Source organism: Hemicordylus capensis, chromosome 2 (assembly GCF_027244095.1).
Source record: "Hemicordylus capensis ecotype Gifberg chromosome 2, rHemCap1.1.pri, whole genome shotgun sequence".
In the NCBI taxonomy this organism is placed as follows: Eukaryota; Metazoa; Chordata; class Lepidosauria; order Squamata; family Cordylidae; genus Hemicordylus; species Hemicordylus capensis.
The window spans coordinates 227938969-228062500 of NC_069658.1; the positions used below are offsets into that span (position 1 = coordinate 227938969).

Genomic DNA, 123532 nt, shown 5'->3' on the forward strand with positions numbered 1-123532 from the left:
AAGCAGCTTTACTGGGAACAGCCTATATTCTGCGACGATATCTATAACAACAGCAACAACATTGACAATAAAATTCAGCCATCCCAGGTTCTTGGGAAGGACTCGATGTCTGGATAAAACAAACCAGTCAATAACACTTGTCTGATTGTGTAAATAAATCAATAAATCAATAAATAAAATGATATGTGCATGAATTACACTTGCATACCATTGGGCAGTTTTGAATTTGCCTTTTTAAAAAGGTCCTGCAAAGGAAGGGAAAAGTAGGGCTGGGGATTTACCAGAGATAAACACTATAACTTGGGGCTGAGCTGGTGGCAGCAAGCATGAAGAGTCCCCTTTGCTAAGCAGGGTTTGCCCTGGTTTGCATTTGGATGGGCGACTACATGTAAGTACTGTCTGCTGTAAGCTATTCCCCTTCGGGGATGGTGCCATAGGCATAGCGCAGTAGTAGCATCTGCTTTCTATGCAAACTGTCCCTTGGTCAATCTCTGGCAGCATCTGTAGGTAGGGCAGGGAGAGGCTCCTGCTTGAAATCTTTGAGAGCTGCTGCCAGTCATTGTAGACAATAAGGGATGGACCGGCTGAACTGACTTAGTAGAAAGCAACTCCCTATGTAAATTATAGGCATGTGCACAGAACTAGAAGTTGATCTTAACCAACCTTGATCTTAACCGACTTGATCTTAACCAACTCTGCAAATGTTGCTTTGGGGTTCTTTGGACCCCTCCAAAAGGGTCGGATACGGGATTGAAATCAGGGTTGGGGTTGGGACAAGTGGGGGGTGGGATTAAATAACAATGGATACTCACTATTTTAATCCAGAATGAATCAGGGTTGGGGTAGCGATCAGAAACAGGTCGGAGTTGGAACTACCAGCAGAATACTCACTATTTTACCCCAGAAGGAAAGTAACACAACACCCATGACTCACAAAGGAACTGATGTAACAACAGAGAATCCAAGGGGAAGTGATGCAACATCAGAGAATCACGTGAAAAACCCAGAAACTGGCTGGCAGCTGCTGATCATGAGCTTAAAACGGACTAAAAAACCTTTTTTTAAAAAACCCATTTAACCGCTAAATAAGAGCAAGCAGGCGTGTGGGCAGATAGGGCAGAAGGTTTTCCCTGCAGCCATCTCACTGCCATTAGGAGATCGGGAGAGCTCCAATTTTTTTCCGGAAGGGGTTGGAAAAGTCCAACATGAACTGGGTATTTAAGTTCAGGTTCGGACTCTTTCCAAACCCCTCCGATTCCAGTTAAATCACATCATGTCCGATTTTACTAATTCAACTTTACACGGGCCTAGTAAATTATATTGGATGGTATGATGGTGCCTAAGTTGTCCTTTTAATCTCAATGGGACTACCTTGAGGAATTTTCCTCATAATTGCCAACCATTAATTTGACTAATGGACCAATGGTTTGATTCAGCAGCTTCCTATATAAGGGGACAAATAGTGGGCAAGGAATCAGAGTCAAATGGATAAGCATTCAGTCTATCGACACAGAGTTACATACTCACGAGTCCCCGAAAAGGGAGGCTTGTCGAATACATAGGGGTCAAACCGAGCCTTTTTGGGAGAGATGGCTCCACTAATGAGGTGGTCTCCTGGCCTGTAATAATTCAGAGCTTCATTTCTATCCCTTGTGAGTGTCAGCGGGCATTTGCCCTTCAGCACCCCACAGGCTGTGCTGGGCAGCAGCAGCAGCAGCAGCAAGAGCAGGAGTTTCATTCTGAGGCTTCCCTCCGGGCTGCCCTCCACTCCAGCCACCTACAGTTGCCTCCAGCAGAGTCCCTGCCTGCCCAGAATCCCGGCCCAGGTGACTCTCCGTGGCACACAAGCTATTTATGCACCAGTCCTTCCAGCCACTGTTGCAAGAAGTTGCCTGGCTTGCTCTCCATTCTGAGGTTTATGTTACTGGTCTGGAAAAAAACTTGCGGGGAAATATCTGGCACTTGGGCAAGAAGAAGAAATCACTGTAATTTCTGATAATTGAAAGGGGATGCATCCCTCTGCGCCATCCTGGTCTCTGTGAGGCTCCGGCACAGGTGCAGAGATGGAGAAAACATGTTTGTGGAAACTCATCAATACTTCATCCTCTGGCGTGGGTCAGTGAGGGGGCAGCTAAAGTTTGCCTTTCCTTTCACACAAGGAAGTGGCTGACACACCGGGCAAAGTTTGGTGCACTTTTAAACAGAAAGCTGCGTAAGAGTGCTCTTGTGCAAATGCATGGAGCTGTGCCATGGATGGCCAGTGGAAATAAAGTCCGTGCATTGTGCAACTGCATTTGCACAAGAGCGCTCTTGTGCAACTGCATACACGTTCCATTCAAGTGCACACTGAAATTTGCACAGTATGTCAGCCAGTAACCTTTGTAACAGCCAGAAGCAAGGTGGTCTTTTGGGATGTGTATGAACATACACACAGCACAGGTTTGTTACCATGGCATGTCATGAACCTATGAAGTGCACGGATTGCACAATGTTATCAGGTTTGCTTTGAAGTATGGTTGAAATCACCCTTAGAGTCTATGCTTTGCTGAAAGGAGGGGAAATTAGCTTCAAATGGGTGCAAAACAGTTAATGGAAATGTTATCCTTAAAATCGCTGGGAAAGTTGATCGTGATGTGGATGTGATGGAAGGAGGCAAAGAATGCAGAGGCACATGTCTTAAAACCAATAGAATTGCTTTATTGAGGGGTAATGGGCACAGAATGAGAAAAGAGGGTAGTTAAGGCAAAGAATAGCACCCAGCACGCATGCTGAAAACCGTCTTCCCATAGGGGCATTGCAGACTGTGGAAATGGTGTAGGTTGCCCCTAAAAATACACTGTCACGTCATAGCCTTAAGAAGGTTATGGGGTGAAAGGTTTAGGGGTGAAAGCTTTTAGAGAGTGAGTGAAGCAAAGGCATTTTCCAGACATGCGTATAGCCACCATTGTGTGAACGGGTTCAAAGAACCCAGGCCGCCAATGGTAGAGGTCGCTGAAGCCCCCAGGGTGGCGTGGCTCAGGCTGCGGAAGAGCCCTGAATGACCCCACCACCACCACCACCCATGCCCAAGCTAGTAAGAGCCCCAAGCGAGTGCTTGCCCATCCTTTTCAGGAAGCGTCACATGCAAAGGGTGTGTGGCCTCGAGCTCCGAAAAGCCCGAGCGAGCCATTCCCTGTCATTTCAGGCAGCGCTTGCTGTCTGAAAGCATCTATTCTCCCTTTCTCTCCCTCTCTGGAGGGAGAGAAAGTGGGATAGATGCTTTCAGGCAGCAAACGCTGCCTGAAAAGGATGGGCAAGTGCTCGCTCCTGGGCGGGGAGGGGATTTCTCTCGGGGCTGCGGCATGCCCTGTGTGCTTGACGTCACATGCATGGGGCGTTATCAGGGGGCCGCCAGGTGGGCTGGCTCTGCACCCATTTCCAGAGCCCCTATTTCTCTGTACGCATGTGCACAGAGAAGCCAGAACTGGGCCAAAAACAGCCCAACCAATCATTTGGGTGGCAGGAGGGCCCACAGAAGGAGCTTTCACCACCTCCGCCACCATCCCCACCTTGGTCTCCTCTCTCTGCTGCCAACGACTTGCCCTGCCAACCGCATCTCTGCCACTGGCTCCATCACCATGCCCACCTCGGTCTCCCCTCTCTGCTGCCCACACTGCTCGAACGCCACGCTCCGCTGGCTGCATCCCCGCCGCTGCCATCCCACCCACCATGGCCACTTCCTATCTGTGTCTCCTCCTCCTCCGCCAGGCACAGGCCCGCATTTTCATTGGTCGTAGCTGCAGTGGGGGCGGGGTGTGCCACGTACTACCTCAGTGTTTTATAGATATAGATAGTGTGCAAAACAGAAACATGAGGGAACAGTTAGAACCAGTGGGAAACTGTTCTACCTGGATATAAACTTTACAGAAAGGACAGGGAGAGGCAAATAGGAGGTGGAGTAGCACTGGATGTTAAAGACGGGATAGAATCTAACAAGCTAGAAAACCTAGGAAGACCAAAGTCCTCCACAAACGCTATTATTCTTATGGCCATTTGATCTCTTTGACCGGCTAGCAACTCTGTCCCCTTCTGGTTTAGCGGAAGCATTTTCACCCTTGCACCATAAGGGATGGCATTTGCTGAACTGGATACTGCCCAGCTCCTGTCGGCGATCCTCCAGGCATCATTTTAAGAGGTGCTCTGTTGCAGGGGAGTAACAGCAGGAGAGAGGGCATGCCCTCAGGTCTTGCCTGTGGGCTTCCTAGGGGCATCTGGTGGGCCACTGTGTGAAACAGGATGCTGGACGAGAGGCTACAAGCCTGATCCAACAGGGTTGTTCTTATGTTCTTATATAAACTCTGTTTGATGCACCAACCGCAGCCAGGATGGGGTGGACCTGGCTTCACTGATTCATGCTCTGTTTACACCCAGGTTAGACTATTGCAGTGATTTCTACATGGGGCTGCCCTTGAAGACTGTCCAGAAGCTTCAGCTGGTGTAGGGCATGGAGGAGGATGAGGTCCTACACAAAACAGCATCATGATACATTCATGACTAGATTCATTTATATGTGGAGGGAAGAAAACTTTGTTATAACAGCAGCTCTGGTCATTCCATCCCAACAAAAGATTGGTCATTTCATTACTGCAAAGCTGTAATAGCATTGCAAAAACTGAAAGGGTCTACAAAGGATCAGATACCACCTTCAGTTTTCACCATCAGGTGCTCCTTTGTATTCAGATCAGGTCTCAGGATGATAATGTAGCACTTGGGAATGAAGATGCAGCCCAGTAAGCCAGCACTGGAGGCCAAGATGGAGAAGACCTGCACAGCCACCATGGATTTCCCCTTGGTGCTCAGGTAGCTGGGCACAAAGGAGACCCAGACGCTGCAAAAGATCAGCATGCTGAAGGTGATCAACTTGGCTTCACTGAATGCCCCAGGCAGCTTCCTAGCTAGGAAAGCCACCGTGAAACAGACAGTGGTTAGGAAGCCCATGTAGCCAAGGGCGCTATAAAACATGGCGAAAGACCCTTCGTTACACTGCATGGTGATCTGCCCAGGCTGAGAGTGCATGTCAGACTCTGGGAAGGGTGGAGAGATCCCCAGCCAGATGGTGCAGATCCCAAGCTGAACACTGGAACAGAAAAATACAATGAAGTTGGCCAAACGCTTCCCCAGCCACCTCCTCATCCTGTTCCCTGGTTTGGTGGCCATGAATGCAACCACTACTGTGACGGTTTTGGCCAACACGGAAGAGACGGCAACCGAGAAAATGATGCTGAAGGTGACTTGTCGAAGAAGGCAGGTCACCTTCCTTGGCTGGCCAATAAACAGGAAGGAGGACAGAAAGGAAAGCAGGAGGGAGACAAGGAGGATGTAGGAGAGGTCCCGGTTGTTGGCTTTGACCATTGGAGTGTGCTGATGTTTAATGAAGATTCCCAACACAAAAGCTGTGGTGAGGGACAAGTGTAAGGCCAATGAAAGCAGGATGATCCCCAAAGGTTCTTCATAAGAGAGGAAAGTTATATTCTTGGGGACACATTGATTGTGATCCTTGTTCGGATGCTGATCGTCTGGACATTTGTTGCAATGGTCTGCATCTGAAAAGAACAAAAGTGACCTCAGTATCACTGTCATCTCTCTTGCAGCCCAAGGGTGTTTCCAAGTGGAGAAATACTTCATTTAAAATGGAAGTTCTTACTGGTTTTAGCACAGAATATTCAGATATTTTTGGCCATTGCACAATTTTGTATCATCATCTGCTGGCCAGTCGCTGCCACTGGGGTAGCCTCCAAAGACCCATCACGGACTGGCAGCAAATAGCCAGCAGATGGCACTGCAAAATTGGACGATGGACAGTGATATCATCTGAATGCCCTGGGGAGAAACAGTAAAAACGTTCATTTTCAAATGGGGCATTTCTCTGCCTCTAAACACCCCTAGCAGGTTATTACACTATTTCAGATAATTACATAAAACATGACATCCCTGAGCCTCGAGAGTGGGTGCTCACTCGCCCATCTCCACTTGAGTGGAGATTTCACATTTCACATTTAGGTTAAGATAAGTTGTGATTGGTCATGTCATCCGAAACCACCATCTCAGCTAGCTCGGATCTACTTTCTACTGTCTTCAAATAACCCAAGGTGTGAATCTGAGATCTGGAGTGAATTACAGATCTCAGGTATTCATATGGACATAGGGAGCCATATACTGTAAACTGAACCCAAGATTCTGTAACATCTTCTCTTAGGTATGTAACAGGATAGAAACATTGATTCCTTTTGAATATAAGCATCTACTTCGAGGATGCTTGGGGTGAGGGGCATAAATGGATTTATCCCAGGGTTTTTCTCCCTCACAACAACCCTGTGGTATAGGTTAGGTTGAGCAGGGGAGTAACAGCAGGAGAGAGGGCATGCTCTCAACTCCTGCCTGTGGCTTCCAGTGGCATCTGGTGGGCCACTGTGTGAAACAGGGTGCTGGACAAGATGGGCCTTGCGCCTGATCCAGCAGGGCTGTTCTTAAGTTGTTACGTTGAGGAATATATTCTAATTAGTAAGTAGACCAGGGAGCTTTTCAAATAAGCAGTAGAGTGTGTGGGTGGGGGAGGTCTAGAGCAGTGATTTTTCAAAATTTGTATCTTGAATGTTTCCCATTACTTAATCTTCCAGTGCCCAACGTGCTGCAGAGGATTCTGGGACACCTTCTCAGGTACATATGCCAAGTCATTGGCTAGGCCTCTTGGGCTTCGCCATTGCTGCTGTTGACCAGGGAGGAGACGATTTTCTCCTTTGCCTTGCAGGCAAGCATAGAATCAATGATTTGAAATTACAAGGCAGCAGGTCAAAGCTAGACATGAGCAAGAAAGTCCTACCTCAGGCCTGTCCAACTTTGGCCTCTCAGCTGTTTTTGGACTACAACTCCCATAATCCCCAGCCACAGTGGCCAATAAAGTAAAGTAAAGTTGTACCGTCGGGTCGGTGTCGACTCCTGGCGACCATAGAGCCCTGTGGTTTTCTTTGGTAGAATACAAGAGGAGTTTACCATTCCCTCCTCCCATGCAGTATGAGATGATGCCTTTCAGCATCTTCCTATATCGCTACTGCCCGATAGAGGTGTTTCCCATACCAGCGGGGATTCAAACCAGCAACTCTTGCTCCCTAGGCAAGTTACTGCCCTTCTGTGCCTGTAGGTGGCTACAGTGGCCAATAGCCAGGGTTTATGGGAGTTGTAGGCCAACATCAGCTAGAGCCTATAGAGCAGTATATATGTTAAATAAAGTCTACCTAGAGCAGTTTATAGATTAAATAAATAATATAAATAAGCATCTGCAGGAGGGTCGAACTTGAGCAGCCCTGACCTACCCAGGGCTGGAGCCACCATTGGGCAAACGGATTCAAAGAACCCGGTCTGCCACCCCTCAGAGGCGGCTGCCCCTACGGCCCCTCACTGATCTGACGTCAGATGCAGGGCCTGGCTAAACGCTCCCTGAGCCAGCCATCTGACGCCTGGTGTGGGGCTCGGCAGCGGCAGCAGAACCCTGTCTGCCGCTGGCCTCCGTCCTCTCCTGGTCCTACCTCTAAGAGCTGTTCGACAGTGGAATGCTCTGCCTCGTGCCGTGGTGGGCTGGGCTCTCCTCCACGGATGGTCTTCAAAGAGAATCTGAACAGCCCTCCATCAGAGATGCTGTAGCGGTTTCCTGCACTGAGCAGGGGGTTGGATCAGGAGACCTCCAAGGTCCCAACTCTAACATTCTATGATTCTATGAAGGTGAGCGACTTGGGTGTTCATATATGGGCCTTAGTGATGTGTAAATTGGAGGGTTCAGATGCAATGGTTTGTTTCCAGGGTGCTTAAGAGAGCACCTTCTTTGTCATCAACCCTGTCACCAATTAGAATCATCTGGAGAGATCCAGATATGGCTGCCGCCAGCTCATTTGGTGGCAGTTCAGGACCGGGCCTTCTCTGTGGCTGCCCCTGGAATATGCTCCCTGCTGAAATAAGAGCATCTCCTTCTCTCTTCTCTCTTTTGCAGACCCTAAAGACACACCCGTTTTCTCAGGCTTTCGACTGTATTAATTTAAACTATTTGATTTGTTTTTATTCTATGACATTGTTTTTATTCATCTTGTGAAATTTTAACTGTTTTTATTCTGGTTTATGTTTTGATTCAGTATGCCACTGAGCGATGCACATATCAGGCGGTATAAACATATGATAAATAAATAAATAAAGTGAAAACACAAAAGGTGCTTGCATGTAGGGTTGCTGAACCTTCCTCTGCCATACTATTTCCCCCCTGAACAGTCCCAATCTGTTCCCATGTCATTCCTCCTCCCACTTCAAACGATGCAAACCAATAACGGGGTCAAGTTCAAAAACATCTTCCAAAAGTTGATGTGCCCCCAAACGCTCTCTTTTCTTTTAAGATCACCTGCCTTCCTGGGTGGAGATGGTCCCTTCCGTGCATGGAACACAACTATAGCAGCAAACTGGCTTTCCTTCCTGAATGACCTTGACATATCCAGGGTGGCAGTGTTCTGTGCACCTGGAACGAGGCAGGGTCTAAGAATAACAAGAAAGAACAACAAGCAATGGGGCATGTTTTATAGTTATAGGCTATGGAAACCGCTACAGGCTATGGAAAAGAATAAAAAAGATTCTCTCATCCTAGGTCTGGTTTTACCTGGGGAGAAGAGCTAGTCTTGTACTAGCGGACGAACATGAATTGCCTTCTTTGCTAAGCAGGGTCTACCCTGGTTTGTATTTGGATAAGTGACTAAATATGCAGGTTGTAAGATACTCCCCTTAGGGGGTGGGGCTATAGCTCAGTGCTAGAGCATCTGCCTTGAATGCAGAAGGTCCCAGGTTCACCGTCTGGCAACATCTTCCATTAGGGCTGTGTTGCCAAGACTGCTTTATTTTTGGGTAGCCACAACACCCCCACTATGTGTTTAGAACTGTGGGCTCACAGTTTCCATTTTGGATACCTGAGTTTGTGGGATCACAAACTCTGCAGATGTCCAAATTTGGCAAACTTTGCTGCTGATCACTTAGCAGAAGCAAAAGCATGGGGCAATGCTGCCCAAGGGCAGAAGGGAAGCCATATTCAGAAGCCTCTCTCTATGGATAAAGAGGAGCAAACCAGCCAAAGCAGACCCAGGTCAAAGGCACTTTCAAAAGGAAGTAACAGACTCCCCTTTGCAAACTTTACTCATTCTTCTCACAGTACTTCAAGATAAGCTGGCAACTCCCCACCCTGCCATTAATACTTTAATTAGCTAGCAACAGATGGAAGAAGTTAACTTATTAAAACTCAGGTTAGTATATCTCTCCACCAATAGCTTTTGCTGCAGCAGGCTTTACTGTGGGTTTTCTGCGAACCTTTATTGCGACTTTGAAGTTGCCCAAAAAAACACAATGCAAAAAACGTTTTTTTGGTTTTTACCCTGATATCAATTGGGCTATACTCTAATGCACAATGAAAAACCTGAATTGTGTGTGAAGTGCTCCCTGATAGCTTGCAGGGACTTTGGTGCAAATCTGGCCAATATGTGAACACACACCCGTCATTCCAGAGGAGATGCGAGCTAAAAGCCAGGTGTGGAAAACTTCGTGGAGACATTCTGCTTTCCAGATAAGCTTTAAGGTCAGCCAATTCAGAAGTACTTGCAAACCTTCCCAAGCCATTCCAGTCTTTTGTCCCTTCAGATCACACCCACAGTTGACCAATTCATTTAAGCATGAATTTCATTGTCTTCACTGAGTTTCACTGCCTCCAGGGATTAAGCATGGCTTATGCATGTCCTCTGGACATATTTACCTATTGATTGATTGATTGATTGATTGATTAAGTGCCTTCAAGTCGGTGTTGACTCTTAGAGACCAGATAGATAGGTACTCTCCAGAATGATCTGTCTTCAACTTGGCCTTTAAGGTCTCTCAGTGGTGAATTCATTGCTGTCATAATCGAGTCCATCCACCTTGCTGCTGGTCGTCCTCTTCTTCTCTTTTCTTCAACTTTCCCAGCATTATAGACTTCTCAAGGGAGCTGGGTCTTTGCATAATGTGTCCGAAGTATACCCCAGGTCTAATGATATGGCTGTGGGATCTGCATGGGAGTCTACCTGAGACCTTGCCATACTGGTTCTCAAACCTGTGAGTGGTGACTCTGCGCCATTTGCCCTTTCTTCTTTCTGCTGCTCTATCCTTTTTATGCAAGGAGACTTGCCCGTGTGCCTTTTATAACAAGTGTACCTGACGTGCCAACGGACTGGATTAAGTAATACTAACTTCCTGTCCCACTAAGACCGCCTCACCTCCTTCTCTTCCTCTCCATCTCTGCATTTTAAGCCCTTTCTACGGCAAGCTGATTTATTGACAATTTGGAACTTAAGCTAAAGTTCCTTTTAGTGAGATTCTTGTCAAATATATTAGTTAACATTTTGCTGCGTGCCTTGTCTAAACAATTTAAAAATAAACTCTGTACCCCAAGTTTATCCTTAAGTAACCCATTAAGTTTATCCTTAAGTAACCAATTGCATTTCTGCCACATCATCATTTGCAGACCAGAGCTTTGTTTAAATTAATTTGCCCTTCAAGCCAAACTAATTACCCTCATTAAACCAAAAGCATAGTCAGAATGTTTAGCCAATCACTCTGGGCAGATCTATCAACAGCTTGGAGAGACCCCAGGCTGAAACCTTGGAGTGCTGCTATCAGTCGGTGTGGACAATACTGAGTTCAATGGACCAATGATCTGACTCAGTATGAGGGAGTTCCCCAAGTATCACCTCACAGCTAGTTAAGAAATCAGATTGTGAGGAGAAACATAGAAAGATGCCAGGATTCCCAGAGCAGAGTGTAGTATACATTACTGCACTGCACAGGTTTCAAAATAAAACCCCACTGTGATGCCAACTGTGCATTACAAATGGGGTGGGGGGGGTGGGGGAAGAACTCATGAATGGATGATGCAGGCATGGTAGTGCCTGTATAGTTCAGGTGAGTGGACTTTCCGACTGTTCCTTATAATAATGCCTGCACAATCTATTCAACATAAAATCAAGACAACTTGCCCTATCTAAGGAAATTTGGCTTAAGGGTATTCTTGACTTGGTGAGGGGCATCACTGACCAAAATCTGGAAACTTCTGAAGAAGTATAGCAGAGCTATAGCAGTCTTAAAAGGCTTGCTTTGAAGTAAAGCTCTCACGCTCAGCATCATAGGGACGCTGCCTTATACTGAGTCAGACCATTGGTCGATCTAGATCAGTACTGTCTGCACTGCCTGGCAACGGCTCACCAAGGTTTCAGGCAGGTGTCTCTTGGCTCTACCAGGAGATGCTGCCAGGGATTGAACCTGGGACCTTCTGCATGCCAGGCAGATGCTCTACCACTGAGCTATGGCCCCATGCCCAAAGGTGGTATAATACATGGGTCTCTCATCCAGGTACTGACCACACCAAGACCTGCTTAGCTTCACAAAGAGGACACATTGTGTGCCCTTAGACCATGCTCCGGCAGTGCCTGTGGTTGGAACCATATTCTATCCACCCAAAACACATCTTAAGATTCAATTATCAGTTTAGATTATGACATGAGTCCAAAGATCTTGCAAGGGTGTGCTCTTAACTGGGCAAAATTCCCTTGGTATTCCTAAAATTATTTTAATTTATTTATTAAACATATTTATACACCACATTTCAACCAAAAAAGTTTGCAAAGCAGTTTACATGACATGAAGATTTAGAAGGGGCTCATGGGCTAAAAAGACACCAGCGTCAGCGGCTGGAGATAAGTTGGTCTGAGTTGAATAGGGATGGTAGCTCTCCCCCTGCTTAATATAATGGGCACTATAAAAGGTGCCACCTTGCCCTGTTAGCAGGGGGTTAAGAGATTTTAAAGGTCCCCTGTTAAACCAGTCATTTAGCGAAGGACATTTTAGTGCCATTCATATTTCTTGGATGGATTGAAGCTAACCTGGCGGAACCTGCATCTCAAAAGAAAACAGGGCACTTGAGGAATGAGAAGGATGTACTAAGACAGCAATGTGTATTAGTAGATGGGGGAGGGGAGCTGCTGTATCAGTCTGTAATGAGGTCCCACCCATTTTCCAAGGGTGGGGTGCTGTAGTGTGCATGGGGGATAAGATGAGCCGGTGAGCTGAAGGCTATTGTGGCTAGGAAAGATGGGGACTATAACCCAACATCTAGGGTATGTTTGCTTATTATCTATCTATCTATCTATCTATCTATCTATCTATCTATCTATCTATCTATCTATCTAACTAGGTAGGTAGGTAGGTAGGTAGGTAGGTAGCTTACTAGCTAGCTTGTACTTACTAGCTAGCTTTTGAACTTTGATGGTAGAGAAGACCTTTGAGGATACTATGGACAGCCAGGAAAACAAACCAATGGACCATAGAACAAATCAATCCAGAATTTTCACTCAAGGCACAATTAACCAGGCTCAAACTATCATACTTTGGACACATTATGAGAAAACCTAGCTCCCTTGAGAGGTCTATAATGCTGGGGAAAGTGGAAGGAAAGAGAAGAAGAGGACAACCAGCAGCAAGGTGGATGAACTCGATTATGACAGCAATGAATGCACCACTGAGAGACCTTAAAGGCCAAGTTGAAGACAGATCATCCTGGAGAGAATCTATCTATGTAGCCGCTAAGAGTCGACTCCGACTTGATGGCACTTAATCTAATCTATCTATCTATCTATCTATTCATTAAATTTATATACTGCCCTTCCTAATGTGGCTCAGGGTGGTTTACATTCAAATCCAAAACATATAATAAAACAATTTAGATAAAATAAACACATTTAAACTAATTTAAAACTTATTAAAGTTAACCCCTGCTAACCTGGCAAAGAGGCACCTTTTTAACATGGTGATTCACTTTATTTAGCAGGGGGAGAGTACCCCCAACACAGTGCCTCCAATGACTATTGCTGGTGTCTATCTTATGTTTCTTTTTAGACTGTGAGCCCTTTGGGGACAGGGATCCATCTTATTTATTTATTATTTCTCTGTGTAAACTTCCCTGAGCCATTTTTGGAAGGGAGGTATAGAAATTGAATAAATAAATAAATAATAGATAAACTAAAACTAAAACTAAAACTAGATATCATTAAAAGCTAGGCTAAAAAGATGGGTCCTGAAGGATCTCCTGAAGGCCTCAGAGGAAGATAATCCTCTTATATCCGTGGGGAGCATGTTCCACAATCTAGAGGCGACAGCTGAGAAGGCCTGATCCCAGGTCACCACCAGATGTATCGGTGGCACCCAAGGACAGACCCTTCCTGATAATCTTACTGAGCAGTTGGGATCTTGTGGAGAAAGGCGCTCTCTTAGGTAACCTGTACCTAAGCCATTCAGGACTTTAAAGGTAATAACCAGCACTTTGCACATTGCCCGGAAACATATTGGGAGCCAGTGCAACTGTTTAAGGGTACTCTAGAGACCAATTTGGCTGCCACAGTTTGGACTTACTGAAGTTTCCGAACCACTTACAAAGGCAGCCCTACACAGAGTGCATTGCAGGTGCACTACTGTTTTCAGATCATTATCCTCAAGGAATGGGTAGAGTTTTCTAATCAGTCACAGCTGGTAAAAAGCACTCCTGTCCACAGCCACCACCTAAGGTACCAGGATAATAATAATAATAATAATAATAATAATAATAATAATAATAATAATAATAATTCAATTTCTATACCGCCCTTCCAAAAATGGCTCAGGGCGGTTTACAAAGAGAAATAAACAAATAAGATGACTCCCTGTCCCCAAAGGGCTCACATTCTAAAATGAAACATAAGACACACACCAGCAACAGTCACTGGAAGTACTGTGATGGGGCCGGGTGGATAGGGCCAGTTACTCTCCCCCTGCTAAATAAAGAGAATCACCATGGTAAAAGGTACCTCTTTGCCCAGTTAGCAAGGGTATCTAAGAGCACCCCCAAGCTATGAGCCTTTTCTTTCTGAAAGAGTGTAACCTCATCCACAACAGGACATTCTTCCTTTCTTGCAGACTATGACGCCCTACAATGAGCACCTCTGTCAATTTCAGTTTATTATCCCTCAGCTTCAGTTTATCCCTCAATTTATTATCTCAGCTTCATTTTACCCCTCAGTTTATTATCCCACAGTTTATTATCCTTCAGCTTCAGTTTATTATCCCTCATCCAGCCCATTACTGCCTGTAGGCAGACATTTAAGGGGCTAATGCCATTTCCTGATATTGATGACAAGGAGAAATGCATTTGGGTGTCATCATAAGCATATTGATAGCATCAAATTCCCTGATGACCTCACCCTGCAGTTTCATGTAGATGTTAAAAAAAAATTGATGGGAGAATGGAGCCCTGAGGGACTCCATATAACAGGAGCTCCTGTATGAAAAGCTACTGTCACCAAGTGCCACCATCTGAAATCTACCTGAGACATAGGAGTGGAACCACTGTAGAACAGTGCCCCCTAACCTCAACTCCCTCAGGCGATCCAGAAGGAAACTGTGTTTGATGGTACTGAAAGCCACTGAGAGATCCAAAAGAACCAGCAGAGTCACACCCTCTGTCAATTCCCAGGTGAAGGTCAAAAGCCGACCAAGGCCATCCCAGCCCCATAGCCTGCCCTAAAGCCAGTTTGAAATGGGTCTAGATAATCAGTTTCCTCCAGGACTGCTTGGAGTTGGTCAGCCACCACCCTCTCAATAATCTTAACCAAACATGGGAAGTTGGAGATTGGCCTATAATTATCCATCACCAGGAGATTCAGAATGGGCTTCTTAAAGGGCAAAGTTAGAAACAACTGGTCTTGAGCCCCTGGTGGCGCAGTGGTAAAACTGCCGCCCTGTAACCTGAAAGTTACAAGTTTGATCCTGACCAGGGGCTCAAGGTTGACTCAGCCTTCCATCCTTCCGAGGTCGGTAAAATGAGTACCCAGAATGTTGGGGGCAATATGCTAAATCATTGTAAACCGCTTAGAGAGCTTCGGCTATAGAGCGGTATATAAATGTAAGTGCTATTGCTATTGCTATTGCTATTGCTATTGTATGACTGCCATGCCTTGTGTGCGTGATGCAAGAAGCTGGGGGGATGGAGTGGGGGAAACCCTGGTGGAAATGAACCAAATATTACAAAGACACTGTTAGTCTGGAGGGACTCTCCTTCCAAAGGATATCTTAACCCAGGGAATGCTGCAAACCTCTGGAACTTCTTGCCACTTAAGGACATGGGACATCAGGATGCAACAGAACAAGGAGTCATACTTAACAAATCATTGGAGCTTAAGAGATGTCAAAGGCAACAACAGCAAGAGCATGTTTGTGCCTACCTTGTCATAGGGCCTGGGCCACACAATGCTGTCCTGATTAATAGTCAGCTTGATGTCCATGGAAGCCTGTCTCTCTATGCTCCCAACTTTTACTCTGTCATGAGAGTTATTGGAAAACACCACCCAGTTCACAATATCAAAGCCTGCTGCCAGCTCCCCATTCTCTCCCAAATATAATTCATCCGTGGATGTATTGTAAAACTGTATGTTTTTCAGGAATGTGTGGATCTTAAATGACAGACAAAGCATCCAGTTCAGGGCTATAGTTTTCAAATTTGCAGTGAAACCAATGTACATATCTGATTCTCCTCCTTCCTGCTCCAGCATTTTGAGAATGTCTAGAGACATTACACATCATATCAATGGTATTATGATGATGTTGGTGGAGGCCTATGTTCAAATTTGGAACACCTTCACCACCGCCAAGTCCTTGGTCTCCTGCCTTCCTCTCCCCACCCAACCCCACCTAAGCTGCTGCCTCTCAACCCTGGACGATCCCCCTCCTAACCTGTTGGCAACCTCTGTAGACGTTCCTCTGTGCCCACTCTCTCAGTCTCAGTAGCCCTCTACATTCAGCAGGCCTCAGTCTCAGTAGCCACCACAGTGTAGCTGTTTGCCGGCAGAGGAGTGGTATAATGACTGAATCCAGGGGGGAGCAGGTGAGGGGCCCTCAGTGGCCCCTATTCTCAGGCGGCCCAGGATGGATTGTGTTCTTTGAACACATCTGCCCCATTACAGAAATGCCTCTGCATTTTACACTTGGCTTTGTACTATGAGGCCAAGGTTCTCAAACGTGGGTCCCCAGATGTTGCAGGAGGCCATTTGGTCTGCGGATGATGGGAGTTGTAATCCAGCAACATCTGGGGACCCAAATTTGAGAACCCCTGCTGAGATGCCCCACTTGATTTATTTAATTGCTGTAGGGGTGCCATTTGGACTTGTTTCCTCAGGCATCATCAAATGGCATTAACCTTGCCTCCTCCGCCAACACGTAAAGCAAGACCGTTGCCGAGATCAAAAACCTGTGGCACAACAGTTCAGCCTGCATTTTGGGTCAGAAATGGGAGTTATGCAGCTTGACCCTGGGGCAGAGACCCTATCCCAGGCCTCTGGCATTCACAATGGGCCTAACATATCCATTGGGAGCAAACAGGTCAGAGGACCCGCCATTAACAGCTGCCAGACTCTAGCCCACAGGAACCCCAAGACAAAACCGTATAAATTGGTGCAGCTCTTAACCTCACTTGTGTGACCCCAGACCTGGGTCTGTGGTGAGCCTCCTGTCCTAGACCCCTTCCTGACCAAGTATTGTAACCTGATGAATTGTAACCTTTCTTCACAGGCAATGAGATCCCACTGAGGATCTCTTGATCTGAAACCGTAATTTTCAGTGCGTGTTTTCAGGAGGGGAAAAGCATACCTGCCATGGCTGCATCCTTTGATGTTCCATCTTCAGCATCCTCCTGGATCTACATGAATATGCAGCATTGAGGGCATGTGCCACAGCCTGGACAGCTGTGAAAATAATGTAGCTGTCTTGAGGGAGGGTCCTTTCATACACTTCCTGAGGCAGGGTCTCCAGGCTCTCACTCTCTCTGCATCTCATCCAACCTTGCTTTGTATATGAACAGTGAAATGCTGCCTTCCAAAACTGATCAAGAGTTGAGGAATGTGGTTCGTGGTACTCATATGTTGTCCTTTTGTTTGTCTTCATCACAAAGGAGAAAGAACCATGGAGGGGCAGGGTGAACTGAAGATCATAAGTAAAGATCAAACTCATATCCCACCAAGATGTTGTGATCCACACTTTCCCTGCAATTGGTTCTCGGTTCTTTTTAAATATCATTTCCATTTTGATAACTGGATAAAATTCTAAGGTATAATCCCCATAATAAACCAATACATTGACTTGTCTCCACACAACAGATGGTTCACTCTGGAACAACTCGTCATATATAATGTGTGGATATCTTAATCTTTTTGAGAAAGCAACACAAATTTTGCCCCTGGTCAGCAGAGGTGTCAAGGTCCTGAGGAATCTTTCCCCACTGTCAGTGTCTGGAGCAAAGAGACCAATCCACGTCCATCCGAAATGTAAAAGAAATTTGACAATCCCCAGATATTGGGTATCTTCCTTTGGGACCATCCGGTAGACAAAAGGAAATTGAGTTTTATCATTCAGAACATGAGCAAGAAGGCCATAACTAACCTTGTGAGGAAAGGAAGACACAGGTGTTTGCTTTATTTTCAGAATAACAGATATTTCTCAACCAAACATTATTAAATGAGTGGGGTATGTGTGGGCAGAGGGGTCAATAGATGGCAAGTATCTTCAGTTGGTTGAAAGGGGTACAATCTGGGGCATCTTTGGCGAGTAGGGATCAAAGGAACATGGGAAGCTGGGTGTTTTGTAAACCACCCAGAGCTGTTGGATGGGGTGGTATAGAAATGTAAGAAACAAAGAAACAAAGAATAAAATATTAAGTCAGATCATTGGTCCATCTCACTCAGTATTGTCCACACAGACTGCCAACGGCTTCTTCAAGGCTACAGGCAGGAGTTTCTCTCAGTCCTATATTGGAGATGCCAGGGAGGGAACATGGAACCTTCTGCATGCAAGCATGGAGATGCTCTTCCCAAAGCAGCCCCATCCCCTGTGGGGAATATCTTACAGTGATCACACATGTCTCCCATTCAAATGCAAACCAGGGATCAATTCATGCCTGCTACCACAAAACCATTAGTGCATGTGTGGTAAAGGAATGTGCCAGCTTGAGGGGCTGGGCTTGCTGACATGCTCCCATTGGCACTGTCTCTGAGTCAAATGTCCATGGATGGAGAAGGCTTGAACAGGGCATAGGCTGTGGGGAAATCTCAGTTTGGGTCTGCAGACCCACCAAAAAGATGATCACGGCAGTCTCTGGGTCCATTGCTGAAATCTATGGTGCAGCCACGTTTGGAATACTGAGTACAGTTTTGGTCACTGTATCTTAAGAAGGAGATTGTAGAAGTGGAAAAGGTGCAAGAGAGGAGGACAACCAAGGTGATCAAGGGCCTGGAGCACCTTCCTCACGAGACAAGGCTACAGCATCTGTGGCTTTTTAGTTTGGAAAAGAAGCGACTATGTGGAGACATGATTGAGGGGTATAAAATTATGCATTGAATAAAGAGAGTGGATAGAGAGAATTTTTTCTCCCTCTCTCGCAACTCTAGAATCAGGGGTCATCCCATGAAACTGAAGGCCAGGAAATGAAGGGCCAATAAAAGGAAGTATCTTTTATATAGTGTACAATTAATCTATGGAACTCTCTGCCACAGCTTAGATGGCTTTAAAAGGGGCTTAGATGAATTCATGGAGGACCAGGTATCAAAGGCTACTATAGTCTACCTCCAGCTTCAGAGGCAAGATGCCTCCAAATACCAGTTGCAAATACTCTGCCACAGCTTATATGGCTTTAAAAGGGGCTTAGATGAATTCATGGAGGACCAGGTATCAAAGGCTACTATAGTCCACCTCCAGCTTCAGAGGCAAGATGCCTCCAAATACCAGTTGCAGAGGAGCAACAGCAGGAGAGAGGACATGTCCTCACCTCTTGCCTGTGGGCTACTCAGAAGCATCTGGGGGGCTACTGTGTGAAACAGGATGTTGGACTAGATAGGCCTTTGGCTTGATCCTGCCAAGCTGTTCTTATGTTCTTTACTCAGCAGGGGCAAGCCCTGCTCCTCTATGGAAGGTCTTGCAAGGGTGGGTATGGCCTCCCAGCATGCTTTGCACTCAGAGGTGCACCTCAGTAATTTTGGAACCTGGGCCTAAAGGCCTTTGGAGGCCCCCGCCAATACCACTGCTGCAAGTTAAGCAGCATTTTTCAACATGTAGGTTCTTGAGGGCACAAACTCCACTACCCAGGACAGCCTAAAGAGGATTGGGGGGGGGATGGTCCCAGGGGGTGTGGAGGCCCTGGACATTGGCCCTGAAGTCCAGGGATAAGAGCGTCTCTGTTTGCACTGCCAGCAGACTGAAAAAACTTCATGACATCAATGGCTGCCCTCCCATTGGCCACAATTTAGCTGGAGGTGGGCACAGCCGTGCCAAAGCTCCTCCAACCTCCGGAATGTCGAATGTGTTTTGCAGGCTAGTCTGTCTGTTGGTAGAGGCTATTGTGTGCACAACTCTCTATGGTTACTTGTCGGCTAGGGCATGATTGGTGCCGGTGGCTGGAAGAATAGGCACAAGAAATTATCATGTCTAGGGAATAAAGGTAAGAGGATTCTGCTCTCCTCCACCCTTGGTAAAGAGCTGGGTACAAAAACAGAGTAGCCCTGCTGGACTGAAGGGGAATGGATCTGACAATCATGCAAACCAGGGTAGCCCAACTCCTACCTGTAAGGGAGAATTTGAGCCAACCCCTATTTATCCTGTCCCTATCTTTTTTTTAAAGGGGAGGAAGGATGACCCGGGAAACTATAGACCTATAAGTCTATTGAGTATTATCAGCAAACATTATCATATTTCTATACCGCCTGATATGTACATCTCTAGGCAGTGTACAAAATTTAAAATATTTAAAAGTTACCAATTAAAATACACAACAATAAAAACAATAGAATAAAATAGATATTAAAACAAGTTTTAAAATTATTAAAATTAATTCTAATTAAAAGCCTGCAAAATCAGGAGAGTCTTGAGGTTCTTCCTGAAAACAAATGGAGAAGAGGATGCCCTTATTTCAGTAGGGGAGTATATTCTAAATCCCTGGGGCAGCCACAGAGAAAGCCTGGTCATGGGTCACCACCAAACAAGCCAGTGGCATCCAGAACCGGACCTCCCCAGAAGATCGTAACAGGCAGCAGCGTTCATGACAGAGGAGGTGCTTAGGAGAGCACTAAAGGCACTTTCCCAGTTCTGTTTAGAAGACCGTTTGATAATTAATTATGAAAAAACTAAAGTAATGGTCTTTGCCAAGAGACACAAATCTCATAGATGGAGAATTAACAGTAACATGATCAAACAGGTTAAGTGTTTCAAGTACTTAGGGGTGGTGTTTCATGCTTCTGAGGGGAGGAAATCACACTTAGAATATATATAACACAAACAGCACAGCAAAGTGCTCCTGCGATTTCAAGGTTCTATCACTCCAAAGGGGGACAAGCCAAGTCAATGGCCCAGCTGCTCTTTGGAGCCCCACTGGGCCCATATTTGAACTTTACCTCCATGGAGGTTTTCCTAACTAAATTTCTAAGATCGGCTCTTCAAATGCCAAAAGGCATCTCCAAAGCAGCCTTAAGGGTGGAGGCAGGGATGAATAAGGTAGAGATCAGAGTGTGGTTGGGAGTCCTTAAGTACTGGCTAAAGCTAAAATTTCATCCAAGTGGATTGGTTCTGCAGGATCAGACCCACTTTAAGTAGGGATGTGCAAACCTGCTCCACGTCAAGCCAGTTTGATGGTTTAGGGTAGAACCGAACCACCCCCTGTTCAGTCCGACCCTGGATCGAACAACCCCTGAATGTTTGGGGAGCTCACGAACATTTTTCTTTAAAAAATAAATAAATTACCTCACTCCCTTCCGGGGAGTTGCTGGAGGTGGCGGGGGGGGGGTCCACGGAGGTTCCCCCTCGTCCACTAGCTATTTATATGCCCCCTCCGGTCTGTTCAGCCGGCTCTTCAGCCGGTTTCCGGCCTTCTCCTCTTGGCCAGGTTTTCATTTTTCGGCCTTCTCCCCTCAGCCAGGTTTTCAGCCTGGGCCATGCAGAGGCCAATCGTGCAGGCACGTAGCCTCTAAAATGGCCGCCGCACTGAGCAGGGAAGGCCAAAGAGCTGGCCGAACTGGCTGGAGGAGGGCATATAGGAATCCAGTAGGGGGAGGGGTAACCCCCGCCAACCACTGCACCCCACCCCGTGCCTTCAGCAACTCCCAGGAAGGGAGTGAGGTTAAAAAAAAATATTTTTTAAAGAAAAATGTTCGTGAACACCCCCCACACACACACACACCAAACTGAACTGGGGGGGGTTGAGGGTGTGCCGGACTGAACTGGCCTGGTTGGGTTCAAGTCCGGACTCGAAATGAACCAGGCCAGCCAGTTCCATTCACATCGCTAACTCTAAGTCATTATCCAAGTTAATGGGGAAACTTCATATGGTCGGACTCGTTTCTGAATCTTTAATTGCTGTGGGGTTTGATCAAGTTAATAAATATTGGAACTACATATTTTAGATATTGAATCACGAGAAGAGAGACGTAAGCTCCCTAACTGTATCAAGAACTGGTGGGACACCTCAATTTTGCCTCCAGCAAGCTATTTTTATCATCAGACATGTCCAACTCATCGGTGAACTTTCACCCTAGCTCGTTATAACGTTTTCCCATCAGCTTGGTTGGAGGGGAAACATACCCTATCACCTGCACAAGTGTTCTTGTAGATCAGATGAAGATGAGAATTTGGGCCCTAATCTATTCCATTATAAATTTTATAGCATTCCATGAGATTTGCAACGGTTAATGCATTGCAAACTGTGGCGGAATAGTGTAACGGTTTCAACATGAGAGTAAAGGGTTGTTTAATGTTTCATTGTAAGCTGGTGGCTATTCATATTTTCCATCCCCTGAAATGTGTTAATCAATCAATCAATCAATCAATCAATTAATTAATTAATACCCCGGCCAAACTTGTGTCTCTGGGCGGCTATTTTCCAGGCAGCACTGTCCATATTCTCCTTGAAACACCTGTATCAGCCCCTCCACCTGCTCCATTTCTGCCAATGGAGTCATGGAGTGTGTGTGAAGTGATTTAAAAAAAAAATTAAATGGGGGGTGGGTTGAAATGAAATCCTGTGGTGAGCCTGGAAGGAGGGGAGAGAGGAACTGGTGCGCCTGGGTGGGCAGGGGCGGATTAAGCTCTTTGCCGCTGGAAGGCAGCCAAAGCTTTGCTGCTCTAGCGGCAAGGGTTCCCCTTCCCTTTGCAAGTAAGGGGGGAGTTTAATTAAATCTTTTTTTCCCCAACCTTTAAAACAGCTGCTGCGAAGCAGTGTGGCAGTGAAAGCTCCTCATGCACCTGCCTGCCTGCCTCCCAAATTATGCGGTGCAGAGGCAGGTGTGTGCGGGGTAGCAATGGGCACATTGGTGGTGGAAAGAGCAGGCAGGCAGCGATACCTCCTAACACAAGCCCGCCTACCTCCCAAATGCCAGCAATCACCTGATTCTGGGCCTTTCTGCGCACGTAGCAAGCATTTGGGAGCTAGGTGGGCTTGTGTTAGGAGGTATCGCTGCCCTCTCTTGCCACTCACTGCTTGCTGCTCCCCCCCCCCCCGAGCCGAGGCAGGTGCATGGGTAGCGTTACCAAGCAGAGCAGGCTGCTCGTCGCTCGCTGGCCACTGCTTCCCCTGAGAGCCGAGGTTTTGTGCGAGGGCAGCCTCTCCAAGCAGAGCAGGCTGCTGGACTCTCTCTGGCCAACGCCATCCCCCCACCCGCACCCACTGAGCCAAAGCAGGCACGCGTGCAACCTTGCCAAGTGGAGCAGGCTGTATGCTGGCTGCCGCTCCCCACCCAGAGCCGCCAAGGCAGGTGCATGGGCAGCCTCACTGAGCAGAGCAGGCTGCTTCCCACTCACTGGCCACCGCCGCCACTCCCCACACACTCACACAAATGCACACGGTGGCGGCCGAACCAGCTGGCTGGCTTCCCGCCACTGACTGGCCGCTGCTCCCCCCTTAAAGCCAAGGTGGCCAGCGAGAAAGAGAAAGTACATTACAAATACTTGGGCATTCTCCAGGCTGGTAACATCGCACACACTGAAGTTAAAAAAAAAAAAGGAAGTGAATACATCAGGAGAGTTAGAAAAATCCTCAAGTCCAGACTCAATGGCGGGAACACCATACAGGCCATAAACACCTGGGATATACCTGTTATCAGATACACTGCAGGAATAATAGACTGGACCCAGGCAGAGCTAGAGACGTTGGATTGTAAGACCAGGAAAATCATGACCATCAACCATGCTCTGCACCCCCGCAGTGATGTAGATAGGCTATACCTCCCTTGCAGCTCAGGTGGAAGAGGAATGCTGCAAGTCCATCAAACAGTAGAGGAGGAGAAAAGAGGCCTTGAAGAATATATCAAGGACAGTGAAGAAGATGCACTTCAAATGGTCAAGAACGCGAAACTATTCAACACCAATGAAACAAAGCAGGCCTACAAGAAAGAACAAGAAAAGAACCGAGCAGAAAAATGGAAAAAGAAGCCACTGCATGGTCAATATTGGCACAATATAAGTGGAAAATCAGACATCACCAAGACCTGGCAATGGCTTAAGAATGGCAACTTGAAGTAAAAAACAGAGGGTTTAATACTGGCTGCACAAGAACAGGCACTAAGAACAAATGCAATCAGAGCAAAAATCGAAAAATCAACAACAAAGAGCAAGTGCCGCCATTGTAAAGAAGCAGATGAAACAGTGGACCACCTAATCAGCTGTAGTAAAAAGATTGCACAGACTGACTACAAACAAAGGCATGACAAGGTAGCAAGGATGATACACTGGAACATCTGCAAAAAATACAAGCTACCTGTAGCCAAACATTGGTGGGACCATAAAATTCAAAAAGTTGTCAAAAATGAAGATGCAAAAATATTATGGGACTTCCGACTACAAACAGACAAACATCTGCCACACAATACACCAGATATAACTGTAGTCGAGAAGAAAGAAAAACAAGTCAAAATAATCGACATAGCAATACCAGGGGATAACAGAATAGAAGAAAAGGAAACAGAGAAAATCATAAAATACAAAGATCTACAAATTGAAATTGAAAGGCTGTGGCAGAAGAAGACCAACATAATCCCAGTGGTAATTGGCGCCCTAGGTGCAATTCCAAAACAACTTGAAGAGCACCTCAACACCACAGGGGCCACAGAAATCACATCAGCCAATTACAAAAAGCAGCTTTACTGGGAACAGCCTATATTCTGCGATGATATCTATTATAATAACAGCAACAACATTGATAATAAAATTCAGCCATCCCAGGTCCTTGGGAAGGACTCGATGTCTGGATAAAACAAACCAGTCAATAACACCTGTCTGTGTAAACAACATAATAATATCGCTCCGATCTCTTCCCTCTCCTTCCACTTCCCTTTCTGTGTTGAGAAGCTCAAGTTATGTTGGAAGCAAGAGGAGGAGGAGGGAGGTGTGTGGTTTGGGATCTGTGGGGAGGAAAAGAGTGGAAAGATTTCTCCCTGCCTGGTGCTCTCCCTGAGGTGAGGGGACAGAGGAAGCAAGCACAGGTGGGTGCATAGAACTGTCCACACTGCAAAATGCCACAACATATAAAATGTGGAGCAAGGCTCCCTACAACAGAAAAATACAGCTACTTTCCTGCAGTGTATTTACAACATTGTAGGGCAAAAATGCATCACTAGAATTCAAATCAAGGCATGGGGAATGGGAATGCACCCTGCTGACAAAACAGCAACATTGATGTGGAAACACAGGCAATATGGAGGGGCACTTCGCAGATACAGTGTGAGTATGTTGCAGCGTGTAATCTGGAAAATGTCTTTGAGAACTTACCAGGAAGACCAATGGATTTTTATGTAAACTATCTTCCTGCATTGAGGCTATTCTCTCAATGGGGATAAACCGGGCTAAGGGAACCCAGCCCAGCTTACCCCCATCGTGAGAACTACCGGGCTCGCAAGCAAGCCTGGTGGTTGCACGGTGGTTGGCCTGCCAAAGTAGCCCTCTCCTTAATCGAGGTTAGCGGAGCGCTCCACTAACCCCGTTTCCCCGGTCGTAAGTCACCGCAGTGCAGCTCCAGATTGTGGCGACTCACAAGGATACCCCCGACTGGGAGGCTCCAACAAGCCTCCTGCCCTCGGGGGCATCCTGGAACTTCCAGGGGCCAGGCGGCCTCCAATTCCATAGCCCAAACTGGCTCTGTGACTGAACCTGTTATCATGTGGGAGGCCAATCTGGCCGCCGAGGACTAAGCACCTGCTTGTCTGCAGGGAGAACTAAATCTCTAGGTTAAATCTTCTAGGTTCAACTAAATCTCTGAAATGGAAGATATAGCTGAACCTAAGCTAATGCCTAGACTACACTCTAGTTTAGGCTTGTGCATTTCAATTTGGGCACACAATCTTTTGTGCCCGAAAATGGCAATTTCAGAGGTTTTGTTTATAAAATAAAATGCAAAATTTAAAAACAAATACTTTTGTCTATGAATCGAAATGCCCCTATTTCGGAACCGAATGTTTTGTTCATCAGAAAAATTTTGGACCTCTGTTTCCCCATTGCATTGTCCTTTTGGTCTCTCCGCTCCAGCCAAGCCCACTCTCCCTGTAAAGCCCAATGAGGCTCTACACACCGATTGTGTGGGACCATAGTGAGACAGGTTAGTTTCACCCAACTGATGATGTGTTGTTGCAATAGTAATCCTGCTCAGTATGAAAGGAACTGCAGGTTCAGACATTTGGTGTATGTGCTTGGCTGAGGAGCCAATGGGGCGAAGCTACCATCTGTGGGATTATGACTGAATGCCTCTAAGTCAGAATCCCCCCTAAACGTAATGATGCCGCAGCGCCGTGGAGCCTCAGTTGGCCTCGGATAGCTAAGTCACCAGACCCGGGGGCCGGGTGTGGAGAGCCATCCGTGGAGCGCAGCTGGAAGGGGGGTGCATCTCACCCGTAGTGCACCACACATTCGTGGGGAACCTGGTGCTAAATCATTAGGAGAGGAGAGCTGGTCTTGTGGCAGCAAGCATGACTTGTCCCCTTAGCTAAGCAGGGTCTGCCCTGGTTGCATATGAAAGGGAGACTAGAAGTTTGAACACTGAAAGATATTCCCCTCAGGGGATGGAGCCGCTCTGGGAAGAGCATCTAGGTTCCAGGTTCCCTCCCTGGCAGCATCTCCAAGATAGGGCTGAGAGAGAGATTCCTGCCTGCAACCTTGGAGAAGCTGCTGCCAGTCTGTGAAAACAATGAGCTAGATAGACCAGTGGTCTGACTCAGTATATGGCAGCTTCCTATGTACCTACTGTATATTCCTATGTGTGTAGAGCCTCTATATATGTTACCTCTTGTGTTTCCAAATTTTGTACCATTGCACACAAGATTCGTTAAGTAATGGTGAAGGCTCTCCCTATCACATCCTTGGTATGGATGTGTTCCTGTGTTGGATAAACCTCTTTTATCTAAATGTAATTATGACAACTGACAGACTGTACTAACTGCATTGAATGTACATTTTGTACTATAATGCTGAACTCTGGTCAAGTACCGCAATAAAGATATTCATTCAACCAGGTTGTGTGAACCAGCCTATAGGTCTCCTCCATAATTCCCTTTTTAAATGGTGCAATGTTACCTCAGCATCTCTGGAAGGCAAGATGCTGAGGCAAACATGGTTCTCCCCCTCCTGATATTATCTTCAAAACAACCCTGTGAGGAAGATCAGCTTGTGACTAGCTCAGTACCATCCAGTGAAAATCCATGGCTGGGGGCAGTTCTGAACCTGTTCTCCCCAGTTGAAATCTAATGTACTCTACCCACTGTACCACGAGGGCTATATAACAGATCAGCCCCTCAACTGTTCTCTAACATGGAAGATTTAGTTGAACCTAGTTTAATGCCTAGACTACACTCTAGTTCCCCACTAAACCCCTAACATTTCCTCCCCACTGTGCTCTCCACTCAGCAGATCACAGATTAGGGGTCCAAAGTGGGTTTCCAGGACCCACAAACCTCTCTTAAAAGCAACACAAAGGACGAAAAAACTCAGCTTTAATAGTAATGGCTGACATGATCTACAAGCCCTGTGTAGAAGTGCAGAGCTGCTGATTCAGAGCCGGAAGCAGCAGCAAAGCCGGAGAGGTGGCGTAGAAATGCTAGAGGTATCACCACACTTCTTCCCATGAGCGCCAATGAAGAAGTGCCACCTTGCTGCAAAAGCACAACCACATTGGCCCGCATGGTTAGCGTATTGGACTAGGTCTGGGGAGACCTGACTTCAAATCCCTGTTTAACCACAAAACGCACTGGTCCAGGCACTTATCTCTCAGCCTAACGTACCTGACAGAGTTGTTGTGAGGATAAACAAAACCACGTGCACCACTCTGGGCTCCTTCAAGGAGGAGCAGGATATAAATATGGTAAATAAATAAAGAGTCTTCAATCCTTAACCCACTGAGACACTGAACTGTGTTTCCAAATTATAACCTTATATATAGATGGAAGCTAGGCAAAGGTCTCAGTCTAGCAACATCTCTGAATCTGTGGTGCCCCTCACAGAATATCAGAATATTGTATGCTATATTCAGAATATATATATATATAAGCTCTCCATTAAAATATTGCAAATTCTCAATTTGATTTTTAATTTTTTTAAAATTAGGGATGTGCAAACAGGTTCAAAACCGAACTGGTTCAAAGTTGAACCAGTTTGATTCAAAGGTTTGGAGTCGAGCTGAACTGCCTTTCAGGTGTCTGCAAATAATTTTTATGTTAAAAGAAAAAAATTTAACGTACCCCCCATGGGGGTTCCCTGAGGCCATGGGGGGTGTCTTTGGAGGTTCCTGCTCTCCCGCCAGCCTCCCTGCCTTCTAAAACCGGCCCATTTGGCCATTTGCTTTGGGCCTTTCCCCCGGCATGGTGGCCATTTTGGAGGCCGCTGTGCCTACACAATGGGCCTCTTTGTGGCCTGGGTCATGCTGAACTGAACTGGGGGCGGGGGTTGAGGGGGTGCCGGACTGAATTGGCCCAGTCTGGTTCAGGTCCAGTTCGGACTTGAACCAGACTGGACCAGCCGGTTCCGTGCACACCCCTATTAGGGATGTGTGATCCTCCTTGACCTCGATTGAGCCAGCTTGGTCTGAGGGCTGGAACGCGGCCAGTTCGACTTGAGATCAAGCCGAACCCTCCAGGCCGGTTCAGGACTGGATAGATGCAGTTGCTCTCCCCCTGATAAATATAAGTGAGCCACCGCATTGAAAGGTGCCTCTTTGCTCAAGTAGCAGGGATTTTCTACCTGTTGCCCCCACATAGGTGTAACACTGCAACCCGCTTGTTTGTTTGTTTGTCACATTTATATACTGCTCTATATAAAATCTCACTGTGATTTACAATCCAAATGAACAACAATCAAAACCTAAAAACAGATTTAAATTGCCGCAAATAAAATTGAAAACTTTAAAAATTTACATCATCATAAACCCAAAGCTTGATAAAACATATGTTTTTTCTAAAGTAGTTTAAAAACAAGCAGAGATGGAGAGAGTCTGATTTTTTCATTTGGGAGTGTGCTCCAGAAACTTGGGGCAACCCTAGAGATGACCTGGTTGTGGGCCAGTTCCGCAACTGGAACTCCCCCAATAATATTAATAGGTGGTGGGGTTCATGAAAAAGAACCTAGTTTTATGTAGAACAGGCCAGTTGGGTCAACAGCTCTCCCCACCTGATAAAGGGACACATCTGTCCACAAGTTGGGATGTCATCACAATGGGCGGGTTCGTATTGCATCCTCTTTTAATTGCATGGGCTGAGGAGGTATAGTCCGAACCGGCCCCTGAAGACTACAAAGTGAATAACAGGCAGATTGCAGCTTCTCTCCCCACACCCAGCTGCCTTGCATACCTGTGGGAGTTTATAGGTGCCTGATATGGATGAAATCTGGACGGAGATGTCAGAGTCAGCCCCTTCAAGCACAGCCAACGCATGATTCCACTTTCCACAGCTGTAGTTTGGAATGTTGTTCCCCCTGCCTCCTAGAAGGTCTATCATGGCATCAGAAGTAATTCTTCCATCAAAATTGGTCTCATAGACATTGTAGCCCAGGGTGAGGTTGGGTAAAAGCCTGGGATTCCCATTGATTTCCCGAATGGCCATCAAGAAAGGCCAGAAGTGCCAATACATTATATTTGACACCGTGGTCCTGCAACAAAATAGCCATGTTGCATTGTCACCCTCTCCGTTTGAAGAAAACAAAATGCCAAATGCTTTCTATGCTACATCTAAGGGGTTTTCCAGAGAATAGAAACTTCTGGATTTCCCGCCTTAAACCTCCATTCATGCTAGCTTGAATGCAGAGCCAGAAGCACAGCAGCCAGTTTGCGTGTGTGTAAGTGGGGGGGCAGAGCAAGGGATAAATATTTTTGCCAAGTGGATCTCTATTTGTATCCTAGTAAAAGCAACAACAAACCAGGGGAAATGTTTGCTTCATTGTTGGGGGAGGTGTATAACTTTCAAAGAGCGAAATCAAATAAATGGCCGACATTGTGAGGAAAAGTGCTTGAAGTGGCCCCATTGAAATTAAAAAAACCAGTTAGACATCATCATGCCAGCCAATATGATTTATGTAGGAAGCTACTGGGAGAGCCAGTGTGGTGTAGTGGTCAGAGTGCTGGACTAGGACCAGGGAGACCCGAGTTCAAATCCCCATTCAGCCATGATACTTGCTGGGTGACTCTGGGCCAGTCACTTCTCTCTCAGCCTAACCTACTTCACAGGGTTGTTGTGAGGAGAAACTTAAGTAATGTAGTACACCGCTCTGGGCTCCTTGGAGGAAGAGCGGGATATAAAATGTAGATGTAGATAATACTTTCTAGTTGGTCCATCCAGCTCAGTATTACCTACACTCATCGGCAATGGCTATCCAAGGTTTCAGGCATGACCCGGCCGCGCAGAGGCCCATTGGGCATGCATGGTGAGCTCCAAAATGGCTGCCACAAGGGAGTCCGGAACAGGCCAAAGACCACCTGAACCAGTGACCTGGGGCTGTAATTGAGGCCGGAGGAGGGAAGGGGAGCCTCTGGAGATGCCCCACAACTGCAGCAGCACCCCCCCCAGAGGGGGTAAGTTAATTTTAAAAAAATTCATGGATCCTGTGAACCAAACCAAACCGAACCATGGGAGGTTCGAGGGGATGCAAAACTGAACTGGCCTGGTCCAGTTCGGGTCTGGTTCGCACTCAGACAGAACTGGACCAAACAGGTTTGTTCACACCCCTAATGTACAGCCCCCCTCAAAGGAAAATAAGTGCCGTTCCAAATGAACATGTGTGTTGTTCAAAAGCTTAAGTTATCTACTTATTATTTTATTTATTTAAAATATTTATATCTTACCCTTCCAGTACAATACTAGTCGGGGTGGCTCACAACAGTAAGACAATAAAAGCAATATAAAATGTAACACAAGAAACCCAATAAAACACAATGTAAAATAAAAAGAATTAAAACAAACCGAATAAAGATTAACAACCTATCATGCATCAGTTGTATTCTGCTAGATGATGTAAAAGTGACTGGTAGCCATAAGAATAGTCAGGTGAATAGTCCAGGCTCTTCTCGAACCCAGATCCTGTTCAAGCATCCCCATTTTTCCTGCCCCGTCAAAGAGGCCTCCTGCAGATTCCACTGCTACTCCCGAAAAAGTCTTAGAACACCCTCCTGCAATTGATTGATTGATTGATGATTGATTAAGTGCTACCAAGTCGGTGTCGACTCTTAGCGAACATATAGATAGATTCTCTCCAGGATGATCTGCCTTCAACTTGGCCTTTAAGGTCTCTCAGCGGTGCATTCATTGCTGTTGTAATCGAGTAATCGCTGTTGTAACCAAACACCCTTCTGCAATGGGGCTGTCAAATTCCCAGTTCTGAAAGTTTTCTCCCACTCTGTGAAGGCTTCTAAATGTCATAGAATGTGACTCTGAGCAGCAAAATGTGCATGAACAGACAGAGAAAAGGCACAGGTGTGTGTAGTAGTGGCATATGCTATGTGCATGAATCACACTCGCATACCATCGGGCAATTCTGAATTTGCCTTTTAAAAAAGGTCCTGCAAAGGAAGGGAAAAGTAGGGCTGGGGATTTACCAGAGATATACACTATAACTTGGGGCTGGGCTGGTGGCAGCAAGCATGAAGAGTCTCCTTTGCTAAGCAGGGCTTGCCCTGGTTTGCATTTGGATGGGTGACTACATGTAAGTACTGTCTTCTGTAAGGTATTCCCCTTAGGGGATGGTATAGCTCAGTGGTAGCATCTGCTTTCTATACAAAATGTCCCTGGGTCAGTCTCTGCTACATCTGTAGGTAGGGCTGGGAGAGACTACTGCTTGAAATCTTTGAGAGCTGCTGCCAGTCAGTGTAGACAATAAGGCGATGCTCATGATCAAGCGAAATCGGGCTAAGGGAACCTAGCCCGATTTCACCCACGCGTGAGAACCACCGGGCTTGCAGCCAAGCCCGGACTCACCAAAGCAGGTCACCCTCTTAGCTTACCCTCCCCTAAGCCCAGGTTAGCGGAACAGGCGCTCCACTCACCCAGGCTTTTGGATTGTGTGTTGCCGCGCTGCAGTTTCGCGCCATGGAAACTCACGATTAGACTCCCAACCAGGAAGCTAAAAAGCAGCCTCCTGGCTCGGGGGTCTCACCAGCATGCTGGAGCTTCCGGGGGCTGCGTGGCCCCCGATCCTCCCAGCCCTCGCCGGCTCCATAACGGAGCCATGTGAGTGGCCGGGTTGGCTAACCCTCCCCAGGCAGCTCCTACTGATCATGGGAACTGCCTCAATAGTGATGGACCAGCTGATCTGGCTTAGTAGAAAGCAACTCCCCTATGTAAATTATAGGCATGTGCACAGACCTAAATGTTGGAAGAGGCTCTGACTTCATCTTAACCAACCCCGCAAATGTTGGTTCGGGGTCCTTTGGACTCCTCCAAAAGGAAGGGTTGGATTCAGGATTGAAATTAGGGTTGGGGTTGGGACAAGCATGGGGGGGGGGATTAAATAACCATGGATACTCACTATTTTAATCCAGAAGGAATCAGGGTTGGACTAGCGATCGGGAACAGGTCGGAGTTGGAACTAGGAGCAAAATACTCACTATTTTACCCCGGAAGGAAAATAACACAACCCCCATGACTCGCAAAGGAACTGATGTCACAACAGAGAATCCAAGGGGAAGTGATGCAACATCAGAGAATCATGTGAAAAACCCAGAAACCGGCTGGCAGCTGCTGATCGTGAGCTTAAAACGGACTAGAAATCTTTTAAAGAACCTTTTTAACTGTAGGTAGGTGGGCAGATAGGGCAGAAAGTTTTCCCTGCAGCCATCTCACTGCCATTAGGAGATTGGGAGAGCTCCGATTATTTTCAGAAGGGGTAGGTTCATACCTACATGAACTGGGTATGTAAGTTGTTGTTGTTGTTGTTGTTACTTATTCGAAGTTCCGGTTCAGACTCTTTCCAAACACCTCCAATTCCAGTAACATCACATCATGTCCGATTTTACTAATCCAACTTTACATGGGCCTAGTAAGTTATATTGGATGGCATGATGATGCCTAAATTGCCTTTTTAATCCCAGTGGGTGTATTTTGAGTAATTTCCCTCATACTTGTAAACCATCAATTTGACCAATGGACCAATGGTTTGATTCAGCAGCTTCCTATGTAAGGGGACAAATACTAGGGATGTGCGAAACGTTTTGGATACAAAACATTTTGTACCCAAAACAGCCTGTTTCGGGTGTTTTGTAGACAAAACAAAACACCCATTTTCCAGATCCAAAAGTTTTGTATACAAAACAAAACGTCCCTGTTTCGGCTACAAAACGTTTTGTTGTTTCGGACCTCCATTTTGTGGTGATCTCTGTCTCCATTTTGTGTTTGACATCTCTTTGAATTTCCCACCCTTCCAGCCTTCTGATCATTGACCTAAATCATGGGCTGACCTGCTGACAATTCCCTCCTTGTTCCCCATTGGCTCTTTTGCTTCTTCCCACTCTTTACTGACCCCACATTGGCCAGGGGAAGGGTTGCTAACCTATGCGGTGCTGGGTTCTGCTGTTTCTGTGGTGTTCTGAGTGTAGATTCTCTGGTAGCATATGAGAGTGGATTCTTGTTTTTCACTGAAAATCTCATATGCTACCAGAGAATCTACAATGAACACTTCAGAAACAACAAAACCCAGTACCCCATAGGCTTGTGAGTGTGGGGGTGGTTGGCACCCTATGTTCACTACACAACCCCTCGCTCTGGGCAACCCCAGTGCCCCCCAAGTGGAATTATGGGGCTGCTGAAATCTCCATTATTCCTCATGGGAGAAATCTTAAAGACACGTAAACTTCAACAAATCACAAAAGATCAGCCCTTTGCCCAATTCCTTTGAAATAATTCTGGAAGTTTCCTTGCCCCCATTGGGCACTACCACCCACCACACTCTGCTCTGGGTCATCCCTTTCCCCTTGATTTGAAGCGATACATTTGCTGGAATCCCCATTATTCCCTATGGGAAAATTCTTAAAGATGTGTAAACTTAAAAAAAATCCACACACACAAAAATCAGCCCTTTGCCTAATTCCTTTGAAATTTGGGTGGTAGCTTCCACCCATTGGACACTACCACCACCACCCACTCTTTTTGCACTGGGACCCTGTTTAAAAATCCAAATCGATTCAGATTCGGATTCAGAAAATTTGGGTACAAAACAAAACAGGGCTGACTCGGATTCAGAAAATTTGGGTACAAAACAAAATGGGGATGTTTCGATTCAGATACAAATCGAAACAAGAAAATTCCAAAATGCACACCCCTAACAAATAGTGGGCAAGGAATCAGAGTCAAATGGAGAAGCATTCAGTCTATCGACACAGAGTTACATACTCACGAGTCCCCGAAAAGGGAGGCTTGTAGAATACATAGGGATTAAACCGAGCCTTTTTGGGAGAGATGGCTCCACTAATGAGGTGGTCTCCTGGCCTGTAATAATTCAGAGCTTCATTTCTATCCCTTGTGAGAGTCAGCGGGCATTTGCCCTTCAGCACCCCACAGGCTGTGCTGGGCAGCAGCAGCAGCAGCAGCAGCAGCAAGAGCAGGAGTTTCATCCCGAGGTTTCCCTCTGGGCTGCCCTCCACTCCAGCCACCTTACTGTTGCCTCCAGCAGAGTCCCTGCCTGCCCAGAATCCCGGCCCAGGTGACTCTCCATGGCACACAAGATATTTATGCACCGGTCCTTCCAGCCACTGTTGCAAGAAGTTGCCTGGCTTGCTCTCCATTCTGAGGTTTATGTTATTGATCTGAAAAGATACTTGGGGGAAAAAATATCTGGCACTTGGGCAAGAAGAAGAAATCACTGTAATTTCCGATAATTGAAAGAGGAAGCATCCCTTTGCGACATCCTGGTCTCTGTGAGGCTCCGGCACAGGTGCAGAGATGGAGAAAACATGTTTGTGGAAACTCATCAATACTTCATCCTCTGGCATGGGTCAGTGAGGGGGGCAGCTAAAGTTTGCCTTTACTTTCACACAAGGAAGTGGCTGACACACCGGGCAAAGTTTGGTGCACTTTTAAACAGAAAGCTGCGTAAGAGTGCTCTTGTGCAAATGCATGGAGCTGTGCCATGGATGGCCAGCGGAAATAAAGTCCGTGCATTGTGCAACTGCATTTGCACAAGAGCGCTCTTGTGCAACTGCATACACGTTCCATTCAAGTGCACACTGAAATTTGCACAGTATGTCAGCCAGTAACCTTTGTAACAGCCAGAAGCAAGGTGGTCTTTTAGAATGTGTATGAACATACACACAGCACAGATTTGTTACCATGGCATGTCATGAACCTATGAAACTCACAGATTGCACAATGTTATCAGGTTTGCTTTGAAGTATGGTTGAAATCACCCTTAGAGACTATGCTTTGCTGAAAGGAGGGGAAATTAGCTTCAAATGGGTGCAAAACAGTTAATGGAAATGTTATCCTTAAAATCGCTGGGAAAGTTGATCGTGATGTGGATGTGATGGAAGGAGGCAAAGAATGCAGAGGCACATGTCTTAAAACCAATAGAATTGCTTTATTGAGGGGTAATGGGAACAGAATGAGAAAAGAGGGTAGTTAAGGCAAAGAATAGCACCCAGCACGCATGCTGAAAACCATCTTCCCATAGGGGCATTGCAGACTGTGGAAATGGTGTAGGTTGCCCCTAAAAATACACATTTGTCATGTCATAACCTTAAGAAGGTTATGGGGTGAAAGGTTTAGGGGTGAAAGTTTTTAGAGAGTGAGTGAAGCAAAGGCATTTTCCAGACATGGGTATAGCCACCATTGTGTGAACGGGTTCAAAGAACCCAGGCCGCCAATGGTAGAGGTCACTGAAGCCCCCAGGGTGGCGTGGCTCAGGCTGCGGAAGAGCCCTGAATGACACCACCACCACCACCCATGCCCAAGCTAGTAAGAGCCCCAAGCGAGTGCTTGCCCATCCTTTTCAGGAAGCGTCACATGCAAAGGGGGTGTGGCCTCGAGCTCCGAAAAGCCCGAGCGAGCCATTCCCTGTCATTTCAGGCAGCGCTTGCTGCCTGAAAGCATCTATTCTCCCTTTCTCTCCCTCTCTGGAGGGAGAGAAAGTGGGATAGATGCTTTCAGGCAGCAAACGCTGCCTGAAAAGGATGGGCAAGTGCTCGCTCCTGGGCGGGGAGGGGATTTCTCTCGGGGCTGCGGCATGCCCTGTGTGCTTGATGTCACATGCATGGGGCGTTATCATGGGGCCGCCAGGTGGGCTGGCTCTGCACCCATTTCCAGAGCCCCTATTTCTCTGTACGCATGCGCACAGAGAAGCCAGAACTGGGCCAAAAACAGCCCAACCAATCATTTGGGTGGCAGGAGGGCCCACAGAAGGAGCTTTCACCACCTCCGCCACCATCCCCACCTTGGTCTCCTCTCTCTGCCGCCAACGACTTGCCCTGCCAACCGCATCCCCGCCACTGTCTCCATCACCATGCCCACCTCGGTCTCCCCTCTCTGCTGCCCGCACCGCTGGAACACCACGCTCCTCTGGCCGCATCCCCGCCACTGCCATCCCACCCACCATGGCCACTTCCTATCTGTGTCTCCTCCTCCTCCGCCAGGCACAGGCCTGCATTTTCATTGGTCGTAGCTGCAGTGGGGGCGGGGTGTGCCACGTACTACCTCAGTGTTTTATAGATATAGATAGTGTGCAAAACAGAAACATGAGGGAACAGTTAGAACCGGTGGGAAACTGTTCTACCTGGATATAAACTTTACAGAAAGGACAGGGAGAGGCAAATAGGAGGTGGAGTAGCACTGGATGTTAAAGATGGGATAGAATCTAACAAGCTAGAAAACCTAGGAAGACCAAAGTCCTCCACAAACGTTATTATTCTTATGGCCATTTGATCTCTTTGACCGGCTAGCAACTCTGTCCCCTTCTGGTTTAACGGAAGCATTTCCACCCTTGCACCTTAAGGGATGGCATTTGCTGAACTGGATACTGCCCAGCTTCTGTCGGCGATCCTCCAGGCATCATTTTAAAAGGTGCTCTGTTGCAGGGGAGTAACAGCAGGAGAGAGGGCATGCCCTCAGGTCTTGCCTGTGGGCTTCCTAGGGGCATCTGGTGGGCCACTGTGCAAAACAGGATGCTGGACTAGAGAGGCTACAAGCCTGATCCAACAGGGTTGTTCTTATGTTCTTATATAAACTCTGTTTGATGCACCAACCGCAGCCAGGATGGGGTGGACCTGGCTTCAGTGATTCATGCTCTATTTACACCCAGGTTAGACTATTGCAGTGATTTCTACATGGGGCTGCCCTTGAAGACTGTCCAGAAGCTTCAGCTGGTGTAGGGCATGGAGGAGGATGAGGTCCTACACAAAACAGCATCATGATACATTCATGACTAGATTCATTTATATGTGGAGGGAAGAAAACTTTGTTATAACAGCAGCTCTGGTCATTCCATCCCAACAAAAGATAGGTCATTTCATTACTGCAAAGCTGTAATAGCATTGCAAAAACTGAAAGGGTCTACAAAGGATCAGATACCACCTTCAGTTTTCACCATCAGGTGTTCCTTTGTATTCAGATCAGGTCTCAGGATGATAATGTAGCACTTGGGAATGAAGATGCAGCCCAGTAAGCCAGCACTGGAGGCCAAGATGGAGAAGACCTGCACAGCCACCATGGATTTCCCCTTGGTGCTCAGGTAGCTGGGCACAAAGGAGACCCAGACGCTGCAAAAGATCAGCATGCTGAAGGTGATCAACTTGGCTTCATTGAATGCCCCAGGCAGCTTCCTGGCTAGGAAAGCCACCGTGAAACAGACAGTGGTTAGGAAGCCCATGTAGCCAAGGGTACTATAAAACATGGCGAAAGACCCTTCGTTACACTGCATGGTGATCTGCCCAGGCTGAGAGTGCATGTTGGACTCTGGGAAGGGTGGAGAGATCCCCAGCCAGATGGTGCAGATCCCAAGCTGAACACTGGAACAGAAAAATACAATGAAGTTGGCCAAACGCTTCCCCAGCCACCTCCTCATCCTGTTCCCTGGTTTGGTGGCCATGAATGCAACCACTACTGTGACGGTTTTGGCCAACACGGAAGAGACGGCAACTGAGAAGATGATGCTGAAGGTGGTTTGTCGGAGAAGGCAGGTCACCTTCCTTGGCTGGCCAATGAACAGGAAGGAGGACAGAAAGGAAAGCAGGAGGGAGACGAGGAGGATGTAGGAGAGGTCCCGGTTGTTGGCTTTGACCATTGGAGTGTGCTGATGTTTAATGAAGATTCCGAACACAAAAGCTGTGGTGAGGGACAAGTGTAAGGCCAATGAAAGTAGGATGATCCCCAAAGGTTCTTCATAAGAGAGGAAAGTTATATTCTTGGGGACACATTGATTGTGATCCTTGTTCGGATGCTGATCGTCTGGACATTTGTTGCAATGGTCTGCATCTGAAAAGAACAAAAGTGACCTCAGTATCACTGTCATCTCTCTTGCAGCCCAAGGGTGTTTCCAAGTGGAGAAATACTTCATTTAAAATGGAAGTTCTTACTGGTTTCAGCACAGAATATTCAGATATTTTTGGCCATTGCACAATTTTGTATCATCATCTGCTGGCCAGTCGCTGCCACTGGGGTAGCCTCCAAAGACCCATCACGGACTGGCAGCAAATAGCCAGCAGATGGCACTGCAAAATTGGACGATGGACAGTGATATCATCTGAATGCCCTGGGGAGAAACAGTAAAAACGTTCATTTTCAAATGGGGCATTTCTCTGCCTCTAAACACCCCTAGCAGGTTATTACACTATTTCAGATAATTACATAAAACATGACATCCCTGAGCCTCGAGAGTGGGTGCTCACTCGCCCATCTCCACTTGAGTGGAGATTTCACATTTCACATTTAGGTTAAGATAAGTTGTGATTGGTCATGTCATCCGAAACCACCATCTCAGCTAGCTCGGATCTACTTTCTACTGTCTTCAAATAACCCAAGGTGTGAATCTGAGATCTGGAGTGAATTACAGATCTCAGGTATTCATATGGACATAGGGAGCCATATACTGTAAACTGAACCCAAGATTCTGTAACATCTTCTCTTAGGTATGTAACAGGATAGAAACATTGATTCCTTTTGAATATAAGCATCTACTTCGAGGATGCTTGGGGTGAGGGGCATAAATGGATTTATCCCAGGGTTTTTCTCCCTCACAACAACCCTGTGGTATAGGTTAGGTTGAGCAGGGAAGTAACAGCAGGAGAGAGGGCATGCTCTCAACTCCTGCCTGTGGCTTCCAGTGGCATCTGGTGGGCCACTGTGTGAAACAGGGTGCTGGACAAGATGGGCCTTGCGCCTGATCCAGCAGGGCTGTTCTTAAGTTGTTACGTTGAGGAATATATTCTAATTAGTAAGTAGACCAGGGAGCTTTTCAAATAAGCAGTAGAGTGTGTGGGTGGGGGAGGTCTAGAGCAGTGATTTTTCAAAATTTGTATCTTGAATGTTTCCCATTACTTAATCTTCCAGTGCCCAACGTGCTGCAGAGGATTCTGGGACACCTTCTCAGGTACATATGCCAAGTCATTGGCTAGGCCTCTTGGGCTTCGCCATTGCTGCTGTTGACCAAGGAGGAGACGATTTTCTCCTTTGCCTTGCAGGCAAGCATAGAATCAATGATTTGAAATTACAAGGCAGCAGGTCAAAGCTAGACATGAGCAAGAAAGTCCTAACTCAAGCCTTTCCAACTTTGGCCTCTCAGCTGTTTTTGGACTACAACTCCCATAATCCCCAGCCACAGTGGCCAATAAAGTAAAGTAAAGTTGTGCTGTCGGGTCGGTGTCAACTCCTGGCGACCATAGAGCCATGTGGTGTTGTTTGGTAGAATACAAGAGGGGTTTACTATTTCCTCCTCCCGCGCAGTATGAGATGATGCCTTTCAGCATCTTCTTATATCGCTGCTGCCAGTAGAGATGTTTCCCATACCAGCGGGGATTCGAACCGGAAACCTCTTGCTCCCTAGGCAAGTTACTTCCCTGCTGCGCCTGTAGGTGGCTACAGTGGCCAATAGCCAGGGTTTATGGGAGTTGTAGGCCAACATCAGCTAGAGCCTATAGAGCAGTATATTAGTTAAATAAATAATATAAATAAGCATCTGTAGGAGGGTCGAACTTGAGCAGCCCTGACCTACCCAGGGCTGGAGCCACCATTGGGCAAAGAACCTGGGCTGCCACCCCTCAGAGGCGGCTGCCCCTTTGGCCCCTCACTGATTTGACGTCAGATGCAGGGCCTGGCTAAACACTCCCGGGGCCTGCCATCTGACACATGGGGTGGGGCTAGGTGGCAGCAGCAGAACCCTGGCTGCCGCTGGCCTCCGTCCTCTCCTGGTCCTACCTCTTAAGAGCTGTTCGACAGTGGAATGCTCTGCCTCATGCCGTGGTGGGCTGGGCTCTCCTTCACGGATGGTCTTCAAAGAGAGACTGAAGAGCCATCCATCAGGGATGCTGTAGCGGTTTCCTGCACTGAGCACGGGGTTGGATCAGGAGACCTCCAAGGTCCCAACTCTAACATTCTATGATTCTATGAAGGTGAGCGACTTGGGTGTTCATATATGGGTCTTAAGGATGTGTAAAGTGGAGGGTTCAGATTCAATGGCTTGTTTCCAGGGTGCTTAAGAGAGCACCTTCTTTGTCATCAACTCTGTCGCCAATTAGAATCATCTGGAGAGATCCAGATATGGCTGCCACCAGCTCATTTGGTGGCAATTCAGGACCAGGCCTTCTCTGTGGCTGCCCCAGGAATATGCTCCCTGCTGAAATAAGAGCATCTCCTTCTCTCTTTGCTTTTAGGAAGACCCTCAAGACACACCCATTTTCTCAGGCTTTCGACTGTATTAATTTTAAACTATTTGATTTGTTTTTATTCTATGACACTGTTTTTATTCATCTTGTGAAATTTTAACTGTTTTTATTCTGGTTTATATTTTGATACTGTATGCTGCCGAGAGATGCACATATCAGGTGGTATAAATATATGATAAATAAATAAATAAAGTGAAAACACCAAAAGGTGCTTGCATGTAGGGTTGCTGAACTTTCCTCTGCCATACTATTTCCCCCCTGAACATTCCCAATCTGTTCCCATGTCAATTCTCCTCCCCCTTCAAACTATGCAAACCAATAAAGGGGTCAAGTTCAAAAACATCTTCCAAAAGTTGACATTCCCCCAAACGCTCTCTTTTCTTTTAAGATCACCTGCCTTCCTGGGTGGAGATTGTCCCTTCCATGCATGGAACACAACTATAGCAGCAAACTGGCTTTCCTTCCTGAATGACCTTGACATATCCAGGGTGGCAGCGTTCTGTGCACCTGGAACGAGGCAGGGTCTAAGAATAACAAGAAAGAACAACAAGCAATGGGGCATGTTTTATAGTTATAGGCTATGGAAACGGCTACAGGCTATGGAAAAGAATAAAAAAGATTCTCTCATCCTAGGTCTGGTTTTACCTGGGAAGAAGAGCTAGTCTTGTACTAGCGGACGAACATGAATTGCCTTCTTTGCTAAGCAGGGTCTACCCTGGTTTGTATTTGGATGAGTGACTACATATGCAGGTTGTAAGATACTCCCCTTAGGGGGTGGGGCTATAGCTCAGTGCTAGAGCATCTGCCTTGAATGCAGAAGGTCCCAGGTTCACCGTCTGGCAACATCTTCCATTAGGGCTGTGTTGCCAAGACTGCTTTATTTTTGGGTAGCCACAACACGCCCACTATGTGTTTGGAACTGTGGGCTCACAGTTTCCATATTGGATACCCGAGTTTGTGGGATCACAAACTCTGCAGATGTCCAAATTTGGCAATCTTTGCTGCTGATCACTTAACAGAAGCAAAAGCATGGGGCAATGCTGCCCAAGGGCAGAAGGGAAGCCATATTCAGAAGCCTCTCTCTATGGATAAAGAGGAGCAAACCAGCCAAAGCAGACCCAGGTCAAAGACACTTTCAAAAGGAAGTAACAAACTCCCCTTTGCAAACTTCACTCATACTCCTCATAGTACTTCAAGATAAGCTGGCAACTCCCCACCCTGCCATTAACACTTTAATTAGCTAGCAACAGATGGAAGAAGTTAACTTATTAAAACTCAGGTTAGTATATTTCTCCACCAATAGCTTTCGCTGCAGCAGGCTTTACTGTGGGTTTTCTGCGAACCTTTACTGCGAGTTTGAAGTTGCCCCAAAAAACACAATGCAAAAAATGTTTGTTTGGTTTTTACCCTGATATCAATTGGGCTATACTCTAATGCACAATTAGAGTGCATTAGAGTGCAAGTAAATCATCTTGGGGTCACTGAGTTAAATATTTATATCCTGCCTTTCAGTCCTGCCATGTTCCTTTCAAGAGATGCAGGCTATGGATAACCTTTCCAACTTCACAACATCCCACCCAGGCCTTTTACATTAATCTGGACAGAACTGTTGCAGAGGAATTACTCTCATCCTCTATAAGTACAGCCATCCCTTGCCAACTGCAGATTTATGTTGTATGTATGTGAGTGGATTTTTGTGGGTAGGCTTGTCTGTCATGACCCAAGCATATTGGGTCAGGCATACACACACCTGAATTGTGTGTGAAGTGCTCCCTGATAGCTTGCAGGGACTTTGGTGCAAATCTGGCCAATATGTGAACACACACCCGTCATTCCAGAGGAGATGTGAGCTAAAAGCCGGGTGTGGAAAACTTCCTGGAGACATTCTGCTTTCCAGATAAGCTTTAAGGTCAGCCAATTCAGAAGTACTTGCAAACCTTCCCAAGCCATTCCAGTCTTTTGTCCCTTCAGATCACACCCACAGTTGACCAATTCATGTAAGCATGAATTTCATTGTCTTCACTGAGTTTCACTGCCTCCAGGGATTACGCATGGCTTATGCATGTCCTCTGGACATATTTACTTATTGATTGATTGATTGATTGATTAAGTGCCTTCAAGTCGGTGTTGACTCTTAGAGACCAGATAGATAGGTACTCTCCAGAATGATCTGTCTTCAGCTTGGCCTTTTAGTTCTCTCAGTGGTGCATTCATTGCTGTCGTAATCGAGTCCATCCACCTTGTTGCTGGTCGTCCTCTTCTTCTCCTTCCTTCAACTTTCCCAGCATTATAGACTTCTCAAGGGAGCTGGGTCTTTGCATAATGTGTCCGAAGTATACCCCAGGTCTAATGATATGGCTGTGGGATCTGCATGGGAGTCTACCTGAGACCTTGCCATACTGGTTCTCAAACCTGTGAGTGGTGACTCTGCGCCATTTGCCCTTTTTTCTTTCTGCTGCTCTATCCTTTTTCTGCAAGGAGACTTGCCCGTGTGCCTTTTATAACAAGTGTACCTGACATGCCAACGGACTGGATTAAGTAATACTAACTTCCTGTCCCACTAAGACCGCATTGCCTCCTTCTCTTCCTCTCCATCTCTGCATTTTAAGCCCTTTCTACGGCAAGCTGATTTATTGACAATTTGGAACTTAAGCTAAAGTTCCTTTTAGTGAGATTCTTGTCAAATATATTAGTTAACATTTTGCTGCGTGCCTTGTCTAACCAATTTAAAAATAAACTCTGTACCCCAAGTTTATCCTTGTAACCCTGTTGTATTGCATTTCTGCCACATCATCATTTGCAGACCAGAGCTTTGTTTAAATTAATTTGCCCTTCAAGCCAAACTAATTACCCTCATTAAACCAAAAGCATAGTCAGAATGTTTAGCCAATCACTATGGGCAGATCTATCAACAGCTTGGAGAGACCCCAGGCTGAAACCTTGGAGTGCTGCTATCAGTCGGTGTGGACAATACTGAGTTCAATGGACCAGTGATCTGACTCAGTATGAAGGAGTTCCCCAAGTATCACCTCGCAGCTAGTTAAGAAATCAGATTGTGAGGAGAAACATAGAAAGATGCCAGGATTCCCAGAGCAGAGTGTAATATACATTACTGCACTGCACAGGTTTCAAAATAAGACCCCAATGTGATGCCAACTGTGCATTACAAATGGGGTGGGGGGTGGGGAAGAACTCATGAATGGATGATGCAGGCTTGGTAGTGTCTGTATAGTTCAGGTGAGTGGACTTTCCGACTGTTCCTTATAATAATGCCTGCACAATCTATTCAACATAAAATCAAGACAACTTGCCCTATCTAAGGAAATTTGGCTTAAGGGTATTCTTGACTTGGTGAGGGGCATCACTGACCAAAATCTGGAAACTCCTGAAGAAGTATAGCAGAGCTATAGCAGTCTTAAAAGGCTTGCTTTGAAGTAAAGCTCTCACGCTCAGCATCATAGGGACGCTGCCTTATACTGAGTCAGACCATTCGTCGATCTAGATCAGTACTGTCTGCACTGCCTGGCAACGGCTCACCAAGGTTTCAGGCAGGTGTCTCTTGGCTCTACCAGGAGATGCTGCCAGGGATTGAACCTGGGACCTTCTGCATGCCAGGCAGATGCTCTATCACTGAGCTATGGCCCCATGCCCAAAGGTGGTATAATACATGGGTCTCTCATCCAGGTACTGACCACACCAAGACCTGCTTAGCTTCACAAAGAGGCTGTATTGTGTGCCCTTGGACCATGCTCCGGCGGTGCCTGTGGTTGGAACCATATTCTCTCCACCCAAAACACATCTTAAGATTCAATTGTCAGCTTAGATTATGCCAAGAGTCCAAAGATCTTGCAAGGGTGTGCTCTTAGCTGGACAAAATTCCCTTGGTATTCCTAAAATTATTTTAATTTAGTTATTAAACATATTTATACACCACATTTCAACCAAAAAAGTTTGCAAAGCAGTTTACATGACATGAAGATTTAGAAGGGGCTCATGGGCTAAAAAGACACCAGTGTCAGCGGCTGGAGATAAGTTGGTCTGAGTTGAATAGGGATGGTAGCTCTCCCCCTGCTTAATATAACGGGCACTATAAAAGGTGCCACCTTGTCCTGTTAGCAGGGGGTTAAGAGATTTTAAAGGTCCCCTGTTAAACCAGTCAGTTAGCGAAGGACATTTTAGTGCCATTCATATTTCTTGGATGGATTGAAGCTAACCTGGCGGAACCTGCATCTCAAAACAAAACAGGGCACTCGAGGAATGAGAAGGATGTACTAAGACAGCAATGTGTATTAGTAGATGGGGGGTGGGAGTTGCTGTAACAGTGTGTAATGAGGCCCCACCTATTTTTCAAGGGTGGGGTGCTGTAGTATGCATGGGGCACAAGATGAGCCAGTGAGCTGAAGGCTATTGTGGCTAGGAATGATGGGGACTATAACCCAACATCTAGGTTATGTTTGCTTATTATCTGTCTATCTATCTATCTATCTATCTATCTATCTATCTATCTAGATAGATAGATAGATAGATAGCTTACTAGCTAGCTTACACTTACTAGCTAGCTTTTGAACTTTGATGGTAGAGAAGACTTTTGAGGATACCATGGACAGCCAGTAAAACAAACAAATGGATCATAAGAGGGTTGTGCATTCTGTATTTTTTCTGTTTTGATTTGTACCAAATCTGAATCAACCCCATTTTGTATTTTGTCCGAAATTAAGCCTTCCGAATCACCCCAGTTTTGTTTAGTATCCAAATTAATCTGAAGCCAAATCCGAATTAATTGGGATTTAAAAAATGGGTCACATGGTCAAAAGAGTGGGTGGGGGTTATAGTGCCCAATAGGTGGAAGCTACCACAAACATTTCCAAGGAATTAGGCAAATGGCTGATTTTTGGTGAATTTTTGAAGTTTGCACAACTTTCAGATTTTCCACATAGGGTATGATGGATTTCCCCCATAGGGTATGATAATATCATTTCGATTTGTCAACCAAACATCTGAAAATGCCATTTTCGGACACAAAACGTTTTGTTGTCGTATCGAAATGCACAAGCCTACCATAGAACAAATCAATGCAGAATTTTCACTCAAGGCACAAATGACCAGGCTCAAATTATCTTAGTACAGACACATTATGCGAAGACCCAGCAACCTTGAGAGGTCTATAATGCTGGGGAAAGTTGAAGGAAGGAGAAAAAGAGAACGACCAGCAGCAAGGTGGATGGACTTGATTACGACAGCAATGAATTCACCACTGAGAGACCTTAAAGGCCAAGTTGAAGACAGATCATCCTGAAGAGAACCAGGATGGTGTTGGGAAAAAACCAACATTGGTGGCAGAATGGAACACTGAGGGACTCCATGTAACAGGAGCGCCTGTTTGAAAAGCTACTGTCATCAAGTGCCACCATCTGAAATCTACCCGAGACATAGGAGCGGGACCACTGTAGAACAGTGCCCCCTAACCTCAACTCCCTCAGGCGATCCAGAAGGAAACTGTGTTTGATGGTACTGAAAGCCACTGAGAGATCCAAAAGAACCAGCAGAGTCACACCCTCTGTCAATTCCCAGGTGAAGGTCAAAAGCCGACCAAGGCCATCCCAGCCCCATAGCCTGCCCTAAAGCCAGTTTGAAATGGGTCTAGATAATCAGTTTCCTCCAGGACTGCTTGGAGTTGGTCAGCCACCACCCTCTCAATAATCTTAACCAAACATGGGAAGTTGGAGATTGGCCTATAATTATCCATCACCAGGAGATTCAGAATGGGCTTCTTAAAGGGCAAAGTTAGAAACAACTGGTCTTGAGCCCCTGGTGGCGCAGTGGTAAAACTGCCGCCCTGTAACCTGAAAGTTACAAGTTCGATCCTGACCAGGGGCTCAAGGTTGACTCAGCCTTCCATCCTTCCAAGGTCGGTAAAATGAGTACCCAGAATGTTGGGGGCAATATGCTAAATCATTGTAAACCGCTTAGAGAGCTTCGGCAAATAGAGCGGTATATAAATGTAAGTGCTATTGCTATTGCTATTGCTATTGCTATTGCTATTGCTATTGCTATTGCTATTGCTATTGCTATTGTATGACTGCCATGCCTTGTGTGCGTGATGCAAGAAGCTGGGGGGATGGAGTGGGGGAAACCCTGGTGGAAATGAACCAAATATTACAAAGACACTGTTAGTCTGGAGGGAATCTCCTTCCAAAGGATATCTTAACCCAGGGAATGCTGCAAACCTCTGGAACTTCTTGCCACTTAAGGACATGGGACATCAGGATGCAACAGAACAAGGAGTCATACTTAACAAATCATTGGCGCTTAAGAGATGTCAAAGGCAACAACAGCAAGAGCATGTTTGTGCCTACCTTGTCATAGGGCCTGGGCCACACAATGCTGTCCTGATTAATAGTCAGCTTGATGTCCATGGAAGCCTGTCTCTCTATGCTCCCAACTTTTACTCTGTCATGAGAGTTATTGGAAAACACCACCCAGTTCACAATATCAAAGCCTGCTGCCAGCTCCCCATTCTCTCCCAAATATAGTTCATCCGTGGATGTATTGTAAAACTGTAAGTTTTTCAGGAATGTGTGGATCTTAAATGACAGACAAAGCATCCAGTTCAGGGCTATAGTTTTCAAATTTGCAGTGAAACCAATGTACATATCTGATTCTCCTCCTTCCTGTTCCAGCATTTTGAGAATGTCTAGAGACATTACACATCATATCAATGGTATTATGATGATGTTGGTGGAGGCCTATGTTCAAATTTGGCACACCTTCACCACCACCAAGTCCTTGCTCTCATGCCTTCTTCTCCCCACCCAACCCCACCTAAGCTGCTGCCTCTCAACCCTGGACGATCCCCCTCCTAACCTGTTGGCAACCTCTGTAGACGTTCCTCTGTGCCCACTCTCTCAGTCTCAGTAGCCCTCTACATTCAGCAGGCCTCAGTCTCAGTAGCCACCACAGTGTAGCTGTTTGCCGGCAGAGGAGTGGTATAATGACTGAACCCAGGGGGGAGCAGGTGAGGGGCCCTCAGTGGCCCCTATTCTCAGGCGGCCCAGGATAGATTGTGTTCTTTGAACACATCTGCCCCAATACAGAAATGCCTCTGCATTTTACACTTGGCTTTGTACTATGAGGCCAGGGTTCTCAAACGTGGGTCCCCAGATGTTCCAGGAGGCCATTGGGTCTGTGGATGATGGGAGTTGTAACCCAGCAACATTTGGGGACCCAGATTTGAGAACCCCTGCTGAGATGCCCCACTTGATTTATTTAATTGCTGTAGGGGTGCCATTTGGACTTGTTTCCTCAGGCATGATCAAAAGGCATTAACCTTGCCTCCTTCACCAACACGTAAAGCAAGACCATGGCTGAGATCAAAAATCTGTGGCTCGATGGTTCAGCCTGCATTTTAGGTCAGAAATGTGACTTATGCAGCTTGACCCTGGGGCAGAGACCCTATCCCATGCCTCTGGCATTCACAGTGGGCCTAACATATCCATTGGGAGCAAACAGGTCCGAGGACCCACCATTAACAGCTGCCAGACTCTAGCCCACAGGAACCCCAAGACAAAACCGTATAAATTGGTGCAGCTCTTAACCTCACTTGTGTGACTCCAGATCTGGGTCTGTGGTGGGCCTCCTGTCCTAGACCCCTTCCTGACCAAATATTGTAACCTGATGAATACAGATCTTTCCTCACAGACAATGAGATCCCACTGAGGATCTCTTGATCTGAAACTGTAATTTTCAGTGGGGTTTTTCAGGAGGGAAAAAGCATACCTGCCATGGCTGCATCCTTTGATGTTCCATCTTCAGCATCCTCCTGGATCTACATGAATATGCAGCATTGAGGGCATGTGCCACAGCCTGGACAGCTGTGAAAATAATGTAGCTGTCTTGAGGGAGGGTCCTTTCATACACCTCCTTAGGCAGGGTCTCCAGGCTCTCACTCTCTCTGCATCTCGTCCAGCCTTGCTTTGAATATGAACAGTGAAATGCTGCCTTCCAAAACTGGTCAAGAGTGGAGGAATATGGTTCGTAATACTCAGACGTTATCCTTTTGTTTGTCTTCATCAGGAAGGAGAGTGAACCATGGAGGGGCAGGATATACTGAAGATCATAAGTACGGAGCAAACTCATATCCCACCAAGTTGTTGTGATCCACACTTTCCCTGCAATTGGTTTTAGGTTATTTTTAACTATGTCTACCATTAGGTAAACTGGATAAAATTCTAAGTGTGGAGTCCCAAAATAAACAAATACGTTGACTTGTCTCCATATTGCAGATGGTACACTGTGGAACAATTCTTCATATTCAGAGGGTGAAAATCTTAATCTTTTTGAGAAGGCAACACAAATTTCACTCCTGATCAGCAGAGGTGTCAGGGTCCTGATGAATCTTTCCCCACTGTCAGTGTCTGGAGCAAAGAGACCAACCCACATCCATCCAAAATGTAAAAGAAATTTGACAATCCCCAAATACTGGGTGTTTTCCTTTGGGACCATCCGGTAGACAAAAGGAAATTGAGTTTTATCATTCAGAACATGAGCAAGAAGGCCATAACTAACCTTGTGAGGAAAGGAAGACACAGGTGTTTGCTTTATTTTCAGAATAACAGATATTTCTCAACCGAACATTATTAAATGAGTGAGGTATGTGTGGGAAGAGGTGTCAATAGATGGAATCAACCTTCAATTGGTTGAAAGGGGTACAATTTGGGGAATATTTGGAGAGTAGGGATGTACAGCTAAACAGGGCTGCTCAACGTTGGCCTTCCTGCAGATATTGACCTACAACTCCCATAATCCCTGGCTATTGGCCACTGTGGCTGGGGATTGTGGAAGTCCCAAAACAGCTGGAGGGCCGAAGTTGAGCAGACCTGAGTTAGGGAATGTGTCAGCATGAGGCTTGCTGACATGTTCCCATTGGCACTGTCCCTGAGTCCATGGATGGCAAAGGCTTTAACAGGCTGTGGTGAAATCTTGGATAATAGGCTTGTTCACAAGACCATTTAAGGGTAGGTGCAGTTCAGGCAAACTCCTACTCTGTAGGGAGCACACTGAGCAGCACCTCAGTTTGTGTCTGCAAACCCACCAAACAGATGATCGTGGCAGTCGCTGGCTCCATTACTGAAATCTATGTTGTGGCCATATTTGGAGTACTGTGTACAGTTCTGGTCTCCATATCTTAAGAAGAAGCTTGTAGAACTGGAAAAGGTGCAAGAGAGGACAACCAAGAAGATCAGGGACCTGGAGCACCTTCTTCATGAGGCAAGGTTACAGCATCTGGGAATTTTTAGTTTGGAAAAGAGGCAACTAAGGGAAGACATGATAGAGGTGTGAAATTATGCATCACATAGAGGGAATGGACAGAGAGAAATTATTCTCCTTCTCTCCCAACAATAGAACCAGGGGTCATCCCATGAAACTGAAGGCCAGGAAATTTAGAGCCAACAAAAGGAAGCACTTTTTAATACAGTGTACAATTAATCTATGGAATTCTCTATGGAATTAATCTATGGTATTTGGCCTCAGAGGCGAAATGCCTCTCAATCCCAGTTGCAGGCGAGCAACAGCGGGAGAGAGGGCATGTTCTTACCTCTTGCCTGCAGGCTTCTCAGAGGCATCAGGTGGGCCATTGTGTGAAACAGGATGCTGGACTAGATAGGCCTTTGGCTTGATCCTGCAGGCCTATTCTTATGTGCTTAACTCAGCAGGGGCAAGCCCCGCTCCTCCATGGAAGTTCTTCCAAGGGTTGGTATGGCCTCCTGACATGCTTTGCACTGCCAGCAGACTGGAAAAGCATCATTACATCAGTGGCTGCCCTTCCCATGGCCACAAAGGAGCAGGAGGTGGACACAGCCCTGCCAAAGCTGCTCCAGCCTCCAGATTGTAAAATGTGTTTTGCAGGCTAGTGTGTCCATGACAGTAGCTATTGTACGCACAACACTCTATGCTTACTTGTCGAGGAGGGCATGCCTGGTGCCGGTGGCTGGGTAGAAATGGCACAAGTGCTCTCGTGACTAGCTCGATTGTGCAGACAGAGATACAAAAACAAGGAGCAAAGCTTAGAGATTTAACAGAATTTAAAACATTGATAACCAAACGTGCTGACCACTTACTGGGGTTAATCTACAAGTTGCTACTGAAATATGACGTGGAAACAGAAAAGGTTAAAGACTGCATGATCAAATGGATGCGAAATCTAAATAAAACAAATGACATGCAAAATTGGGAATACCAGTGGAAAGTGAATATTAAATTTACAGCATAGTCTTTTAAGAGAAAACGGGTACAAGATGAATTTTCATTGGTACATAATTCCTATAACTATCAGTAAGATGGATAGTAAATATTCAGGAAATGGTTGGAAATGTAAGCAGCATCTGGGGACATTTTATCACATGTGGTGGACTTGTACAAAGGCACAACAATTCGGGGGGCGGGGGGGCGGGGATCCATTTCAAGATGCAGCAAATATTAAACATAAATTTTCCTTATTGACCTGAACTTTTTTTGTTAAGCATGACTAAACCTAGTATACCTACTAAATATATGAAGCTATCCTTATATATGATTACTGCTGCCAGGATTCTTTACACTGCTAATTGGGGATTACAGATAATTCCGACCCTGGATGTTTGACTATTAAAATTATGGGAATATGCTTCAAGGGCTAAGGTTACAGCTTACCTGTGGAACCGATCAGTAGAAACATTTGTACCTGTTTGGGAACCTTTTATAAATTTTAACATAGTACAAGGTTTGCATCCACATCCAAGGTTTGGCTTTTCTTAACATGGAGGGTTGGCTTATGGTTTGTAATTTTGGTTACAGAGAAGGGTTGGAAGAAGGGTTTAGGGGGAATTATGGATGATTATTGCAACAAGATGTATATAACGATTGTACTTGGAAACTCAAGAGTTGATTATGTAATCATTTCTGTCTTTTCTATTTTATGTTTAAATAAAATCAATTAAATTCTAAAAGAAAAAGTGCTCTCATGACTAGAGGATAAAGGTAGGAGGATTCTGCTCTCCTCCACTCTTGGTAAAGAGCTGGGTATGAAAACTGAGTAGGCCTGCTGGCCTGGAGGGGAAAGTGTGGGATTGAACAATCATGCAAACCAAGGTAGCCCAACTCCTACTTATAGGGGAGAATTTGAGTCAACCCCTATTAGCAGCAAAACCCAGTATGATGAGAACAGGTCTCAGGGAGGTCTAAAACAAATAAGGTTTTATTCTAAGTAGCTACAGACTTGAATAGAAGGTACTTGTACTAGCTAGAAGGTAGTTGTAGTTGAATAGAAGGTACTTGTACTAGCTACCTCATGGTCGAAGGAAGAAGAAGAGAACAGAGCTCAGGGAGGAGATCTGGAGCCAATTGCTTAAGGTCTAAAACAAACCAAGATGTAATTAAGAAGTTACAGACTTGAATAGAAAGCCTGTGCCTTGTACTAGCTACCTCATGGTCAAAGGGAGAACAGAGAGAGCGCAGAAGAAGGGAGTGTCCTAAGAGTATCAGTCTACCAATCACAAGAGATTTAGAGCAATTCAAGAAATTTAGAGATTCAAGAAATGAGAGAGAACGAGGGCAATCCAATACTCTCTCTACTCCTAAAGTCCCTAGCAGTCAATAGGAATTATTAGTGCTAAGAGTCACATCTCCAACACTACCCCAATTTTAATGGTTGTGTGAACCCACCTATAGGTCTCCTCCACAATCCCCTTTTAAAATTGTGCAATTTTTCCTCATCATCTCTGGAAGACAAGATGCCGAGGCAAACATGGTTCTCCCCCTCCCCTTATTATCTTCACAATTACCTTGTGAGGAAGATTGACTTGTGTCTAGCTCAAAACCATTGCGTGAAAATCCATGGCTGGGGACAGATTTGAACTTGTGTCTCCCCAGTTGTAGTCTAGTCTAGTCTAGTCTAGTCTAGTCTACTCTACTCTACTCTACTCTACTCACCACTGTACTAGGAGGGTTTCTTAACAGATCAGCCTCTCAACTGTTCTCTAAAATGGAAGATTTTGTTGAACCTAGGTTAATGCCTAGACTACACTCTTGATTGATTGAGTGCCATCAAGTCAGTGTAGACCCTTAGCGACCACATGCATAGATTCTCTCCAGGATGATCTGTCTTCAGCTTGGCCTTTAAGGTCTCTCAGTGGTGCATTCATTGCTGTAATAATCAATTGGTCATCCTCTTCTTCTTTTGCCTTCAACTTTCCCCAGCATTATGGACTTCTCAAGGGAGCTGGCTCTTTGCATAATGTGTCTGAAGTATGATAGCTTGAGCCTGGTCATTTGTGCCTTGAGTGAAAATTCTGGCTAGGGCTCCTGCCCCAGTGACCAGCGGCCATCTGCTAACACTGCTGCTCCAGCTACCTCCTGTGTCTGCTCGCCTCACTCACTGTTGGCACCGAGCAGAGCTCACTCAGATGACTTCATCAAGCAGGCAGCAACCCTTGGGAGCAGGTGGTCCCTTAGGTATTAAAGGCCCAAACTGTTTAAACTGGTTCATGATCCCAGAGAGAGCAAAGATGGCGTTCTGAAGAGAAGCACCTGGCTAATAGTCCAGGGTGTTTCGGCTCCCATTTGGCCAAATTATCTCTCATCAGCGAGATGAAGATCAGATCGGAAGCTTATGAAGGGACGACCTCGCAACTAATCTACTTTTTCTTCCCTAATTAATCTCTGAGATGACTACAGCTGGGAGTATGCAAGATCTCTGGCATTCTTACTCTTTCTCTTCCTCCGTTTACTATTTTTTAACCTCTCACTGACCTTCCTAAAAGTAATTATGGAATGATTTACGGTGTTAAGAAGAGGGCTGGTTGAAGAGGATGTTGACCGACGAGATTTTACTGCTTAGATTTCTTTTTTCTTTGCAGAGCTTGATGCCTTTATTTTTATCAGCTTAGTTTTCATTTAGAAGAAGCTCAGGCTACCCATGGAGGAGGCAATGGTTAGAAGATTGTATCTTTTATTTTGAACTTTGACTGATTCACTGTACTGGAATTTGGGCATTCACAAGATGTTTTATGGCTGGTAACTAAACTTTTGGGTTTTTGTCCTACACTTCTGAGGTTTTCTTATTTTTATTTTATTCTGGAGTTCAAGACGTTTTCTTTTCAATTTATTATGGACTATGGGGATGGAAGAATAAGGGAAAGGAATTAACTTTGAAATTTTTTCTTTTGGACTTTTGGAATCACTATTCAGCATTGCAAGCCTTTGAAATTCAACATTAGAAAGTGGCAAGAATAAACTGGAATGAAATTGGAGACTTAAGCCTTCTCACATTTTCCCATGTGTAAGCTTTTGTATGGAGTTAGTTCCGGCTTATTATGTCTTTGACAGAATGCCTTATCTCTGGGCCAAGAACGTTCTCAAAACTTCTCAAGACTCTTATGTTAACCCTTTAATGGATTTCTTCTGGGTCTCTTTATTGTTTTGTTTTGATGCAGTGTAAGAAATACCTGAGAATCAAATAATATGTTTTTCTTTTCTTTTTCCTTCCCTTTCAAATTTAATGAGATTCTTAATTTCCTTTTATTTGTTCCAAGATTAAAATGTATTAAAATGTATTGAAGTAATTAGGTTGAAACTATATGAATTTCTTTCTTTCTTTCTTCTCATTGTATTCCCTGTGATGGTTATTTCCAAAAATATAATAGAGGTTAGGGAAACTAGTTTAAACATTTTTACATGTAAATATTCATACATATTATAATTGCTGTTGTAGGGAGGAGAGCCAATGCGAAGTGATAATGGAGATATGCTGAAGATTCTGTTGCATGATTTGGCATGGAGCTTTATATTCTGGCTGGTTATTGTTCTGCTTTGAGGGATCCTTCTATGTATTCTGCTGGTGTTATAATAACTATATTTTTATTTTGGAGTTCCTGTCTGGAATTTATGGCATTTTTGTGTCTGTATGAAATTAATAGATTTTATAAATCAGGTAACAACTAATGGAACCTTCATTTCTTGTTTATATAACTTAACATTGAAACCCGGATCTGGAATCTTTTCCATACCTTCTTATTTGTTAAGATAGGTGTATTGCATTTATAGTTCCTTACAGGAGAAGCTTTCTTTTGTTCTCGTATCAGTGGGTAAGCTTGTTAAAAGACATTAAATATGTTTTGTTTTCTTATAGATTATCTTAGATTTTATTCATCTAGCAGCGGAACAAACAGTATTATTCAGTATTCTGCTTGGAATTATTTTATTATTATTTCTGCTTGTTAATCCGAGGAACTGGGATGGAAAAGATCAGAGGAGATTCTAGCTTTTGGGACCTTATGTCGAGAAAGCTTCTGGATAATTTTTATTCAGGTTTTGAATTAAAAGAAGGAGGAAATTTATTTAGGGAAATTATAGTTATTGATTTCAAAGGATTTCAGTGAGCTCATTTATGAAGGCTTTGTTTTTTTGTTGGGTTTGAAGTTTTCTTTGACTAATTACAAATGTTTATTGATATTATATTAATAATAATATGTTTATTAATATTTTCTCTGAGCTTGTGGGTATGGGATGGGACCCTTACTGTGGAATACTGTGGATGTTTTGCTCTGTGCCTGAATCAATTATAATATTCATGTATATGTTTTTTTGTTCATTTTGGCTCTCTCCCCTCTTCATATTGTTTAATTGCTGGATGCTCAATTGGTTTAGAGGCCTGAAATTTTATGATGGTTAGACTGAAGCCCATGTTAACATTTCTTAATCTATAATTACACACACACACACACACACACACACAAAATTACTATTTGTATCTTGCATATAGAGGAAGTTTTAAGATAGATATGTTCTTGTTTGTAATCATGTATGACTCTCAGAGATGTAACCTTTTCTGTTTTTACTTATATTACTAATAAAAGCATCATAAAATCTTAAAAATAAAATAAAATAAACTGGTTCATGAAGAAGAACCCAGTTTTATGTAGAGCCTGCCAGTGGTGTCAACAGCTCTCCCCACATGATAAAGGGACACACCTGGAGGGCTTTGGGATGTCCACAAGTTGGGATGTCATCACAATGAGCAAGTTCGCATTGCATACCCTTTTAATTGCATGGACTGAGGAGGTATAGTCCGAACCATCCCCTGGAGAATACGAAGTGAATAACAGGCAGATTGCAGCTTCTATCCCCACACCCGGCTGCCTTGCATACCTGTGGGAGTTTGTAGGTGCCTGATATGAATGAAATCTGGACGGAGATGTCAGAGTCAGCCCCTTCAAGCACAGCCAACGCATGATTCCGCCTTCCACAGCTGTAGTTTGGAATGTTGTTCTCACCGCCTCCTAGCAGGTCTGTCATGGCATCGGAAGTAATTCTTCCATCAAAATTGGTCGCGTAGACATTGTAGCCCAGAGTGAGGTTGGGTAAGAGCCTGGGATTCCCATTGATCTCCCAAATGGCCATCAAGTAAGGCCAGATGTGCCAGTACCTTGTATTTGACACCGTGGTCCTGCAACAAAATAGCCGTGATGCATTGTCACCCTCTCCATTTGAAGAAAACAAAATGCCAAATGCTTTCTATGCTTCAACTAAGGAATTCCCCCCCCCAGACAATAGAAACCTCTGGATTTTTTCCCTTAAAACACCATTCATTCTAGCTTCAATTCAGAGCCAGAACTATAGCAGCCGGTATATACATGGCCGGTGTGTGTGTGTGCCCAGTGTATTTGTGTGGCCAGTGTGAGTGTGTTTCAGGCAGGAGTCTCTCCCAGCCCCACTTGCTGAGGGAAATTTCCAGTACTGAGCCTGGGCTGAGACCCTTTGCATGCAAAGCAAGTACTATAGCCCGACCCCCTTGAGTATTTAAAATTCATGAAATGTTAAAGAAGAGGCGGAGGTAACAGCAAGGCAACAGGCAAAAGAAAAAACAATTCAGAACTGCACAGTGGTATGTGAGTGTAATTCATGTAGCATGGTACGAGCATGCAGCATGTGCTGCTGCAACACATGCCTGTGCATTTTCCTTGTCTCAGCACACATCTTTTGTTGTTAGGGTTGCCCGAATAAGGGAGACAAATTGGGGGGGGGTCGTGGGGGGGGGATGCAGTAGCAATGTGCACAAACCATGAGTCCTTTTGTTTTTCATAAATCACATATAAGCCCCATGGTTTCACCCAGGTTCTTGAGCACGAGCCAACTGGATAATTAGTGCATTTGGAGAGAGAGGGAGAAAAAGGGAAAGAGAGAGAGAGAGAGAGAGACCACGCAAAGGGTGGTGATACGAAGAAAAGACTATGCTTGAGAAGAGAGAGAAAGGGGATACCAGATGCTTGAAAACAGAGAGAGAAAGCATATCAATCTGTGTCAGATTTCCATGAAAATAGCTTTGGAAATTGAAGAACACAGAAAAGCTTAAGTGCTGTAGATAGAAATACAGTGTTCTACACAAAATTCTCTAGACATCAACCAGCAACAAGTGAAGGGAGAGTGCATGAATGGTCATTTTGTCACACATTTTGTCATTTTTGTCATACAGCTTGCACACTGCAACCGCCTTTTGATACTAAATATTCCAATGTATTGGTGATTAACTAAGCAGAAATGCAATGGGCAAGATATTTCGGCTTCCATCGTCTTCAGTTGCTCAGATGTTACAGGCAAGGTGAAGTAGACATTCCAGTGTTATGGAATGTCTGTGATGTCGTGTTCTCAGCAGCAGCCAATTCTGAGACTGCTGAACGCTCCATCCCAGGCATTCTGTAACTGTTACTGCAGCTACTGTAGCTTCCCTATAGCATCAGAGCAAAGGTGGAAGCCAAAAGATCTTGCCCATTAATTTGAGGCTCTCTAACTGTTTTTGGACTACAACACCCATCATTCCCAGCTGCAATTGTGGCTAGAGGTATGAGAACTGAAATCTGATAGCAACTCAGGTTGGCCACCCTGCTGTAGAAGGCTAGCTGCCACATTGTTTGGGGAGAGTGCCCATAGGCATAGCCCAGTGGTAGCATCTGCATTCTATGCAAAATGTCCCTGGGTCAATCCCTGGCAGCATCTGAGCTGGATGGACCAGTTGTCCTGACTGAAGAGAAAGCAACTTCCAATGTAAATTATAGTCCTGTGCACAGACCTAAAAGCTGGAGTTGGGTCCAACGCGACCTTTACTGACCCTTCAAATGTCAGTTCAGGGTCCTTTGGACCATTCTGAAAGCTGGGGCCGGATTCGAGGTTGGATTCAGGGTTGGGGTCAAGATCGGGATCAGGATGGAATCAGGATGGAATCAGGTGTGTGTGTGGGGGGGGGGGGGGGTAATTAATTGTGGATACTCACTATTTTAACCCAGAAAGAAAGTAACACAACACCAGAGAGTCACAGAGGGACTGATGTACCAACAGAGAATCCAAGGGGAAGTGATGTAACATCAGAGAATCATGTGAAAAACCCAGAAACTGGCTGGTGGCTGCTGATAGTGAGTTTGAAATGGGCTTTAAAAAACACTGTTTGGAAACCTTTTAAAAATTTAAATATGCATGGGGTGGGCAGGCAGGTGGCAGAGAGGACAGAACATGGGGGGTGGGGGCATGTTTCCCCTGCAGCCATGATCACATTTGGAGGTCTGGAGAGCTCCGATTTTTTTTTCAGAAGGGGTCAGAAAAGTCTGACCTAACCTGGGTATTTAAATTTGGGTTTGGAATCCTACTGATTCCAGTAAAATTGGATCATGGCTGATTTTATTAATCCAACTTTGCACAGGCCTAGTAAATCATATTGGCTGGCATGATGATGCCTAAGTTGCCCTGTTAATTAAATGGGTCTACTTTGAGTAAATTTCCTCATAATTGTCAACCATTAATTGGACCAATGTACCAATGGTTTGATTCAGCAGCTTCCTATGTAAGGACAAATGGTGTGCAAGAAATCAGAGTCAAATGGAGAAGCATTCAGTCTATCGACCCAGAGTTACATACTCACGAGTCCCCAAAAAGGGAGGCTTGTCGAATACATAAGGGTCAAACATAGTCCTTTGGGGAGAGATGGCTCCACTAATGAGGTGGTCTCCTGGCCTGTAATAATTCAGAGCTTTATTTGGATCCCTTGTGAGACTCAGCGGGCATTTGCCCTTCGACACCCCACAGGCTGTGCTGGGCAGCAGCAGCAGCAGCAGCAGCAAGAGCAGAAGTTTCATTCCAAGACTTCCCTCGTGGCTGCTCTCCACTACAGTAACCTTACAGCTGCCTCCAGCAGAGACCCTGCCAGCCCAGAATCCTGGCCCAGGTGACTGTCCATGGCACACAAGATATTTATGCACCGGTCCTTCCAGCCTCTGTTGCAAGAAGTTGCCTGGCTTGCTCTCCATTCTGAGGTTTATGTTATTGGTCTGAAAAAATACTTGGGGGAAAAATATCTGGCACTTGGGCAAGAAGAAGAAATCACTGTAATTTCCGATAATTGGAAGAGGAAGCATCCCTCTGCGCCATCCTGGTCTCTGTGAGGCTCCAGCACAGGTGCAGAGATGGAGAAAACATGTTTGTGGAAACTCATCAATACTTCATCCTCTGACGTGGGTCAGTGAGGGGGGCAGCTAAAGTTTGCCTTTCCTTTCACACAAGGAAGTGGCTGACACACCGGGCAAAGTTTGGTGCATTTTCAAAAAGAAAACTGCATAAGATGGCTCTTGTGCAAATGCATGGAGCTGTACCATGGACAGCCACTGAAAATAATGGTTGTACATTGTGCAAATGCATTTGCACAATTATTGCATTTGCACTAGATAGATAGATAGATAGATAGATAGATAGATAGATAGATAGATAGATAGACAGGCAGACACTTTATTAAAGTCTTTGAGCAGTACAGAAACATGAAGGAAAGAACATCATGTCACACCTGTTATAATAGCAACTATATAGTTTTACAGATATTCAATGACATAGTAAATTATCCCACTACATTAGTCGTTAGGTGTTGTATATTCATTGCTATTAAACAAAACATAGCCACATTGTAAGCAACGCTGTCTTGATTATCCACCAAAAGAAATGATATATATACACACTAGAACGCTCTTGTGCAACTGCATACATGTTCCATTAAAGCACACACTGATCTTTGCGCACTGATCTTTGTGCAATATGTCAGCCAGTAACCTTTGCAACAGCCAGGAGCAAGGTAGTCTTTTAGGATGTATATGAACATGCACACAGCACAGATTTGTTACTGTGACACATCATGAACGTATGAAACTGTCATGCGAATATGATGAATAAGACAAATATTTACATATCGCTTTTCAACAAAAGTTCCCAAAGTGGTTTACACAGATATAAATTAGTAAATAAAATGGCTCTGTGTCCCTAAAGGGCTCACAACCTAAAAACAAACATAAGGCAGACACCGGCAATAGCCACTGGATGGCTTTAAGAGGGGTTTGGATAACTTCATGGAGGAGAGGTCTATCATAGGCTACGAGCTGGAGGGCTACAGGCTACCTCCAGCCCCAAAGGCAGAATGCCTCTGAGTACCAGTTGCAGGGGAGTAACAGCAGGAGAGAGGGCACGCCCTCAACTCCTGCCTTTGGCTTCCAGCAGCATCTGGTGGGCCACTGTGTGAAACAGGATGCTGGACTAGATGGGCCTTGGGCCTGATCCAGCAGGGCTGTTCTTATGTTCTTATGACTATTGGCTCATCTACTGAGCCAGAACCTGATGCCACCTAGATCAGGGATTCTCATGCTTGGGTCTCCAGATGTCGAGCCGAGGATTGTGAGAACTGCTTTACCATATCTTTCATAACCATTTTGCTTTTCAGTCCCTTCAGTGAAATCAGTTTGCCTCCTGATCAGTTTTGGACAGGATTCAGGATACAGGTCTGTACTTTAGGTTAGCATCCAGACTAGTCCTGCTCCAGTGTAAAAGCTGTTGCAGTAGCAGAAGGACGTAGTGCACAGAAATTCATTTCTGGTCCTGATTTGCTCTGGTGCTGGTGCACATGGGCATCTGCAGAACCTTTCCCGGGGAGGGGTGAGGGGGGGTCCTGCTGGTGGCCCCCGGGTCCCTTCCCCATGGTTAATGGGTGAACACACTAGCATGTGTGGTGGTGCTGTGCAGTACTGAGTTTTCCTGTTATACTGGGGGTTGGGGACTTGGAGTGGCTGGTGTGAGAGAGTGTGCGATGGGTCTCAAAGAGGGATCTGTTGCTTGCTTCAACTGTTTTCTGGGTGTGTTTGGGGGTGGTGGCAGCAGGCGATGATGGTTAACTTTTAGGAGGGGGCCTCTGGAGGGAGGAGGGCTCCAAAATCACCTAGGTGCGCCCCTAGTCAGATGCAGGGAGGCGTGGTCAGTATCAGGAAGAGGGGCAGCTCTGCCCCTCTCTCCCCATCCTTAGCAGTAGACATTTCATTCAGCACTAACTTGGAGCTTTTTTCTCTGCCTCAGGGAGGCAGAAAAAGTAGCCTCCAGTCATCACTGAATGAAGTGCCAACTGCCAACTGCCAAGGATGGGGAAAGGGGCGGAGCTGTCCCTCTTCCCAATACGGACTGGATCTGGGGTTGGGGACTGCCCCCCTTACCCCCACCCCATAGATGTTGGGGGGCAATATGCTAAATCATTGTAAACCGCTTAGAGAGCTTCCAGCTATAGAGCGGTATATAAATGTAAGTGCTATTGCTATTGCTATTGCTTTGTCCAATGCCAGTGCAACATGTCACAACTGCTGAGCAAGCTCTCATACAGGCTTGTAAACAGCAAATGGGGAACTCTTTGAGCACCATGTTTTCAGGTGGTTCCTCTTCTGCTAGTGATGCTGCAGCTCTGCAGAGCACTGCATCTGTGAAAAGCCCTGTCAACATCACTGTGGATGTGACAAAAACAGAACATATGAGAATGGTTAGAGAGAAGCAACTCCCACATACCGATTCAAAAGTTCTGCAATGTACTCTAATGAGGCGGCTTTCCCAGGCTGCATCCCGGCAACGTCCAAATAGCTTTGGCCTCCAGCTGCCCTGTTTTAAATTCTCTGCTTGGCTCTTGGTTCCAAGTGGTTTTAATTGCTTTTTATAGACATGTTTGGCTGCTGCATCATTTTAATTTGATGCTTGCTCCAACGCTTTTATCTTTTGTGAGCCGCCTTAAAAAAACATTGGACTTGAGAGATGGGGAAAGAAAAGAAATGAAAAGAAACGAAACAAAAAGAAAAGCAAAAGCAAAAGAAAACCAGTCCACATTCATCAGGCATACACGGAAGAAGGAAACCAAATGGAATTATAGCCCATGAATGTTTACCTGGCAAGGAGGCCCCTCTGTCACTCTCCTGCACCACCCACTGGCAAATTCCCTCCCTGGCATCTCCAAGATAGGACAAGATTTTTTTTTATAGGACAAGATTTTTTTATTGAACCAACAAACTACCAAAGCATACAGTACGTTGCCAAAGCACAATTATATACAAAGTGGTTGTTTGTACATCATATATCTACAAAGATTTACACACAAGGATTTGGAAACCCACAAGGTTATGAAGTATATGCAGGTAGTCCTGTAACTCGGGGGTGGGGGATTTCAAGGCACATCAGGTAATCGGGGGGTTTACGTCCAACATCCATTTCCACAATTTGTCCCATTGGGCTGAGAGACACTCTTGCCTGCAACCTTGGAGAAGCTGCTGCCAGTCTGTGTAGACAATACTGAGCTAGATAGACCAAGGGTCTGACTCGATATAAGGCAGCTTCCTATGTTCCGGTCCTGGGAATTATCAGAATGAAACAGACACTCTCACCTGCTCCTCTTCCTGCCTCTTATCCTCTGCCTGGCTCAGGAGGAAATCTTCTGCCGGGGCCACCACCTGGGAACTGGTCTCTGCTCCACATTCTCTCAACCAGCTCTCCATCTCTGGGGGCAGGATGGCCAGGAACTGCTCCAGGATCACCAGGTCCAAGATCTAAGCTTTCGTGTGTCTTTCTGGCTTCAGGCACTGATGGCAAAGACCGTGGAGTCAGCTGCAAACCTCTCGGGGCCCCTCAACCTTCTTGAAGTAGAACTGCCTAAAGCGCTGGACATCTGGGTTGGTGGTGTCATCTAGCATCTTTTGCTTGGTTCTTTCCCAGAATACCTCTATGTATCCATCCTTGTGACTTCTAACCACAACGGGACTACCTGAGTCTTCCTCTGCCATCTTGGCTCTCTTGTCCAAATGTTCTTTCAAGAGGAATGAAGCATCTCCTCCTTCTCCTCTCAGATCCTTTCCAGAGGGACAGGACTGCCTACACTGTACCTGCTCCCAAGTCCTGGAAAGCCAACAGATCTGTCTGTGCAAGGTCTGACACTCTTGAGGCAGGCAGTTACCTTACAAGGAAATTTAGGACTGACAAGAGAAAGTCCTTTTTCACACAGCGCATAATTAATCTATGGAATTCTTTGCCATGGGATGTGGTGATGGTCACCAACTTGGATGGCACCAACTTGGATGGCTTAGAGAGATTCATGGAGGACAAGTCTATCAATGGCTACTAGTCTGGTGGCTGTGGGCCATCTCCAACCTCAGAGGCACAATGCCTCTCAATACCAGTTGCAGGGGAACAACAGCAGGAGAGAGGGCATCCCTTCAGATCTTGCCCATGGGCTTCTCAGAGGCATCTGGTGGGCCACTGTGTGAAACTGGATGCTGGACTAGATGGGTCTTGGGCCTTATCCAGCAGGGCTGTTCTTATGTTCTATGTATGTCCTCTCTGACCCGCTTCAAAACTGGCTCCTTGGTATACAGAAGAACTACGGGGGCTGAAGCGGCGAGGTAGACAACTGGAGCACAAGTGGAGAAAGACTCGACTCAAACCTGACAGATTGCAACATAGAACACATTTGAAGATCTATGCTCAGGCAAAACATGCAGCAAAGAAGCGATTCTTTTCTGCCCGTATAGCATCAGCAAGTTCAGGTACTGCATCCGTGGAGTTGTTCAGGGTTGTGAGAAGGCTAAACAGTGTCCCTCCTCTCTTGAATCAGAACTTGGAACCATCTATTACCTGCTGTGAGGTGTGTAATGAATTCTTTGTGGACAAAATCTCTTGTATTCGGGCTGACTTAGCCTCTGTCTCCACAATTACTTCAGTGTCTGTGAAGGTGTCCAGTGACTCCTCTTATGTGGTTAAGTTGGATCAGTTTCAGTTTGTGACTCCTGAGGATGTGGACAAGCTGACTGGAACGGTGCAACCTACCACCTGTTCTCTTGACCGTTGATCAACATGGCTTATACTATCTGGCAGGGGGGTTGTTGTAGAAAGCCTAGTAGAGATCATTAATGCATCTCTGAGGGAAGGCAGGATGCCTCCTTCTCTTAAGGAGGCAATTATTAGACCACTTCTGAAGAAGCCTACCGTGGATCCCTCAGAGTTGAGCAACTACAGGCCTATTTCCAACCTTCCATGGCTGGGCAAAGTAATTGAGAGGGTGGTGGCCTCCCAGCTCCAGACTTTCTTGGGGGAAACTGATTAGCTAGACACATTTCAAACTGGCTTTCAGGTGGGCTATAGGGTGGAGACTGCCTTGGTTGGCCTGATGGATGATCTCCAATTGGGAAAGGACAGAAGAAGTGTAACTCTATTGGTCCTTTTGGACCTCTCAGCAGCTTTCAATACCATCGACCACAGTATCCTTCTGGAACGTCTGAGGGGGTTGGGAGTGAGAGGCACTGCTTTTGCGGTGGTTCCATTCCTACCACCGAGGCATGTTCCAGATAGTGTCACTTGGAGACTGTTGTTCTTCAAAATCTGAACTTTTGTATGGTGTCCCTCAAGGCAGGGATGTGCACGGAATCAGCTGGTCTTGTTTGGTTCAAATCCGGACAGGACCCAAACTGGACAGGGCCAGTTCGGTCCAGCACCCCTCGAACCCCACCCCCTGGTCCGGTCCGGAGGGGGTTCACAAACATTTTTTTTTAAATTACTTACCCCCTTCGGGGGAGCTGTTGGAGGTGGTGGAGGGAGGGGGTCCATGGAGGTTCCCCCTCCCCCCACTGGCGTCCCTTCATGCCCATACTAGCCATCCGGCCAGCTCTTTGCAGGCCACGCAGAGGCCAATTGCACAGGCGTGGCGGCCTCCAAAATAGCCGCCACACCATTGGGGGGAAGGCCCAAATAGGCTGAAAAGCCAGCCAGCTGGCCGGCCAGAATGGGTATAAAGCGAGACAACAGGGGGAGGGGGAACCTCCATGGACACCCCCCACCACCTCCAACAACTCCACCAAAGTGGGTAAGGAAAAATAAAAATAAAATAAAATAAATGTTCGTGAACCACCCCTAACACTTGGGGTGGTGTTTGGTCCAGAGTTGGACCTGTTTGCACATCCCTACATCAGGGCTCCGTATAGTCTCCGATGTTGTTTAACATCTACATGAAACGTCTGGGAAAGATCATGAGGAGATTTGGTGCAGGGTGCTATCAGTATGCTGATGACACTCAAATCTATTTCTCCATGTCAACCTCATCGGGAGAGGGCATAACCTCCCCAAATGCCTGCCTGGAGGCGGTAATGGGTTGGATGAGGGATAACAAACTGAGACTGAATCCAGATAAGATGGAGGTACTCATTGTGTGGGGTTGAAACTCTGGAGATGAGTTTTATCTGCCTGTTCTGGATGGGGTCACACTTCCCTGGAAGGAACAGGTATGCAGTCTGGGGGGTTCTTCTGGATCTGAGCCTCTCCCTGGTGTCCCAGGTTGAGGCAGTGGCCAGAAGCACCTTCTATCACCTTAGGCTGATATGCCAGCTGCGTCTGTTTCTTGAGATAAATTAACTCAGAACATTGGTACATATGCTGGTAGCCTCCAGACTGGATTACTGCAATCCGTTCTATATGGGGCTGCCCTTGTATATTTATTTATTTATTTATTTATTTTTACATTTATATACCGCCTTTCGTTAAAAGACAACCCCAAGGCGGTTTACAAAAGTTAAAACATACAGTAAAAAGGCAATAAAAACATCAAGCTAAAAATAAAAATAAAAACAGGCATAAAAACAATACAACAGGTATTCATGAATACAACAGGTATTCAACAAAACAACAGGTATGCATAAGTCCATCTATATAGTATATAGTATATAGTCCGGAAACTACAATTGGTACAGAATGCAGCAGCCAGGTTGGTCTATGAGTCATCTAGGAGAGACCATATTACTGCCATTTTGAAAGATCTACACTGGCTGCCAATAAGTTTCTGGGCAAAATACAAGGTGCTGTTTATAACCTATAAAGCCCTAAATGGCTTGGGCCCTGGGTATTTAAGAGTACATCTTCTTCGTTATGAACCCCACTGCCCATTGAGATCATCAGGAGAGGTATGTCTGCAGTTGCCACTTGCTCGTTTGGTGGCTACTTGGGGACGGGCCTTCTCCGCTGCTGTCCCAAAGCCTTGAAACACGATCCCTGCTGAAATAAGAGCCTCTGACAACTTTTAAAAAGTCTTTAAAGACACATCTATTCACCCAGGCTTTTAACTAAATATTGTTTTAATAGTATTAACAATGTATTTAAGGTTTTAAGGTTTGAATTGTTGTAGTGTTTTAACTTTTGCTGTATCATTTATTTTATTTTAACTGGTGTTTTAATTTTTCTTGTCATTTATTTTAACTGGAGTTTTAACTTTTTCTGTTTTGTTTGCTTTGTTGTGAACCGCCTAGAGAGACATGAGTTTTGGGCGGTATAAAAAGCTGTTAAATAAATAAATAAAAATAAATAAATAAATATGCAGATAGGGAGGAGCCTGTGAGAGCAGAAGCACCATGGTGATTGGGCAGTGGGGATTCCATTTGCAGATAGGGGGGAGGAGCCTGTGGCACCATGGTGATTGGGCAGTGGGGATTCCATATGCAGATAGGGGGGAGGAGCCTGTGGCACCGTGGGGACTGGGCAGTGGGGATTCCATATGCAGATGAGGGGAGGAGCCTGTGATGGTTAAGGTCAGTTGGAATGCAACTGTTACTGGTCAGAAGTAAAATATATAAAGGGATAGTGGGCAGGGGTCTGTGAAGCGAGGGGTCGTGAGGGAGGAAAGAGCCCCTTCAGGAGGAGGAGGCTGCCACTGTGTGAATTAGATGAGCAAACAAGATGAACAAGACCTGTTAACTAGGGAAGGGAGTGGGGGGAGAAGGCGGAGGAGGAGGCGAGGAGGGGAAGAAAGACAGAGGGGAAGAGCGAGTGGAGGAGAGAGAAAGATAAAAATAAGGGAGGGGAAGAGAGAAAGAAGGAGGGGCGAGGGACAGGCCCGAGCCTATCAACAGCCTGAGGGGAACAAGCAGCCATGGCAGTGCCTATTGGCAGCAAAGAAGGGCCCAGTCAACCACTGCTCCTGTTCGGGGCTACCGAGGCTATTGGCAGAGGGAGGCAGGCAGGCAAGGGATGGGCCGGGCCTGTCAGCGGCCTAAGGGGAACGAGCGGCCATGGTGGTGGCAGCAGCAAGGAAGGGCCCAGTCAACTGCTGCTGCTCCTGTGGGAAGGAATGGGAGTGGGGCTTGAGTGAGGAGGTCTCTGGGGATAGGGGGCTGCAGCTTGGCCACAGGCGCCAGCAATGCTGCAGCCACGACCAAGAGAGGTGAGGGGAATGGAGTAAAGGGATGGAGGAATGACCAAGAGGGGTGAGGGGGATGGAAGCAACCGGATGGAGGAGAAGGAGCATGAGTGCGGCTCAGGTGAGGGTGGGGAGATCTCTGAGGTGAGGGGGGCTGTGGCAGGGGGCGAGGGGAGCAAACAAGTACTAGCACGCAGATGCACTGTGTGGGTTAAACTAGTAAATCTATAAATAGCTTGATCCTAGAGTACAAAAGAGCACTTTCTTCTACATGAACTCTACTATTTATTAAGGTTAACTGGGGAAGTCTGTTGTTGCCCCTAAGCTTTGGAATGTGTTTCTTACAGAGATGTGGGGCTGGAGTTCTCTGCCACTTTGTAAAAGGGACTTAAGGACACACCTTTTTAATCAGACATTTGGTGCCGGATTGTTTTCATTTTTTCAGCAGTTCTAATTTTATTTTAAAGCTGTTGATTTTAATAATTTTTATAAACCACCTAGAGATATTTTGAGTCGGTGATATCAAACTATAATGAATTTTATTTATTTATTTATTTATTTATTTATTTATTGAATTAAAAATATATATTTTATATTACACAGCTAAGGAGTCTTACTCAAAGACACACATTAACATGAAAGCTTATCTGAGAGGGGGTTTCAGGACGTTTCAGAGCAAAAGAGCCTTCAGCCCCCAGCAGTTTCAAAGAGAAATCCAGAGACATCAGATCATTTGGAGCTTTGGGCTGGGGGTGATGGGGATGGCTCCCCCTTTAACTTAGGCAACAGGCTCAAACATGGTTTTCTCAGAGAGCAATTTGGGTAATGGCTCCTTTCTTACTTTGCTATAACTGTACTGTGGCTTTTATTATCATTATAAGAGGGCCTTACACCTTTTTTTTTTAACATATAGGAGCCAGCCCAAAGCTTTGGGAGCCAGACAGACTCTTGAGAAAATTACTGGACATAGTGATGGATATTGTAAACCCAGAGTGTAAATGAGCTTCTTTTCATCCTCTTTACAAGTAAAACCCTTAGAATTTTACAGGGCTGTTTAGGAGAAATCAGGATCTGTCTATCCTAGTCTAGGCAATTTCTATGTGTCATGGCTTACTGGCAACTGGGATTTGTCAAGCCTTGCTTTATTAGTATTAGTATCCCTACTAATTAGTATCGGGGTTACCTTAAGTGGTGCAGCAGGGAAATGCTTGACCAGGGGTGTATCTAGGGTGGGGCAGGCAGGGCACGTGCCCCAGGCGCCACTTGAAGGGGTGCGCCAGTGCTATGCTCCAAAAAAAGGTTTTTTACCTGTAGCCCCTTCGGGGGGCTTCCTAAAGGCCACATGGTGGTCTGCAAAGTTCCCCCCTCACCCACCGGCCTCTTAATTTACCGCTGCAGCCCATCCCAGGCTGATTTTCTGGCCCGTTCAGGACTGCAAACATTGGCCCAGTGACCATTTTTGAGGCTGCCACGCATGTTCAAATGGCCTCTGTGAGGCCTGGCAAGGCCTAGGGCTTTGCAGGGACCATTTGAGCATGTGTGGCAGCCATTTTTTTTTCACCGGCCATTCTTTTTAAAAAATATATTTTTAAAAATGGCCACCCCACATGCTCAGATGGTCCCTAGGACTTGCCAGACCTTGCAGAGGCCATTTGAGTATGCATGGCTGCCTCCAAAATGGCCACTGCACTGATCTTTGCAGGCCCAAACAGGCCTGAAAATCAGCCCAGGACGGACTGTGGCATTAAATTAAGAGGCCAGCAGGGGTAGGGGGAACCTTTGCAGACCCCCCTGCGGCATTTTGGAAGCCCTATGAAGGGGCTACAGGTAATTTGTGTGTGTGTGTGTGTGTGTGTGTGTGTGTGTGTGTGTGAGTGTGTGTGTGTGTCAGTGAGAGCCGCTGCCCGTCAAAGTAGACAATGCCAAGCTTGATGGAGTGTCTGACTCAGTATAAAGCAGCTTCCCATGTATCTAAGTTGCTTCTGTAAATCTTCAGGATAACCAACATGCATCAAAATTTTATTTTTATTTTTTTTACATTTATATCCCGCTCTTCCTCAGAGGAGCCCAGAGCGGTGTACTACATACTTGAGTTTCTCTTTCACAACAACCCTGTGAAGCAGGTTAGGCTGAGAGAGAAGTGACTGGCCCAGAGTCACCCAGCTAATTTTATGGCTGAATGGGGATTTGAACTCGGGTCTCCCCGGTCCTAGTCCAGCACTCTAACCACTACACCATGCTGGCTCTCAATCCCAGTGTATGAATATCAGAAGTATTACAAATGAATGAATAGCACAATGTGACTAAATGAACTGGAATAGGAATGCTCAAGAAGTCAATCAATCAACCCCAATTTTATACGGTACATATATCTGAGCAAAAATAACACACCAACTTAATGTAACAAAGTACATGCAAATGTTACAAAGAATCTTCCACAACATATATAGTCAATTTTGAAGTTTTATTCAGCACTTTATGGCTTCTGAGTTTTTTGTTTGTTATTTTTTTTTAAAAAAAAAAATCAAATATCTCTCCGGCCAAAAGAAATAGAAAGGCACTTCCAGACCTGTTGTTTAGTCTGGAACTGTGATAATGTGTTTACTGGGTACATGTATGCACTACACAATGTAGTTCTCCATCCTTTGTCAGCCTGTACTGTTGATGGAACTGCCTTGGGGATGATTGGTCAACACCCCCAGTTTGGGTGACTGTGGGGAATTTAGCTTAAAAGGGGAGAGAGTTCCAAGCAGTTTTAACTTGTGCAAGTGTCTGAACTCAAGAAAACTGGCCTGGGAGAGAGGTTTTAATTAAGAAATGGAGTTTATTGTAAGAACAAATACAGTAAAAGTAGTTTTTGCTACAGAAAGAATGCAAACCCTACAAGTATCTTTACTCAAAGAGGCAGGTCTCACGATCAGTGAGACCCGCTTTTGCCGATACTGCGGGGAGAGCGGGCTAAGCCCCCTCCCCCCGCAGACGATCGCTGCTGGGGGGACCGGGGGGGGCGAGCGTGCAGGGCATGCTGGTGAGACCCCTGGAACCGGGAGACGGCTTTTCGCCTCCCCTCTGGGGGTCTCCTCGTGAGTAGCCACGGCACGGAGCCGCACCTACTCACGATCAGATAGCCCGGGTTTGTGGAGCACTCGCTCCGCAAACCGGGGCTATGGGGAGGGCTACAGAAGCGGGTTACCCGCTTGAGAACCACCAGGCTTGCAGCAAGCCCAGTGGTTCTTACAATCTGCAAAAATCGGGCTAGGCTCTCCTAGCCCGATTTTTGCAGATTGTGAGAAAAGCCCCAAAGTCTGAAGAGCTTGTGATAGGTGGATCCACTGCAGGTCTAACCTACATATTCATTAAAATGATGCAGTATAGCCCTGAGGTGAACGATTGGACTGTACCACTTCAGGGTTGGTAAACCCTTCCTGTATTCTACCAAAAAAACACAACAGGGCTCTGTGGGCGGCAGGAGTAGAAATCAACTTAACTGCACACTTTATCTTTACCTTTTACTTCAGGGTACATGTGGGAATCAGGTTTTTGAATGTTTTTGAGCGTCCCCCTTTCAAGTTTGAGACTAAAATGTGGGAGACCATATATGCCACCCGGAGTTCCTTAGAAGAGGAGTGGAATACAAATGTGAAAAATAAATGTCAAAGAAATTATTTCTTTGTTTCTTGGTTGTTGAGTGCAGGGGGTTCTCAGACATGGGTCCTCAGGTGTTGGACTACAACATCCATCACCCACAGAGGTTTTTTTTGGCTGTGGATGATGGGAGCTGTAGTCCAGCAACATCAGAGGGCACACATTTGGAAACCTCTACTGTAATGAATCATGCTCCCTGTAGGGATCAATCATGGATGGCTCAGCCAATAGAGAGGCGACAATTTGGGGGACTGTTGGAAAACCCAGTTTACTGCTGAATTCTTACAGGAACTTTGTGCTGATTTTGTGTGGGAGGTGGGCTTGTTTTTGTATTTCCCTTCTAAGTTACTCTTTCCCACCCTACTGGAACAAAGCAGTTTTTATTCTAAGTTTGCATCAGATGTTTGGACAGGGGCCAATTTCAGTGCTTGCCCTGAGTGCTATTTTCCATAGATATGCCTCTGTGCTTGACTAACAAGCAGAAGGTTGCTGGTTCGAATCCCTGCTGTTACTATATCAGGCAGCAGCAATATAGGAAGGTGCTGAAAGGCATCATCTCATACTGCATGGAGGAGGCAATGGCAAACCCGTCCTGTATTCTACCAAAGAAAACCACAGGCCTCTGTGCGTGCCAGGAGTCGACACCGACTTGACGGCACACTTTACCTTTACTTTACTACTTCTTCTTCTTCTTCTTATTATTATTATTATTATTATTATTATTATTATTATTATTATTATTACATTTATATCCCACCCTTCCTCCAAGGGGTCCAGAGCGGTGTACTACATACTTAAGTTTCTATTTCGCAACAACCCTGTGAAGTAGGCTAGGCTGAGAGAGATGTGACGTGTCTACACCTAAAAAGATTAGAATCATTCAGACATTGGTTTTTCCCGTGATACTCTATGGATGCGAAAGCTGGACCTTGAAGAAACAAGACAGAAAAAGCATTGATGCTTTTGAACTTTGGTGCTGGAGAAGACTTTTGAGGATACCATGGACAGCCAGGAAAATAAACCAATGGATCATAGAACAAATCAATCCAGAATTTTCACTCTAGGTACAAATGACCAGGCGCAAACTATCATACTTCGGACACATTATGCGAAGACCCAGCTCCCTTGAGAAATGCATAATGCTGGGGGAAGTTGAAGGAAAGAGAAGAAGAGGACGACCAGCAGCAAGGTGGATGGACTCGATTACAACAGCAATGAATGCACCACTGAGAGACCTTAAAGGCCAAGTTGAAGACAGATCATCCTGGAGAGTACCTATCTATGTGGTCACTAAGAGTTAACACCAACTTGACAGCATTTAATCAATCAGTCAGTCAATCAATCCCTACTTTATGATGATGATTTTTAAAAAAAATTATTCAGCTTTCATATTTATTTGCAGTTGCCTTGCAGTTCTGGAAGGATGGGGAAATGGAATAGGCATATTTAAAAACAGATTAAATCCATGCTCTAGTTTTTTTTTTAACAAGAACATTTTTCATTTCAGTTAACATATTTGAAGGTCATTGTTGCTGATTGCCAGGAACAGAAGGAGAGGGGTACATGGATAAGATCAGAGATGTCATTTTTATATCTCACAAATTACAATGAATTACAAAAAATTGCCCTATATTGATTCACCCAGGCGTGCAAGTGTGGTTTAAGTCCTGGCTGTTTCTTAATTAAGAAAGGCATTGATTAGGACATTGCTTCTTTAAAGTAAAGAGGTGATTCGGGGGTCCCTCGCTTGCTCTCTCTCCCCGTCGCCCTGCTTCTTCCCATCCGTTCCCCGACCGGTCCTTTCAAGGCCCCCTCCCCACTTCCCTGCATTGCACTTCTCAATGCTGTCCTGGGGGCTCCCCCACTCCAGATGCATTTTGCATTCACCACATCCCTTGGAGGGGAAGATGCTGCAAACGTTACAGGAGTGAGATAAATCCAAGTCTCTGCATTTCTACAGAGGGAGTGGAGGGAAGTGATTCCTCCAATGCACCGTTCTACCCCTCCCCCAATGCTTCTCTAGGAATTGCCAATCGCTCGTCTCAACCCTTCGACTGACTCTGAACCGGAAGCCAAGCCAAGCCAAGCCTCGGGCTCTCCTCTCCTTTTGCTTCCTGGCAACATTCACTGCAAAGGTTGAATCGGATCCGGATTCCTTCCGAAAGAGGCCTTTGGGATGGAGGGAAGGAGGGAGGGAGACTTCCCCAACACCCCTCCCTGCAACATGAGTGGTCTCCCCCAAGATGGTTTGGTGAGTGAGTGCAAAAGGCATTTGGGTGGGGGGGGCACGCATAGTGGAGGACGGACAGGTGGGAGATGCAGAGGCAGCCAGGCAGGTGGGGAGATCTGAAAGGCTCCGGCGGGGGAGAGATGTCCAGCCCCAGGCAGGGAGCGAGGCACCTCTGGACTGGATGGGGAGAGAATGTGAGGGACCCCTAGAGACAGCCCCTGTCAGACTGATCCGTCCATGCAAGGCTCATCTTTCCTCTTCTCTGCTAAGACGGAGCAGTGCTAGAGACGTCATTAGCAAAGGATGGATCTCTTGTCTCTTCGGTAGGAGAACTCCTCCCTCTCTCTCTCTCTCTCTCTCACACACACACGACTCTGCTTCATCTCTAAGTTTTGGCTTTGTTCTGTTTTATAGGAAGAATCGCCCCTCATCACTAGTTGGATATGTAGATAGACTTGGGGATTTTGGACTTCTCTCTTGCTGTGTGTAATGTTTGCACAGACTGTGACATGTTCACTTTTGCAGGATATGGCCCCCACTCCCCCCAATCCAGACATTTCTTGCCTTAAGAAAGAAGAAGAAACGGAAGAAGAGGAAACAGATCATTCGAGTTATGCTGATGTCTGCTCTCCAAAGATGGAAGAGGAAGACTCAGATATCCCTGAAACAGGAAGATACCTTGATCCCCCCCAGACTGAAAGCAGAGAGGGATTCTGGGAAAGAAATGTGCAGAAAATCCTGGGTGAGGACATCACCAACTTAGAAGTACAGCGCCAGCACTTCAGGGAGTTCCGCTACCAGGAAGCCAGAGGTCCCCAAGAGGCTTGCAGCCAAATCCACGACCTTTGCAACAACTGGCTGCAGCCAGAAAGACACACAAAAGCTCAGGTCGTGGACCTGGTAGTCCTGGAACAGTTCCTGAACATCCTGCCCACAGAGATGGCAAGATGGATCATAAAACATGGTGCAGAGACCAGTTCTCAGGCCATGGCCCTAACAGAAGGTTTCCTGAGTCAGGAAGAATGCAAGAAAGAGGAAGAGCAACAGGTGTGAGAATATTTCATCCGGGCAGTCTCATCTAGGGGTAGGGTTGCCTATCAGTTCCCTGATTTTTTCTAGAAATCGCCCAGAGAAGGGATGTTCCAAGCTGCATAGGTCAGGTCTGGATGTGTGGGACAATTTCCAGGGAGCAAGGAGAAGTAGAACTGGAAGCACTTTCCTCTCAGCAGAGAACGGTTTTGTGTTTGCTGCCACTCGAATGGCTGTGGTATCCATAAAACCTACAGAGAGGCCATAAATGTCCAGGAGGAGGAGCTTCTGGCTACCCCAGCTTCTCCCCATTCCTACCTCCTTCCCTGGCTGTTTGGTATCAGGAGGGAGTCTGAGATGCCCTCTTTGAGTCCTCTCCTAATCCGCATGCTGCTCCCAAGCCCAAAATGACTGGAGAGGCAGTGGGGCATAGCATGGAGGTCTCTGTCCCCTGCACATCTCCCTTGTTCTTACAGAGTCTGCCTCTTTCCCTTTGCTTCAATCAGAGTTGCCCACCCAAAAGGTCCAAAATGCCACTGAGGAAGTTTTGGGTTGTGTAAGGGAACCCCCTGGCACCTCCTCTTTATTGCTTCATTCCATCAACTGTGAAGATGAACTGTTTTCCTCTTCTTCTTTCAGGATCTGGTGACATCTGAAGGGATGGCTGCATGTTGCACAGAGCAGGAGGGGACCTTGCTACATCCAGACCAACAGGCCCTGCACAGGAATGCTGGAGAATTGGGGGAATGTGGCCTCCTTGGGTAACAAAATAGTTCACAGAATTAAAAAAAATAATGGGCTGGTCCAGACATTACATCCAGACTGACCCTGCCTGGATGCTGGGTTCGGCTAGGGACAGTTGCTCTCCCTCTGCTTAAAGTAAGGGGGCCACCACTGGGAAGGTGCTTCTCTAACTAGTTAGTAGGGGTTCTTTTCCCAGTTAGTTCACATCCAGGAAAGCAGAGATCTTATACCTCAAAACGTTTGAGAGGAACTTAAGAACATCCACCTGCAAATATTTATATACCACTTTCCAACAGAAGTTCTCAAAGCAGTTTATGTAACTGCCAGGGGATTTATTAATTATATTTATTTATTTGTCATATTTCTGGCATATCTATCATATGTCTATACTGCCTGATATATGCATCTCTAGGTAGTATGCAAAGTTAGAACATAACAAATTTAAAACAGAAAACAGTTAAAATTCAGAAGAAATAAAAACAATCTTAGGAGATAAAAAACACATTAAATAATTTAAAATTAAGTTAAGATAATTTTTCAATTAATTAAGAGAAAACAAGTGCCTTTTGAGGGTCTTCCTAAATGGAAACAGGGCAAGGAGATCCTCTTATTTCAACAGGGAGCATATTCCAAAGCCGCAGGGCAGCCACAGAGAAGGCCCGGTCCCAAGTTGCCACCAGACGAGCCGGCGGCAGCCGTAACTGGACCTCTATGGATTATCTTAATAGGCGACAGGCTTCATGACAAAGTTTAGTGCCTTCTGAATACAAAACAGATGCTCTGCCACTGACCTACATCCCCCATACTCGATGGTGGCATAAATGAGTTAACCATCCACATACTGACTACACCATGACCTGCTTAAGTCCAGCATGGTGGCTGTACCATATGCCCTTAGACCATGCTCTGGGGTTCAGGAACATAAAAACAGCCCTGCTGGATCAGTCCCAAGGCCTATCTAGTCCAGCATCCTATTTTCCACAGTGGCCCAGAAGATGCCTCTGAGAAGTCCACAGGCAAGAGTTGAGGTCATTCCCTCTCTCCTACTGTTGCTCCCCTGCAACTGGTATTTGGGGGCATCTTGCCTCCAAGATTGGATCTTCTTCCCCTTTGAGGCCACCTTGGACAGAGAAGCTGATCTTGCAGCCATTTCCCCTTAGAATAGGCCTGCACAGCACAAGGCACAGGAACATAGGAAGCTGCCATATACTGAGTCAGACCCTTGGTCCATCTAGCTCAGTATTGTCTACACAGACTGGCAGCAGCTTCTCCAAGGTGGCAAGCAGGAGTCTCTCTCAGCCCTATCTGGGAGATGCTGCCAGGGAGAGAACTTAGAACCTTCTGTAGGCAAGAATACAGATGCTCTTCCACTGAGCTAGGTCCCATCTCCTAAGGGGACTATCTTACAGTGCTCACACATTTAGTCTCCTATTCATATGCAACCGGGATGGACCCTGCTTAGCAAAGCTGACTGGTCATGCTTGCTACCAGCTCTCCTCCTGGGGCGCCAGACCCGGCCTACCGGGGCCATTTGTGCTGGCTCCCAGGTGGGACTATCCTGCAGCAACAGTAGGAGCCATGAAGAGCTCTTGTCTTGTCTTGACAGTTGGCTGCTTGAGACCAGGTAAGATGCCTGTAGCAGTGCTGGAGTGACAAGCCGGTTGCTCTGCCAGCCTCAGCAGTAGTGGATGGAGAGGGCAGGAGCAGTAGTGGCAGTAGCCAGAGCAGCATCAGGCAGAGCACAGCCCAGAAAGGCAGAGTATCAGTTCCCTCATCTCTGAGTGAAGGCATCCTCTCTCCTCTCCGGAAACTGCCTTACAGAGCCATTCTACAGAAGCCATTCACACTGAAGGTCGGGAACTTTAGGGCTGACAAAAGGAAGTACTTTTTCACACAGCACATAGTTAATCTGTGGAACTCTCTGCCGTGGGATGTGGTGATGGCTTTAAAAAGGAGCTTAGAAAAATTCACGGAGGACAGGTCTATCAATAGCTACTAGTCTGGTGGCTACTAGTCTGGTAGCTATAGGCCACCTCCAGCCTCATAGGCAAGATGCCTCTAAATACCAGTTGCTGGGGAGTAGCAGTAAGAGCGAGGGCATGCCCTCACCTCTTGCCTGTGGGCTTCTCAGTGGCATCTGGAGTGTCACTGTGTGAAACAGGATGCTGGATTCACCCATGGTGTACCAAGTGAAGTTTACTCGCAAGTAAACATGGCTAGGATTTCAGCCTGAAGGCAACTGCGATTTAGGGACAGAAGGTTTTGAACCTGGGATCTTCTGCCCTTTATTTGCGTTCCAACAAAAATGTCACACACTTCCTGTTCCCTTTCCCAACTGCTCTTTCCTCTGAATCCTGGATATCTCCACATAATAATGTATATTATTTTTATTCATCTATTCAATTTTTCAAATACCGCCCCAAGCTTCTGTCTCTGGGTGGTTACTCATAATTTTGTTACTTGTGAAGTACCTTCCACTCCCAGGCTCCAACTTCCCTCTAAGACTATCCTGTCTAACTGGGAGAAACACCCAGCCCCATCACTACCTGCTTATTTATTTATTTTGCATATTCATAGACTGCCTACCACCAGTGTCTCAGGGTGGTTCACACAAAAATTGAAATACACCCATGAAGATTAAAAACCATGGAAAGATTCAGAATATCTAAAACAACCAACAATTAAAAGCAATTAAAACAGTTAAACAATAACACATTTTTTAAAAAAAAAAAATTAGCCAAAAACCTGGTTGAATAAGTATGTCCTCAGAATTTCTCTAAAAGTCATTTCTCTTAAAAAAAAAAAAAAAGTGACTATAGAGAAGGCCTGACCCAGAACTGCAGCAAAGGTGCCACTGGCAACTGTAGGCAGACCTCCCTAGATGATCTTAATAGGCAGCAGGGTTCGTGACGAAGAAGGCGTTCTCATAAAAATAATGATAATGATTTATTTTTTTATTACTACTACTTTGGTCTGTCTTCTCTTCTGGTGCTCTGTATTATTATTATTACATTTATATCCCACTCTTCCTCCAAGGAGCCCAGAGCGGTGTACTACATACTTACGTTTCTCTTCACAACAACCCTGTGAAGTAGGTTAGGCTGAGAGAGAAGTGACTAACCCAGAGTCACCCAGCTAGTATCATGGCTGAATGGGGATTTGAACTCGGATCTCCCCGGTTCTAGTCCAGCACTCTAACCACTACACCACGCTGGCTCCTATATGGCAGATGTGAGATTGTTAACTTTTTACAGGATGTGTTCCCCACTCCCTCGGATGCAGGCACTTCTTGCCTTGAAGAAGGGGAAAAGGTTGGCAGAAGAGGAAGGACATTCAAGTGGTGTTGGAGGCATCTCTCCAAAGATGGAAGCGGAAGACCCAGCTGACTCTGAAGCAGGAAGGTGCCCTGATGCCATCCACGCTGAGAGCAGTGAGGGATTCTGGGAAAGAACCATGCAGAAGATGCTGGATGAGGACACCAGCAGCTCAGATCGGAAGTTCCAAATACTCAAGCAGTTCTGCTACAGGGAGGCCAAGCGGCCCCAAGAGGTTTTCAGCCGACTCTACAATCTTTGCCTTCAGTGGCTGAAGCCAGAAAGCTGCACAAAAACTCAAATTGTGGACTTGGTAGTACTGGAGCAGTTCCTGACCGTCTTGCCCCCGGAGATGGAGAGCTGGGTCAGAGAACGTCGAGCGGAGTCCAGTTCCCAGGCAGTGGCCCTGGCCGAAGGTTTCCTCCTGAGCCAGGCTGGGGACATAAAGCAGGAAGAGCAGGAGGTGAGAGCATTTCATCCTGGTATTTCTATGGGGCAGGACACGTGTGGAATGGATTTGTAAAAATGCTCCCCAGTGCCTCACCTTTTGGGGGATTGTCACGTTGCCTCTGAAGGTGATAATGTTCTTCTCCTTTCAGACTCCGGTGACCTTGGATGAAGTAGCTGTGCCTTTCCCCAAGGAGAAGCAGGCTGTGCTGGACCCAGCCCCAAGAGATCTGCATGCAGAAGCCTTGCTGGCATACTGGGGGACTGAGGTCTCTTTGGGTAAGAGACCTATCTTTTTTCCATGGCAGACCGTGTGTGTGTGTGTGTGTGTGTGTGTGTGTAAGTAAATAGGCTGGCTTGGACAATACATACAGACGGGGCCAACCCCTATGCAAGGAGGGCCATGAACGTGCACTACCTGCATATGCCCAACACGTCTTAATACAATCCTATTTATGGGGCTGCAGAATGGTGTGACGGGAAGTGGGAACTGGATGTCCAGCTCGTATCCCTTATCACCCGTGGATGGAACTGGTCTGGATTGTGTGTGGGTTCAGATGATATGAATATGATGAATATATACAGGAGAACCTCACAGTTTTGCGTATCTGTGGTCAGGCAATGGGCGCCTGACCTTGGCATACGTGGAAAAAATCAGGCCAAAAAAGTTGTTTATTCTATGTATCTTCAGGTCGGGGGGTGGCAGGAAATGGCCTCAGAGATCATTTCCCGACACCATTTTGAGCTCAGGAGTGCTCAACCACGATTTTAAGCCAAATTTGGGGGACTTTTGCACTTGTGGGGGGCATGGTTGTCTCAACCTGCCCATATAGGCCCCCTATTTAAGAACCCTGCTCTGGAGATCCTGAAGCATCATCTGTGCCCGTTTGGCCTTGAAGCCTCCCTGTTGAGGCCCCGGCCTTATTTGGAGCAGCTTCTGGCTTGGACTTTGCATGCCTGCCTGTCCCCTTGTCGATGCCTTTCACCTGGCAGGCTGTTCCCCTGCTGTATTCATTGGATGCTTTCCCCCTTCTTGTCGTTTATTTATTTGTTAGTGTTTTACTGTGTGAATGTTTTCCAGCTTTAACAGACTAGTATTCTTGTTAATATTGAAATGTAATCTTTGTATTGTTTTAATGGCTTCATATATTTGTAATTGTTTTACATATACTGTAAATCCCCTTTGGATAATTTTAATGAAAGGCGGTCTATAAATCTGACAATCAGTGAATCAGTCACTATTTATCTTTACGTTTATATCCCGCTCTTCCTCCGAGGAGCCCAGAGCAGTGAACATGGTTATGTTTTTCCTCACAATAGCCCTGTGAGGTACGTTAGACCGAGAGCAAAGTGACTGGTCCAGAGTTATCCCGTGATTTTGTTGTTGTTTGGTTTGGTTGTTTATCGTATTTATATACTGCCCCCTATAAAATCTCTGAGTGATTTATGATTAAAACACAACAATTAAAACCTAAAATTGCATACAACTAGTTAAAACAACCAGCAGTGCAACTTTTAAACATTATAAACTAAAAGCTGATACAATAGGTATGTTTCCAAAAGTCATGGCCATGAATGAGTGGAGAGGCTGCAGCAGAAACGTGGACCAAGCCACTGCCATGTCCCCACTCCCCCGTGGGCCACATCCAGTTCGTGGGAGGATTGATGCTGTGTTGCCGCACCTCCCCTCCGAGTCACATGGTCTTCTACCACCAGCCCCTCTGTCTCTCTCTGGATTAGCGTTCAGTTTATTCTCTCATGTTGAATCCAGAAAGAAGCAAAAGGAACTGATTGATGACTACTTCACTCAGGCCTCAAAAACACAACACCGTGCACGTAAGGTAAAAGATGGGGGCTGAGGTTTTCCAGATTTGAATATTTATTTTGATGCATATCGCATTACACAACTTATACATATGCATCGTGATCCCCAGGCAAAGTGGGCGAACTTAGAGATAATGTTACAGGATAATTTACTCAAATTGCCTTTGATAAATAATTTAGGTAAGGAGAAGAAGAAGAAAAGTAACCCTATTATTAATACGATTGAGATGGTGTGGAAAAAATGGCAAAATAAATTGCTTCCCAAGATGTCACCCTTATTAGAAATGAAGACATATATGTCTGGAAATATGTCCTATTCAAAGGAATATGGGCGACATTTAGGAGAAAATTGTTTTATTAAACTTAAGGATTTCTACTCAAGGACCTCAAATTTGCCAAAGATAGATTTGATGAAAAGGATCACTTTGGTGAATGATATATTTTGGTTATTTACAAATGAAATTATGCATATATTATATAATTCTGAGTTTAAAATGGCTGCAACTTGCTCTTTGGTTAAATTTGAGCAGGTGTATGAAGAGTTATTAACCCCTGTGGAGCTACCTCAAAATTATATAATATCTTGTTGAATGTTGGTGCTTTCTCATTTTTAGGAATAAAACTTTCCTGGGAACAGGATATAGGAAATTGTATAGACTCAGTAAATTAGGTTAAGTTAAATAAACCTTTAAAATGGACAAGTAATGTTAGAATATGGGAGAAACAGATAAAAATATTATCTAAATGGCTTTTTTTTAAAAAATCAAATGTGTACACCGCCTCAAACTTTCATCTCTGGGCGGTTAACAATAGCATAAAACCAGTTAAAAACATATACAAAAACTTAAAAACAATTTAACAATTTAAAAATAAACCAGGAATTAAAACCCTTTTTTTTTTAGGAAGCTGAGAAAGCTTGGGCAAAAAGATGGGTTTTCAGGTGTTTTTTGAAAATTGTCAGAGATGGGGAGGATCGTATCTCAGCAGGGAGTGCATTCCATAATCTCGGGGCAGTGACTGAGAAGGCCTGTCTCTGTGTAGCTACCAAACGAGTTGGCAGTAACTGGAGACGAACCTCTTCAGATGACCTCAATGGGTGATGGGGCTTGTAGTGAAGAAGATGCTCTCTTAGATATCCAGGGCCTAAGCCGTTTAGGGCTTTATAAGTTATAACTAGCACTTCATATTTTGTCTGGAAGTCTATTGGCAGCCAGTGTAGCTCCATCAGTAAAGGAGTAACATGGTCTCTCCGAGATGACCCAGAGACCAACCTGGCTGCCATATTCTGAACCAACTGAAGTTTCCGGACTACAAAGTAGTCAAAGTGAGGTACAAAGGCAGCCACACGTAGAGCGCATTACAGGAGTCAAGTCTGGAGGTTACCAACAGATATACCACTGTTTTGAGGTCACTGATCTTGAGAAATGGGTGCAGTTGGCGTATCAGCTGAAGCTGATAGAAAGCACCCCTGGCCACCGCCTCCACTTGAGAAACCAGGGAAAGGTGTGAATCCAGAAGTACTCCCAGACTGCGAACCTGTTCCTTTTGGAGAAGTGTGACCCCATCTAGAACAGGTAGATCAAAATCATCTCTAGAGTTCTGACCCCGCACAATAAGTACCTCCATCTTATCTGGATTCAGCTTCAGTTTATTCTCCCTCATCCAGCCCATTACTGCATCCAGGCAGGCATTTAGGGAGGATATGCCAGCTCCTGAAGAAGTTGACATGGAGAAGTAGAATTGGGTGTCATCAGCGTACTGGTAACATCCAGCTCCAAATCTCCTGATGATCTCTCCCAGCGGTTTCATGTAGATGTTGAAAAGCATTGGAAAAAGAATGGAGCCTTGCGGGACACCATACATACTCGGATTTTGAAGAGCAACAGTCTCCAGTCAACACCATCTGGAATCTATCCTAGAGGTAGGAGCGGAACCACTGTAAAACAGTACCTCCCACCCCAACAACCTCAGACGTTCCTACTATGGTCGACAGTATCGAAAGCCGCCAAGAGATCCAAAAGGACCAACAGAGTCACACTTCCTCTGTCAATTGCCAATTGGACATCATCCATCAGGCCGACCAAGGCAGTCTCCACCCTGTAGCCTGCCCGAAAACCAGTTTGAAATGGGTCTAGATAATCAGTTTCCTCCAAGTCCGCCTGAAGCTGAGAGACCACCACCCTCTCAATTACCTTCCCCAGCCACGGGAGGTTAGAAACAGGCCTATAATTGCTCAGCTCTGAAGGATCTAATGCAGGCTTCTTTAGAAGAGGTCTAATGATTGTCTCCTTAAGACAAGGAGGCATCCTGCCCTCCCTCAGAGAAGCATTTATGATTTCCACCAGGCTGTCTACAGCAGCCTCCCTGCTAAATCGAACAAGCCATGTTGGACAAGGGTCAGGAGAACAAGTGGTAGGCCTCACTGCTCCAAGCAGCTTGTCCACATCCTCAGGAGTCACAAACTGAAACCGATCCTGTCGAATCACATAAGAGGAGTTGTTGGGAACCTCCAGCTCAGACATCAAATTAATTGTGCAGTCTCCATCTAGGTTGGCCCGAGTCTGAGAGATTTTATCTGTGAAAAACTCTTTAAACACATCACAGCGGGTAACTGATGACTCCAAATTCTGGTTCAAGGGAGGGGGAGCAGATACTAGTCCCTTCACAACTCTTCACAACTCCACTGGACGTGAACTGGCAGAGGGAATATGGGCAGAATATAACTGCCTCTCTTCACGTATTACCTGAGCCCAGATCTTTAGATGTGCTCTATGTTGCAATCTGTCAGATTCGAGTCGGGTCTTTCTCCACTTGCGCTCCAGTCACCTACTTGCCACTTCCATATACCAACGCGCCCAATTTGAATCGGGTCGGAGGGGACTCTTGGGAGCAATCGTGTCTACTGCCCTGGTGAGCAAGTTGTTCCAATTCTCAACCAGGGCATCAACAGGATCACCAGCAAAGTCAACACTGAATCTCTCCAAGGATTCTTGGAATCTTAGTGGATCCAATACCATTCTAATGGACCCCTCGCCCCTGTGGAGGTGGGAAGTGGTTGTAAGTCCAACCTTAACCAGATGGTGGTCCGTCCATGACAACGGGAAGATCGTAGGAGTCCCCACCCATGGAACACCACCCTGATAAGAGTAAAAGACCAAATCAAGTGTGTGACCTGCAATATTCGTCGGTCCAGAGACCACTAGGGATAAGTCCATAGTTGTCATGGCTGCTATGAACTCCTGAGCTACCCCGGACAAATTAGTCCTGAAATGGACATTGCAGTCCCCCAGCACCCCAGAGTCTGTGAGACTCCAACGCGAGTTTCGCGACCAAGTCCATGAGCTCAGTAAGGGATTCTGCTGGGCAGCGAGGCGATGGACAGTACACCAGCAGAAGTCCCAATCTATCCCTGTTCCCCAAACTCAAGTACACATATTCAATATGGTCTGATACCCTAACAGGGACCCTGGTATGGAGATGTTATCCTTGTAGACCACAGCCACTCCACCTCCCTGCCCACGTCCCCTCACCTGCTCCTCTACAGAATATCCTGGAGGAAGAAGCTGGGACCAGACTGGACCACTAGCCTCCCCCAACCAAGTCTCAGTAATACATTCCAGGTTGGCCCTTTCATCCATGATCAAATCGTGGATGAGTTCAGATTTATTTTGGAGCGACCTGGCATTACAGAGGAGCAGGGAAAGTCTATGTGGGTTGTTGGCAGTGCTCCCCGAGGTCAAAGAGCTGGCAGGACAGCTGGAAGGGGAGACCGCTATTAAATTTCTGACTACCCTTCTCCTGGAATGGCCTACTGACCTGCCAACGTTACTTCTTATGACCCCAAGGAAGATGGCGAAGATTAAAAAAAAATCTCTAATGCTAACTGTTGGAGAGGGTGTATGGAATTAGGCTCTTATAAACATATGTGGTGGGATTGTTTCAGAGTTAAAAGCTTTTGGTAAGCAGTGGAAAATGAAATAATAACTAAATTTAGAGTGTTGGTAATGCTTAATATAGAATTGAGATTACTGCTTTTGTTTACTGGAAATAATATAAAATTGGATAACAATGTTTTGGTAAGGTTTCTTATATTAGCAGCTCAACCATTAATTGTTCATAATTGGAAAACTGCTGAAAATCTTAATATCAGTAACTGGCATAAAATAATATGGGAATATATGCTTGAAGAACTTTTTTTAGCTTGATGTAATAATATGCAACAAAACCTAAATAGATATGACTTTAAACAGGTATGGATACCAGTTATAGAAACAGTGGAGACAAATAGGGTTTATTATAATCCGAATAAGATCTTGGTTGAAATGGTTAAGAAGCTAATGGATTGAATATATAAGTATGATTTATATACCAGTAGAATAAAACCTATACCAATTGTACATATTTTTTTTTCTTTTTTCTTCTTCCTGGCATATTGCAAATGTTTCTTTATCTTGTTGTACCATCTTGTTGTAACGTTAATGTATATTTCTAATATTTAATGAACTAATTTTTTTAACAAAAAACACCACTGAGATGCGGGGGAGGCATCAGTGTACTGATGATGCTGCAGTCAAAATTGCCAGATGATCTCCCCTGGTAAGGAGACGCTGAGAAGCACTGGAGACAAGATTGGGCAGGCAGATTCCTATAGCGTAGGGCAGACTGCTCCCCACTGAGGACTACCTTCTGTCTTTGGTCTACAGTGCGCAAACATGCTAAGGCACCACGGATCCAGTTAGCCCAACAGGGTCTTCTTTGGGGGGCAGCAGCTGCAGCTCTCCAGGGTCTGGAGGTTGAACCCGGGGCCTTCTGCCTGCAAAGCAGGTGCTTCGCCCGTTGAGAAATGCCCCGCCCCCTGGTTCATCACATTGGTTTCCTGAGCAGCTTCCTAGCAGTTCAGAGCAGCACGCATGCCTTAATTTCATGTAGTCAGACAACAACTAAATGAGCCAGGTAGGTTAGGCTCAGAAATTGCAACAGGTCTGAGGTCTGCCTGAGACCTTGGTAGCCATGCTGAGAGCTGAACCCAGGTCCCGATGGACCAAGTCCAGAACTCGACATTGTCAGCATCTTTCCACAGAAGCTATTTAATATTTATTTAAATTTATTTCATTTCATTCATTCATTCAATTTATATACTGCCCTTCCTAAAGTGGCTCAGGGTAGTTTACATTAAGATCAAAAACACATTATAAAACAATTAAAAAAAACATTGAAACCAGATTAAAATTAAAACTAGATATCATTAAAAGCCAGGCTAAAAAGACTTTAAGGCTCTCCTGAGAGTCTCCAAGGAAGATAATCTTATGTTTATGGGGTGCACATTCCAAAACCTAGGCTCAACAACTGAGAAGGCCCAATTCATCCTATTAATTAACTATTAATTAGCCATTTGTCCCCCAGGGAAGAAGAGCAAGGAAAGGGTGTGTTTTCAGTGACTGGAAGCTCCATGTTCCCCTCATCAGATTTCTCTCTTCATTCTAGTACGTGCTGGAAGGAAGAGCCAGAAAGAAGATGGAAAGTGCATGAAAACGGGAGCAAAGCAGAGGCCAGGGAAGAAACTGGTTCCTTCTGGAGAGGGTGCTATGCACGAAGTCCAACAGGACTCCAAAACATGTGAGACACGGTATATATGCTCAGAATGTGGAAGGAGCTTTAAGGGCAGGAGAGGTCTTGTAATACATTTGAGAATCCATCCACATTCAAAGCCACATATCTGCTCCGAGTGTGGAAAGAGCTTTGATCAGAAGCAAAAGCTGATTTCCCACCAAAAAATCCACACATGGGAAATGCTGTATAACTGCTCAGAGTTCACTAATAATCAGAGAACCTACACAAGGGAGAGAGCATATAAATGTTCAGAATGTGGAAAGGGCTGCACTTCTAAAAAGTTCCTTCTTCTGCATCAAAGAATCCATACAGGGGAGAAACTATTTCATTGTTCGGAGTGTGGAAAGAGCTTCAGTTACAAGATATCCTTGACAAACCATTACCGATACCACAAAGTCAAAAAGCCATATGAATGCTCTGAGTGTGGAATGAGCTTTAGTCAGATGAGCAAACTTAGTACACATCAAAGAATTCACATAATGGAGAATAAATGCTCAGAGTGTGGAAAGGGCTTCTTTTCCCACCGAAGCCTTGCTAGGCATCAGAGAATTCACAAAGGCAAGAAACTATATACATGCTCAGAGTGTGGAAAGAGCTTCTGTTTGGGCCATAGCTTCCGTTTACATCAAAGAATCCACAGCATGGAGAAACCATATACTTGCCTAGAGTGTGGAGAGAGGTTCAGTCGGAACATAGCCTTTGAGAGACATTGCAAAACCCACAAAGGGAAAATGCTCTATGAAAGCTCAGAGTTCACTTCCTGCCATAACATTATTAATAATCCCAGAAACCACACAAAGGAGAAACCATATGAATGCTCAGAATGTGGAAAGGGCTTTAGTTCTAAGGAACACCTTCTTGTACATCAAAAATGCCATACAAAGAAGAAAAAATATAAATGCTCAGAGTGTGGAAAGCGCTTCGGTCTCAGCATATCTTTGAAACAACATTACAGAATCCATAAAAGGAAAATGCCCTATAAATGTTCAGAGTGTGGGATGAGCGTGAAGAACAAGAAAAGGTTTATTAGACATCGAAAAAATCACACAAAAGGTATGCCATACATATGCACAGAGTGTGGAAAGAGTTTCTGTTTTCAGTACCAGTTTACTAATCATCAGATAATCCACACAGGGGAAATGCCATATATATGCCCTGAATGTGGTAAGAGCTTCAGATATAGGAACAATCTTAGTTTTCATCAAAGAATCCACATAGGAAAGAAACCATATGAATGCTTAGAATGTGGAAAGAGCTTCACTCGGAGTACAACTTTCACAAGACATAAGAGAATCCACACAGAGAAATGCTATATAAATGCTCCAAGTGTGGAAAGAACTTCCGTTTCAATGAAAGAACGAGCCTTACTAGACATCAAAGAACCTACACAAGAGAGAAACCATCTAAATGCTTTGAGTATGGAAATAAGTGCAGTTGGAGCCCAGCCCTTAGAAGAGGTTACAGAATACACAAAAGCTAAATGCCATATACAGGGTGAGACTTCAATGATGATAGAAGCCTTACTTGATATCAAAGAGCCCACATGGGAGAGAATCCATAGAAATAGTGAGAATGGGGAAAGAGCTTCAGTAGGCCGCTTAATCTACAGAAACACATTCACACGGAGCCAGTCTTGTGAATTTTAGGAAGGCATGGTGTGTGGAAGAACTTCAGGTGGCGAAGAGACTTCACATGAAAGCATTAGAGTAGGGCTTTTCTGGCCAATTGTCCCCCAATGCTAATGCATGAACTTTTCTTCCATGTGACGATGTGACTCCCCACCTCCATGGGGATAGATCCATGAGGTAGATCTGCCATTCCCAAGCAAGAAGTTTGTAAATGTCTCAACTCATTCATTTCACGTGACATCTTGATGGTATGGTAATATTCCATGCTCCCTGTTTCCCCAAGTGTTGAGAAGCTCAAGGAGCTGCACAAAAGATTTTAGAGTGTGTGTCTTTGTGCAATGCTGGCATATTTGCAAATCTACATAAAGTGCTGGGGAAGAGCAGGCAGGTACCATGACAGACAGGGCGTGTTCTCAAAAAACAACAACAGCACAGCTATCCATGGCCCCAGTAAGGTTCTTCCTTCCAACCATTAGCAGAATGTAGACCTCTTTCCCCAGGCCGGCTCCCTTGCATCTCCCCAAATTGTTCCTCCTCAGTCTTGGCTCATTGAAGAAACATTTTTAGCCATTAAAAAAACCGCTTTAGAAAGAGCAGCTGACTTTCACTGACTCTCCACACATCCTTATATTTTTGTTGCATGTTGAGCTTTTTAGATCGAATGTGCATTAAAGATATGACATTTATTGGTTTGTCAAAGTTCTTACTTTATATATTACCTTACTAATTTCTGTCTATAGTATGTATGTGTGTGTGTGTGTGTGTGTGTGTATATAACACTGTACTAACTACTAACTCTAATAAATGCATATTTACGTTGCTATCAATAAATCTCTCACTGGTGACTGACCCAAACAGATTCTGTTCTCACAAATTGTCAGCGTTGTGAATAGCCTCTGCCGTTAATTGATGTATTTTATTTATTTAAAATATTTATACCCGGCCCCTTCAGTAGACCACTGCTGAGGGTGGCTTACAACATTAATAAAATAGATGCAATATAACATCTGAGCTGCAGGGGAGAATTTGATCTTTTCTGGGCACGCTCTGCTGAGGTCATTTATCTCAAGAAACAGATGCAGCTGGCATATCAGCAAATGCTGATAAAAGGCACCTCTGGCCACTGCCTCAACGTGGGACACCAGTGAGAGGGTTGTGTCCAGAACCATCCCCAGACTGTGTACCTGTTCCTTCTGGGGACATATGACCCTATACAGAACTGGCAGATCAGAATTCAGAGATGTGAGTTCTGGGCGGGATACAAATGTGTTGAATAAATAAATAAAATAAAATAATGTCCTGAGTTATGACCCCGCACAATAAGTACATCTGCCTTATCTGGATACAGCCTCAGTTTGTTATCTTTCATCCAGCCCATCACTGCCTCCAAGAAGACATTTAGGGATTTTATTCCTTCTCCTGATGATGTTGACATGGAGAAAAAGATCTGGGTGTCATCAGCATACTGAAAACACCCTGCACCCAATCTCCTGATGATCTCTCCCAGCGGTTTCATGTAGATGTTAAACAACATTGGAGATAATACGGAGACCTGAGGGACACCATACCAAACTTCAGATTCTGAAGAACAACTGTCCCCAAGGGACACCATCTGGATTCTCCTTGAGAGGCAGGAGTGGAACCACTGCAAAGCGGTGCGTCCAACCCCTATACCCTTAGACGTTCCAGAAGGATACTATGGTCAATCGCATTGAAAGCCTCTGAGAGGTCCAAAACGACCAACAGAGTCACACTTCCTCTGTCATTTCCCAAATGGAGATCATCAGGCTGACTAAGGCAGTCTCCACCCCATAGCCCATCTGAAAGCCGGCCTGAAATGGGTCTAGATGATCAGTTTCATCAAAACTGCCTGGAGTTGGGAGGCCACCACCCTCTCAATTACCTTGCCCAACCACGGAAGGTTGGGTATAGGCCTATAGTTGCTTAACTATGAGGAATCCAATGCAGACTTCTTCAAAAGAGGTCTAATAATTGTCTCCTTAAGGCAAGGAAGCATCCTGCCCTCCCTTAGAGAAACATTTATTATCCCTACTAGGCCATCTACAACAACTTCTCATCCAGATAGTATAAGCCATGTTGGGCAAGGGTCAAGAGAACAGGTGGTAGGCTGTACTGCTCCAAGCACCTTGTCCACATCCTCACGAGTCACAAACTGGAACTGATCCAGCCTGACTACATAAGAGGAGTCGCTGGACACCTCCCATTCAGATAGTTCAGTAATTGTGGGGTCTAAATCCAAGTTGGCCCAAATACGAGAGATTTTATCCACCAAAAACCTCATTAAACACGTCACAGCAGGTAATAGATGGAGGGAGCACTGACTAGCCCTCTCACAACCCTGGACAACTCCGCTGGACGTGAACTTGCGGACGCAATAGAGGCCAAAAAGAATTGCTTCTTTGCTGCGCGCACGTTTTGCCAGAGCATAGATCTTCAAATGTGCTCTATGTTTTAACTTGTCAGATTCGAGTCAAGTCTTTTTCCACTTGCACTCCAGTTGTCTACCTCACCACTTCAGCCCCTGTAGTTCTTCCATATACCAAGGGGCAAATTTTGAAGCGGATCGGAGAGGATGCTAGGGAGCTATCATGTCTACTGCTCTGGTGAGTTTGCTGTTCCAGTTCTTCACCAGGGCATCAACAGGTTTACCTGCAGAGCAACCCTAGAACCCTCCAAGGCCTTTAGGAACCCTGCTGGTTCCAATAACTTTCTCGGGTGGACCATTCTAATGGGCCCCTCGCCCATGCGAAGGTGGGGTGAGTCTGTGAGTCCAGCCTCAACCAGATGGTGGTCCATCCATGATAATGGGGAAATCACAGGAGTCCCCACCCACAGAACACCACCAGAGTGAAAGACCAGATCAAGTGTGTGACCAGAAACATGCGTTGGTACCGAGACCTCTTGTGATAGGCCCATGGTTATCATGGCCACTATGAACTGAGCTGCCCCGGACAAATTGGTCCCAAAGTGGACATTGACGTTCCCCAGTACCTCAAGCCTGCGGGATTCCAATGCCAAACTTGAGATCAAGTCATCAGCTCAGTTAGGGACCAGGGGCAGTGGGGCGATCAGTACACCAACAGAAGTCCCAGTCTATTCCTGGTCCCCAAACCTAGGTACACACATTTGATATAACCGTGAAAGTTGGTTCTTGTCTGGGTGGTGCACGACGCCAAATAATATACACACACAGGGAAAAGCTTATGGGATGTTTACTGCTAGCAAGTAAGGCTTTCGGGGTGCACCCAAATCGAGAGCGAAGACCCCCAGTTACAGGTAAGTATTTATACACAGAGGGTAGCTTAGTCATCTACCATGGTGTAACAAAAGTCTTAGAAGTTTGCAAAGCCTATCATCAGCGCAGATCCACCTTTGTTTACATCAGAACGAACAATTGACCATCCCTTAACTCATATCAGTTTCCCAACATCCGCCGTTCATAGCTTATTCTGTTTCCCCATTCCTTGCCTCTTGTCTAGGTTTCTAGGTAGTAAGATACCAGCAGGTTGTCTAGGTAGTAAGATACCAGCAGCTGCAGCAGATTTACTCCTTAAGAGGCAAAGGTTACTTCCCTATGCAGAAAGGGCTGGGGGAATTAACCCCTTAGTTTCCAGTGTTGGAAGAGAATTATGAGACTTCATATTAAGATGGCTGTGCTGTGGTTCCTTAGTTTTAGGTTAGACTGCCTTCCCAACGTGGATGGTTTGCATGGGTATATCACATTCAATATGGTCAGAGATTTTAACAGGGATTATTGTCAGGGAGAGGTTATTCTTATAGACCACAGCCACTCCACCTCCCCTCCCACGTCTCCGCACTTGCTCTTCAACAGAGTACCCTGGAGAGATAAGCTGTACCAGACTGGGCCACCAGCCTCCCCCCAATCAAGTCTCTGTAATACATACCAGGTCTGCCCCCTTCATCCAGAATCAACCCATGGATGGTTTCCGACTTATTCTGGACCTGGCAGTACAGAGGAGCAAGGTGAGGGTCTTTTGGGGGTTGGCACTGCTCCTCAAGGTCAAAGAGGTGGAAGGTGAACAGCTAACAGATTTCTGACTTATATTCCCCTGTAACGACTCGCTGTAACAACTTCTATTCACTACCAGCACCAGAATAGCCACCGCACAGTCAGTGGGCACACCCCCTGTTTCTCCATTCCCCAACAAACCAAGACACATCTATAACACTCAGGACCTAAACACAACAGAAGCCAAAATACCACCACCTAGCCCTCACCCTCATTGCCCCCCAAAGTGGCTGCACCAAAGGTGCAACCCCCTTTGGTGTCGCCCCTTCCATGGTGGGCCCACCACCACAGGGCAGCAGCCCTTTTATAAGCCTAGAAAAATGGCTAGTCCGGGTAGATGGTCCTCAGGAACTGCTGACTCACTCCCCCTGGCTCCGAGCCCACACATATTCACTCACAGGGCAGCAGCCACAGCCCCACACATTAAGAGGCACACAAGCTGGCAGGCAGATGACAGCTGCACAGGCTCTCTGTGTAGGCAGCTCTGTGATCCGCATCAGCTCTAGGAACCCAGGATATCTATGTTCCACATTTGATGCTGGAACCTCCCTGGATGGACAGTGGTCTCTCGCACAGGGCAGGGAGAGGGGGCATAGATTATAGTAACAGTGTCCAAGGGTATTGCAATGTTGCGGGGAAGCCAGATGGAGTGGCGGTTGAACAGCAGAAGGAGAGGGGCGTGAAGAGGAAGGAACAAACAAGGGGAGTGTATATGGACAGCATCTGAGAGAGGGAGCTTGGAGAGTCAGAAGGCCACCTCAACTGTCTTATTAAGGAAGAGCATCAAGGGGCAGAATGGCTGTGAGGAGCAGGAAGACGGGCCACCTGTAATGCGGAGCCAGTGATGGAGCACCAGAACGCCATCCAGCATCAAACAGGACCTTGCAGAAACAGAAATCACTGTAAGAAACAAGCCCTGTACACTCAATTATTAAGATGTGTTGCAATTGCAGAGCAGTGTTCCCTGTAAAAGGGATTCCCAGATGGTCTTTAATTTTTTAAAATTTTTAATGTGTTTTTAATCTATTTATTTATCTATTTTTAATCTATTTATTCAGCTTTTTATGTATTTTAAATGTTTTATATTTTATATTATGTTTTAATTCTTTAAAATGCCTAGATATATCAATATTAGGCAGTATATCAATTCAATAGATAGATAAATAAATAATAAATGGCAGCTGGGGGTTATGGGAGTTGTAGTCAACAGCATCTGGGAATCCCAGCATCTGGGAAACAAGGGAAGATTGTTGCAGAGTATTGTTAGGATCCCTGTACTGATCAGGGGTTTGTACTAGGGGACTGCCATGGTCCTTTCCATCTCGCACCAATGGCGTAGTTGCAAATCCAGAAGTGCAGGCACTCTCCATGACAGCTCCCACAGCCACAGCCCATAGCCATGCCAGCTCCAGTGGCCAGAGCCTCCACTTAAATAGATGCAATAATTTGAGGGATTCTGTTACAATGACAATTTCCTGAACTGTCTCCTTTGCTGAGTAGGGTCAGTCCTGGTTTACATTTCAATGGGAGACTACATTTGAGCACTGTAAGATAGGGGTGTGCATGGTCCAGTTCGCATTCAGGTCCGGTTCACACGCTGGTTCAGGGGATATACTTGAAAGGGGGAATCCGGTGAGGAGGAGGAGCCCCCACCACCTCAGTTTCTGCTGTTTGCAAAAAGAAGGTAAGAACGCTTCCTCTCAACCCCTGCCTTACTATAGGGAACACCTCTTTACTTGTAAAAGAGAATGCTCTCTAGAATCCCCTTTACACTAATATTCCCCCAAACCAGTTTGGACCAGTCCTTTTAGAACTGGGGCCAGTCCAGTTCGATCTGGGTCTGGCCGAACCAGTCCAGTTCTATTCAAACTGCAGTTTGAATCGAACCGGCTTGCACATCCCTACTGTAAGATATTCCGAGGATGGGGCTGCTCTGGGAAGAAGCACCTGCATACTTGCATGCAGAAGGTTCCAGGTTCCCTCCCTGGCAGCATCTCCAAGATACGGCTGAGAGAGAGTCCTACCTGCAACCTTGGAGAAGCTGCTGCCATGAAGTGTAATAATATAAGTTGTAGTCCGATATTCAATTATGTAACAAACAGTTTGACTAGCAAGAGCAGCATGTTAGTTCCATTTGCTTTGTCCCACTGAGACCGTGGAGGGGAAAAGGTACAGAGACTGCATCCCTGCCCATGCCTGCGGCAACACACCACTATCTTGAACACTCAGGGAGTCCACATTAGAAGCCACAAACCCCACTGCGGATGAATGAATGGACATTAAGGTCCTCGGGAGAGGCCTGTCTCCAGTTGCCAGCTCACCTGACAGCAACTTGGGATCAGGCCTTCTTTGTCCTTGCTCCTGGGCTCTGTTTTGCGCTCCTTATGGATATTAAGAACATAACATAAGAACAGCCCTGCTGGATGAGGCACAAGGCCTGTCTTGTCCAGCATACTGTTTCACACAGTGGGCCACCAGATTTCTCTGGGGACCACACAGGCAAGAGGTATGTGCATGCCTTCTCTCCTGCTGTTGCTCCACCATGACCCCAAGATCTTTCTCCTGGTCAGTCACCGACAGCTCAGATTCCATCAGTGTATATGTGAAGTTGGTGGTTTTTGCCCCAATGTGCTTCACTTTACACTTGCTTACATTGAACCACATTTGCCATTTTGTCACCTAGTCCCCCAATTTGGAGATATCTTTTTGGAGTTCCTCAATCTCTTGTGGATTTCACTACCCTAAATAGCTTAGTGTCCTCTGCAAATTTGGCCACTTCGCTGGTCATCCCAACTTCTAGATTGTTTATGAGCAAGTTAAAGAGCACTGGTCCCAGTACCAATAGCTGGGGGACCCCACTTCCTACCTACATCCATTGTGAAAACATTTATTCCTACTCTTGTCCCCTTATTCCATTTATTCCTACTCTTGTCCCCTACTCCATTTACTCCTACTCTTGTCCCCTTATTCCATATTAAGGTGTAAGAGTTTTAGCAGTGATAATAGAGGCGTAAGAGTTTTAGCAGCCTTTAAAAGGGCCTTAAAAACCTATCCTTTTAGTCTGGCTTTTAGCCTGCCCCCCACAAGTCCTGCTATGCTGCCTCATTGTGGCAGGGGGTGAGTGTTCCTGGGAGGGTTGAGCGAAGTACACCAGGAGGTATACTCCCAGTAGGGTCACCCAAAGCACAGAGGTCATCCCAGCTGCCCAGCTAAAGCAAGCAGGCACCTATATTGGGCAGCAGCGATATAGGTAGGTGCTGGAGGCAGACGATCACTTCAGTGACAAGGACAAAGGCATCATTTCATACTGCATGGGATAAGACAATGGATAAGGCAAAAAAAAACCACTCCTGTATTTTTATGGATAGACAAAATGGAATGATTGTCAACGTAGTGCCAGATTATGGGCCCCTCAGGTGGGATGGTACTCAACATGCTACTAGGGAAGAGCTGAGGATCTCTCAGAGTACTGATGGTGTTTATTTCTTGTTTACACAGTCAGACAGCTGTTATTGACTGGTTTGTTTTATCCAGACATCGAGTCCTTCCCAAGGACCTGGATGGCTGAATTTTATTCTCAATGTTGTTGCTGTTTTTATTATAAATAGAATAAAGGCTGTTCCCAGTAAAGTTGCTTTTTGTAATTGGCTGATGGTGATTTCTGTGGCCCCTATGGTGTTGACACTCTATGGATGAGAAAGCTGGACCTTGAAGAAGCAAGACAGAAAAAGCTTTGATGCTTTTGAACTTTGGTGCTGGAGAAGACTTTTGAGGATACCATGGACAGCCAGGAAAACAAACAAATGGATCATAGAACAAATCAATCCAGAATTTTCACTCAAGGCACAAATGACCAGGCTCAAACTATCATACTTTGGACACATTATGCGAAGACCCAGCTCCTTTGAGAAGTCCATAATGCTGGGGAAAGTTGAAGGAACAAGAAGGAGAGCACAACCAGCAACAAGGTGGATGGACTTGATTACGACAGCAATGAATGCACCACTGAGAGACCTTAAAAGCCAAGGAAGACAGCTCATCCTGGAGAGAATCTATCGATGTGGTCGCCAAGAGTCGACACCGACTTGACAGCACGTAATCAATCAGTCAATCTGTTATTACTGAATTATTTTAAACTAGTTTTAATTTTGTGTGTGTTTATCTGTTTTTTTAATATATTTTTGAATGACCTAGAGCCATCTGGGTGAGGCAATATAAAAATCTGATTGACTGATTGATTGATTGATTAATGCAGCTTTCAAGTGTGGAACTGCTGCACTGCTCCCTGGTTAGCAAAGAGCTCTCCTGATATTGTCCTTGGCTTTAATGAGGTCAACAGAAAATAAATAAATAAATTATTTGCTTGTGCCATTTATATACCACTTTCCAGTAAAATGATCTCAAAGCCGTTTCAAATTAAACACAAATAAACAAATGTTCCCCTCCACCCTGAAGTCGCATAAGATCCAAGAGAAGGAGAGGACAGTCGCAGAGGAGAAGGGAAGGGCGGCTTCCCACTCTGTCGTTCCCTCTTCCTCTGAGCCAGTTTAGCCCACCCCACCTACCTGGGCAAGCATTCCTGGCGTTTACTTCCTCCTAGCAAACCCAGTTCCCCAATGCCAGAGATGTGGGCTTCCTGTGATCATTTCATGATGATAAATAAATTAAAAAAAACAGCTCTGCATACACTCGGGAGCAACAGCACCCTTTGTGCTTTGATCATATTTCTTGCTTGAAAAGGGAGCCTCAGCCTCAGTGCAGATGCTACACAGGTGGAGACTGAACATGCTTATGAGAGAGCGGGGATCCGGCCCGCGCCACCCTCTCCCCACTGCATTCGGCACAACATCTGAAAGAGGCTGCTTGTGTCCAAGGAGTGTGTGTGTACTCACCGTGCTAGTGCAAACCTTGCTGAATGCAGCCCCAACCCCAGACATAACATAGTGTACAGTGAATGTGTACAGTGAATGCACACAATTTGTGAACCAATCAGCACACAAAGAGGTAACATGGAGTGAAATTATGCATGGGGGTTTGCCGGTAGGACCTGGGTGGTATCTGATTTGGCCAGCAAAATGCCCTAAGGTGTGAGGGTGAACATGTTTTGGATAAACCAGAAGGGGACAGAGTAGAGCCAGGAGTTGAGCAGAAGGAAACACATGACAGATTGCCAAACAGGTCAAATGATGGTAAAGGGGATAGCACTAGGGATGTGTGAATCGATTCGAGTACAAAATGATTTGTACCCAAATCTAGCTGATTTGGGTGATTTGTAGACAGAACAAATCACCCCTGTGCTCAATTGCCCAGATTCGGGTACAAAACAAATCACCCCAGATTCGGACCCAAAACTTTCAGAGATTTGGACCTCCATTTTGTGGCCAAAGTGGGTTGGGTCCAATGGGTGGAAGCTACCACCCAAAATTCAAAGAAATTGGGCAAAGGGGTGATTTTAATTTAATTTTATTTTTTGGTAGTTGGTGCATCTTTAAGCTTTTTCATAGGGAATAATGGGGATTTCAGCAGCTTTATAACTCCACATGAGGGGCACCAGGGGGGCCCAGAGCAGGTTTTAGTGGGTGGTAGTGCTCAATGGGTGCAAGGAAGCTACCACCCAGATTTCAAATAAATTGGGCAAAGGGATGGTTTTTTTTTAAAAAAAAAATTGAAGTTGGCATGTCTTTGTGGCAGATGGGTTCCAGGGGCTGAAGAGTGGGTCAGGTGGTAGTTCCCCAATGCGTTTCTGCTACCACCCATATTTCAAAGAAATTGGTGAAAGGGGTGATTGTTTTTAAAAAATTGAAGTTGGCGCATCTTTAAGCTTTCCCCCTATAAGGAATAATGGGAAATTTCAGCAGCCTCATAACTCCATTTGTGGGGCACCAGGGTGGCCCAGAGCAGATTGTGGTGGCACATAGGGTGCCAACCACCCCCAAAATGACAATCCCATGGGGCACTAGGTTTTGTTGTTTTCAATGTCTGAGGTGTTCTGAGAGTAGGTTCTCTGGTAGGAAATGAGAGTGGATTCATCATTTTGCACCAAAGAAGATTATGAATGAACAAAGAAGAGCAGTGATAGTGGATCTATTTGACATCTGAGTGGTAGCTTCCTTGCACCCATTGGGCACTACCACCCACCACAACCTGCTCCGGGCCATCCTGGTGCCCACCTCCCCAGCGAGTTATAACTAAGGTTGATGAAGTCCACATTATTCCCTATGGGGAAAAGCTTAAAGACACATTAACTTCAAAAAGAAATTCAAAAAAACAACCCCTTTACCCAATTCCTTTGAAAATAAAATTTTGCCCCCCTCACCCCACCCCCTATGTCTGACATCAGATGTGGGTGGTTAGCCATGGCCACTGCCTCTGATGTCAGACTCGGGGGGGGTGTCAGGGCTGCGAGGCGCCGGTCACCCAACGGTGGCTACACCCTGGGGTGGTAGCTTCCTTGTACCCATTGGGAACTACCACTCACCACAACCCACTCTGGGCCACCCTAGTGGCCCCCACATGGAGTTATAAGGCTGCTAAAATCCCTGTTATTCCCTATGAGGAAAAGCTTAAAGACGTGCCTATATATATATCCCACATTCTTTGAAATTTGGGTAGCAGCTTCCATCCATTGGGCACTACCACCCATCGCACTCTTGCCCCTGGAACCCATTATTTTGCCCTGAATCGATTCGGATTCAGAAAATTTTGAAACAAATCAAATCTGGTGTGATTCGGGGGGCAGATTCAGACCCAAAACAAATCAGGGGTGATTTAGTTCAGGTACAAATCAAATCAAAAAAATCAATTCGTGCACATCTCTAGATAGCACACACCAACACCAGATGAGGGACTTGGTGTATAGGTGTGGATATACCAATGCCAGAAGCCTCCAAGCCAAGATGGGTGAGCTGGAGTACTTGGTTACTAATGGAAACATAGATATCGTGGGTGTAACACAGGCATCCCCAAACTGCAGCCCTCCAGATGTTGCTGATTTTTTGTGGCTGGGTATGCTGGAAGTTGCAGTTCAGCAACATCTGGAAGGCCGCAGTTTGGGGATGCCTGGTGTAACAGATACCTGGTGGAATGGTGAGAACCAGTAGAACACGATTATTCCTGGATATATGGAGGAGAGGACTGGGGGAGGAGTGGCACTGTTTATTAAAGAAGGGATAGATTCCAATAAGCTAGAAAACCTAGGTGGACCCGAGTCCTCCACAGAATCATTATGGGTAACATTACAAGGACTGAAAATAAATGTGTTACTAGGGACATGCTATCGCCCTCTGGATCAAACCACTGAGAGTGATGAGGAATTGGAGAAACAAATAAGAGGTGTCCAAGTGAGACAGGGCAGTAATAATGGGTAACCTCAACTACCCTCACATAGACTGGGTAAATTCACATTCGGGTAATGACAGAGAGCCCAGATTTCTAGACATGCTAAATGACTGTGCCTTAGAACAGTTGGTCACGGAACTGACCAGAGGGATGGCAACCTTGGACTTAATCCTGTGTGGTGCCCAGGACCTGGTGCGAGATGTCAGAGTTGCAGAACCATTGGGTAGAAGTGACCATAGTGTGATCCAATTTAGCATATATGCAAGTGGAGAATTGTCAAGGAAGTCCAACACAGATCCGTTGGACTTCAGTAGAGGAAATTTCTCAAAAATGAGGGGACTGGTAAGAAGAAAGTTGAAAGGGAAAGTCAGAAGGGTCAAATAATCCCAGAAAGCATGGAACTGGTTTAAAACCACAATACTAGAAGCACAGTTGGAAAGTATACCAAAAAGGAGGAAAGGTACAACCAAATTCAGGAGGACGCCAGTGTGGCTAACTAGCAGAATCAGGAAAACTATAAAAGAGAAGAAGACTTCCTTCAGAAAATGGAAGTCCTGCCCAAATGAAGAGAACAAAAAGGAATATAAACTCTGGCAAAAGAAATTCAAGGAGACAATAAGGGATGCAAAGAGAGAGTTTGAGGAGCATATAGCTAGAAGTGTCAAGGGGAATAACAAAAACTTCTTTAAATATATCAGAAGTAGGAAACCTGCCAGGGAGGTGGTTGGACCCTTAGATGATGAGGGTGTGAAAGGGATTATTAAGGAGGATAAGGAGATTGCAGAGAAGCTGAATGCGTTCTTTGCATCCGTCTTCACGGTGGAGGATACTGACCATATACCCTCTCCAGAATTGAGCTTTTCAGGTTTAGCGGCTGAAGAACTTGGCCAATTTGAGGTAACAAGGGAAGATGTTCTAAATGAACATCTGATCAACTGCCCCACCGCGGTTCCATGCACATCCCTACCTGCCTCGTGCAGGCTAGCCTAAGCCAACCACGTGACACAGCGCTGCTGCTACTACAAGGAAGGACGGGGCAGAGGGAGCAGCAGCAGTGGCGACACCAGTGACTGAGCTAGTCGACTGACGAGTGAGAGAAGAGCCGAGCTGGGGGAAGAAGGGGCCATGAGGGGCACAGGCACTCTCTGCTCTCCAGCACCACAGCAGCGGTTGCCCACCGGACACTGGGCAGCCGGCGCCACCACTCGAATGTGTGTGAGCAACGACTACAGCCCAACCAGAGGAGTCGTCATTAAATCAGTAACTTCCGCTAGTTCTCCTTTCTATTGTGCTGCATGGCTGCCTGTGGGGGTTGGGGTCTTGGGTGGGTGTGGGGGAGAGGGCTGGGGGGTCTTGGGTGGGTGGGAGAGAGAATGCTGGGTTGTCTTGGGTGGGTGGATGGGTGGGTGGGTTGGTCTTCAGTGAGTGGATGGGGAGAGGGCTGGATTAGAGTAGGTTGGGGGTATTGTGGTTGGGTGGGCGGAGGAAGGCCTGTGCTGGTGTCTGGGGTGGAGGGCTGGTTTGGCTGTCTGTGTGCCTGCCTGTCAGGGATGGGGTCTTGGATGGGGGGGCTGGTTTGGAAGGGAGGGAGTGATTTGATTGTGATCCATTTCCCCCATGGTCGCTTGGTCCATGATTCTCTTCCAATGTGATGCTGTATAACTTTTTTATTTTTTATATATTGATATCTTGCATTTCTTCTGGAAAGTCCAAAATACATATTTATTTTTATCCTCACAACAACCCTGTGAGGTAGGTTGGGCTGAGAGATAAGTGATTGGACCAGAGTCACCCATTGAGTTTCATGGCTAAAAGGGATTTGAACTTGGGTCTTCCCTTCCTGATCCCAGTCCAGCACTAGAGAGACACTCTACAGTTGATGAGGTGGTGGTGTTGCAACATGCAGTAGTGAAATACTCAGCCCTCTACACAGCATTTGTGGACATTCGATTCCATTTTGAGGTTTTTTCTGTGGAAAAAACCTGAAGCAACTAACATAGATTGGCGTCTGCTCTTGCTCTTTCAAAAATTGTTTTCTAACACATCGTTAAAAGTAAAGTGCAACTTACTGGGGTTATTATCAAACACAATATCTGTTAAGAAGGGAGTCAGACAGGGTTGCATCCTGGCTCCCTCTTCCCAATTTCTAAATTTCTTCACTGGCAATTAGTCCGGATGATCCAGATTTTCATGCTCCAACATGGGCAGGTATCCAGGTTCCTCTTTTGCTTTACGTGGATGATGCCACAGTAATTTCGCACACACCACTTGGCCTGAGAAGAGCTCTCAGGAGTGTCTCTCAGTACTGGTCCAAAAATCGGTTGGAGATTAATTATCAGAAAAATAAAATTCAGATTTTTACTAAAAGACACAAGACAGTAAACTGGTCAGTTGGGGCAACAGAATTGAACAGGTGCATACATTTAGATATCTGGGGGTGGTTCTTAATGCCACAGGCTCTTGGAAGCTCCACATAACCAGCGGTATGTAGTCAGCTCAGAGACGCGTCACAGCCAGCAGCAGCCGGTGCAGTGCTGCGAGGTGGCAGTGGGGGGGGGAGAGACACCTTTAAGGTGTCTCAACACCTTAAGGTTAACGTGCAACAGCCCCGCCTCGAGGGTCAGGGAGGAGGCGTTGCAGTCATCTATCGAGAGATCCTCCCCGTTTCCAGGTGCCTGGTCAGGAAATCTCAAAATTTCGAGTGTTTGTCCTTGAGGGTGGGCCTCCGAGACAGGCTGGGGATTCTGCTGGTGTACCGAACACCCCGCTGCACTTCAGTCTCCCTACCTGAGCTGGCGGGGGTGGTCTCAGAGGTGGCATTGGGTTCCCCCAAACTTATTGTTCTGGGGGATTTCAATGTCCACGCTGAGGCCCCCTTAGTGGGTGCGGCTCAGGATTTCATGGCCTCTATGGCAACCATGGGCCTGTCTCAATTGGTATCGGGCCCTACCCATGTGGAGGGACGCACTCTGGATCTGGTTTTTGCAGACCAGGAAATAAATGATCTGGAGGTGGGGGAATTTGAGACAACTCCCTCGTCATGGATAGATCATCATCTGGTGGGGTTTAGTTTGACTGCTCCGTCTGCCCTCTGCAGGGGTGGTGGGCCGATTAGGATGGTCCGCCCCTGGAGGCTTATGGATCCACTTGGATTCCAGACAGTCCTCGAGGAATTTCCAGTGTCCAGAGCTGGTGACCCTGTCGAGGCCCTGGTCGATCTCTGGAATGGAGAGACGGCCCGGGCTGTTGACACAGTTGCTCCTAAATGCCCTCTCCGGCTTGGTGGAGCCCGATCTGCTACTTGGTTTTCCTCAGAGCTTAGGGTGATGAAGCAACTCGGGCGACGGCTGGAACAATGCTGGAGGAAGAGTCATGATGAATCTGACCGAACACGGGCTAGAGCCCATTTTAAGGACTACGCTGTGGCGGTGGGGGAGGCGAAGAAATGTTTTTTCTCCGCCTCCATTGCATCTGCTCAGTGCAGACAAACAGAGCTGTTTTGTGTGGTAAAAACATTGCTCCACACATCCCCCCAGGTAATGGGGGAGGAATCATCTACAGCTCACTGTGATCAGTTTGCCTATCACTTTGCAGATAAAGTCGCTCGCATCCATGCTGACCTGGACTCCAGAGTTTTGGCAGTTCCAGCAGATGTGCCTTTGGTACCATCTGGTCCCGTTGTGTTGGATTTGTTTCGATTGGTGCAGCCTGAGGATGTGAACAAGATACTGTGCAGTGTGCGGGCGACATCGTGTGCTCTTGACCCTTGCCCTTCATGGCTAATAAAAGCTGCCAGGGAGGGGACAGGCAGATGGTTGGAAGTGATCATTAATGCTTCATTAAGGGAGGGCAGGATGCCATCGTGCCTCAAGGAGGCGGTGGTAAGACCACTATTTAAAAAGCCCTCTCTTAATCCCTCCAACCTGGACAACTATAGACCTGTGTCTAACCTTTCCTTTTTGGGCAAGGTGATAGAGCATGTGGTGGCGTCCCTGCTGCTGAAGGTCTTAGATGATACGGATTTTCTGGACCCTTTTCAATCTGGCTTCCGCCCCGGGTATGGGATTGAGACTGCCTTGGTCGCTCTAGTGGATGACCTACGCCGGGAACTACAGGGGGAGTGCGCTCCTGTTGGTTCTGCTGGACCTCTCGGCGGCGTTCGATACCATCAACCATTGTATCCTTGTGGGCCGCCTCTCGAGTATGGGAATAGGACATACTGCGTTGCAGTGGTTCCGGTCCTTTCTTGGGGAGAGGGTACAGAAGGTGGTGCTGGGGGACTACTGCTCAGCCCCGTGGCCGTTGGCCTGTGGAGTCCCCCAAGCTGTTTAACATCTACATGAAGCCGCTGGGAGAGGTCATCCGGGGATTTGGACTGAGTTGTCAGCAATATGCGGATGACACTCAGCTCTACCTCTCCTTGTCATCTGATCCTAGGGAGGCGGTGGATGTCCTGAATCGGGGGCTGGAGGCCGTGATGGGTTGGATGTGGGCTAATAAACTGAAATTGAATCCAGACAAGATGGAGGTACTGTTGGTCAGTAGGAGAGCCAATCGGGATGAGGAGATTTTACCAGTTCTGGATGGGGTTGCACTCCCCTTGAAGGAGCAAGTACACAGCTTGGGGGTACTACTGGACCCAGCTCTGCTTTTGGATGCTCAGGTGGAGGCGGTGGCCAGGGGTGCCTTTGCACGGCTTCAGCTAGTACGCCATCTGTGTCCCTTTCTCGAGAAGGCAGATCTGGACACAGTTACCCATGCCTTAGTCACACCGCAGCTTATTATTGAATATGTAACTTTACCTCTGTCTATCCTAGTCTAGGCACCATGGTAAAACTTCGTGGGGTTTGTCAAGTCTTGCTTTATTATTATTATTATTAGTAGTAGTAGTAGTAGTATTTATTCATACATTCATTCATTCATTCAATTTCTATACCACCCTTCCAAAAATGGCTCAGGGCGGTTTACACAGAGAAATAATAAATAAATGAGATGGATCCCTGTCCCCAAAGGGCTCACAATCTAAAAAGAAACATAAGATAGACACCAGCAACAGTCACTGGTGGTACTGTGTTGGTGGTGGATAGGGCCAATTACTCTCCCCCTGCTAAATAAAGAGAATCACCACGTTAAAAGGTGCCTCTTTGCCCAGTTAGCAGGATAGTAGTAGTGATGGTGGTGGTAGTAGTTTCCCAACTTTATGATGATGACTTTAAAAAAATTCTTCAGCTTTCACATTTATGTGCAGTTGCTGTTAACCAACGGGTTATTATCTACTTGGCAGACGACGACCAATTTCCATACCAAGGAGGAGAAACTTCAAAGTTCAAAGAAACTTTATTGGACTCTGCAGAGTAACGAAGTGGCCGTCTTGGGGATAACTCCCAAAGGCAAGACAGACCCTGGGGAGTAGTCCGCCCACAGCTTTTACACATACAAAAAGGGGGGGGGGGACATCAAAGCACACATGACACAGGTGGGCATACAATAGACCACCAATCCAATCACTGAGGGTGGTACATCATCATACAGCATCATTCTAAACCTTGAGCATTGCAGCGTCTTGGGGATAACTCCCAAAGGCAAGACAGACCGGGGGGGGGGTCCGCCCACAGCTTTTACACATACAAAAAGACCACCAATTGGTGGGCATACAGCTTTTACACATACAAAAAGACCACCAATTGGTGGGCATAGAATAGACCACCAATCCATCATACAGAATCATTCTAAACCTTGAGCATTACAGCAGGACCATTGTAAGGGCCCAAAATGTATCAATATCAAATCTACACAGCATATGATAACCAGCACATCACCCCATAGCGGTAACTGCAAAGACAGCAATGGGGAGTGAAAGCAGTAAATAGCTACTATCAGCCAGCCTAGTGGCCTGACAGAACAAAGAACAGAGTATATACTGTTGTTAACACATCAGAGCCAGCTTGCAGAAGGCACTGACCTGATTCCCACAGTACACAGACAGTCAGGCTAACAGAGATCCAAGACAGACTCACTATGGCTCAGGCTTAACCCTGCCATACACACATAGTCCAGACTCATGGGTATTATTGCCTTGCAGTTCTGGAAAGATGGGGAAATGGAATAGGCGGCATATTTAAAACTGATTAAGTAAATGCTCGCCTTTACTTTTAACAAGCATATTTTTCACTCCTGTTAATGTATTGAAAGGTGATTGTTGCCGATTGCTAGAAACACAAGGAGAGGGGAACCTGATGGGTGCCCAATTGTCACCCCCCCCCCATTACAAATTACGATTACAAAAAGAATGGCCATACATTGATTCACCGAGGCGTGCAACTGTGGCTAAAGTTGTCATCTGTTTCTTAATTTAAGAAAGGCACTGATAAGGATGTTGCTTTTTGAAAACAAAGAGTTGGGGTGATTCGGGGGGGGGTCCCTTGCTTGCTCTCTCTCCCCGCCGCCCTGCTTCTTCCCATCCCTTCCCGGACGGGTCCTTTCAAGGCCCCCTCCCCACTTTCCTGCATTGCATTTCTCATTGCTGTCCTGGGAGATCCCCCACTCCAGATGCATTTTGCATTCACCAGATCCCTTGGAGGGGAAGATGCTGCAAACGTTTCAGGCGTGAGAAAATCCAAGGCTGCTTTCCTACGGGAGGAGGGAAGTGAGTCCTCCAATGCACAGTTCTCTGATTGATTGACCCCGCCCCCAATGATTGGCCCGCCCCCAATGCTCCTCTAGGAATTGCCAGTCGCTCGCCTTAACCCTTCGACTGACTCTGACCCGGAAGCCCAAGCCCAGCCAAGCCACGATCCCTTCTCCTTTTGCTTCCTGGCAACATTCACTGCAAGGGTTAAATTGCAATCCGGATTCCGAGAGAGGCTCGTGGGAGGGTGGCGGAGGCGGCTAAATTGGGGCGGCCCCTCCCTGCGCAGCCCCCACACCTCCCTCCAAACCTCCCCAACACCCCTCCCCGCAGCATGAGTGGTCTCCTCCAAGATGGCTTGGTGAGTGCAAAGGCAGGGGGCGGGGGGCGGCACGCATAGCGGAGGACGGGCGGGTGGGAGGCGCAGAGGTGGGGAGGGGGCGCTGAAAGGCTCCGGCGGGGGAGTGATGCCCAGGCAGGCAGGGAGGGAGGGAGCGAGGCATCTCTGGGCTGAAGAGACAGCCCCTGTCAGACAGATCCATCCATGCAAGGCTCACCTTTTCCCTTCTCGGTTAGGACGGAACAGTACTAGAGACGTTATGAGCAAAGGATGGATCCAGAGGCTAGCAAGGCTGGAGTGGGCCCAGAGACAAGATGTTAAAATGCCCTCTCCCCCACATGAAGCTCAGCTCCTGAAGTAAAGAAATCTTAAATGAAGCTGAATAGTGGCAACAAAAAACATAGTAAAATTTATATATATATACCCACACACACATATAACATCATCCTAAATTATTTTTTTAAAGGTTTTGCAAATTGTGGACGATGCAAGTCATTTAATGGTACTAGAGAAAGACATGCTGTTCTGGTAGCTCCAGGTCTTAACACTCACATCTGTATGGCCTACGGCTGTAATAATAATAATAATAATAATAAATCAACACTCACATCAGTTTTGGAGTGTGGTTCGAGTGTTGGACTAGGACTGGGGAGACCCGAGTTCAAATCCCCATTCAGCCATGAAACTAGCTGGGTGACTCTGGGCCAGTCACTTCTCTCTCAGCCCAACCTACTTCACAGGGTTGTTGTGAAAGAGAAACTCAAGTATGTAGTACAGCGCTCTGGGCTCCTTGGAGGAAGAGCAGGATATAAATGTAAATAATAATAATAATAATTAATAATAATACAACTGAAGGAAGCCCAGGCGGGTGTGTGGCTGGGGGAGTCAGTCATGTGACTTGCGTCTAAGCTCCCCCCCAAGGTACTGGGCCCCCAGACAACTGTCTCCCCTTGCCCTATTATAATTACGCCCCTAGATGGATCTCTTTTCTCTTCGGTAGGAGAACTTTCATACACACGACTCTGCTTCATCTCTTAAGTTTTGGCTTTGTTCTGTTTTATATGGAGCACCACCCCTCATCACTAGCTGGATATGTAGATAGATAATTGACTTGGGAATTTTGGTCTCTCTTGCTGTGTGTAATGTTTGCATGGACTATGACATGTTCACTTTTGCAGGGTATGGCCCCCACTCCCCCCAATCCAGACATTTCTTGCCTTAAGAAAGAAGAAGAAACGGAAGAAGAGGAAACAGATCATTCGAGTTATGCTGAGGTCTGCTCTCCAAAGATGGAAGAGGAAGACTCAGATATCCCTGAAACAGGAAGATGCCCTGAAGCCTCCCAAAATGAAAACAGAGAGGGATTCTGCGAAAGAAATGGTCAAAAAATCCTGGGTGTGGACAACACCAACTTAGAAGTATGGCACCAGCACTTCAGGGAGTTCTGCTACCAGGAAGCCAGAGGTCCCCAAGAGGTTTGCAGCCAAATCCACAACCTTTGCAACAGTTGGCTGCAGCCAGAAAGACACACAAAAGCTCAGATCGTGGACCTGGTGGTCCTGGAACAGTTCCTGACTGTCCTGCCCCCAGAGATGGCGAGATGGATCAGAAAACATGGTGCAGAGACCAGTTCTCAGGTCATGGCCCTAGCAGAAGGCTTCTTGAGTCTGGAAGAAGGCAAGAAAGAAGAAGAGCCACAGGTGTGAGAATATTTCATCCAGGGGCAGGGGTGCATATCAGTTCCCTGATTTTTTCTGAAAATCACGCAGAGAAGGGATGTCCCAAGCTCCATAGGCCAGGTCTGGATGTGTGGGACAGGAGAACCCTTAGGAAGAACTTTAAATTTCCAGGGAGCGAGGAGAAGTAGAACTGGAAGCACTTTCCTCTCAGCAGAGAGCGGTTTTGTGTTTGCTGCCACCCGAATGGCTGTGGTATCCATAAAACCTGCAGAGAGGCCAGAAATGTCCAGGAAGAGGAGCTTCTGACTACCCCAGCTTCTCCCCATTCCTACCTCCTTCCCTGGCTGTTTTGGTATCAGGAGGGAGTCTGAGATGCCCTCTTTGAGTCCTCTCCTCATCCCCATGCTGCCCCCAAGCCCGAAATGAGGCATAGCATGGAGGTCTCTGCCCCCTGCACATCTCCCTTGTTCTTACAGAGTCTGCCTCTTTCCCTTGGCTTCAATCAAAGTTGCCCACCCAAAAGGTCCAAAATGCCACTGAGGAAGTTTTGGGTTGTGTAAGGGAACCCCCTGGCACCTCCTCTTTATTGCTTCATTCCATCATCTGTGAAGATGAACTGTTTTCCTCTTCTTCTTTCAGGGTCTGGTGACATCTGAAGGGATGGCTGCATGTTGCACAGAGCAGGAGGGGACCCTGCTGCATCCAGACCAAAGGGCCCTGCACAGGAATGCTGGAGAACTGGGGGAATGTGGCCTCCTTGGGTAACAAAATAGTTCACAGAATTAAAAAAATAATGGGCTGGTCCAGACAGTACATTCAGACTGACCCTGCCTGGATGCTGTGTTGGGTTGGCTAGGGACAGTTGCTCTCCCTCTGCTCAAAGTAAGGGGGCCACCACTGGGAAAGGTGCCTCTGTAACTAGTGAGCAGTGGTTCTCTTCCCAGTTAGTTCACATTCAGGAGAGCAGAGATCTTGGGAAAGGGCTTATCCCACAAGACGTTTGAAAGGAACATAGGAACAACCAACCACAAATATTTATATTCCCCTTTCGAATAAAAGTTCTCAAAGCAGTTTATATATCTTCTAGGGAATTGAACTTGGGGCCTTCTTAATGCAAAGCAGATGCTCTATCACTGACCTACATCCCCCATACTTGAAGGTGGCATGCTTGGGTTTCCCATCCAGGTACTGACCACACCAAGACCAGCATGGTGGCTGTACCATATGCTCTGAGACATGCTCTGGGGCCCATGAACACAAGAACAGCCCTGCTGGATTAGGCCCAAGACCTATCTATTCCAGCATCCTGTTTCCCACAGTGGCCCACCAGATGCCTCTTAAGTAGCCCACAGGCAAGACGTGCAACTGCTCCCCTGCCACTGGAATTTGGAGGCATCTTGCCTTTGAGGCTGGATCTTCTTCCCTTCTAATTTTCCCCAATGAAAATTAAAAATAGAAAGATTTTTTAAAGCTATTTATTTATCTGATTTATAAACCACCTGATATGCAACATTTCCAGACAGTTTACAAAATATTCAGAAAATCTAAAACAACCTACAGTTAAAAATAATAAAAACTGTTTAAAAACAAGGAAATCCATATAGGTAGACCTCCCCAGACAATCTTAATAGGCAGCCCCCAGACGATCGTAATAGGCAGCAGGGTTTGTGACGAAAAAGGCATTCTCTGGCAATGATTTATTTGTTTACTACTACTACTTTGGTCTGTCTTCTCTCCTGGTGCTCTATATTACATATGTGAGGTTCTTAACTTTTTGTAGGATGGGTTCCCCACTCCCTCAGATCCAGGGACTTCTTGCCTTGAAGGAGGGGAAAAGGTTGGCAGAAGAGGAAGGACACTCAAGTGGTGTTGCAGGCTGCTCTTCCAAGATGGAAGAGGAAGACCCAGCTAACCCTGAAGCAGGAAGATGCCCTGAAGCTGTCCATGCTAAGAGCAGTGAGGGATTTTGGGAAAGAACCATGCGGAAGATGCTGGATGAGGACACCAGCAGCTCAGATCGGAAGTGCCAAATACTCAGGCAGTTCTGCTACAGGGAGGCCGAGGGACCCCAAGAGGTTTTCAGCCAACTCTACAATCTTTGCCTTCAGTGGCTGAAGCCAGAAAGCTGTACAAAAACTCAAATTGTGGACTTGGTAGTACTGGAGCAGTTCCTGACTGTCCTGCCCCCGGAGATGGAGAGCTGGGTCAGAGAATGTGGAGCGGAGTCCAGTTCCCAGGCAGTGGCCCTGGCCGAAGGTTTCCTCCTGAGCCAGGCTGGGGATATAAGGCAGGAAGAGCAGGAGGTGAGAGCATTTCATCCTGGTATTTCTGTGGGGCAGGACACATGTGGAATGGATTTGTAAAAATGCTCCCCAGTGCCTCACCTTTTGGGGGATTGTCACGTTGCCTCTGAAGGTGATAATGTTCCTCTCCTTTCAGACTCCGGTGACCTTGGATGAAGTAGCTGTGCCTTTCCCCAAGGAGAAGCAGGCTGTGCTGGACCCAGCCCCAAGAGATCTGCACGCAGAAGCCTTGCTGGCATACTCGGGGACTGAGGTCTCTTTGGGTAAGAGACCTATCTTTTTTCCATGGCAGACCGTGTGTGTGTGTGTGTGTGTGTGTGTGTGTGTGTGTGTGTGTGTGTGTGTAAATGGACTGGCTTGGACAATACTTATGGATGGGCCCCACCCCTGTGTGAGGAGGGACACGGCTTGGGGTGATTAAAAAACACTAAAATCAAAATAACTGTTAAAATTGAAAACTGTAAAAACAGATCTTAAGCTGAATTTTGGGGGACTTTTGCACTTGTGGGGGGCATGGTTGTCTCAACCTGCCCATATAGGCCCCCTATTTAAGAACCCTGCTCTGGAGATCCTGAAGCATCATCTGTGCCCGTTTGGCCTTGAAGCCTCCCTGTTGAGGCCCCGGCCTTATTTGGAGCAGCTTCTGGCTTGGACTTTGCATGCCTGCCTGTCCCCTTGTCGATGCCTTTCACCTGGCAGGCTGTTTCCCTGCTGTATTCCTTGGATGCTTTTCCCCTTCTTGTCGTTTATTTATTTGTTAGTGTTTTACTGTGTGAATGTTTTCCAGCTTTAACAGACTAGTATTCTTGTTAATATTGAAATGTAATCTTTGTATTGTTTTAATGGCTTCATATATTTGTAATTGTTTTACATATACTGTAAATCCCCTTTGGATAATTTTAATGAAAGGCGGTCTACAAATCTGACAATCAATGAATCAGTCACTATTTATCTTTACGTTTATATCCCGCTCTTCCTCCGAGGAGCCCAGAGCAGTGAACATGGTTATGTTTTTCCTCACAATAGCCCTGTGAGGTAAGTTAGACTGAGAGCAAAGTGACTGGTCCAGAGTCATCCCGTGATTTTGTTGTGGTTTGGTTTGGTTGTTTATCGTATTTATATACTGCCCCCTATAAAATGTCTGAGTGATTTATGATTAAAACACAACAATTAAAACCTAAAATTGCATAAAACTAGTTAAAACAACCAGCAGTGCAACTTTTAAACATTATAAACTGAAAGCTGATACAATAGGTATGTTTCCAAAAGTCATGGCCATGAATGAGTGGAGAGGCTGCAACAGAAACGTGGACCAAGCCACTGCCACGTCCCCACTCCCCCGTGGGCCACATCCAGTTCGTGGGAGGATTGATGCTGTGTTGCCGCACCTCCCCTCCCAGTCACATGGTCTTCCACCACCAGCCCCTCTGTCTCTCTCTGGATTAGCGTTCAGTTTATTCTCTCATGTGGAATCCAGAAAGAAGCAAAAGGAACTGATTGATGACTACTTCACTCAGGCCTCAAAAACACAACACCGTGCACGTAAGGTAAAAGATGGGGGCTGAGGTTTTCCAGATTTGAATATTTATTTTGATGCATATCACATTACACAACTTATACATATGCATCGTGATCCCCAGGCGAAGTGGGCGAACTTAGAGATAATGTTACAGAATAATTTACTCAAATTGCCTTTGATAAATAATTTAGGTAAGGAGAAGAAGAAGAAAAGTAACCCTATTATTAATACGATTGAGATGGTGTGGAAAAAATGGCAAAATAAGTTGCTTCCAAAGATGTCACCCTTATTAGAAATGAAGACATATATGTTTGGAAATATGTCCTGTTCAAAGGAATATTGGCAGCATTTAGGAGAAAATTGTTTTATTAAACTTAAGGATTTCTACTCAAGGACCTCAAATTTGCCAAAGATAGATTTGATGAAAAGGATCACTTTGGTGAATGATAAATTTTGGTTATTTACAAATGGAATTATGTATATATTATATAATTCTGAGTTTAAAATGGCTGCAACTTGCTCTTTGGTTAAATTTGAGCAGGTGTATGAAGAGTTATTAACCCCTGTGGAGCTACCTCGAAATTATATAATATCTTGTTGAATGTTGATGCTTTCTCATTTTTAGGAATAAAGCTTTCCTGGGAACAGGATATAGGAAATTGTATAGACTCAGTAAATTGGGTTAAATTAAATAAACCTTTAAAATGGACAAGTAATGTTAGAATATGGGAGCAACAGATCAAAATATTATCTAAATGGCTTTTTTTTTTTTTTTAATAAAATTTGTACACTGCCTCAAACTTTCATCTCTGGGCGGTTAACAATAGCATAAAACCAGTTAAAAACATATACAAAAACTTAAAAACAATTTAACAATTTAAAAATGAACCAGGAATTAAAATCCAAATTTTTTTAGGAAGCTGAGAAAGCTTGGGCAAAAAGATGGGTTTTCAGGTGTTTTTTGAAAATTGCCAGAGATGGGGAGGATCGTATCTCAGCAGGGAGTGCATTCCACAATCTCGGGGCAGTGACTGAGAAGGCCTGTCTCTGTGTAGCTACCAAACGAGTTGGCGGTAACTGGAGACGGACCTCTTCAGATGACCTCAATGGGCAATGGGGCTCGGAGTGAAGAAGACGCTCTCTTAGATACCCAGGGCCTAAGCCATTTAGGGCTTTATAAGTTACTAGTATTTTTAAGCCCGTTATAATAACGGGCGCTAGCTTTCTTTTCCCCCTTTAAGCTTTCTTCATATATATATATTTTGTGTGTCCCTGTTTCTCTTTGTTTCTTTCCTTTCCTTCCTTTTCCTTCTCTCTTTTTTTGTTTTTTATATGTTTTATTCTCTACGTTATCTTTTTCTCTCTTCTTTCTATAATGGGCATGTTCTTTGGTTTTTGTGTGTGTGTGTTTTCCTTTTTCTCTTTTTCTGTTTTTTCTCCCTTCATTTTTACCTCTCTTTTTCCCCTTCCTCTCTCTTTGTTTATTTTGTTCTTTTCTTTCCTATCTCTCTCTTCTCTCTTTTTCCTTCTTTATTACTTTTCTTTTCTCTATTGTTCTGTCTCCCTCCCTCATTCCTTGTTTTGTCTTTTGCTGTCTGTTTTTCTTTTTGTCTGTCTGTCTGTCTCTCTCTCTGTCTGTCTGTCTCTCTGTCTTTGTTTTCCTCCACCCTGTTCTAATTTTCCATTCCCTCTGTGGTTTTTTTGCAGGGGACAAAAAGTTCCTTCCCGGCCCTCAATAAGGGCCACCAGTAAAACCCACACTGCATCTAGGGACAGGAGGGAGGGGGTTGGTGCTCTTAATGGACTGAGAAAGGGAAGCCGGAGTGTGTACCTCTAGTCAGCCAAAGACCCCCCGCCCCGCCTACCTCAGCCAATCTGCTGCAAGAAATGGCCTTGTGCCTTGTTTGAATGAGGCAGCGGTAAAGCCATGCCCCAAACAAATAGAGAGTGGGCGACTGCATTCTTTTCACAGATCTTTTGCATCACATGTAGTTTGGCACTCATTCTCACCTTTTTTGAAGATACCAAGCAGTAAATCCAGTTGCACCCAAGAGATAAATCAAATATGTTCCAATCTTATTGAAGGCTGATTCTTCCTCCCCATATTCAATAAATCTCTGGTTTATTCTCACTTCTTTCCCTATCTGTCAAAACTACTTCGAAAGGTACTTACTTCCACAGGGACCTAACCACTAATTGCTTAGGGAACTCTTGATTTTATGTGCTATGAGTGGAATTCTATAAAAAGAAAGGGGGCAAGATGCGTGTCTTGGGGTGCGCGCGTGTGGATCGGCGGCGCTGGCTGGGGTGAGAGGCGCAACCGCCTGCCTCCTCTCCTCCCACGAAGTCGCCGCCTCGCAGAACCTCTGGTTGGGGGCCATGGCTTCCCGTGCAAGGAGGGAGGAGAAGTCCGCTTGAAGACGGAGGGAGAGGAGAGGAGAAGGAGAGGAGAGGACTCTGCGCTGCCGCCCAGGAGAGGATTCGGCCAGCGTGCCTCGCAAGCTGCTGCCTCCAGAGAGCGCCGTCGCGAACAGTAAGGGCGGACGGGCTTCCTCTGCCCTCGTTGCCCCGCAGGGGTCGGGGCGAGGAGGGGGTAGCGATGATGAGCCATCAGCACACATGTGTGTGTGTGTGTGGGGTGCGCATGTAGAATTGCACGCTGAAGAGGCGGGGTGGTTGCATTGCGCTCCCTTGCGAAGCTGCCCCGGGCGGCCGGGGCAGGGGGTGGCCTGGTCTGATGGCCGTGTCGGGGAGCGAGACTTGGGCAGCTAGGAGGGCGGGAGGACGGGCGGCGGCGGCGGGAACTACATGGGCTTACTTCTGCCCTCCCCGTTGCCGTTGGCGGGCCAGCTGCTGCCGTCTTTGCTCTTCTGCCGCCCGCGGGTGGCCTGGAGCCGCCGCCACCTCTGGCTCTCTGCGGCTGCCGCAGCCACTTCTTCCCTCCCTGTGGTGGTGCCTTTGGCCTCCCTGTGGGTTCCCTGCGGCTGCCGCAGCCGCTTCTTCCATCCCCGTGGCGGCAAAACAACAAACATGGCCGCCTGGTGCCTGTCTCCGGTTCTGCTTCGGCCGTTCTGCGCATGCGCTCTGCGCATGCTCAGAACGGCCGAGGGAGGCATGGACACACGCTTGGTGTCCGTCCACGGACGGACACCAAGCGTTTTATTAGAGAGGATAACTAGCACTTCGTATTTTGTCTGGAAGTCTGTTGGCAGCCAGTGTAGCTCCATCAGTAAAGGAGTAACATGGTCTCTCCAAGATGACTCAGAGACCAACCTGGCTGCCACATTCTGAACCAACTGAAGTTTCCGGACTACAAAGTAGTCAAAGTGAGGTACAAAGGCAGCCACGCGTAGAGTGCATTACAGGAGTCAAGTCTGGAGGTTACCAACAGATATACCACTGTTTTGAGGTCACTGATCTCGAAAAATGGGTGCAGCTGGCGTATCAGCTGAAGCTGATAGAAAGCACCCCTGGCCACCGCCTCCACTTGAGAAACCAGGGAGAGGTGTGAATCCAGAAGTACTCCCAGACTGCGAACCTGTTCCTTTTGGAGAAGTGTGACCCCATCTAGAACAGGCAGATCAAAATCATCTCTAGAGTTCTGACCCCACACAATAAGTACCTCCATCTTATCTGGATTCAGCTTCAGTTTATTCTCCCTCATCCAGCCCATTACTGCTTCCAGGCAGGCATTTAGGGAGGATATGCCAGCTCCTGAAGAAGTTGACATGGAGAAGTAGAACTGGGTGTCATCAGCGTACTGGTAACATCCAGCTCCAAATCCCCTGATGATCTCTCCCAGCGGTTTCATGTAGATGTTAAAAAGCATTGGAAAAAGTACAGAGCCTTGCTGGTCACTATACATACTCGGATTTTGATGAGCAGCAATCTCCAATTGACACCATCTGGAATCTATCCGAGAGGTAGGAGCGGAACCACTGTAAAACAGTACCTCCCACCCCAACACCCTCAGACGTTCCAGAAGGCTATTATGGTCGACAGTATCGAAAGCCGCCAAGAGATCCAAAAGGACCAACAGAGTCACACTTCCTCTGTCAATTGCCAGTTTGGAGATCATCCATCAGGCCGACCAAGGCAGTCTCCACCCCATAGCCCACCTGAAAACCAGTTTGAAATGAGTCTAGATAATCAGTTTCCTCCAAGTCCACTGGGAGCTGAGAGGCCACCACCCTCTCAGTTACCTTGCCCAGCCATGGGAGGTTGGAAAAAGGCCTATAATAGCTCAAGTCTGAGGGATCTAATGCAGGCTTCTTTAGAAGAGGTCTAATGATTGCCTCCTTAAGACATCCTGCCCTCCCTCAGAGAAGCATTTATGATTTCCACCAGGCTGTCTACAGCAGCCTCCCTGCTAGATCGAACCAGCCATGTTGGACAAGGGTCAGGAGAACAGGTGGTAGGGTAGGCCTCACTGCTCCAAGCAGCTTGTCCACATCCTCAGGAGTCACAAACTGAAACTGATCCAGTCGAATGACATAAGAGGAGTCGTTGGGAACCTCCAGCTCAGACATCAAATTAATTGTGCAATCTCCATCTAGGTCGGCCCAAATCCGAGAGATTTTATCTGTGAAAAACTCTTTAAACACATCACAGCGGGTAACTGATGACTCCAAATTCTGGTTCAAGGGAGGAGGAGCAGATTCTAGTCCCTTCACAACTCCACAGGACGTGAACTGGCAGAGGGAATACGGGCAGAATATAACTGCCTCTCTTCACTTATTACCTGAGCCCCGATCTTTAGATGTGCTCTGTGTTGCAATCTGTCAGATTCGAATCGAGTCTTTCTCCACTTGCGCTCCAGTCACCTACCTTGCCACTTCAGCCCCCGTAGATCTTCCGTATACCGATGGGCCTAATTTGAAGCAGGTCGGAGGGGACTCTTGGGAGCAATCGTGTCTACTGCCCTGGTGAGCAAGTTGTTCCAATTCAACCAGGGCTGAACAGGATCACCAGCAAAGCCAACACTGAATCCCTCCAAGGATTCTTTGAATCTTAGTGGATCCAATAACCTCTTCGGGTGGACCATTCTAATGGGCCCCTCACCCCTATGGAGGTGGGAAGTGGTTGTAAGTCCAACCTTAACCAGATGGTGGTCCATCCATGACAACAGGAAGATCGTAGGAGTCCCCACCCATGGAACACCACCCTGATAAGAGTAAAAGACCAAATCAATTGTGTGACCTGCAATATGCGTCGGTCCAGAGACCACATGGGATAAGTCCATAGTTGTCATGGTTACTATGAACTCCTGAGCTACCCCGGCAAATTGGTCCCGAAATGGACATTGCAGTCCCCCAGCACCAAGAATCTGTGAGACTCCAACGCGAGTTCTGCAACCAAGTCCATGAGCTCACTAAGGGATTCTGCTGGGCAGCGAGTAAGGGATTCTGCTGGGCAGTGAGGTGATCGACGGTACACCAACAGAAGTCCCAATCTATCCCTGTTCCCCAAACTCAAGTATACACATTCAATATGGTCTGATACCCTAACAGGGACCCTGGTATGGAGATGTTATCCTTGTAGACCACAGCCACTCCACCTCCCCGCCCACGTCCCCTCACCTGCTCCTCTACAGAATATCCTGGAGGAAGAAGCTGGGACCAGACTGGACCACTAGACTCCCCCAACCAAGTCTTGGTAATACATTCCAGGTTGGCCCCTTCATCCATGATCAAATCATGGATGAGTTCAGATTTATTTTGGACCGACCTGGCATTACAGAGGAGCAGGGAAAGGCTATGTGGGTTGTTGGCAGTGCTCCCCGAGGTCAAAGAGCTGGCAGGACAGCTGGAAGGGGAGACCGCTATTAAATTTCTGACTACCCTTCTCCTGGAATGGCCTACTGACCTGCCAACATTACTTCTTATGACCCCAAGGAAGATGGCGAAGATTTTAAAAAATCTCTAATGCTAACTGTTGGAGAGGGTGTATGGAATTAGGCTCTTATAAACATATGTGGTGGGATTGTGTCAGAGTTAAAAGTTATTGGCAAGCAGTGGAAAATGAAATAATAACTACCGTATTTTTCGGACCATAAGACGCACTTTCCCCCCCAAAAAAGTGGGGGGGAAATGAAGGTGTATCTTATGGTCCGAATGCACTAGCCGCCGCCCCCCCCCACCCGGCGACCAGATTAGGGGCCAAATCCGCCGAAACTACAGCCACTGCGGAACTCCCAGGCGTCCTTTGCGCCCAAAGCCCCAGTTGGGGCCGAGACTTTTCAGAGAGAGGAGCTCTGTTTGCGAGCTCCTCTCTTATTTGAACAACTTATTTGAACAACCTCTCTCTTATGGTGAGGACTCGGGCGGTGGCTGGGAGGGAGGGAAGGCGGGTGAGCAGTCGGCCACGGCGGCTGTAGTTTGGACCGATTCGGCCCGTCATCGGAGTGTGGGGGGTGGCTTTCTTGTGTTGGGCGGTTGGGTGGGTGTTAGAAACTGGGTGCGTCTTATGGTCAGGTGCGTCTTATGGTCCGAAAAATACAGTAAATTGAGAGTTTTGGTAATGCTTAATATAGAATTGAGATAACTGCTTTTGTTTACTGGAAATAATATAAAATTGGATAACAGTGTTTTGGTAAGGTTTCTTATATTAGCAGCTCAACCATTAATTGTTCATAATTGGAAAACTGCTGAAAATCTTAATATCAGTAACTGGTATAAAATAATATGGGAATATATGCTTGAAGAACTTATTTTAGCTTGATGTAATAATATGTGACAAAACCTAAATAGACATGACTTTAAGCAGGTATGGATACCAGTTATAGAAACAGTGGAGACAAATAGGGTTTATTATAATCCAAATAAGATCTTGGTTGAAATGGTTAAGAAGCTGATGGATTGAATATATAAGTATGATTGATATACCAGTAGAATAAAACCTATACCAATTGTACATATTTTCTTTCTTTTTTCTTCTTCCTGGCATATTGCAAATGTTTCTTTATCTTGTTGTACCATCTTGTTGTAACGTTAATGTATATTTCTAATATTTAATGAACTAATTTTTTAACAAAAAACACCACTGAGATGCGGCGGAGGCATCAGTGCACTGATGATGCTGCAGTCAAAATTGCCAGATGATCTCCCCTGGTAAGGAGACGCTGAGAAGCACTGGAGACAAGATTGGGCAGGCAGATTCCTATAGCGTAGGGCAGACTGCTCTCCACTGAGGACTTCCTTCTGTCTTTGGTCTACAGTGCATAAACATGCTAAGGCACCACGGATCCAGTTAGCCCAACAGGGTCTTCTTTGGGGGGCAGCAGCTGCAGCTCTCCAGGGTCTGGAGGTTGAACCCGGGGCCTTCTGCCTGCAAAGCAGGTGCTTCACCCGTTGAGAAATGCCCCGCCCCCTGGTTCATCACATTGGTTTCCTGAGCAGCTTCCTAGCAGTTCAGAGCAGCACGCATGCCTTAATTTCATGTAGTCAGACAACAACTAAATGAGCCAGGTAGGTTAGGCTCAGAAATTGCAACAGGTCTGAGGTCTGCCTGAGACCTTGGTAGCCATGCTGAGAGCTGAACCCAGGTCCCGATGGACCAAGTCCAGAACTCGATATTGTCAGCATCTTTCCACAGAAGCTATTTAATATTTATTTAAATTTATTTCATTTCATTCATTCATTCAATTTATATACTGCCCTTCCTAAAGTGGCTCAGGGTAGTTTACATTAAGATCAAAAACACATTATAAAACAATCCAAAAAAACATTGAAACCAGATTAAAATTAAAACTAGATATCATTAAAAGCCAGGCTAAAAAGACTTTAAGGCTCTCCTGAGGGCCTCCAAGGAAGATAATCTTATATCCATGGGGTGCAGATTCCAAAACCTAGGGCCAACAACTGAGAAGGCCCAATTCATACTATTAATTAACTATTAATTAGCCATTTGTCCCCCAGGGAAGAAGAGCAAGGAAAGGGTGTGTTTTCCCTGACTGGAAGCTCCATGTTTCCCTCATCAGGTTTCTTTCTTCATTCTAGTACGTGCTGGAAGGAAGAGCCAGAAAGAAGATGGAAAGTGCATGAAAACGGGAGCAAAGCTGAGGCCAGGGAAGAAACTGGTTCCTTCTGGAGAGGGTGCTATGCACAAAGTCCAACAGGACTCCAAAACAAGTGAGACACAATATATATGCTCAGAATGTGGAAGGAGCTTTAAGGGCAAGAGAGGTCTTGTAATACATTTGAGAATCCATCCACATTCAAAGCCACATATCTGCTCTGAGTGTGGAATGAGCTTTAGTCAGATGAACAAACTTAGTACACATCAACGAATTCACATAATGGAGAATACAGTGAGGGAAGCAAGCAATCCCTCAGCTTCCAAACTCACCACCATGCCCAAGACCAAAGAGCTGTCGAAGGATGTCAGGGACAAGGTTGTAGACCTGCACAAGGCTGGACTGGGCTACAAGACTATCGCCAAGCAGCTTGGTGAGAAGGTGACTACAGTTGGCACAATAATTCGCAAATGGAAGAAACACAAAATAACTGTCAATCTCCCTCGGTCTGGGGCTCCATGCAAGATCTCACCTCATGGAGTTGCAATGATCATGAGAACGGTGACAAAGCAGCCCAGAACTACACGGGGGGAACTTGTCAATGATCTCAGGGCAGCTGGAACCATAGTCACCAAGAAAACAATTGGTAACACACTACGCCGTGAAGGACTGAAATCTTGCAGTGCCCACCTCCATGGGGATAGATCCATGAGGTAGATCTGCCATTCCCAAGCAAGAAGTTTGTAAATGTCTCAACTCATTCATTTCACGTGACATATTGATGGTATGGTAATATTCCATGCTCCCTGATTCTTCAAGTGTTGAGAAGCTCAAGGAGCTGCACAAAAGGTTTTAGAGTGTGTGTCTTTGTGCAATGCTGGCATATTTGCAAATCTACATAAAGTGCTGGGGAAGAGCAGGCAGGTGCCATGACAGACAGGGCGTGTTCTCAAAAAAACCCAGCACAGCTATCCATGGCCCCAGTAAGGTTCTTCCTTCCAACCATTAGCAGAATATAGACCTCTTTCCCCAAGCCGGCTCCCTTGCATCTCCCCAAACTGTTTTGTAGCCTCCTCAGTCTTGGCTCATTGAAGAAACATTTTTAGCCATTAAAAAAACTGCTCTAGAAAGAGCAGCTGACTTTCACTGACTCTCCACACATCCTTATATTTTTGTTGCATGTTGAGCTTTTTAGATCGAATGTGCATTAAAGATATGACATTTATTGGTTTGTCAAAGTTCTTACTTTATATATTACCTTACTAATTTCTGTCTATAGTATATAAATATATATATATTACTGTACTAACTACTAACTCTAATAAATGCATATTTATGTTGATATCAATAAATCTCTCACTGGTGACTGACCCAAACAGGTTCTGTTCTCACAAATTGTCAGCGTTGTGAATAGCCTCTGCCGTTAATCGATGTATTTTATTTATTTAAAATATTTATACCCGGCCCCTTCAGTAGACCACTGCTGAGGGTGGCTTACAACATTAATAAAATAGATGCAATATAACATGTGAGCTGCAGGGGAGAATTTGATCTTTTCTGGGCATGCTCTGCTGAGGTCATTTATCTCAAGAAACAGATGCAGCTGGCATATCAGCCAATGCTGATAAAAGGCACCTCTGGCCACTGCCTCAACGTGGGACACCAGTGAGAGGGTTGTGTCCAGAACCATCCCCAGACTGTGTACCTGTTCCTTCTGGGGATGTATGACCCTATACAGAACTGGCAGATCAGAATTCAGAGATGTGAGTTCTGGGTGGTATACAAATGTGTTAAATAAATAAATAAAATAAAATAATGTCCCGAGTTATGACCCCGCACAATAAGTACATCTGCCTTATCTGGATACAGCCTCAGTTTGTTATCTTTCATCCAGCCCATCACTGCCTCCAAGAAGACATTTAGGGATTTTATTCCTTCTCCTGGTGATGTTGACATGGAGAAAAAGATCTGGGTGTCATCAGCATACTGAAAACACCCTGCACCCAATCTCCTGATGATCTCTCCTAGCGGTTTCATGTAGATGTTAAACAGCATTGGAGATAATATGGAGACCTGAGGGACACCATACCAAACTTCAGATTCTGAAGAACAACTGTCCCCAAGGGACACCATCTGGATTCTCCTTGAGAGGTAGGAGTGGAACCACTGCAAAGCAGTGCCTCCCACCCCTATCCCCTTAGATGTTCTAGAAGGATACTATGGTCAATCGCATTGAAAGCCTCTGAGAGGTCCAAAACGACCAACAGAGTCACACTTCCTCTGTCATTTCCCAAATGGAGATCATCAGGCTGACTAAGGCAGTCTCCACCCCATAGCCCATCTGAAAGCCGGCCTGAAATGGGTCTAGATGATCAGTTTCATCAAAACTGCCTGGAGTTGGGAGGCCACCACCCTCTCAATTACCTAGCCCAACCACGGAAGGTTGGGTATAGGCCTATAGTTGCTTAACTATGAGGAATCCAATGCAGACTTCTTCAAAAGAGGTCTAATAATTGTCTCCTTAAGGCAAGGAAGCATCCTGCCCTCCCTTAGAGAAGCATTTATTATCCCTACTAGGCCATCTACAACAACTTCTCATCCAGATAGTATAAGCCATGTTGGGCAAGGGTCAAGAGAACAGGTGGTAGGCTGTACTGCTCCAAGCACCTTGTCCACATCCTCACGAGTCACAAACTGGAACTGATCCAGCCTGACTACATAAGAGGAGTCACTGGACACCTCCCATTCAGATAATGCAGTAATCGTGGGGTCTAAATCCAAGTTGGCCCAAATACGAGAGATTTTATCCACCAAAAACCTCATTAAACACGTCACAGCAGGTAATAGATGGAGGGAGCACTGACTAGCCCTCTCACAACCCTGGACAACTCTGCTGGACGTGAACTTGCGGACGCAGTACAGGTCGAAAAGAATTGCTTCTTTGCTGCACGCACGTATTGCCAGAGCATAGATCTTCAAATGTGCTCTATGTTTTAACTTGTCAGATTCGAGTCGAGTCTTTTTCCACTTGCACTCCAGTCATCTACCTCACCACTTCAGCCCCTGTAGTTCTTCCATATACCAAGGGGCCAATTCTGAAGCGGGTCGGAGAGGATGCTAGGGAGCTATCATGTCTACTGCTCTGGTGAGTTTGCTGTTCCAATTCTCCACCAGGGCATCAACAGGATTACCTGCAGAGCAACCCTAGAACCCTCCCAGGCCTTTAGGAACCCTACTAGTTCCAATAACTTTCTCGGGGGGACCATTCTAATGGGCCCCTCGCCCATGCGAAGGTGGGGTGAGACTGTGAGTCCAGCCTCAACCAGATGGTGGTCCATCCATGATAATGGGGAAATCACAGGAGTCCCCACCCACAGAACACCACCAGAGTGAAAGACCAGATCAAGTGTGTGACCAGCAATGTGCGTTGGTACCGAGACCCCTTGTGATAGGCCCACGGTTGTCATGGCCGCTATGAACTGAGCTGCCCCAGACAAATTGGTCCCAAAGTGGACATTGAAGTTCCCCAGTACCACAAGCCTGCGGGATTCCAATGCCAAACTTGAGATCAAGTCATCAGCTCAGTTAGGGACCATGGGCAGTGGGGTGATCAGTACACCAACAGAAGCCCTAGTCTATTCCTGGTCCCCAAACCTAGGTACACACATTTGATATAACCGTGAAAGCTGGTTCTTGTCTGGGTGGTGCACAATGTCAAATAATACACACATACACACACACACACAGGGAAAAGCTTATGGGATGTTTACTGCTAGCAAGTAAGGCTTTCGGGGCGCACCCAAATCGAGAGCGGCGACCCCCAGTTACAGGTAAGTATTTATACACAAAGGGTAGCTTAGTCATTCATCATGGTGTAACCAAAGTCTTAGAAGGAATGAAAAGCCTAAGATCAGTGCAGATCCACTTTTGTTTACATCAGAATGAACAATTGACCATCCCTTAACTCATATCAGTTTCCCAACATCCGCCGTTCATAGCTTATTCTGTTTCCCCATTCCTTGCCTCTTGTCTAGGTTTCTCTCAGTGGAAGAGTAAGATACCAGCAGCTGCAGCAGATTTACTCCTTAAGAGGCAAAGGTTACTTCCTTATGCAGAAAGGGCTGGGGGAATTAACCCCTTAGTTTCCAGTGTTGGAAGAGAATTATGAGACTTCATATTAAGATGGCTGTG

At 46.0% G+C, this 123532-nt stretch overlaps 4 protein-coding genes and 2 non-coding genes across 10 annotated transcripts; 2 read left to right on the top strand and 4 right to left on the bottom strand.

Annotated features, from left to right (window-relative positions):
• Positions 1-4671: 4671 nt before the first annotated feature.
• Positions 4672-29216, bottom strand: LOC128343803 (vomeronasal type-2 receptor 26-like). Its single transcript, XM_053293240.1, has 5 exons — positions 28965-29216; positions 25955-25997; positions 20890-20960; positions 8424-8550; positions 4672-5582 (listed from the first exon to the last, which is right to left on the bottom strand). Exons 1-5 carry the CDS (start codon positions 29214-29216, stop codon positions 4672-4674), a joined length of 1404 nt encoding a protein of 467 aa, XP_053149215.1.
• On the bottom strand, positions 11326-11395 carry TRNAA-GGC (transfer RNA alanine (anticodon GGC)). Its single transcript has one exon. It is a non-coding gene; the product is annotated as a tRNA-Ala (tRNA).
• Positions 29217-37149: 7933 nt separating the features above from the next.
• Positions 37150-55900, bottom strand: LOC128343804 (vomeronasal type-2 receptor 26-like). The gene is made up of 3 exons (XM_053293241.1): positions 55649-55900; positions 48242-48290; positions 37150-37910 (listed from the first exon to the last, which is right to left on the bottom strand). Exons 1-3 carry the CDS (start codon positions 55898-55900, stop codon positions 37150-37152), a joined length of 1062 nt encoding a protein of 353 aa, XP_053149216.1.
• On the bottom strand, positions 44039-44108 carry TRNAA-GGC (transfer RNA alanine (anticodon GGC)). The gene has a single exon. It is a non-coding gene; the product is annotated as a tRNA-Ala (tRNA).
• Positions 55901-66366: 10466 nt separating the features above from the next.
• On the top strand, positions 66367-88318 carry LOC128345473 (zinc finger protein 135-like). Of its 5 annotated transcripts, none has more exons than XM_053297458.1 (6): positions 72685-72894; positions 73288-73920; positions 74542-74663; positions 77901-78423; positions 78560-78686; positions 85716-88318. In XM_053297458.1, the coding sequence occupies exons 2-6, from the start codon at positions 73363-73365 to the stop codon at positions 87485-87487; spliced, it is 3102 nt and encodes a 1033-aa protein (XP_053153433.1). In that variant the 5' UTR covers positions 72685-72894; positions 73288-73362; the 3' UTR covers positions 87488-88318. The 5 variants fall into 5 exon arrangements, with proteins under 5 accessions (XP_053153436.1, XP_053153433.1, XP_053153432.1 ...); XM_053297457.1 differs by having other exon boundaries at positions 72686-72894; positions 73399-73920; XM_053297459.1 differs by lacking the exon at positions 72685-72894 and adding an exon at positions 72960-73196.
• Positions 88319-105632: 17314 nt separating this feature from the next.
• On the top strand, positions 105633-120683 carry LOC128347238 (zinc finger protein 397-like). Its single transcript, XM_053301565.1, has 6 exons — positions 105633-105847; positions 107005-107526; positions 108145-108266; positions 109286-109808; positions 109945-110071; positions 119325-120683. The coding sequence occupies exons 1-6, from the start codon at positions 105821-105823 to the stop codon at positions 120056-120058; spliced, it is 2055 nt and encodes a 684-aa protein (XP_053157540.1). The 5' UTR covers positions 105633-105820; the 3' UTR covers positions 120059-120683.
• Positions 120684-123532: the final 2849 nt, after the last annotated feature.

What these genes read in the sequence shown, in the direction of transcription:
- LOC128343803 (XM_053293240.1), bottom strand. Translation starts at nt 29,216, where the DNA reads ATGGCCATTCGGGAAATCAATGGGAATCCCAGGCTTTTACCCAACCTC. An exon ending in ACACCCGGCCCCCGGGTCTG is followed by an intron (nt 20,961 to 25,954) that starts GTGACTTAGCTA and finishes GCATATAAATAG; the next exon opens with CTAGTGGACGAGGGGGAACC. An exon ending in GACCATCTCCACCCAGGAAG is followed by an intron (nt 5,583 to 8,423) that starts GCAGGTGATCTT and finishes TGTTCTTTTCAG; the next exon opens with ATGCAGACCATTGCAACAAA.
- LOC128343804 (XM_053293241.1), bottom strand. Translation starts at nt 55,900, where the DNA reads ATGGCCATTTGGGAGATCAATGGGAATCCCAGGCTCTTACCCAACCTC. An exon ending in GCACCTACAAACTCCCACAG is followed by an intron (nt 48,291 to 55,648) that starts GTATGCAAGGCA and finishes ATATTCATGTAG; the next exon opens with ATCCAGGAGGATGCTGAAGA. An exon ending in AAAGGATGCAGCCATGGCAG is followed by an intron (nt 37,911 to 48,241) that starts GTATGCTTTTTC and finishes CCCTCACCACAG; the next exon opens with CTTTTGTGTTCGGAATCTTC.
- LOC128345473 (XM_053297457.1), top strand. Translation starts at nt 72,820, where the DNA reads ATGGAGGGAAGGAGGGAGGGAGACTTCCCCAACACCCCTCCCTGCAAC. An exon ending in GTCTCCCCCAAGATGGTTTG is followed by an intron (nt 72,895 to 73,398) that starts GTGAGTGAGTGC and finishes TCACTTTTGCAG; the next exon opens with GATATGGCCCCCACTCCCCC. An exon ending in TAAAGCAGGAAGAGCAGGAG is followed by an intron (nt 78,424 to 78,559) that starts GTGAGAGCATTT and finishes TTCTCCTTTCAG; the next exon opens with ACTCCGGTGACCTTGGATGA.
- LOC128347238 (XM_053301565.1), top strand. Translation starts at nt 105,821, where the DNA reads ATGAGTGGTCTCCTCCAAGATGGCTTG. An exon ending in GTCTCCTCCAAGATGGCTTG is followed by an intron (nt 105,848 to 107,004) that starts GTGAGTGCAAAG and finishes TCACTTTTGCAG; the next exon opens with GGTATGGCCCCCACTCCCCC. An exon ending in AGAAAGAAGAAGAGCCACAG is followed by an intron (nt 107,527 to 108,144) that starts GTGTGAGAATAT and finishes TTCTTCTTTCAG; the next exon opens with GGTCTGGTGACATCTGAAGG.